Genomic DNA, 141,333 nt, shown 5'->3' on the forward strand with positions numbered 1-141,333 from the left:
ATTAAACATATACTTCAGTGTTGCTCCTTCGCAGCTTTTAAGTCTGATCATCCAGTTTGCTTGGCAAAACTCTTTGAAATCATATCTTTGATTCCGAGCCAGCAAGGTGACTTCATTCCTTTAGCTTTAAAGAGTCATTAATTACATTTCAGATACTTGGTCATCATTGGACACATTGGTAGCATAAAACCTGATACTTTCACATGTCCAGTGTAGACACTAACAATCTCATAAAAATAATTTCAGATGGAAAAGGTTTATCTTGCTGTTGGAATGCCATGATCTGTCTTCTAAGATCTGCTTGTAAGAACTATTCCAAAAATCAATTATTCATGTAGTAAAGCAAGTATAATCTTCTAGCTTGAAGTTTTCCTGAGGGACTTTCCAAATTTTCATTTAGTGTGTTTCATATAGATCCAGCTTGAATTTCTCACCTGCAAAAATCTCTATTATGTTATAATATTGTCCCATGCTGAGACCCCTTTGCATCTAATACAAACCCAGCCGAAAAGACCGATGAGACGTCAAAATGCCAAAGAAAGTGGGGGAGGGGGGATGCAGTAAAGATTGATCCTCATTTATTCATTTATTTCAAAACATGCTTTCTTTACTGATCTTCAGATGTGTCATGAGGTGATAAAACTTAACCCAGCTTTGATACTTTACTGATCAAGAGTTTCATTCTGTGAAATGAAACATTGTCCAGAACTGTTCCACTGATGCTGTATTATTTTTATTATGCACACAAACTGCTCAGTAACCATAAATCTTCATATTTCTTAATAGTGCTCATTTTAACCCTAATGACAATGTTCCATCTATCTGTAATTACTTTTTCTCCTTAAAACCAAAATACCATATTCAGCCATACTGCAAGAAACAAAAGACATTCCCAATTCTTTGGCAGTTTCAATTTCTTTTCATCCTACTTTTGCCAGTATTCTCCCAGTCAGCTCTAAAACAATTGCAACTTTAGAAAATATTGTGTGCCACCGTGGAAGGTAGTATCAGAATGACAGTTCTCTTTGGACTGGCATTCTTTCATCATTGATATTACCTCAACTTTTCAGAGGCTAATTGGCTCAAATTTCAATGTCTCATCACATCAGTATATCCTGGGAAATCACTGTAATCTTCCCACTGATTTCAAAACATAATCAACATTTGCTTGGTCCTTCTGAAGGGCTACATTCACCGTAAAATTTCCACTGGTATACCTCCTCTGAAGGACAACTGTTTTTGGAGAATGCCTGTGGTAATAGGAAAACATTTATTAAACAGGCAGATTACAGTGAATAAAATGGAGGTCAAAAAGCAGATAATGATGGTCAACAGTCAGCTAATTCAGTACAGCCCTCCATCAGTTGCTATATATTGCCTTTCTGTTCTTTTATTCTATGCATGTTTTTATACCACATTTATCAGGGTAGTATCTGAATTCCTTCCAGTGTTACACAGAGCAATGTGACGGGCATCTGTCAGATATTGTTTGTTCCCTCATCTTCTCCCTGGGGAGAACTGTATGTGCTGAGGAGCATTCTGCTTTGGGAAGGCTTGATTTTTTTTAATCAAGCACCACTAGTTACTGCAGAAAGGATGTGGAATAATGACTAAAAGGTGATCCAGGAACAAAAGCTGTTAAACACTCCACAATATAGGAAGATTAGAACAAATCAAAACTCAAGAACCAAAAGTGTTTGAGGTCCATTTCAACTTCAGTGTAAACAGTGGCTTAGAAAAGATACACAAGTGCTTAAACTAAAGCCTAATTTGTTTCATGTTTCATTTTTTTAGTTTAATTTAAATTCATGTTTCCTTGTTTTAAACACAGCATGAAAAGCAAAACAAACTAAAATTTCTATACCTTTTCATGGTCTTAATTTTTTTTTCTAAAGGCTACAGGCTCCCTTTTGTCATAAGACTATCTACGATGCACCCCCCCACATCACCTTATGATTAAAACGCAGACATGAGAAGGATTGAGCCTGAGGCTATAGCCTAAATCAACATCTTTACAATACGCTGCACAAGAGCTCAGGTACAGTAGTACCCTGTAAAACAAAGGATAACAGCAGGCAAAGTTTGCTTCATTCTGAAGGTAAGGATTATTTTGCAGCACCTTTCTTGTGTGCAGACTGAAGATGTAAAGATGCCTCTGAAGCAGACGGAAGCCTCAAAGAGCACCATCTAGCAGGTTCTTTTTAGTACATGAGTAGGAGTTAACAGAGCCAGCTATGGTTAAAAACAGTATACATCTGGCCGGTGTGTACCAAGAAGCTTAGTGTCACATTTCTGACACCAAGAAATGTGACACCATCTATTACACCTGTTTTTACTTAAATAGTAATATTACTATAAATAATAATATTATTATTATAAGTATTAATAATACTTAAACATTACTTAAATAGTAATATCCCAGACCAATTCTGGATGCTTTCTGGATGCCATCCTAGTGTTTCTTGCCATAACTGCTCAGGCAGTTATCATGCTTGCTGTGTGACTGGGCCACTATTAATCTACATCAGTAAGCCCATTTCTTATGTGACAGTGTCACTCAAAGTATGCCTGCACCACAAACTCTTTTATGACTTTGTACACATAACTCTCCAGGTATCTCTAGTACTGGAAGAAGTTAAGCTGTGCAACTCAGAGCTCAGTAGAGGCTGGTGATGCAAAAATATACTAATCTTCTGAGTTTATGTTAAACCATGGATTTTCGTGTGTTTTTTCCCAGCACCCAAGCTCAGTAGTCTGAAGATGATTTTTAACAAATCTACACTACATAACCATGTTGATACATGTAAGAGGAAAAGTCTTCCCTTTACATGGAAAATCTGAGATATAAGAATTTAAATCTGCAAATATTTCTCTAGCAAGGTACAATTTTCCCTATTTCAAAATATCTTACATAATAAAATATTTTACAATAATATAACTAGGCTTATTTTGATTACAGTGCCACTATTTAAAAGCTAGTCAAAGTAGTGCTCTCTTATAACAACTACAGTGGACTAGATTAATCATTTCTAGGAAATCAGTAACAGCTAAATAAACAAACTTGAGCACTAATAGAAATCAAGTGCTAAAACATACAGTTTGTACTATGATTACTTACAGGGTTTGCAGAGTCCAACTGGAAAGCCTTATTAGCATCACCTATTGCTTCTTTCCAGTTTTCTATTACCAATGCAGAATAAGTGAGAGAAAGCAACAAATAAAACTGCAGACATTTTTCTTATGATCAGATGTTTTTTACAATGAAGTCAGAGCATTTAATACATACCGTTCAAGTATACAATATTGGCATTTTTAACAACAAGGTTTCCTTGATAGCACCTGAAAGTTCTTTTCTAAAAACCTTGTTTGCTTTACCCTAATGAAAACTACTTCTACTCTTTTTCCTGTGAAACCATTATATCTAAGCATGTCTACTCCAAGTGCCTCCTCTAAGACACTCCCAGTTAGTGTCTTAACACAATCCTTTCAGATGCCATTTCCTTACCCAAACATGAAGTTGTACAATATGTTCCAAACGACTTATCAACTTACTGCTGCCAAGAGCCAAGGTCCCATTCCTGTCACATTCTCCCACCTGGTCTCCAGTTAACTCATCTCTTAACTGAAGCATACAAAGTCCCCTAAGTGAGTTTAATCCATAGAAGACAATACAAAGTACCAGACTGAGAAGTGATGTTACAAATGCAGAAAATGCTGCAACCATAGCTTATGCCACGTTAGACAGCAGAAAATCTATACAGAAACGAGGTTTTGGTAAAAATGATGTTATGGTGTGCAAGACCCAAACTCTAGGTTTAACTTCTGTTGAAGTTGGGTACTCGTCTTTCTCTGATGTCTTTCTCCCACGCCTAATAAAGGTTACACTTACAATGCCACCTTAGAGTCCATTAATTCCACCAGCCTAGTTTCATGACATTTGTGGGAAGTGAGGCTCTGTGAGTTTCTGACACTTTGACCCTTGGCTGAAACAGGCCAATAGGATCAAACTCCTAGATCAAGATGTGGAGTGTAATTGCATGAGCTGCTTTTCCTTTTGGAAACAAGCTACAGGTGTTACCGAAACCTTGGAATAAAGAACTTATCAACACCAATGTGATGTAGATAAGCAGACACTTCTTCATTGACGGCTGGGTGCATGAGTGAGTCCTCTCACGATCCACGCACACCGAGTTTCAAAATCATACACCTTATATAGAACTTATTCGTACATATTCATTAAGTATTCATGCATAAACATAGTATTTCCCCAAAATCATTAACATACTCTCCTCCCATATCCGATTCTGTGCAGTAAAGGTTAGAAAGGTCTGGAAATGGGTCTGGGGTATTATTCGGGTAGGTGGTACATGAGTCAGTGGTCGCGATCTCCCCCTGCCGGAATTACCTTTCACTTAAGGTAACTGTTTCTTGGCAGGTAACTACGAGTTGCTTCACTCGACTCTCCCCAGTTCCCATTAATTCTACATTTTGACATTTTAGTACGTTTTCCTAGGTTACATATAAACAATCATCTTTAAATCTTAAGTCTGTTATCTAAAACATTCCTACTAGGTGATTCTGACCAATTCCTTCAGCCTTGGTACGGGGTTATACAGAGGATTTCATAGCAGCTGTTGCTGTACAAATACAAGTTTCATTAAAATATTTCTTATAACTCTATATTCCTATTAAAATAATTCTACATTCCTAATCAAATGTGGTTAACTAATTCTAAATATTGGCAGATATTTAACACAGGTACTCTTGAAAGAAGACAGAAAATAAATGAACCACAGCTGACAGACATCAGTCACACTGCCTTCTGTAATACTGGTAACAGCTTATGCATAACACTGGCAGGACAGCCCACAGCAGAACTTGTACATACCAGAGCAGAAGATGCCCAATTTTCACTGGCACCCACACCAGGCATACTGTGGTTCCAACAAGATGGCATTACATACACTTGCTGCAAATCTTTACTGAATTCAAATTTCAAAAGTTAATTCTGAGGCAATGCTCATGGTGGCATTGCTCACTGCAAAGTAAAATCCAGAAGTAAAAAATCAGGCATGTTTGAGCCAAACTTATAACCCGCACCTTTTTAATAAGTTGTGACCGCTAGCAACCAATATGGCTCAATAAATACTTGGTCTACTGCATCAGAGATATGGGAAAACAACACAGAGAAAATGCACGTTGTTCTTACCACTAACGCCTACAGTTCAAAAAGAAAAAACAGACAGCTGGAAACAAAACAAGAGACCCAGAAAAACGCAGCTACACTTTCACAGTCCCAAAATAAACTGAAAGACAATGGAGTGCAGAACTTCCAAGCCCCAGTTTCGAAGTCTTTGGAAAGGAGAACCACTGGTGTTGCAATGGAGTTTTTTCACTGATGTATGGTTGTCCCTGACCACCCATCTAGCTACTGATACCCTTCTGAGAAGGGGAGTACTCCCTTCTCTCTCCCCATTGCACCTTCTGCACATCTGCAATGACTTATAAAGCCAATATATAAAAAATACCTCATTTTTCATCTTTACTTGATCTTCCCAGTTATTATTGTCATTATTATTGATTTTAGATTTTAAAAATACACTTCATAAAAACACAAGTAGATTTATATAGTATTTTAACTTAATTAAAAATATCAAAAGATCATGCTGAATAAGGACAGCAAACATAATGTAAAAATGAAGAGAATAAAATCTAAAACCTGGCATATGAATGCATGTTATAGATAGCAAATACACCTATAATATATATTCGATTATGAAACAATATGGAAGTAATACTTAAAATGCAGACATTTGTAAGAAATTATTTGTACAATTTAGTCAAAAAGTTACATAATGCCTTTCTGAAAAGGACTACTATCTGCAGTAAACACAGACACGTCTATACTGATAGTCTTTGCTACTGTAACACTAAAGGCTTGGTGAATGGCACAATATACTTCATGTTCATGAACCCTCTGACCTAAATAATCCCGAAATTCATATGTGGAGCCAGCCAAATAAACATACTTAACAAGATCAACCATGGCTGCAAACGTTAGCGTCGTTTTGATACCTGTAGATTTGAGTCCTGAGAGCACAAGTAGAAATGACAATTACATGCATGCACTACTGTATTGCCTAAGTATGTGAGTATTTAAAGCTGAGACTTTTAATATCTGTTTGAGCCTTGTCCAGCCCATTGGAAAAAACTGGTAACTGTGTCAGTCAGATCTATACCATTGTCCAATCTGTACATCAACATTTGAAAATTAAACTGTATTACTGTACACATGTATTCAACAAGAAGAACAGAACTCACTCAAAACCCAAAGTAGACTCTAAGGAAAAAGTTTTGCCACTTGTAACAATTGTTGGTAATGAAATGTTTCTGTTTATGAATGAGAAAAAGCTGCATACAATCAGTCAGTCAAGATTACCACAAGAAATTCCATAAAAGAGCTGCTATGCTTATATACAGTAACAGAAGCAGATACCTCCAAGGGAGGATGAGGACAGACAGACTGAGAGCTTGTGAGCCTTTTCTGCAGACATTCTTTATTTCTTTAATTCCCCTGTATAACCCTTTACCAACATTGTAAAACATAACAAAAACTTATAAAAAGGTCTGTTCAACAAGATTCTCATATAAACTATTTTTAAGTTTTATTATTGCTTAAAAACAAAAGGCAAAATTAAGCAGAAGTGACTTTTACTTTCAAAAGGAACCCATGCCAATTTAACTTGTCCAAGCTGCACCAAAGTCCCTGCTGTCAGAAGCATTTCTTCCAGAAACTTTCAGACCCTGGACTGATAGCATTTATATCACTGGAAAGCAGTGTCCTATCTACACTTGCAGCACATAAATCTGTGTTACAGACTGCACAAAGTCTAATCTTTTTCCAAGGTTGGTTCTGAAATTATTAAAAGTTAATAACAACAAATTTTTAAAAATGTGTTCTTAAAGATTTAGCTGTGTTTACACAATGAACATTTTGCATTCATTTTTGCATAAACACAGGATGCTTTCAACTACAAAAGTTGCTTTACATGCATCTGCAAAAAACAATCTAATGGAAGATCAATTTCTACTTTAAATATTTATTGCATTTAAAAAAAATAATATTTATTATACTTTTACTCATATGATATTGCTGAGTTTAATCTGAGGGAATGAATTTTCTGTTAAAAGATCATATTTTTAAAGTATTTTCTCCTATGTAATTTGTACACATTAGAAATATAAAGATTAACAAAAATCCCTAGAGTAGTTCCTTTTCAGATTAACTGTCTTCCCTTTGTATCTTAAACTCATACTTTAATTCTCTTGTGGGTAAAACAATAGCTTGGAGTATCAACAGAATTACCGACTGGTAAAGAAGTTACTGGAAGAGGGTAAGCCCACCAGGCTGCCCAGCTGCCCAATTCACACTGTGCTCAAGTACAAAGTGGTCTAAGACCCCTTTTGGAGACAAACAACAACACTGCTGTATATGTGGATGAATGTCAAATGAAAATATTCTTATTACCTAATTTCCCTACTCTTTTTAACACTCTGGCTATGGTAAGAAACAGGAAAAATTGAATGAAATTATCCCCTTAAGCATATTCTTGTACTTGGAATTTCAATATTTGTTGGCTAAATTTAATCAAGGTTCTAGAGAATCTTACCACATTTCACATGTGCATATGCTCTTTGACAAAGTGCTGGTGTTTGGAGGATAGATGTGGAAACACCGCCAACTTGACATACTCTCTGAAGAAAAAAAGACAGGATCATGAACTATAAAGTTATGATTTAAGCAGCAACATTACACTACATCCAATATCATTACACCAAGTAAACATTGTCATTACAAACTTAATGATATTCTTGAGATATCCACATTAGCACCATTGGTCTTTTATTTATTTCAAATTACTGTTCTTATTTACCTCAGCAGGGCTTTATACAATTACTCCCCAGACTGCTTGGACTCCTATGGGGATGATTTATGTTGTCATTCCAATATAATGTTTCTCATAATTGCACTGTGTTTAAAAGCATTAGAACCCAAGGGGCTAGACAAGGAGTTATAATATTAACAGCATGCTCATATAAATCAATTTACTCCCTTGGAGGAGGCAGGGGCCGGGGGGGGGGCAGGGGAGAAAAAAGAAGTTAGTAGGATTACAGAAGAACTGCAAAGCCAATGCAAACCTACCACTTAATCAGTAACTGTAAATGCATCACAGCAAATTCTGGAAATAAAAACATAAGCAGGAATCCATTTCCACATGTGAGGTATTATGTTAATAACGTTAGTAGACTGATCACAGAAAGTAGGAAAAACATCCTTTCACTGAAAAGATTCAATCCCAGAAAAAGGCAAGCACCCCAAACACTGTAAATGCACAATATTTTTAAGACTTCTCAGACTCCTGTAAGGTCAACCTAACATTAGTAGCAGACATAATTTCATAATTGCATCATTTTAAAGATTCTAAGTATATTGCAGGGATCAAGAAGTAACCCATGAGTTCAGAAACACTGACCACTAAGGATAAAATCTAACGATAAGGGTTATGTGGGTAGAAACCCAGGAAACTTTAGCCTCTCCTTTCCATTACCTACTAAAATATCTCATTTTATTTAAAAAAAAATCTTAAACAATTTTTATGAAGTCAGTTTTTAATATTCTTAATGCAATGTGCAAGCATAAGATAACTTAATATGTTCAGAAGATGGATTACTTGTAGCTCAGTCTGATCTGAGCCTCCAAATGCAGTATTGTTTATTATATTTACTGGTCTGATTTTGCTGTACTGTAGCTATATTCTAAGATGCAGCTGTCAATCACTTGAGGACAAATTTAGTGTAATAAAAAACTACAAGACTGAAACAGGACAACAAATATTAAAAAATATTATTCTGATATACTCCCTGATCGAAAATGTAGCAGCTCACTAAACCTAGGATATTCTTTTCCCCACAAGAGCAGGCTATTATGCAACATCCATAAATCCCACTGCAGATGTACCTTAGGGATAGATGAAACTTCTGTTGCTTTAGTGAGTTCATCCAAACCCTCTTTATGGTGATTCTGTTTTTGTGAGGCTACAGCTAAATTATCAGAATGACAAACTAGTTTTTGCAGTTTCAGTCTCGCCTTTACCTTTTACTTTTTCCTGTGCAGCCATTATATCCAAGCATCTGCTTCAGACGCCTCCTCTAAGGTACTCTTAGGTTGTGTCTATCTCAGGACAGACTCTTACCTTCTGTAAAGCAGTCTGCTCTACAGGATTAGATGGAAATACGCTGCTTCACAGCAGCTGAAGATCTAACCCCTCAGTCATTAACTAGAAACTTGCTGCTGCTGGGAGAACTATGTTATTGTTTCACATTACAATATCTTCAGTCCTTCTAATAAGAAAGGAGATGTTTCATAAACCTCACAATCTGATTTTAAATGCTGCAAACTTATCACAACACTAAGCCAGAAAAAAATGTATTTCATGCTTAATAAAAAAAAAAAAAAGAATCAGTATTTTTATTTCCAACATCAAATCACACATAAGCTGCAAATTGAACTGCTTAGGTAAACAGGGGTGTTGTCGTGGTTAAATTTTGGCACCTGGGAAATTAGTAGTGTGTTGGATCAGGAATGGTATTACAAAAAAAAAAAAGTTTAATCAGAAAACATTGGGTTGTTCAGCACAAAGTATTTCATTTAAGCAGCTACTCTGGAAGTAGGAAATCTGAAAAATCCAGAAAATATACTGCATGACAGGTTACCTGAAGATTTTGTCCTGGAGCCAAAAATTCCTGCAAGCACAGACACTGTAGCAATTGAAAATCTGCTGGTGGGAACTGCATCAGAGGCAGGAGCTGAGAACATTCCAAGCTTTAAACTTACAGGAAAATAAAAACCAAGGAATACAACTAATTCCCTCAGGAACAGGAAGACCCATAGCTGGAGCTTGGCTATTGATTGCAACGCAATCAGACGTTAAGACTTTTTAAAAGATGTGAGAAGAAGGAAGGTGAAGACTTGGAGGGAAATCTGAGAAGTAACGTGAAAATTAGTCTTCATGCTTTTTAAATTTACAGCCAGGCCTTTTGTAAGAATTTTCTGTTGCACACAGGAGGGGTGTCCTGCCCATTTATACCAACTTTGGGGACAATAGCATTGCCAGCGGTGCTGGCTGTATCCCTCTGAATTGCTATTTATCAGTCAGATCAAAGTTCTCCTCCTTTTCTCCTGTCAGCCGCAGCACACGTCCTCCCAAATTTCCTAGCAGCTCTCCAAAACACTGTTTTTACAAAATACCACTTGTTCAGCATTTTTCCTTTCAGACTCCAGGATCACAGGCCAGTTTCCCTCCTCCGACAACATGGCATTTAAGACCGCCAGACTTCACAGAGCAGTCAAGATTTTTTTTCCACCTTATGGGTTTGGGAGTCCTCAGAGATCACTTTAGAGTCATTGGGTTTTTTTGGTTTGTTTCTGAGGATGGGAGCATCTGGGGAACATCACACGTCACGCAGAGGAGCTTCCAGATGTTATAGGGCAGAAACCACTGTTTTCATCCAAGCACATGGTACCAGGGGGTGAAGCCAGGAACTCTGGTCTCCCGCTTGTCCTCTATTAAACCACTTGTGGGTTACAACTGCGAGCAGCCACCATCCCTCGCACAGCTGGAGAGAGATGCCCCCCGCAGACTCCCAGCCACCTGAGAGTCAAATATAAATGGGCAAACAAGGGGAGGGCCGGGGGGAGGATGGACTGCGTGCTGTGAACTGCCACTGCCGTGCAGCCATACTGCTCTCTGGAGCTGGGCACAGCAGAACACTGCAGAGGATGACACAGGCCTGCACTCCAGCCACCACAAGACATGGCAGCGGGTAGCAAAACCCTGCCCGGGGCACGGCCTCCCAGCTCCAGAGGGCACCCCTGGCAGCGGTGGGAGTTACGTCCACCAGTCATGGCCTGCGCTGGTGGCAGTGGCAGGGCGGCCATGGCAGGGCCACAGGCACTAATGTCCCTTGCAGTGGCAGAGGGGTGGGGGCAGCCTGCAGGGCCGCAGTGTGCTCCCCTGCATAAGAAATAGGTAGAAATAGTCCATCTTAACTGCTTTGTATCGGCTCATCTCTCCTTACGTGAAGCAGAAATAGACAATCGTAAAAAATCTTCTTTATCTGTTACTATTATTCCTTTTTTGTGCTTTAATACTTGTGTTTTAATGAATGAATATATTATTACTCCCATAATGCTGAAATAAAGTGTTGAAAGTTAATCCATTTTGGACATTAAATCAACAAACATGTCAATGATTTACTCGTGTAATTGAAAATATCATAAATGTTCTAGGATTTAAAAATTATCCACCCCCATTTAATATTCTAAAAATGGTATTTGACGCAAAAAGGCATTATTGTGACATTGCTTTTGCATACTATTGTCATTTTTTCAACTCATCTGGTCTCGTGGCTGGTGCATTTCGGTGTTTGCGAGACCTTCAGAGTACAATGGTAGAAGTGACGACTGAGGGAACAGCCCTAGACCTCCTAGACCTAAGGTAGGAGGTAAATGGGGATGGAATGAAAGCAGCATCAGGCAGAGGGTGGGATTAAATTAATTTGCCTGCAGCCCGTCCACTGGGTGTCAGTTGGTATCAGGTGGTATGGGAGGAAATCAGAGTTCTTTCCTCCTGCCCAGCTGCCTTCTGAAGTCCAGTTAAATATTTGGCTTGAGTAAGTTTGTCCTTCTGAACAGCCATAAGCATCACTGCGATCTGTGCCTGTTTCAGACTGGCAGTGCCCTGTCTTAAGAAAAATGAAAGAACAGCACAAGACTACTAATTGTCACACAAAGAATGTTATGCATATGTTGATGGCTCGGCCATGTTACCTTCCTTAGGAAGAAACCAGGTAAATCACATGAATTAAACAGATATGACATTTATCCCAGTCTTTTCATAGCAGGATTTTAATTTCTTCCCAAACTAGTTTTTAAAGTTAAATCCATTTATGAGCAGGGCCCCATTCCTTGGAAAATACAGTTGTTCAGTGTTAGCTGTGTGGTTTTGTAACTCCTGGCATCTGATTTCATTTTAAAAAAATGAGTTCATCTTAGCATGACGACACATAACAGATAATTTAAATATTGTCTGGATAATTTAAAGGACATAGACTGTATTTAAGTTTGGTTTAGATTGCTACAGTGAATTACATTTGCTTAATCATAAACACCTCAAAATTATTCCCTTTATTTTGTTTTATAAAGGAGCAAAAAGCTCAAAAATTCTCTACAGTGAGGATGCCAAGAGGTTAGAAGGATAGAAAGAAATACCATTTTTCCTTTTTTTTCCTTTTTTTTCTCTTGCTTCATGTTAAGTGTTGTATGCTTAAGCATCAGGCTGCCATGGGTTTCCCAAGTGCAGCTGCACACTCCTACAACAAAGAGCTGCCACATTTAAAAACTCAACAAAACAAGTAATTTCAGAGAAATTATTGCTATTCATTCACTAGTCACACATTAATTAGTTCTGGCAAGTCACGAATACGTCTGGTCTCTCACCCTTGTACATTCTTAGCCTCTGTAAATATGCTATATCCTGGGCACGTACAGAGACCACAACACATCCAGGTGTGACTGTTCACAGCTAACTGTCCTGTGTAAGTTATCTGGGTAATGCAAGAGGTCCTGCACAACTGATGCGGTTCTCTCTAGCAACTGGATAGTTAAAATTAGAGTTTGGCATGGCAGGAACATAATTCAAAACCCCATATGCTGAAAAAAAAAAAAAAAAAAAAAAAAAAAAAAGCACTCTGGGAATACATCTAAGGCATCTAATATCTATCTGCTGCCAAAAGGGGCAGTCCCACTGCTTTTCCCAGACTGAGCAGTCAAACCTCTCACTTGCCCCAATGCTGCCATTTATCTGACACCATGGTAAGGCAGTTCATGGAGGTGGCTTGCCAGAATATTGGAACCATTTCCCTGCAGGACCAGATACACACCAGTGCCAACACAAGAGAGACAACTGGAGCAGAGGTGGGAAAACAGATCTGGCTGGGTTTTGCAGCATCTGGTTCAGTTTAGCGGTACGGTAATACCACCCTGGAAGCGACAGAGTATCTAACACTAACAGGAAATGCTAAATTCAGATTAGCAAATCCAAAATCCCATTACCTCTGCAGAGTTTATGTTCCTGAACTAGCTTTAATCCATATAGGAAGCAGAGGCTAAAGCATTCCCCTAAGAACTGGCACTTAAAAATGCTATTAACAAGAACACAGAAGGACTTACTATTATTTTTCTTTAAATCACAGTGAGAGAATTTATTAGTGACAGCAGGCCTGTAGTATGTGGGAGACCAATATGGAAATCCATTTTGAGCATGAAGAGGTTCAGACCACATCTTCCATTTTCTAAATAGTACCCTCTCCATCAGGCCCTATTCAGATCAGCAGCATCTACAGCTTACAATTCACAGTGCCTAACCTTTCAGGCCTTAATAACATGCACAAGAAAAAACACATTTTCTTCAGTTGGCCAGAGTAGCAACTATAATACACAACAAGACAGTTCAAAACTATTACCACATCTAGGTTCAGAATAATACCACTGAAATGGCAAAATATGAGTCCTTTCAAACTCATGCTGTAGAATACATGGGTCTAACTCACAACAAAATGCCATTGTATGAAAAATAACCTTCATTTTAGCTGTAATTTTCCTGTCTGTAGGTGCTAGAATTACTCACAGAAGAGGTAGTTCAAATAGAATTAATAAAAAGTGAGCAGTTGTATACAGCAGCCACCTTTAAAGATTAAAATCCTTTTGCCTGTACCAAAGACAGGATCTGTAGGAGACTCACCTTCCCCCAAATTGTAATGTAGATCTCCAGAGCACAGAAACAGGTTGCTGTAAAACTTGGAGGCAATTTGCCTTAGAGCAAAACTGCTAGCCAGTAATGACAGTCCATTTTATGCCCCTGTGACTGAAGAGGTGATTAAGTAAAAAAAAAAAACCCAAGTTATAGCATGGTTAACAGAGACTCTGAGACCCGAACTGTACTTCAGGATATTGAAAAAAACTGTTGCTAGGTTCTTTCAATTATCTTTTCTGTACGCCATTCATATTATTCCCACAGAGAACAAAGGGAGACAGGCAAGTCCAAATGTTTTATGCTTCTTGCAGTATTCTGTGATCAGTGCTCCCAGTACTAAGCAAAGACATGGCTGAAATGGAATGAGTATTCAAAATTCTCATTTGCAAATAAGAGGAAGGAACATTAGATACATACTTTTTCCAAGAATAGAAGTTGGGTAGGGAAAATTCAAATCTGTTACCTTATATAAATGAGGAGAAAATTTTCATTGTTCCAATTCTAAATTGCTGACAGTTGATGAATCTGTAAGTATATTTTCAGTTAAAATTCTCTGCTGAGATTTCAGGTAAATCCAGAAAGAGGATATGGGCACTAAAGTCTGTCTACCCAGCAAGCCACAAGGAAAGTGGTAGAGGTACTCTTTTCACTATCCACCATTCCTCTTGAACAAGTATAAATGTGCAGCAAATTCATAAAACCAGAGCTGGAGGAGATGGGATGAGCGTGACTCTCTAAATGACGGTTAGCAAAGCCATTTTTGGAAGAGGAGTTCATGTCTGTGCTCATTGCAGCTAAAGTTTTTAGGTATTTTATATTAAGTATTAATTAGATATAAGCAAAGCACCCGAGGTGCAGAGACAAAGAATTTGGAATAGCATCTGTCTAGAGAAAGTCCCTTGAGAGCCTTTCCTAGAGTTGCACTTGCTTGATTACTCAGGGAGTTTTGAAGTTTTCTCTTGATGACAGCAGAGTTTCAATGAACAAAATAGAAGAGAGCCATGAGCAGGTGACTACGCTTTTTTTTGGAGATGAGAGATAAGGTTTTAACATCTTTCATGCCTCAGCTTGGAGGGAGACGTGGAATAGATCTCAGCTGCTAAACACACATCACTTGTGCTTCAAAATACAGTATGGTGGTTCTGATTACCTCTACAGGCATGCAGCAGCACCAGATGCAGGCATCCTCTTCCCAAAACACAGACTTGTGCTTAGGTGCCTAAATTCTCCCTGAGTCTCACTTCCAGCCTCTAAGTCCCCTCTCTGATCTAGCAAGTTGTGCTACAGAGACTTATGGCCATAAAAATATTTACCACAAAAATAACCCATAAGTTTATAAAAACAAGAGTTATTATGCAAGTTATTTTTTAAATTTACAAAATCATTCTAAAAACTACAGAGTGCGTTTACTTACAAAATCAAGTATTTTAAGTCCTACAGTTCAGCTAAAATTTGAGCATCTCTGATTGGCTGCCTGCAGCATCCTCCCTCTTCCACCCCAGAATTAAGATAATCAGGCCTCAGAGACAGAATCCAGAAAACATAGAACCTACCAGAATTAAAAAAAAAGCTAATTCATATTCTGCTTGAAAAACAGCGTAATAGGGCCTTGTGTTCCTTTCTATGGATCAGCATGTTCTCCTATTAAGTGTTAAGCAATTGAATACTGGTTCTGTCATATAAAATAGACTGAAAAATTACAATTTGTATAAGGGAGAGTAGACAGTTAATTTAAAAAACTGGAAAACAGTACCTTCATCATTTTGAGAGATCTGGTACTGTACAATCCAGTATTAGGCATTGTATGCTTTTGCTTTAAAAAACATAAATACCTTCCATCCCTACATGATGTGATTTGGTATGCTTCCTTGTCAGCTTTCAAAATAGATTTCCATAGCATGTACCGTTGATTTATAGAAACCTGATCTGGGGTGTGGTGAACATGATGTCTAGCCTATTTTCTGTATGAATTATAACTGCAAGAGCAGGGAAAATGCTCTTACAGCTCTCATCAAACAATACACAATAAACTTTTAATTCCTTCACTTTTCTTGAAAAAAAAAAATGCAGAAGAGTGTTTAGATTGCCATTGTCCACACAGACCCTGGAAGTGCTGCCAGAGGCAAAAGCCATCTGTCCAGAGACCTTGTGTTTCCACACAGCTGCTCTGAACATTCTTTACTCAGAATTAGAGGATGTAAGAGGTACTGTTATAGGTTCTAGGCTCCCTTGCCTTATAACAAAGGAATCACAAAGGATAGGGAAAACATTTATCCCTCATCTCAAGCATCAAGTAGCAAAGGCCTCGAGCTGAACTAATAGAACTTTCTCTCCACCACTAACTGTCACTGGATGTTGGTATTTTGCTCCCAAATGGACCCCTACTAATGAGGAAAAGAATCAGGTTACAAATCTGAGAGCCCTTTGCAGAAAACTCTCAGCTGGCAGCAATTTGTCTCTCTCACTGTCCCAGCCATTCCAGTACTTGAATAAGGACACAGAGAAAAGTCCCAAGCTGTCTCAGGAATTTTTTAGATCAAAGCCAATGTCTCAAGTGTTGGAAATAAATGGACATTATGCATGGTGAAGCACTTTTGTTGTATGGTTTTGGAAAAAAGTAGGCTGCTCATTTCTTCACAGTGCCACTTTCTTTTTCAAGACAACACAGTAAACAATGCATCACATACCAGTATCTAATGTTAAGAGCTGGGCACCGACACCCTCCTCTAAAACAAATATTCATATCTTACTGGGCAGCAGAAACAGAAAATTCCTGCATAAAACCTGCCATGCTTAGCTAAGAGCAGCAAGCAATATGCAGATCTCCATAAATTTGAACTTTAATCGCAGCTGGCAGTCACACATTGTTAAAATGCAGATGTATTATTTTCCATGCCTTCCAACAGGTTTCCTCAACCTCATACCATTGCCTGAGTCTGAAGTATTGAACTGCATCCATTTCCCAGCTCTGTCCTGGTCAAAACCAGGTAATGGTGAACAGCAACATTCGCATAATGTTATATAATGCCTTACGAAGGTGACATTAACCACCCACTCTCAGTACCGGCTATCCTCCCTAGTGAAAAATGGAAGAATAGCTGTTTCAGCCACACATACTGCACAGCAGTGACTGGTCTGAAAATAGTTCAGCACAATTAGCTGATGAAATTGGGAGAAAATATAGAAAACTGATGGTAAAAGCCTTGTTGCAGCTGGCTGTTTTTGATAGTACTGTGACAATTGGTGCCCCATGTCAGGCATGAACTCACAACCTTCAGATTATGAGATTGAGTGTAATGAGCGGCGACAGTGGTGACAGCTGTGCCAGGGGACATTTTAAGTTTTAAACAGTGATGGCGGTGCCCAGCATAGTGGAGACAGGCAGGGATAGCCTGCGATGCAGATCACGTTGAGATAGGCGGGAAAAGCCTGGGAATCTGGATCAGACACCGGTAAAGGTGAGCCGTTGGGATCAAAGAGAAGGAAGCCCGACTGCCGTGGAGCTGAGAGACTGAGTGTAACGGGCGGTAGCGGCGGAGTGCATGGCCAGACGTGGCAGCAGCCCACAGCGGCGGCGGGTCCAGAGCGGGTCCGGCCAGACAGTGGTGATGGCTGCGCTGGGGGAAGGCGTGGGAGCAGCGTGGTGTTGCGGGCAGCTCCTGCTGTTGCTGCTGCTGCTCGGCCTGGTGGTATTCTTGCTGGCGTTTATGTGCTCGTTGAAGGTGTCTCCACTTGTAGTGCTTCTGTTTGCTCCTGTTGTGGGTTGTAGGTGAAGTTTACTAGTTGCCACCAAGCCTGGTGATCTTTTTCAAACTGAGTGGTGGGGCTTTTTTTGCCTATTATTTCCCTTATTTCTTGAGATAGTACTTCTGATGTTCCTTCCCTTAATATTCCCGCGGCTACAGATTGTACCCACTGCTGAGTACTGGATAGCAAGTGCAACCTTTTTGCTAACGCCCCCAATCTGATGAGATTACTGCTGGAACCCCAAATCTCGGTACTATTTCTTATAATAGTACTTTGGTTACTTCTTTAGCTTTATTGGTTCGGCAAGGGTGTGCTTCTGGCCACCCTGACAAGGCATCCATCATGACCAGCAGGTATCGAAACCCCCCTTTTCTTGGGAGTTCTGAGAAATCAGTTTGTCACTGTTGCCCTGGATAATTTCCTTTTCCAGTTGTCCCCGTTTGATTCATGTTCTCCCTACAATTTTGTCAGTCTAAATATTTATACTATGAGTCAGTGCCCCAGTGGGTCTTATGATGTTCTTCCTTCCTGGGTGACCCTCTTATAACAGAGGGGGCCATTCCTCACATCAAGGTCTGGCACAGCATATGTTCCCACTGCTCAGCGCCTACTGGCTTGCAGCCAACAGCGGAGCTCAAGATTCTTCTTGGTGGCAAACAGAGAGGCCAACCCAGTCTTGCCCTTGACTATGGTAGGAGGCACCTGACCAACCTTATTCCTTGTACTTAGTTGTCAATGCAGAGTTTCATCTGCACATCCCATAACATGTCACTGCCATGGCAAAACACACAGATTTACATTGGTAGTAGAACTACTACAGAGTGCGTTTTATTTCAGTTTTCGTGCCAATATCCCCTGCAGCCCTGCTGACCAAGGGGTATTGTTTTACCTGAACTGGGCAGGCCTCCCTTTTCATTTCTGCTGTAACAGGCAAAGCTTTTTTTGCCTTACTCAGAATTTACTCCTGGATATACGTGGTTAAAGATTTCTTTTACTTCAGGGAGGTCCTCTCTTCCACTTTTCTGTTGAATTAAAGATAAGCTCAAGATTTCAATTAATTGATCATCTTTAACTTCCATTTCTCCTTCTCTAAACTTCTAGATGCTCTCTCTCATCCCAACAAAGATTTAGGTGAATTTGGCATTCCTATTTATTTTCTTATTTGTACTTTAAAGGTTTCAGAATGCTTTTTCCTGGTGGCCAGTAGCTCTGTAACAAATTCTTTCCTCACTGAAGTTTAACACCAAATAAGTTGCTTCTGTGTCCACTAAAAATTCCACCCCGTTTTTCTCTAGACCCCAGCTTTAATTTAACCAGTGGATCTGCTAGGGCAGATTCCCCAGGTCCCTCAATCTAATTCTAATCCAGTCACTGGAACCCCCTGATGGTTCTTCAGCTTTGGGCAATCTGGCTGCCAGTGCCCACTTCCCTACAATATGCCCACAGATCCGGGCCCGCAGGGCAGGGTTTGCTCTTTCACCTTGGCCAGACATCCCTCCTCTGCCTCTGCCTCTTCTTCTCATGTTAGTCCCTCTGCCAGTTATCACTTTTCCCGAAGCCACCGCGGTAGCTGTGACTACAGCACGACCCAGCTTTTCTTCTCTGACCTGCTGTGCATGTGCTGTGCTGCTTCCTGTCAACTTTTCTACATCACGATCACCCAGTAACAATCAACTCAAACCTTTTTCTACTCCTGTTGGGTCGTCCTGATAGTCTTTCACAACCGACTTCCAAGCATCTAAATCTCCCATCAAAGATTCACCTTTATTCTCGCCCGCCCCCCCGCCCCCATTACCTGGGGGCCAGTTCCCGGTCCTGTTGTGCTGCAAATGCTGCGGCCATTGGGATGACATTGTCGGGTCCTTCAGCTCTGTTGTGTCAGCAACTGCAACCCCCTCCTCCCCACTCTCAGAAGGATTCGGGGCAGGAGATGCTCTCCCTGCTCTGCAGCAGTTACAAGTGCCTGCCTCTGCAACAGCACCTCTGCTTTAACCCTTTCGTACCCTGAATGCAAATCTGCTCCTTGTTGCTTTAAGTCTGTGTCCTTACCTATGGTGCCTTTGCAGGCAAACAGCAAAGAGCCTGCCATGCGTCCAGCATGGCTCAGCCGCACCTCCCAGCGGGTATGGGGGTTTGTACAAACTCACCCCAAGACTTTAACCCTTCCCTGGGGTCCTTGACTACCCCCACCCCCACCCACCCCCCCACCCACCCCCGCTTCAGGTCCTACATTAGCGCAAGTTTTTATCTCACAACGTGCTTCACCACTGGAGGAGCCACAGCCTAAGGCTCTCTGTCTTTACAATGTAAACACAGCAATCCTATATTGCACAAAAAACTTCAGCAAGAACATCTTTCTAGTTTAGGTCTCATTTTTCCCGATCCTTTTCTAGAGCCATAATCAAAGGATCAGGTGGTATATTAATCCCACCCTCCTGCCACACTCTGTATAGCTTCTCAATGTGCAAAACATATCTGCATACATTACTTCATCCCATTTCCCTTGTCATCTTAAAAATAACATTAACTGTAGCAAGGTATTACAATTTCCTGGTCTTCTAAGATATGTAAAGGCCACCATTGATTATAATATTTTATCAATGTTTTCTTATTCACACTCCCACCCAGCGGTCCTCCTATATTCTTCCAGTGAGCCACAACCAAAAGGGCTCACATTCACTATTTCCCCACTCTGTTGACCTCCCATTTCAACTTTATACAATACAGTAAATAATAAAAAATATTACAAGTTGCAGGTTTCAGCACTAGCTTCATAGCTGAACTACGTCTCAGTTGCACAAAACACTCGCAGAAAAGGGCCCGTTACACACTCACTGCTCACTCAGATAGATAGCAACAATACCATTTTATGAGGGACATTCCGACCTCAAACACTGTTATGCCATTCCAGAACATCAAATATCAATAAGAGGTCTCAAATAATACCCGGTACTGAATTTTACAACAGATGACAAAATGGCCAAAACACATTCTCAAAGAGAACGCAAGTTACCACGGCCAAAACACACCCCTCCGGAGAAAACCTGTTACTCCTCAGGAGGCCCCTTCCCACTACCACAGAAAGGAGAGCACCCAAATTCCCACCCCCAGCCTTTCCAGGGGCGAGCACCAGCGCTCTTTACCTCATGTAGGACATCTCCTCACGACTTACAGGTATCCCCAACCCAACTGCAACATACCTGGTCTGCTGATGATGGTCCCTGTTGGTCCCCGCGGTGATCTGGGTGAGTAGGGGAGTCCTCCCGAGAAATCTTGGGGGCACCCAGAGGAGTCCCATCCTCAAGCAGGTTCTGCAGCCGGACAGAGAGGGTCCCACCTGGGTCGCCAAACTGACGTGCAGAACCGAACTCTACAACATGAGGGGAGTTACAAAGAGGTATGTTTATTACGGCGTCAGGTGCAAGGGGATTGCTCCTCCCAGTTTGCACACTCTTTCAACAAGCCGACGATTATTTATTATACAAAGTCATGCATATACGTAAGGTTTCCAAAAATTCATTATTATAACCTCCTCCCTCTGGCGCCTCTTCAAGATGTACTTTTCATCTTCTTGGGCAGTTGCCTAGAGTTCCTGCTTACCTTTGCATACATTAGCAGTCTGTTGTTTAGTTTCTGTTATCTACTAGAATTCTTTACACCTCATCCATCATCTAACCTTTTGTTCAAGTATCTAACCTTTTGTTCAAGTGTGACACATCTGCTGGCTAACGATTAGCCCTTCCTTACTGCCCACTCTGTCCGCGGGGCTGGTTTTAATCTATATCAAGGTCTTTTCCAGCCTGGGCTCTTCTGTGATTCTCTCACTTTGAAAAGAGGAATGATGAGGCAGAGTTTGACTTTAAAGCTTTTAATTCTGAAGAGTGTACATTTTCAGGTCTTTCAAAATGTAACCTGGTTCCACAGAATGCATCTGGAATTTCCTCCTGAGAATACCATGAGAAACATGGAAGGGAATGGCAAGACTGGAACAAAAAACCTTGGAAGTTCTCTGGGAAAAAAAAAAAAAAAAGATAGGCAGCGGCATAGTAAATTGTCTAAAAGAGTAGGTCAGATCTCCAGTAAAGGAAATAGAATCAAGGAAACAAAAAACAAAGAGCAGATTACTGGTTCTACAAGGCAACAAACTCACTGGGGCAGGACTTCCTGATCTTTTGGTGCCCAGGAGGGGATTCTTGAGCCTGATGCAAATCTGGATTACAAGACAGACTTCTGATTCAACCAGAAGTGCAGATACTTCAGAAAGCTCCAAACAGAACAAGCATGAGAGGACACCTTGAGTGTATAGAACAGGCTGTTACAGGTAAAGCAAAAATAAACCCATCCTAAGCTAGCTTGTTATTAAGAAGTACTGTATTAGCTACAGAAGAGAAAACAGTAAAGTCATTACAAGCTTTGATTTGAAAAAAACCTTTTGGCAAACAGGGACTGATGAGAAACCAATGGCATAACAAGAATTTTAAAAGTATAAAAGGAGGAATCTGGATGTTTTGCTAATTGCCAATATGACCTAAACAACGGGTGATGTACTTCAGCAAGTTAAACGATGCAGTGTTCTAGGAAATAAGAAACAAAGGTCCACTTTAAAAAGAAAAGAAATAAAGTCCCCTGTGTGTACAGTACATGTACCGGCAGGGAGAAGAGATATAAATGATTGAAATGCCCAACATTGTTATAATTGAATTTAAAAAATTGAGTCCGAAATGGATTCACTAAATATTTATTAAGGTAGGAAAGCAAAAGCAGCCCTGGGCGGCCAGGGAGTCGCAGCTCCACCAAGGGCTCGCAAATTCAAGCAAGCTGAGCAGCTCTTTTTATCTTCACCGAGGTCGCTTCTGAGATCTTCGGTACGCCCCTCTGCTTCTTCTGTTATCGTGGTTTCTTGTCAAGTAGGACGTTCCCATGTTTGGTGTAGCAAGATAACATTGTGGACATGTCTCAGGAAGTTCTCAAGACCACCACAGTGGGTTCATTCCTCTTGCTTAACTTGTTTGATCAGCAAATTACCCTTAGTTACTTATTACAACATAGACCCTGTAGGCTTATTTTATTAGCAGCTGAAACTTTTATGAAAGATGAAGTTATTGCATGCTTTGTGATCTGAATATTTTAAATACTTATCATTTGTTATGCCTAAATAATGGAGAATTACTTTTGTTGTAACTTGGCCGATCTGCACTTTCTTTTTTTTTTTAAAAAAAAAAGTATTCAGTCCCCTCTTAAAACCACAACGAGTCACACTTATAAACTCTCTGTTAACCCTTATCTGGTCAGTGTCTTTGGTGATACTTCAATTGAGGGACATTTTTAATTTTTTTTTCTGCTACTCATATCCTCTCAATTCACAGTGAAATATCTGTTGTACAAATGTTTTGTGCAATATAAATGTTCCAGCAAAGTCCCAAAACCCCAGTGCTGAGTTCCTGGTCTCTTGCTAGTTCTTTCTGCCAAGAAAAGATCTGTAATGCCATGTGTTAATATATTGAAGGGAAGATAGGCATCTAGAGGTGCTCCTGAGGCTAGCAAGTGACCAGTGACCTAAGAACTCCATTTAGGAGAAGGTTTTGAGCACTACATAAATCCAGGTACACTGTAAGCACAAAAGATAAGGCTAATCCAGGAAACAGGGGGTCCTGTGATTTTTATTTTTTTAAAAAATATTATCACTATTATTACTTTTGTATTTTTTTTCCTCTTCCCCCAAGGGGCTTGAGCAACAGTAAAAACTTAGGTTGTTCAGCAAACAAGCGAGCACAAGTAAATGGGTTCTTGTGTATATTTGGTGTGCCTATTGCTGCAGATAACTGTGTAAAGCTGTTGTGTTCATTGAGCGCATCAGACTTCCAGTTTTCACATAGCATTCTTTCACATGTCTCAATTTTTGCCCTTCATGGTTATGAGGAAGACATGCTTCATCGGGCATGCTGATCCAGTAGTACAAATGCAGCCCTTAGTTTCCTCCAGCTACTTTTCATTTTGCTCAAACAAGTTTTCCCCACTGTGGGGATGAAGCTGATTTAATGCTCTGACGTGCTGAAGGATTCCTAATGTTTTGGAAGGCAAGTTTTAGTTACAGGTCATGTGGAATAGGAGTCTGCATGTGCACATTTCTTCTTGGATCTTTATTCTAAAACATTTGGCGTCAGTACTTTTGGGAAGTGTTGCTTTATAAGAAAAAAGAATGCTCTGAAATAGCACATAACAAAATCGTACTTTGTTGGAGGAATTTGTAAATAGGAAGTATCAAAACCATCAGCTTTGATCTTCAGGAAATGTGATGAGACTAAACCTGCTTGTTTGCAGCAAAGAAAGGTGCTTTATAGTTTGTCCTAGTATTTGCTTTTAATGCAAGACCACCAAGTAGTCATTCTGCATCAATGAGATAGCTATGTTGCAGTAAAGCAAGCCATTGCAGTTACCCATATTTTTGTCCAAAATGTACAGAAGTGTGATGTGAATGGACACTCTGAAGAAACACGTTGATAATGTATTCAGTTTTTCTTTGTCTGGTGTTTTCCTTGAGGAAAAACTGGGTTTTAGAGTTGCTAAGGAAGAGGAGCTGTTTTGAGTGCTCTTTTGAGTACAATGAGTCCTTCCATTAACCTTATGAAAGGTGTCTTTAGCACTATGTGCTGTAGTGTATGTCTTAAATGAGGACTGTTTTGGTAACCATAACATTTCCTTACAGTGTTCTTTCTAGGTGAGGTTTCATATTCATAAAATGTCGTTTTTGCAATAACTAAATGCTCTTCAGTTTTCTAATCTGTATTTTGTAAACTCCTATTAAGAGATACTTGTCTTCTGTATATGACAGGCACCTTTGGTAGGTGCCTGGTAGAACAGCACAAATTGAAAAGATGAAATGTTAGTTTAGTTGATTTTATTAGACTAACACATAGCTGAAACGTTTAGGGAATAACTTTGTAACCCATAGCTCATTTATGAATTTGAAAACACTGCTTTTGAAAGAATCAAGCTTGATTCACACTTCTCGCTGCAGAGACTCTTCTTATTATCCTCCGTCAGTGTGAGATTCTCTTCCTGCTCTTCCTGTGGTAGTCTGAAGCTTTTACCAAATCGAAAGAAACTGCTGTTACCACTAGGAGGCAAGTGCTCTGTGTATGTTATATCTGACTATATTGATTGTCGAGGAACTTACTCTTTGAATAATGTCTTGTGCTCATTTTCTTGTCTGCTGCTTGTTTTTCAGAAGTTAGAAGAATAGGGAGTTAAAAATAAAAACAAATCCAAACCCACCCCCCCCATTTCAAATTGCATAGTAGGGGTGTGGTACAGCTGAACTCTCATCTCTGAAACTGTAATTCACAATTTTCATCCACAATTCTATTCTTTGGCTAGCCTGTGATACAATTCTGTGCTGACTGGGTGTGTGTGAATCTTTCCTATAACTGTCAAAACAGGGCATGCTCAACCAGCCTTTGGATTTGTATGTGCATTCTTCTAATTACTGTGCTCTTTGTTTATGGAAAGAAGTATTTTTCATTTCACCTTCAGCTTGTAAATCCGACAGCTACAGACTTGCATCTGTCTTTTTATGAGACCTGTTTTCTAATAAGACTTACAATTTAGAACTTATAAACATCTTACACACACTTGTGGCATAACTTCAGGCTTGAATTCTATGGCTTTATAACCAGCGCTGGTAAGTCATTATGTTTTCCCTACCAGTTTCTTAGTAGGCTGAGAAAATAAGCCCTTGAGATGGCAGGGGTCTCCTGCATGTGATTATGAAGAGCCAGGGATTCTGACCTTACCACTTAAATTTGCTTTAGGAAAAGCTTTTAAGATGGAGCTTTTTTGGGGAGCTGCATAGATGAAAACTGTCTTGAATATTTCACTGAGCAATACTCAGCTACTGCTTGAGATAACTGCATTGATTCTGAAGAACTTTGTAAGTTCTACTTGCGTAATTTTTATTTGCATAATTTTCTGCATCACAAAGTGCAAGTACACAAATTCAGAGCTTCTGCGTATGAGAAGGCAACTCTCCTAAAACTTTCTTCTTAAAATAGGCTTTTAATTGGTTGATTTTTGTGCAAGTAAAGCTTAATGATTTTGTTTTGATCAAATTAATAACATATTCCTGTGCAGCAAGGTTTTGTTGTAAAACTAACTTTGGAGTGCAGCTTCCAGCATGAGAGGTGCTGTGCTCTTACAAATCAGATCTCTTGTATTCAAAAAAAACCCCAAACAACCCTCAAACAAACCAAACTCTTAATAAAAGGAAGATTTTTGCAAGAAGGGGTAATGTTTGCTTAATATTAGCTATGCACTTCTCTGCTTCTATTATTTTGCTGGATATTGTTGCACAACATCTAGAAATGGAGTAAGTATAAATTATCCACATAAAGGTAAGATAAACTGTGATGTTTTTACTAGTCCTGAGCATCTGAGGTAGGACATGTTTAAGGTGCTTCACAGGTAATGTATAATTTGAGGAGCATCATCCACTGGCCCAAAGAGTCCTGAAGCCCAGTGATAGGGAGCATACATCAGGACCCTTCCCTTTCTCTTGCTGCTTCCTCCTATACTGCTTTTTTATTTTTTATTTTTTCCCTTTTTTTATTTTCTCTCTTTTTTCTCTTTTCTTTATTCTTTTTTTTTTCTTTTTTTCTTTTTTTTTTTTTCCTTTTTCCTTTTTTCTCTCCTGCAATAAGGGCTCTTTGGTATTGGCCAAATAGCTTTTGAAGTAAATTTATGAAAGGAACTGGCTATCCCCTAAAACAGAATAGGTTAGCTGACTGACAGCTCTTAGGCCTTCTTTCCTTCATGACTATGATGCTACATGTATCTTATTGTAGGAGTAAGTATTAAAATGATTTCACAGAGCATTAGCTGCTTCTGTGTCCCTTTGAGAAGATGAATTGTGTTTCAAATGACTGAACTCAAATTCTGGCTAATATTGCTAGTAAGATAGCTCTGTGCATTTAGAAAACAAAGCAAGTAGCCTCTAAAATGACTTGTTTTCATCCCATTTATTTTTAAATGGCAAAAGAAGTAGGCAGCCAGCCTGAACGTGGCCTAAGAAGTGATGTTTTCTGAGAACTTGTCGTAGAATAAAAGACTCTAAATGCAGCCTTGCAATGATGTCTAGTGAAACAGTATTTACTTACCCTACAGTCTGCAGAAATCAACAGAAAAGACCAGAAGGAGGCGTCTGTCACCTGTGTAAATAAGTCTAAGGGACACTGGATCTCTGATGTAACTCCTGGAAGAGTTTCATCTGTAGCTTGCTTGCTGAGTTTCCTGAGTGAAAGGTACTGGGCAAATGGAGATTTAAAGTATTAATACTAAATATCTAATCCGGTTTTGGTGCCTGAAAGGAGGCCTGAATGGTTAGTAGGGCTCACGGTGCTTAAGTAATCATTTTGCAAAAGCTGTAACAGAAGTTTTTTTTTTCTTATGGCATTAGTTGAAATGCTGAAAATAATCCTGACTGTTCCCTATAAAGTTCATAAGAGGCCGCTGTGGATTTAAAGGAAAGAATGCCTGTGGTCAGTGAGGAAGCTGCTGTGTATGTAGCTAGCTGCATACATGTTTCTGACTTTGTGTTTCTAAATGCAGCTGTAACAAGTACAAATTACAGCAGTAATCACTCTGCAGTTTAAAGTTATCATTTCTCTTGCTTGAGGCAAGCAGTTCACTTTTACAATTTGCACAAACATGTTGATTATGTATACTAGGAATTAGTGGTAAATCACTGAAGTATATGTATATCTTTTGGAAAATCATTTATTAAAACATCTCACATTTCTTGCTTTCAAATATGCTTGGAAAAAAGTGTCTCTGAAACAAATCAGAGGGAAAAAGTAGATTTGCTTTTAGTACAGTATGTTCATTATGACATAATTTTTTGTAGTGTCTTGATCTACCCCATAAATTTCTCCTGAAGTCATGATGTATTTTTCTGTGTTCTTTTTAACATCACTTCTTCACTAAGTGATGTTGTTTATAGCTGCCTTGTCTTGTATGGTGTGTATGCAAACCTGTTGCCTAGAAGCAGTAGAGAAGTTCTTTGAATTATTCACATATGTGTATTCACTACTTGCTCACCCTGGATTCGACTAAGTGTTGTAGAGCAGAAAGTCATGGATGCTGGTAACGTGCTCTCATCACTAACATTGGTGTGGCTCAGCTACACACAGAGTTATGTATTACGATACAACTTCATGTCATCATTGTGATTTGGTATTTCAAATAAAATGCCACAGTAGCCAAGGCAAACCTGAGAGCATAATCAATGTATCGTCCAGGAGACTGCTCCATTGTTTTGCCAATTGACAGGGTCAATAGATAGCACACAGACACCAATACAGAAAATACCCTTGATGTACTGTTTGTTTCAAATTAATGCAGAAAATAAGGCAATATGCACATACAGAAGGATTAGCCTACGATACCCTGATTCAAACAATAAAACAGATAAGCAAGGCAATGCACTTAATCATTACTATTCACAGTTAGCTGTAGTGGTTCAGAAAGATACATCACCCGTTGCCCTAATACGTTGCCATGCTCCAGATCCGTTGCTGTCCTCCAGATCTGCAGTCGCTGGGGAGGCCCTGTTGCATGAGGATCTGGAGAGCCTGTCCTGGCAGCTGGAAAGTCCTACTCAGGGCATCTCCTGGTAGGTGAGGTCTGCAACGTTGCTGCAAGAGGGTCCAGCTTTTATACTATTGAACAAACAAGCTCACATAATTCCAAATGCGGAAACATCTGGTTTCACTCTCCTGTCAGATGCCACCAAAGCCTGGCCAGGGGTTGGGGAGGAACCGAGGGAGTTCCCTTTATCGACTGGATTTTAACCACTGGTTTCCAGACGAGGCCAAACAGCTGGACTCATGGCTTTGACTGCCTGCCTCTAAGCAAGGAAGGATGTGCTGTCTCTTCTCTCGTGATTATAGTTTATCTAAGATACATCTTTTGCTAATGGCCATACATAGTTCACTAATGATCATGCATATTTTGCTAATGATTGGATACTAAATACATACATTTAACGCTGGGTTGTTGGGTTCATCTGGAGGTCAGCTTTGGCTCAGGGCCTGTTGCTCAGGCCCCAGCACTTCATCCCTCTGGAATAATACGCTGGCATTTGAAGTGTTCAAGTGAGTAGTAACTTGCATACGGAACAGAAGTAATGATTGAGACATCCAGCCTGAAGCTCACAGGTGATCGCCAGAGAGCGTGGGAAGGCTTCAGGACTGCAGTTGCTTGGCTGCCATGGGTTGGCCCTTGCAGCTTGAGCTCAGACTTTGCGAGAGGTTTGTGTAGCACTTGGTAACTCCAGAGGGAGTCATGACGGAGCAAGCCACTGAGCAAGATTCATGCTATAGGACTATATCAGTAGTGTATGTGTTGGAGGTCTGAAACTTAAAGCTGATGATGGCAGATATGAGAATTCACGTTTTAACCTCTTGTGGCATGTGCTGAAACAAAACTTTTCTTCTGTTATCCTGAAAGCAGGTCTTACATGCTGCATCAAGTTAAACATTAAAAGCTTCTCTTTCTGTAACCACCAAAAAATGAGTTGTCACTGATTCAGTAACACCTTTCTTACCTCCACTTCTCCTGTTTAAATGGAATAGTCAGTTCTTGATCTATATTTGTCTTTTGCAGGAAGAATCCCGTTCACTTTCAGCAGTTCAGTTCAGCAGTTCAGTCTCCCTAATGACAATGACAATCATGAAACAGCGATCGTAACTCAGGATAACAATGATAACTGTCCTGAATGTCCGTATGGAACGGCTTGTTTTAGGTAAGAAGCACTGTACAAAATGGCTTTTCTTGTTTTACAGGTTAAGAATGTTCTCCCCTGGAGTTGCAAAATGACAATAGGATAGTGATGTTAAATCTTGACTGTGGCCTTCCAAATTTACTGTGGACAGATTGCTACCTTTATGGCACCATGGTCTGTGCAAAATATTTGTGATTTCAACTGGTAAACATGAAGCCTTGATTTTTTGAACTTGTTCAGTGGCCTAGAGATCAAAACTTTTTTATTTTTCAACCTGTAGTAAACTGTTCTTCTTGTATAGAAACAATAATTTATTGTTATGTGTTGTTCTTGATATGTAACTTTTAGTTTAGATTTTGACAAAATATTTGTTGAGATTTTGTACAAAGCCTCTATCTTAGTCAGTATTTGATTTGTTAGAAAGGATAATTTAGGTACCAGCAAGAAAATCCAGTTTATGGCTGACTGCTGTTTCTTTTAGCAGCTGTCGATTTTCTTCAAAAGATCCTTTTGTTCCATTTGTTTCTCAATATCTAGGTTTTACACCTGTATTTAGCAGAGTTTAATGACTGATTTGTAATTGATGCAGTGGACAAAAGGATATATTTTGAGGCAACAGCCCTTCTGTGGGGGCATATTGAAACTAACAGCTGCTGTTAAAGATTGTGCTTGAGCAGAAACATTTTCTCTCTCTCCCTGGAAGCAGGATGATCCTAAAGAGTGTGCTCCTTATAAAGTGTAACAAAATGAGAGTAGCTTTTAAGAAAAAGCCATCTTATGTTCAACTAATGCAGAAGAAGCGTTTCTTTTCTCAAAAACCATCTGTGAGATTAATTTCTCATATCAGGGTGAGAAATCTAGGTTTATACCGGTCATCATATACTTTTCAGGAGTACAACGGACACTGTCCAACACTAAAACTGTCTCTCCCTGCAGGTAAGACAACTCCTGTGCTTAGTTGATCATTTATTAATCAGTGTTTCATTCTTTTTGGGGTAGAAGAAAGGAGGCACCCACAAAGCAATGATAATTCTTTCCACAAAGCATCAGGTGTCATTTGTAGGGTTTTCATGTTATTTTTGTTGCCTTTATCTGCTGGCTAATACTTGAATACATAATTGTGTGATCTAAATGCTGTGCCTTGAGTTGGGAATCAAATGCTCTGATGCTGACAATACTTGCAGAACATTGAATTAGGCAACTGTTTTTGTTTCAGTACAGTGTATTTAATAGAAAGCTGTACTTGCATGGTTTTATTCAGATAAGTATCCCTTCTAATGCACATGTCATGTACTTTGGGACAGCAGTAGCTATAAAACTAAATCAACTTGAAGTATGTGAATTTGTCACAAGTTATTTGACATAAAAATAATTTTTTTCTACTGAAGAGCATTGTGTTTTTGAAGAACAAGAAAACATAAATAAACTAGTTTTACAAGGCAGTCTTCACAGCAAGGGTATTTCGTGAAATATTCAAAAAGTTCTGCAGTTACAGAAATTAATCTTGTGTTTCAAGCAATGTTGCATGGTATGTCATTCTTAAATAGTGGGCTTTAATTGTTGCTTCTTTTCAGAAGCAGAAATTAGGGCAACTTGAAACAGTTTGCTTCCAAAGTTAGAATTTTTAAAAATTTTCTGCACAGAAGTAAATTAAGCTGAAACTATTTTTACATGCGGCCTTGAATAAAGCCTCTATTACACTAACACAACAGATCAGCATAGTGTAAGTGGGAGCAAGATAAACCTTTAGAATAGCATTGGATAACTGCTTGGGGGGATAGCATAAATCAGTGTGTTCATGACCTGGATCACAGCCTGAATGAGGTGAGCATTTATTGCAGATCCAAGAGTAAGTTGACTTTAATTTTTTTTATTTTCATTGCATTGATGCTGTTTTTTAATAGAAGACCTACACACTTGTATATTGAACTTTCTGGATTGCAGCAGCATATTGCAGAAATGAGTGATCTCTCTTTAACAATCCTTCTGTGGCCTTTCCCTGTGATACTTTGAGACAAGCGATTCTTTCCAAATTCTTTAATTTTCCCAAACTATTTGATCTGTAGCCTTATGTTGCAGAATATAGAAGTTATGCCTGGGTATCTCAGACTTGTGATGCACTATGTGTGCATTGCACTTTATGCACCAGAGGTTATGTTCTGGTTTTGGTTTTAGTGAGAGTAAATAATTGAATCCGTTCTTATTATGCTGAACAAATGCATCTCATCTTACAAATTTGGAAACTATCTCATCTCTTGGTTTTGATCAGCTGTCTTTTTTTTTTTTTATAAGGCTGAAACAAAAGGAACTCTTATTGAACTTTTTTTTTTTTTCACCCTACATTGTGTAAGCTGAGACACTGCAGTAAGGCACTGGTCACAGAATTTTATTTTAAAAAGAAATGAAAATTATTCACAAAATACAAAGGAGTTCTGGGAACTTGTTAGGTTCTTGTTAAGCGTGGAACAAGGTGGCAAATCAAGCTTATACTGTTTTCTTCTTTGCAGGAAGAATCCACAGCATAAGATAGAATACAAGCACAGAGCACCTCCAGGTAAGCTGAATTGTTCAGTATAGCTCAAAGGAGGACGGGGACGGGACGACAACGACCCCCAAACCCAGTAATGGATGCCAAAACCTTGGAATAAAATGCTTTCACTGAGTGAGTAACGCTGCATTTGCAGCTTGCTCTGTATTGCCCTGTACCCTTGCTCTTCGTAAGCATGAGGTGTTGCCATTGTCTGTGATAAGGAAGGTAAGGCTGCTTGGCCGCTGCACACTTACATTCACTTTTTCAAAAGTTTTTCAACTGAAAAAAGATGGTCTGGGTCAGACATCATTGACGTAGTTTGTATGCTTTGTATCTTAGGATTTGACAAAAATGCCAGGTGGCAAGTGGCTATTTTCATGAGTTTAACAGGTTTTCTTGAAAACTAAGCATGGTATAGTGTGGTCTTACCAGATCTCCCTCTTCTGCTTCCTCCATTTGGAGCTGGAGTATTACAGTGAAAACAGGGAATATACTGAAGTATTTCTCAACATTTCAAATGGATACTGCAGTAAATTATTTCTACAGCTTTTTTTCCCATCCCCATAGCATGTATGTTCTGTTGAGGCTTGGAGGGAATATAATTAAAACTGATTCTGAGCTTATATTCTAAAAATATTTTTATATTCCAGTAACTAGACTTCTTGAAAAACAGAGGGGAATGTACTGTTTACATTTTGTCTGTTCTTAGAGAATTCAAAGATATACTTTGCATTTTTTTGTGCTTTTTCTTAGTTATTGGACTTGGAAGTTTTTTTTTCGATTTAATTCCAATGCAAAGAACAATACTTTAGAGCAGAACAGTTATGGAAATGTAATGATAATGCATTTTACTTTAAAAAATCAGGATTATGACATTCCCCCTGCCCATGGCAGGGGGGGTGGAACTGCATGACGTTTAAGGTTCCTTCCAACCCAAACCATTCTATGATTCTATGGTTATTAAGAAGAAATTGCATTTATGGAAACAATGGTATAAAATATTTAAATGCTTTGAAATCCTGCAATTGTCTGCTTTAAAAACCCCAACCAGTATTGATGACATTTGTCTACAGGTGGCATGGTTCCTAATTGTAAGAACTGTTCATCTGCGTAATCTTTCAAGAATCATTTAGTGCAAAAAAAGGTCTTTTGGGGGTAGCAGAGTAGTTTTTACACTTGTAAATACAGTACAACCATTGCAGCATTTCTTTTAATAAGTCAGACTTCTGTTGTAGCGACCTTTCCGAATAACCCTTATTGCTAGGTTGTACTCTGTCCTGGCTAGTAACATTTCTTTCTTTAGTAACTGAAAGAGGAACACGACAACGAACTTCAAAAAATTATATATTCTGATGTTATGAATGGGCCCATCAGCATGGGATGCAACCAATCTGCTTTGGTTTTGGAGCATTTATTAGTGCTAGAGATGCTTGATAATACCTGAGGAGAAGGTAGCCATTATTTTAATAAAACTCTGCTTCCTTTTTTACAAGTAATAGTGCTGGAATTGAATTTGTGCCAGGTGTCCTGGCTGAGCACACCTGTACTTCCCTGGAAGCAGGCAGCAAAAAACCAAATGTTTTAAGGACAGACATGTGTGACCAAAACAATTCTTCCTTCCTTGAATAGGGTTCATAATAGGATGAAAGGAGCCAATAGTTCATCCACAGCTAGTTAAGGTTACCCCATGAAGACTGATTGCTCTTGAAACATTGAGATATTCCTTCTGCATTGCATTGACCTCTAAATAACTTTCAAATTATACCTGTGCATGTGGTGATGAGCTTTTCTTGTATTTACTCTGAGGTATTGATGTTACAGACTTGTTAGGACTAAAGTGTAGAAGAAGGGTAATGCCTTTCAGCTGGGGGCAGCGTTCCCTGTGAACTACATACGTATCCTTCGAACTTTAGTTTCTAGACATCAGTGAGGATTATGTAGTATCACAGGCAAGCTGTAGTCTCTCTTGATAATGTAACCTGTAATACTGTGTACGAATATCTCTTCCATTTACCAGTAGTACACCTAGCTTGCTTTGCTACTGCCAATAATATTAACTTACATGTTGCAGGTGCATGGGCTCCAGTTTTAAGTATCCTTTAGGTCTGGTTTCCAGGCATATTTTGTGTCTCAGTTTCAGCTTCCAAATGTGAAGCTTCCTGTTATTTCTAAAATAATTTAAAAGTGAGCTTTGAAGAGCAGTCTGAAAGCCTGATGATATGCCGTCTTTACTTTCACTGGCCTGAACAAGGCATGAGGATGTGGAACTGCTGCATCTTGAGTGGAAGTGGGAACTGACTTGTCTTCTTTGAGATCACCAAGGTGTGGTTGGGCATTTCCTAAAGAAATCTTCAAAATAGAAAGATCTGCCTTCTAGAGAAAGTAAATTGAAGTGCAAATAGCTGTAGTTTTCTAGACAAAGTGTTTTGGCCCCCATTCTGTTCTGTGACCTACTTTCCACTGAGAAATGTCTTTCCCATCCCATTTCCTTCATCATATATGTGTGTACTTTTTTTGTCACTGAATGCTTGATATGGTTGTATCTGTGCACTAGCATATTCTGAGGCATATTTGTTAGCTGTATGCTTTGCCACATCCCATGATGCAAGTACAAGCCCCATCTTGATCACCACTCCCTTGCAGAAATGTGTGTTACAGCGTGGCCAGAATTGTTAGCACCGTTGTAAGTGCAGCGAGCAGTTAAGATTTTAATAACGAAGCAAGCTGGACTGTGTGCATATCTGAAGTTTAAAGCTAATCTTGAAGGTTTTAAATTGCTGCTGTGTCTTTCATAAGAACACCTTCCTTACCGGAATTGTAGATCCTGTGTGTGCAGCTCATGGCAGGTGGTCAGCCAGGCATGGCTATGGATGGAAAAGTGCTTCTTTTGTAAACATGTAAAACTTTGACACAGAAGTGAAATTCAGTCTGTTAAATTCAACTCCTCTTCCTTAAGAACAAACCAGGGAAAAAACCTGATATTCCACACACAGTGGGAAGAAGGGAATTCATTAATTAAAGTTCTGTTCATATTTCATGATTTCTTTTAACCCCCCCCCCCCCCCCCCCCCCCCCCATCCCAAATCTTGTTGACTGGCTTGCTTAGTTCTCTTGAGGGCAATGCTTGTAAAAGGTTACACTCAGCAAGCTCACATCTGAGGTGGTCATACCGAGCCATGCAAGATCACACAGGCAGGGTTCCATTAGCCTTTATTTTGTGCTGTTTGGCACAACTGCACTGTTAAGCACAGCAGGATTAATTTCTGTTCAAGTGCACTGAAACTCCACTGGTACTTGCCATGTTTAGTTTTTAACATCATTAGTCTAACTGCTATGAGATGGATTGCAAATTGCCTATAGAGATGGATTGCAAATTGCCTATAGAGAATGTGGTCTATTTTCTGAGAAATAGTCTAAGGCTAATCACTGGGCGAATAACTGTATGGGAAGAAGGAAAAATACTGGAGAAAGGCTAGAGTTATGTTGTCATTACATTGTCACTACTGAATGACCTCAGTACCTTGTTGCTACTTGGATGAATGATCTGCTGTGGCTATGGACTATGCATAATTCTCCTACATACTTCTGTGTATGTTTTCTAGCAAGCTGATCAGGTCACTTCCAAACAGAACCCTTTGTAAAGGGGTGGTCAGCAAGCTTTTTCTCCCCACATGAAGGAGATACTTTCAGGGAATGTTTCAAGGTCATCTTTGTAAATATGGTACTAGGGGAAAGGCAGAATTGTGTTTAAAGAGCAGTTTCAGGGGCTGTGGAGCTAAATTCAACTATAGCAGAAAGAGATGGAGTGGGAAGACATGGAAGAAAGCGTATCATTCGCTGCTGAAGTCTAAAAGCATTGGTGGATGAAAAATATTGTATGCTCCTCGTACATTTGTAGGAAAAATATGGAAGTAATCAGTATTTTTCCAGAATTCCTATTTCTGTTGTAAAATACCCCCTGCAGTGCTGTGAAAGTGAAGAGCAGCTTTTCTTTGCTAAGCAGGTCTTTGGCTTATTATTCTCACAGGCTTAAGCTGAGAAAAGAGATTTTGTTCTGAATGTATTTAGCATCTTTGTTTCGAGCTCTCCCTCCGAGACGTAATTCCTTCTGCACGACCATAGTCCGTGATTCTTAGAAGAAATTCTGCTGTTATGTGTAAACATGGGCATGATTACTTTCCTCTAAAGCCTGGTAAACAGTAAACTAGCAAGCATCATATGGGATTACAGCTGAAATTGACAGTTGACATTTTCAGGATTTTCTGCTAGGTGGTGCACAGTATAGATTGCTACCCGTAGGGTATTTCTCAGTTGTAGTATTGGCTGTGTCATGCATGGCTGACTTTATTCTAGGAAGTCATTCGGTGCCTCTGTAGCACAGTTCACCCGTAAAATTGTGTATCTTTGAGGAACTTGACTGCTGCTGTAAATGCTTTTGAAAACCTTGGGTGAAAATTGCTATAGAGTATAAAATGTTAATCAGACCCTAAGATAATTCTGGAATAGTAACATTCCCACTAGCAGAAAAATGTAACTGACAGAGGATGTGATCTGACTACACCAGATACTGGTGTTCTCGCTTGTTCACCACACGCGTAGCTTGAGTGTCTGGAGCTCTGACCTGAGGTTTCAAGAAGCTGCTAAGAAATACTTGAAGTTAATATAAACATGGATGATTTGGACTTGGTTCTGTAGCTGAGAAGAAAAGACAAGTTTCTAGTTTCATATAAAAGATTATAAGACCTGCTCAACAAATAAATAACTTGTACGAGATCATTGACAGGTTATCTCCAGATGAGATAAGAATGCAGAAACTGGAGGCTGGGAAGAAAAGGAACAAATACAGCTTTACTCAGGCGTATGACTTAAGGGCTGGAATATTAACAGACTGTGGCTAGTTGGGAATTGTGGGCCTGTAAGAAAAAGGGAGGTAGCGTAGGCTGGTAGAGCAATGGTCGTGCACATCTGCCAAAGTCCAAAATAAACTTGTTAAAGGTTCTCAACTACCGATAAGTAAAAGGAGAAGGCAATGCTGCTATGGCAGCAACTTTGCATCGATGCTACCAAGGCAGGTAGATAAGGCTTCTTCAAAAATCAGGATTTCCCTGTCTCTGGGAATTGGTTTAAATATGCCAACATATTTGAGCAATTAAAAGACTACTGCAAGACAAGCTGCCTAAAAAAGTTTAGGAACATGTGGCGAGCAGCATCCATTTCTTGTGAATAGAGGTTCCCAAGTCTTTGATTCCTGCCAATACATAGCATTGTGACATACTGTGAAGACAGAAGGCAATTTAATCACAAAGTGTAAGTTGTGCAGAAGATGGACAGGCAGCAGATTGGACAGCAGTGCAATAGACTGAACTAGGAAACGGGTAGCCTGCATCCAGCTCAGGAAAGAAGTGTTCAGCATTTGTTGTTTCCTTAACCTGTGTTCAGAAAGGAAGCACAGACTACTCAGCACAGATCCAAGTTGAGAACATAGGAGGTGAGTGATCTAGCAGATTCTCCTTGCTCACCTGAAGCTCAGAAAGAAGTGAATGGGAATTCAAAGCCATGTCAGATTCCAAAGAGCAAGAGTATAAAATAGCCCTAAGTAAATATGGATGGGTGACGGCAGAAAATTTAGGGTCAGAATAGCTGTCTAGAAAGAGCTAGGGGCTAAATGGCAAGAAAGATACCTTGTTTAGATAGAGAAGTAGCAGAAAGATGACCAGGAAAATTGTGTATGCCACTCCTTCAGGAAAGGAGAGTTGCCAGAAGACGTTATCTGATACTGTTTTCTTCTGATATCAGAAGATGTTATCAGAAGAGGCCTGGTAACTGTCCTCCAAGTACTGGAAGAAAAGCCACTAAGGAGAACTTTCTTAATTGATCAGACTGGTAAGCCTTGCAGTAGTGGTCAGAGAGGGATGGTACAGCTTTTCATGAGAGCCTTGAAAATTAAACACAAAATTGTCAGCATTGGATAGAGTGCTTTAGCTGAACCTTTCTCCTGCTGAGGAGAGAGGATAACTAGATGGCCCCTGCAAGGTCTCTTTAGTTCTGTATTTATTATTCATGAATATATGACATTTTTGTCCCTAGAGGAAAAAGGGCTGTGGAGAAAGATGGTGTCAATGGTGACGAACCAAATGATTATGACCTTAATGACAGCTTTAGAGATGATGAGGAAGAGGAGTGCGAACCTACCGACAAAGACTCTGACTGGGAACCAAGTTCAGAAGACAAAGATAATGAAGATGTTGAAACGTTTTTGCAAGAAGCATCTAGATTTGTTAGAAGCAAAAAAGTAGCCACATGGGGACAACACTACAAATGCCCAAGCTGGTTATGTTAAAACATGGATGTGTAAGGAGGGGAATTGCTTTGAAAGCTGCTTTTTCCTCAGTGAAGTAGGCACTGCAAGAGGATTTTAATGGGGGTGAGGGGATTCAGCAATGCCTTTCTATTCCATATGCGTTTTTTTGTTTTATGAAGTGGTGGAGCCAGAGGACTGAGCTCTGAAACTTTTTTGTGATTTTTTTTTTCTCCTCATCTATTTCTTATGCAACACCATTGGTGTTTCATAGTTTGAAATACAATTGTAAAGGTTGTTAATGCTTCATCTTCCTGTGCTTGAAAGAAATACTGGCATTAGGAAAGCCTTTTCTTTTGCTGAAGCACAGTATTATACTGTGTTGGATGAAGGGGAGTTACACTGCACACCTGCAGTATCGCAGACTAATTCTTGGCCATTGCTGGGGAGTTTGTCTAAATTTTTTTTAATGTTCTTTTGAGTTAGTGCAGTGCTACCGGCTTTCCTCTTCGCTGTCATTTCTTTGATTCTCTTGCTGTGCAGGAGTTAAATACAGAATGTGTAAATCACTTCAGAACAGTATATCAGTGTATGAAACGACTTGGTAGTCTAAACAATGGTTATGGTGTATTTGCTGTAATTACAGTAGGACCTCTTTCCATGCCTGTACCTCACTGGAATTGTGTTCAGTCCACAACAAAGCTGAAGTCTTGATGACTGTATTTTTGCACATTTAATCTTGCAACATACTGCGGGAAAAACATCTGCCTGTGTCTCTGTGATTTCTAAAGACTACTGAAGGATCTTTTCTTCCATGTGTTCACAGCATGCCTGAGCTTTCAAGAAAGTAAGTTAAAAAGTTTTATGTGTTTCAGGACAGGTGACTGGAGCTGTGTGAATTTGGCACCTTCTTGGACACAATCTGGAAATTCTGCAGGGGAATTATTCTCGTGTGGCTCTGGCTCCCCTGGGAACATCTGCCCAATGGCAGTTGGAGACAGACATCCAAATACACTCAAGCGTTTCAGCTGGGTGGTTCAATGTGCTCTGCTTAAAATGAAATGGCCATTGCTGCAAGCTGGCATTGGGTGCTTTTGGATGCGGGGACCATCTTCTGCCAATTGTGTGTCAGAACCTTCCCTCAAAAATTGTAGATGTCGAAAATACAAACATTTACGATGGAGAACTGTTGCAAATTTGGAGAACATCAGCTTCTGTTGGCCAGCAGCTTACTGTTCGCTGAAGTTATTCCATACAGAAAGAATCCATTTGTTGTTTTGTACAGTGTCTGGTGATTTCTGTGACCATAACATTCCTCAAGTTAAAGCATTCTGTATCACAGCATTAGTCTGTGAATGGCTATTTAAGCTGCTCACAGGAGCTACTAGCCTTTACTTTGAAAGTAGAAATAGCTTTTTATTGCTGGAGGCTCCCAGTCAGATCTGTAATCCCAAAACCACATTTGGAAGTGAATTTTGATGTTACATGATAGATCAAGTTTTATTACTGGTACATCAGGACTGAAAAACTTGCGTATGACCAAAGCAGCACACTGGGACAGTCAAAGCTGTCATTGAGCTGCTCTGTGCTGGTAGGTTGAAGTTCTCTCTGTTGAAGTGCATTTCCCTGTTCTTATATTCTTTCTTTAACAGCAGGATGCATTTTTATTCTTCTGGCAGGATGAACTGGTAACTCCAGGATACTGGAATACTGATCAAAACCACTCTGTTGGAGATACAGATGAGACTACTCAGGCACTCAGCAGACCCTCAAATGTCAAGTTACCCAGTATTTGCTCAGTGAGTCAGGAATGCAGCTCAGCTTAGTGAGCTGGGTCTGGAGGTAGTCCTATGATGACACTCTCTCTGGCTATAGTTTATTCTGTAAATATATTGGTGAACTAATAAAAGGCACATTCTGACAGTCTTGTGCCAATTGCCTCCAAAAGGCAGAGGGTAACATTTCACCGCGTAGACTCTGCATCACAATACCCTGTACTACACGCTTATTTGCTCTGAAAAAAAGTGACTGGTGAAATCTTTACCCCTTGCCCCCTCCCCAGAAAATACATTTTGAAATACTGTACTTCAAATGAAGTGAATAAGAAGTGCTTCTCTTCAGCTGTCACCTAAGAGGGTACCCATCTGTTTTAATAATATGGCTAAGATGTGTAAGCCTCTGTTCCCTGTGTGATGGCGCGCAGACCGTAATTTCTCCCTCCTTTTAACTCGTGGTGCTACAGATCCCTCTCAAACTGCCCCCAAATTCTCCTTCCATAACTCCTCAAATGCATCTCCCTTGCTTCATTTAAAGCCTGGTCAACACAGAGTGCCCTCAACCCAGAGCATGGGGAGAAGTTAATTACCTTTTGATTTGTAGCATCCTTTTAGATATTTAAAGGCCTTTAGACAGATCTTACGTTAAGAAGATGCTGATGTTAAACAAGTCCATTCACCCTATGATTAATCCTGTGAGACCCTGTTTCCTGAAGTCCTGATCCTTCTTAGCCATAGCCTCTGGCTACTTTCTCTTTGGGTTATGTCTTTCTGGAAGAGTGATCCTCAGACACTGTTTCAGGTGAGAATGACAGGAGACCCCAGCCCAGGCATGATCCTAGGAGGGGTTTTCCACCAACCGTCAGTGATTGCATTGAGACAAACCTCTGCTGGCCTGTTCATGGGCACGGCAGGTGAGGGGGCACAGAGGCCATCTGGGGTCCGTGTCCAGGTACCTGCCCTGGAAAGGGGCTTAGAGGAGGGAGCTGCTCTGTTGCTCCTGTCACACAGTCCCCTCTTTATTGCCATTTTTTGTTGTGGTTGTCTGAATACACACGAACTCTTGGATAATGACTTAATCTTGGAGTGGGACCTGAAATGGAGTTCTTTAGTTAAACTGTGATTTCATTTTTGAACTAAATTAATTAATTGTCAAATGAATTTAATTCTCTGCTTTTCTTGCCTCTTAATTCTTCACCATCCTGCCGTGACATCTGGGCAGACAGCAAGGGAGTAAGAACTTTCCATAGGCTCAGCTGTGGAATCTCACAAAGTTTATTGCAGGTTTGTAATCCAAGTTTATCCCCCAATGGTTTTGCTGAAGGAGTCAATGTGAGCAGTGTTGATGCTGACAGGGAAGCATGTTACAGGGCTTGGCCGAGTCCCCTCTCCCCGCAGTGGGGTGAAGGCCCGCTGTCCTCTCTGTGGCCACCTGAGGAGGCCTTTGTGGACGAGGTGCCCTCTGCAACACTGCTCCAGTGTTTTTTTACCAGCTCATGTGCCGGTCCCCTTGTGACCAGGCTCCTCTCAGGGAAGGCATCGAAGGGGACTCAAACCGGGGCCCTGAGGGGGCCCCTCCGCTCCCGCCCCGAGCTGTGCGCGGCCTCCGCAGCCCCGAGCCTGCCGCCCCCCGCGCTGGGCCTGCGCTGGGCCTGGCCGGGCCCGGGGCTGCCGGCGGGCGGGCGGGCGGGCGGGTGGCCAGGGCGCTCGCCATTGGCTGCGCCCAGAGGCGTCGAGGCCGCCGGCCAATGGGGTGGCGTCTTGCCATAGGAGAGGGAATCTGAGGGGTTCCCCGGAGCGCGTCTGCCTGTTGCCAGGGCACTGCGCCTCAGCGCCTCCCCGCGGGCGGCTGCGGCCGGCGGGCGCTGCTCCGCCGCTGTGGCCGAGCCCCCTCGGGGGGAGCTGCCGTCGGCGGGGAGCTGCCGTCGCGGATGGAGCTGCCGTCGCCACGGCAGCGGCTCTTGCCGCGGTGAGGCTTGGCCCGTCCGGTCTGGGGAGAGCCGGCCGGAGCCGGGCTGTGTCAGGACGGAGCCGCCTCAGCGAGTCCTCCCCGGGAGAGGCAGGAGCTGGTCTGCGGCTTGGGACTGGGGCTTGCCCCAGGCTTGGCTTCAGGTAGGGTTTGGCCGGGGCTGAGGTGTGGGGTTACGGGGGCTGGGTAGGAGCGGGCGGGCGAGCCCTGCCCTGCCAGGCGGGCTCTGCCTCGGGCGCCGTTGTGACTCCCCTCCCTCGGCTCGCCAGAGCTGCGGGCGGCTTTGGCCTCCCGCCGGGGCTGTCGGCTCCCGCTCCCCTCCGCTCCGGCCCGGCCCGGGCCCGGCCGCCCCTCCCCTCCCATTGGTGGGTGCGAAGCACGCGCGGCTTCGGGAACCGTCGGGCGGTACCGGCCGGCGCGAGGTGCGGCTCCTGGCGCGCGCGGAGCTGCCGTTAGGACGCGGCAGCGCCCGGAGGCGGCGGCAGTTGCGGGGAGCACGGCCGGGTGAGCCAACACCTTGTCCTGGCGACGGGAGAAAGGCGCTTTTGCCCCGGAGCGGGCGGCGGGCAGCCTGCCTGCGGGTCTGGAGCCTGTGCCCGGCCCTGCTGTGAGGAGCCGGCGCGGTGACGGGCCCCGAGTGTGCGCCGGGCTGTGGCGCTGTGTCACGCCGGGTGGTTTAGCATCAGGCCCCGCAGTTCAGAGGCTGAGCACTGGAGGTAGGGGCCGGGGACCTCTGTTGCTGCCATTTTCCACCTCAAAAGAGGCCGTTGAACACACGCACCCCTTGGCATTTGAAAACTAACGAAGTTGGCTGTGGATGTGCTGTTGATGTGAGGGGCGGCTTAGATGGTTCATGGGTGCCAGCCCATTCAGAACCTGTTCTTCAGGCAGTTCTTCATGTGGAATAAATGAAGCCTGGCCCATGCCCTGAGCTACACCCTGGGGGGGTGTGCAGAAACGATACAGGGGTTTTGTGCTCGGGGAGCTCCAGTCTTCCAGTGCTGGCTGTTGGGGGAAGGGTATGTGGATCACCCCTGAGGCAAGCAGGAGCTGCCTGAGCAGGCTGAATTCTAGCGCTGCCCAGCTTTGTGGTGCTCTGTGTGTGTTGAGTAGGAGGTGTGGAGTGGTCTTTTCCAAGCAGTGTCAGAAAGATGTCTTTGCTTACGGTGTGAGTGCTTGTTGCTCTTCCATCCCTGCTGCTGGCAGGTGGAGTAGGTGACTTGCTTCCAGGGAGACCCCCCTGCCCTCGTATGCATAAAGGTCTTGCAGGAACCTCATCTAAAGTGCGCTGGCTTGCTCACTGCTTTCCCTTTAAGTCTGCATTTACAGGATATGCTGGATTGTGGTGTTTGGCAGCCTGGAAATGAATGTTGCTACTTTATTTTTCTTCTGGAACAGACTGTTAAATGCCATGCAGGGACAAGCCCTTCCTCCCTTGGCCTTGAAAATGTCTGTGTTCCCTTTAGAGGTAGTACATATTTAATATAAAGACTGAAGAGGATAGCTTCTCCTCGACTCTGTTGCCCATAAAGTTCACTGATCCCTGTGCAACAGCAGTGGTCCAGGAAGAGATGGAGCATTTTGTGTCCCTGTGGGGTGTAGCCTGGCTAAACACAGGCAGCATTTCCATTCTGGGAATGGTGTAGTACAGTTCTTTAGCACAGTAAAACCAGTGAGAAATGAGGAATTTCCCAGGAAGGCCTAGAAGGTGATGAATGTGGATGCATTCAAGAACTTTCCTGCAGCGTGCTAGGCATTATCTCTGTACGGTTGTTGGCTGGGTATTTCTGACTGAGGATAAGAATAGCTATTTCAGTACTGTTTTCTAGAACTGCTCACAAGGGTTTTGAAGGATGTAAGGAGTGCATCAGCATTAGGCCCTGGAGGATGCTTGAATGCCCAGCTAGTCCTTCACAGAGTGGCTTTGTTGGGTTCCTCCACTGCCTGGCTTTCCTGGGGAGTTCACCACCTGGATTTTTTGGGGAGCTCCACTGTGTATCTGTTTAGCAGTGCTTCATCATCAAGCTTTTATTAGAGTGCATCACCACACAATTCTGGTGGAGGGCATTGCTGCATGGCCCCGGGAGGAGCCATTCTCTTCCTAGTTTCTTTGGGGTGATTCCCCAGCTGGTGTTTTTTGACAGTTCCATTGAGTTTCTTGGCAGTCTTGGAGCCCTTCAGCGTACTGTGCCAGAGGGATTTGGTGTGGTACGGGATATGGTATGGAACTAGCTATGGTACTGTGTTCTATGCATAACTACATTGAGCATTATGTTGCATTTTGTATTGCTTTTAGTGTATGTATGGTGTTTTGGTTTGGATGGTAAGGTGTATTTTCTATGGCATACTATGTGTGGTATGGTATTGTGTGTATGGTAGGTTATGATATTGTACAGTGTTTAGGGTATGGTGTTTAGGGACTGTTATATGGTATGTACTGCATGGTATGCATCGTATTGTATAGTAGTGTTTGGCATATATTGTATGGAATATATGTCTTGCATGTATGGTATCCCTTATATGGTATGGTATAGTGTTTTCTATTGTAGGTGTTATATTTTCTATTCTATGGTATGGTATTTATTTTGTATTTTACTGTATGTATTCCATGTATTGTTTTTATGTACTGTATTGTGTGTATCTATATGTATTGTATGTGTAGCATCACATTGGATTGTATGTACTCTTTTTATGATATTTTTTCTGTTAGTGTATTGTTGTTCCATTGTGTTGTATAGTACTTCTACTGTATGTGTTGTATTTTTATTGTATGTATTGGGTGGGCATTTTGTTATTCTTTTGTTATTAGCTGTACTGTATTCTCTTGTGTGTTCTATTGTATTTTGTGTTTTATTGTATACTGCATTTTCCATTCTGTGTTTTCTTGTATTGTGTTGCATGGTATGTACAGTGTAGTAGATACTGTATGGCCTGTCTCACAGGGTATGTACCATATTGGACTACAGGTTGTTTTGGATTGTGTATTGTATTGTGTATTGCCTGTGTTATGTAGAATTCTATGCGCTGTGTTGTGTGGCATAGTAGTACACACACTGTAACATATAAGTATTGTATTTTGTGGTCTGTATTTTATTGCATGGTATGTGTTGTATTTTGTATTGGGCTGTATTTTGTGTTGCATGCGTTTTCTGTTGTACAGTTTGGTATTGCATAGATTGTATTTTGTCTTGTTTATCATGTACCTTTGTGTGTACGGTATGTGTAGTATTGTCTTGTATTCTGGGGTGTGCCCTGTATTTTTTGTTGGATGGTTTATAATGCCTTGTCTGTATGGTATTTGATTAGTATTTCCCGTCTCCTGTTGTGTAGTGTTGTATTCTATGTGTTGTGATGTATTTTTTAGGATGATGTGTATTGTGTTGTGGTTTGTATAGTGTGGTATGTGTGGTGCTGTGTGATTTCCTGCGTGGAGTGGTATGTTTTGTATGTACTGTATTTTATGTTGGGCTCTTGCATTGTCTTGTATGTATTGTACTGTACTTCAGTTTGTGCCATCTTGTGTGCTGTTACTTGTGTTGTAGTGTGTATTTTCTGTATTGTATGGTATTTATGTATGTAATCAGTTGGTTTTATTGTAGTTTATAGGTTGTACAGTATTATATTCTAGGAATTGGACTGTATGTTTTGTATATTGGGTATGGTATGGAATGTCTCATGTGTATCTTATTTTGTATTGTATTGTGGGGTGTGTATTGCAAGTTGTGTGAGGAGTGGCAGAGGGAAGTGGGGTTCTATAGCTCAGTGGAGCCCCTCCTCATGCCACCCTGGAGAGGCCCTTTGTACCAGTGCGGTGGAGGAGTCCTTTGTCGCTTGGTAGTGGAGGAGCTGGTTCTTGCACACACCCCGCCCCCCCCCCCCCCCCCCCCCGGAGGAGCCATTCATTGTGGTGCATCAGAGGAGCCCTTCATCACAGCACCCTTGAGGAGCCCTTTGTTTCTTTGCATGGGAGGAGTCCTTCCTTGTGCCACCCCAGAGGAGATCTTCATCACACTCCTGTGGAGGAGCCCTTTGTTGCCCCATGCCTGAGGAGCCCTATATTTTGGCTCCTTCTCAGAGCTGTTCATCATACCGCCCAGGTCTCCTTGCAGCCCTCCACTGTGCCGCCCAAGAAGCATTGGCTGTGGTATGGGGTGTGTTTTGGCATTGGATATGGTATTGTGTTGTCTGCGTTGTTTTATGTTAAATGTGGTATTGCATTTTGTATTGCATTTCCTGTATTTGCAGTATGGTATGTATACTGGGTTTTTTAGTATGGGAAAGTATATTTTTTACAGTATAGTATGGCATGGTATACTAATACAGGGTATTTGTGGTATGCTGTGGTATTTAGGCGATGGTGCTTGGGGAACGGTCTGGTATGTATTGCTTGATATGCATTGTAATGTATGGTATAGATGTTTCTTTAAGCAAGTGTGGTAAAATTTGGAATGTATTGTGTGGTATATATTCTAAGTCTGGTATCTATGGTATCATATTGTAAAGTATTGCATTTTGTATGTATTGTATTCTCTATTACATTTACATTGTGTATTGTAGTGGATGTCTTACATGTATTGAAGTGTAGTTCTTGTACAGTATGTACTGTATTGTATTCATTAAATGGAAAGGATTGTGTTTTCTGTTGGATTTTTTATGTTATACTTTTTCAGTATTCCGTGAGTTGTACTTTATATTGTGGGGTGGTTTTTATTCCATTGTATGTTTTCTCTTGGTTGTATGGCATTTACTGTATGTTAATGTGTTCTATTCCAAAGACTTACTTACGTCTTGTTTGTGTTATGCACCATGTAGTATTTTGTATTCTATTCTGTATTTAGTATTTTATTTTGAAATCTCAGGAGTATGTCTTGTATTCTATATTCCAACGTACTTTCACATATTGTACCATAGATTTTGTGTGGTGTATTCCATGGAACGTGTGGTATTCTTAGGTACGTATAACATTGTCAACTGCACTGTATTTTGTGCTGTATGTGTTGTTTTGGTTTAGCATGGTTTAGTGTTTCTTGTACTGAGGGTCTCCTGAGTTGTATCTTGTATTTACTGCCTAGTGTGTATGGTGTGTGTAGGGTTGTATTTTGTATCCTATGGTGCATCTTGTGTTTTCTGCTGGGCTGTCTGTAATATGTGGTATGATGTATTGTATTTCAAGTCTGTTCTTTCCAGCGTGGTATGAGTTGCGTTGCATTGTGCTCACGGCACCCTGGAGGAGGAGCTGGTAGTGCTGCTCCTGGAGCCATGGCCCTCACGGAGCCTCCTGGCCAAAATACTTCAATCTTGAGGGAAAAGGCTAAAGAGTGCATGAAAGTGAGAGATACACATGAGCAAGCACTTTTCCCACCTTGTAACATCACTTTTTGGCATCTTCTAATCTGATCCCAGGCTGCAAAGGGTTGCAGCTCAGCTTGTAAGTTACTGGGTACCATTACAACGACATTATAAAGCAAGGAACAACGTTAGAGTAGCAAAAAGACACAGCTTTGCCCTCGGGTGGGAAGGCACACTGGGACAGTCTCCAGTGCCAGACCATTTTTAGTAAAAGTAATCACAAATACAATTAACTCCTTAGCTGACTTGTCGACAAAGAGGGAAAGGCTCCATACGATAAGCAGCACTCATTATTACTCTGCTGCAGAATTTAGTTCTTCTAGAAGTAATACACTGTTTTGCCAGTATCTAACAGCTAACCATATAACATGAAGGTGTACAGTCAAGGTATCTGTAAATGCACTGGTTTTGTTTCCTGGCTTTTGTGCTTCCCAGGGTTGTCCTTTGTTGTGCAGCTCTGATACTTTCAAATTTTTTTTGTATTTGGATATAGTAATTGCTAACACAGAGTCTAAGGCTAGAAATCATAACATGTATTTTACAACATGCACACTGGCTGTGTGCACGTATTCCACTAGCTTCCCATTTGCTTCAAACATGTCAGTCTCCCTGAAGACATATTTAATGAGAAACCACCCCCCTACCCGGCAAAGCCCTGCTTTATTTGCTGCCTAGTCTCCTGCATCCCCCTGTATAGATTATTTTTGGAAGGCTGACCAGGGAATATTTACCAGCTATTGAATCAACAAAGCTCAGCCACATGCAAACATTTCATTCTGTTACCTAAATGGTGTCAAAACTCTCAGAACTCCATCAAAACAGAAGTGATTTGCACTTAGGTATTAAAAGTTATGTCCAGGCCTGAACACCTAGTTGAGAGCTGGGCAACGCAGCAGGCTCCTTTGGGCAAAGATTTCTTTTCTAAGCAGCAGTTATGCAAGTACCAATCTGTGAAAAAATTTTGAAACTCAAAGAAAGAGAACCTTGATTTGACATAGTGCTCTTGCTGCATGTCCCTTAGGAGGAAAGTCACCCATATCTTTAGATCTAGCAGAAAGTAGGAAAGAAGCACCAAGTGCAAGGTTCTGCATGTGGGCTGGGGCAATACCAAGCACAAGCACAGGCTCGGCAGAGAATGGATGGAGAGCAGCCCTGAGGAGAAGGACTGTGGGGTGTTCATGGACGAGAAGCTCAACTTGGCCCAGCAATGTGTGCTTGTAGCCCAGAAAGCCAACTGTGCCCTGGGCTACATCCCCAGCAGGGCGAGGGAGGGGATTCTCCCCCTCTGTGCTGCTCTGGTGAGACCCTCCCTGTGTAGTGCTGTGTCTTCTCTGAGGCCCTCAACATAGGAAAGACATGAAGCTGTTGGAGCAAGTCCAGAGGAGGCCACGGAGATGCTCAGAGGGCTGGAGCCCCTCTACTGTGCAGACAGGCTCAGGGAGTTGGGATTGTTTAGCCTGGAGAAGAGATGGCTCCAGGGAGACCTTAGAGCAGCTCGCAGTACCTGAAGGGGCTAACAGGAAAGCTGGAGGGGACTTTTTACAAGGGTCTATAGCGAGTAAAGGTCCTTAGTAAAGGTCAGAAACCAGCATTAATTTCACTTACAAAAATACATGGTGGTGACACCACAGGCACCACTGTATAGGTAAAACACAACTTCCAGGTACAGGCAACACACAAGGTGAGAACTAGCAGGGTCAGTCATTCTGGTGAGGGAAGTCTGGATGTGTATTTCAGCTGTAACAGAAGCCCAGTAACCCACATCAGTGTGTGTAAAACCTTACAGATTTCACCAAAAAAAAATAAATCATGGTTTCTGTCAGATGTTTAGCGTCCCAAGATGACTCTACACATTCAGCTTTATAACATCAATTAAGATACGCAATAATCTTCATGGAATCGACCGACCACATCCAAAATTCAACATTAACACAACACAGCTACAGATTGCGACCAAATGAAGAGCCAAGCATGTGCACCATCCCCTCTCCCTCACCGCAGCCTGCAGGGCTGGGGGGCAGGCACAGGTGGACAGCTCACATGGCTATAAATCTGCAGCCGGGAAATGAAACCAAACGCATTGTGCTGGGAGCTGAAGCAGCAAGGAGGGCAAAGAAGGGAGAGGAGCGGGAAGGCAAGGCAGGTGGAGCTGGGTAACACGCAGCTGCTCTTCCCTGGAGCAGCTTTCCTTTGGCTGGAGTCACCTCCGCAACGTTTGCAAACTCCCCTTCCAGGACGATCGGCTCCACTTTGAGGGGGATCACCCTGATGATGGCTTTCTGCGCTGCCGACCTCTCCAACTCGACCGCCAGCACCAGCCCTGTATGGCCCAGTGCTGCCTGCAGCGTCGCCATGAGCAGCCAGGGCCAGAGGACAGCCAGCTGCAACTGGGGGCCAGCACTCATGCTACCAGCTGCAGCAGCAGGCTCCTGCGCCACACATACTGCTCAGGAACACGTCCTCACCCTGCGGCAGGCTCCGGCCATCGGTGAAGCTCGTTGGCTTGCCGAGCATGCGGTCCCAGCGGCAGGGAGGCAGGAGAGCAGGGACAGAGCGCCTCAGTCACTGCCAGCACTGCTTACCGCACAACTTCTCCAGTCCTCGCCATCACAGTTTCTCTTCCTTGGTGCCACATGCTCAAAGGCTGCTGGGCGCTCAAAGGCATATTTTAAACAACAACAACAAAAAAAAATATCCTGAAGTATGAGTCCCTCCTCCAGCAGATAAATCCAGAAAGATCAGCGGAACAGGTTGCAAGCAAGAAATCAGTTCAGCTCTACAGGAACACTGGGGCACGTTAGGAACATGTCAGTCCCGCAGAGATGAGGCACAGGGAGTTCTCCCCATGGACACGGTGTCCTCATGCCCAAGGGTTAGGGAGATCCACAGGTTCAAAACATCCATCTCAAATAGCCTTGAGAGACACCTCACCTTCTCACCAGCACTTCCCACCACATAAGCTCAAGCTCTTCACCCTGAATGTTACCTGCAGTTACCAGCGGCCTTCTCAGAAGTTATGCTGGAGGTATTGCTTGAATTTATGTTGAAAAGAAAGTTAATAAAGCTTTGGTACTGTTTTCCTCCAAATAGAGTTGATCCCTTCCACCCTGCTCATGCCAGAAGTGCTTCATTCAAGTCTGGAGATCAGCTTTACTTTTCTCCAGGTAATCCACGTTCCGAGTCTTGCTTCGGGTGCAGTTCTCGAGAACAACTAATAAAGCATGGAGCTTCTCTTCAGAGTTCCAAGTTCCCAGGAAATTAAAAGGCTCCAAAAGACTTTGGAAGTTTAGATACCACACCAAAGAGGTAGCAAGCAAAAAGTTACAGCATCTCTGGCTTCTCTCACACTTTTTCTGCACGCGCCCGCGTTCCGGTATGACTGCTTCCATGCACACAAGAAGATCCTGACTGAAGGCCCCATAAAATAAAATATAATGTTCCATGGTCCGCCTAAAGGTCCCATGAAAGGTATCGAGGAGCCTTCATAATGGGGAGAACTCGGGCAGAGGCTGTTTTCGACTAAACCCAAAGCTACGGTCGTTGCACAGCTATGAGCAGAAAAAATGATTAAAAATCTGCAAACCTGTTAGGCGGTGCATGCCTGCTGGAGTCTGCAGGGGCCGGGGTGGGTGGAAACTGGGCTGTAAATCCTGGGCACGAGTTATTTCCAGCAGCTTAAGAAAACTCTGTGGGTCTGGTGATGTCTGGTCACAGTCTTTAAAAAAAATAAAACAACCCCCCAAAGTTGGTGTTTATAATAAAAAAAGGTTAAAAGAAAGCAGGCCATCCCTCCAGCATGCGGGCAGCAGGCAGGCAGGTGCAAGCGGAGCTGAGAGCACCCAAGTGCACTGTCCCCCCCGCGGGGCGCCCTCGCTGCCAAGGCTGCGGGCACCAGGCACCGGGAGCAGGTGGGCAGCGGTGCTGGGCACATGGGCAGTGCGGCAGCCCCCCCTGCCCAGCCCCCACCCCCACCCCCACCCCGGCCCGACCCCCAGCATGGTCAGGTGTTCTTCTCCAGAGTCCTGCCTGCAGCCACAGAGGCCTGGGAGAACTTGCCGGGGAAGGCAGAGAAGAAGACGACAGAGACAACCTCAGCTGTGCCCACACCTGCCCTTACTCAATTCAGAAGCAACCACACATTATCCCTGTTTCTTCTGTAACTGTTCCTGGAGGAGGGAATGCGCCTTAGCATTCCCTGGAATTGCCTCACGGGTCTAAAATCCATTGTGGATGACTGGACTGTTGGAGGCTGCTGTCCTTGCAGAGCAGCTGTGCTGAGCTCTGCCACCTGCCTTGGCACTTTGTTCCCCCAGTGTCACAGCTCTGTCTGCAACAGGACAGGCTCCAGTTGCCTCTGCGTGGGCCCCTGACTGAGGGCACTGTTGCACATTTGGGCTGAAGCCCCCCAGCTGTGGCACCAGGCCAGCTCTACCATAAGGCAACCTGGTACCAAGTGTCCCAGAGCCCGTGGGTGCAAAGGCTTTGCTTCAGAGCAGAGACATGGCATGGGCAAAGGAGAGCTGAGTCTTTGTAGCCCTGAGAGTACAAACCCAGAATGAATTGCTTTAACTTGGGTAACTGAAGACATCCCACCTGTCAGCCTGGACAAAATCTAGGTACTATGCTATAAACTTCATTGTGTCCTGCCTAATGATGGGTTAAAAGGTGATGATTCTCATGCTCAAATCTTTTTCTAATAGGAAAAATGCCACTGCTGGATAGAAGTCTCACTAGAAAGGTGAGAGACCAAACATCAGTGATTGCCTCATCCTGTTTCCCAGCAGGTTCCCTGCAGCGCCAGGGACACCTGGAGGGAGCCCAGAGAAGCAAGGCATGGAGAACTTCAAGGCAGAGGAGGATGCTGTGACCTCACTGGGGGAGAAATCTTCACAGCCCTTGATCCGGTAAGTCTGCGGCTGCAGGGCAATGCCTCTGCGGTTCCTACACGGGTCTGCAACAGCTCGGGCACCCCCAGCCTGTGGGACCGTGTGGGAGCATTTTGCTGCGGAGGAGGCCAGTGTGCTGCAGAGCAGGGCTTCCCTGCTGCAGCGTGGGAGGGCCAGGGCATGTGGGCTGCCTTGTGCCAGGGCCGGCTGCAGGACTGTGAAGGTGGGTGAGCAGCCAGGGGTGCCCAGGGCTGTCCTTGCCAGCAGGGTCCCTGCAGCCCAGGGGGCTGTGTGCTGGGGCAGGGGCTCTGCCGCCTGCCAGGGGCAGCTCTCAGCCTGCCGGGGAGCTCCTAACAGTGTATGGAGTGAGCCCCGGTAGGGAAGGATCCTTCTGCTGTTGAGTGGGTGCTGCATGTGTCAGTGCTGTTCACAGGTGTAGGTTACCCTGAGGACATGTCTGGGCGTGGCTTTTCATAAGGAAGGTCAGTGCAGAGATTACTACCATAAAAAAGGGCTTTTCTCAGTCTGTGTCTTCAGTTTCCTGCTCTTGAGGGAAGGAGTGGCAAGGGAGAGATGGAAAAGGAGATCTCAACTTTGAAGAAGTCACCAAGACTCCTACATGTAACTGTGAGTGATCAGTAGGTCTGACAGGAAACTCCTGAAGTCCCTTCAGCCACTCCTCTGCCTATGAACAGCAGCAGCCGTAGCACCTTTGCTGGACACATCAGGGTGGCCCTGACCTGCCCTCTTCCCCCTGTGGACAGGACCCTGCACTGAGCCAGTGCCCTGCAGACAGGCAGGTTTGTGTAGGGCCAGTGCACAGAGGTTGGAATGGGATCTGTGAGCACTGACAGGGAAAGACCTGGCACAGAGACACACATCCCACGAGGAAAATCTCCTGGCAGCCAGGATATGAGAAGGACTGATAGAAAACTTCACACAGAATTGTTGTGGGAGGAAGAAACGGAAAAATCTTTATGATCTGCAGTGCAGACCCCTTTTTCTGAGCCAGTCCCCTGGCCTGCTCTCCCCCACAGCAAAGCCTCTGCCCTCAGGGCTGGAGGTCCCGAGGCGCGTGAGCCACCACCTCTGCAGCCAGAGCTCCAGCAGAGCTCGGGGCAGCTCTTGAGCCACGTGCCCCGGTCCCTCTGCAGAGCACAGGGGGTGAGAGCAGCTGCCCGGCAGTGTTGGTGTGTGGGAGGCGGCAAGCAGATCTGGGCAAGGGCAATGCTGCCCTCAGTGCCCGGCACGCTCTCCCTGGCCTCTCTCAGCTGCACCCTCCCTGTATTTTGCCTTGTTTCTCCACTTGTCTCCATTATTTCTTAACTGTTCCATTGCTCTTGCTGTCAGGCTTTCTGGGATGGGTGCTTCAGCTGCAGACTCACACGCTGATCTTGTGGGTCCTCTCCTGCTGGTGTGTCCATGGGAACAAGTGTCCCAGCTTTCCTCTCACTTGTGGTGCTGTGGGCAATTCCCTCTGTGGGGCTGGGTAATGTGCTGGTTCTGTCTTACTGAGATGCTGATATGAGGACACTTGACTATGCCTTGGGGTGTGCTTCAATGCTGTGAGTTGCCCTCCAAGATGCAAACATATCGCAAGCACCTTGAATTTATCTGACAGTGCAGAGAAGCACAAAGATGCTGTGACGGAGAAAATGCTGTTGGTTGGGTGACATGAGCCATGTGTGTCCTTGGCTACAAGTGGAGTCTCAGATCTTATGAAAGACTCAAATCTTTATTGGTCAGTCTGCTTTCAGCAGTGCCTGCTGGTTTTTCAGGGTAACATTTGAGTGTGGTCACCCTCCACCTCAGGAAGGTGCCAGACCAGAGAAACTGGGAACCAGATGGACAGACCACCTCCCCTCGCTGTGCACTCACACAGGCAATCCTCTTGACTCGCAGACCTCGCCCTGTTCCACCTGAGGGAAGCAGAAATGCTCGGGGTTTCTGACATCCAAGAATACTCTGCAGGGGAGATGAGGGGGGGAGCTCTGAAAAAAATAAAATTCCCTTAAACTGCCTTCACCATTCCCGTTCCTAGCACTAGCACTGGCACTGCAGACACTGACAGGCCCTTCTGCGTTGGCACTGGTTTCACAGGACAAAGCTGAACACCAGCATTGGTCCCTGCCCCCATCCACTGCTGCAGAGTGGGGTTGGCTGATCAAGAGCCCGTGGGCAGATGCCCTGCTCTTCATTGCCCACACGGCCAGCTCCAAGCAGGGCTCCAGACACATAACTGAAGGAAGGTCTCCCAGAAAAGAGAAGGATGCCTGTGTGTGACAGGGGGATGGTCTATGGGAAATTGCTTTGATTTTGCTCAGAGAAGTCACCCCTTAATTATCACTGTATTTTTCTCCTATGACAGGACCCCATGTCCAGAGGCAGCAGATGTCCAACAGCAGCTCCATCACAGAGTTCCTCCTGGCATTGGCAGACACACGGCAGATGCAGCTCTTGCACTTCTGGCTCTTCCTGGGCATCTACCTGACTGCCCTCCTGGCCAATGGCCTCATCATCACCACCATAGTGTGCGACCACCATCTGCACACCCCCATGTACCTCTTCCTCCTCAACCTGTCTCTCCTTGACGTGGGCTCCATCTCCACCACTCTCCCCAAAGCCATGGCCAACTCCCTCTGGGACACCAGGGACATCTCCTACCTAGGATGTGGTGCACAGCTCTTCCTGATTTTCTTTTTCCTTTCATCAGAGTGTTCTCACCATCATGGCCTATGACCGCTACGTGGCCATCTGCCAACCCCTGCACTACAGGACCCTGCTGGGCAGCAGAGCTTGTGTCCACATGGCAGCAGTGGCCTGGGGCAGTGGGTTTTTCAACTCTCTCCTACACACGGCCAGTACACTTTCACTGCCACTCTGCCAAGGCAATGCCCTGGACCAGTTCTTCTGTGAAATCCCCCAGATCCTCAAGCTCTCCTGCTCACACACCTACTTCAGGGAAATTGGGCTGCTTCATTTTAGTGCCTGTTTAGTGTTTGGGTGTTCTGTTTCCATCGTGCTGTCCTACGTGCAGGTTTTCAGGGCTGTGCTAAGGAACCCCTCTGAGCAGGGATGGTACAAAGCCTTTTCCATGTGCCTCCCTCACCTGGCCATGGTCTCCCTCTTTCTCAGCACTGGCAACACTGGCACGTTTGCCCACCTGAAGCCCCCCTCCATCTCCTCCCCATTCCTGGACCTGGTGGTGGCCTCGGTACTCGATGGTGCCTCCAGCAGTGAACCCCCTGATCTACAGCATGAGGAACCAGGAGCTCAAGGATGCACTGAAGAAGCTGATGCAGTCAGGTGTCTCTCAGCAGCAATAAGCTGCCTGTGTCTCTTCACAGAGCATTTTCAGGTCATCTCTGAACCATCCTATGTATTCAGCGGTTTTTTTCGGTGACAGTCCTGTTTCTCTTAGAATGTCTGCATCCACTGCACTTCCTCAAAGGCATGAACCCAGCCTGTGTACCCTGGAGGACTTTGTACATGTGCCTGGGAGGACAGTGCATCTGGACTCATGTGTGTCATCTCTGTAATAAAAGAGGGTTTTTTTTTCTAAGTGCCCATTTCTGGATGTTGCACCCTTCTTCCAACACTGAGCTCAGGAACAGGCTGAAGGTATTGCCGCCAGGAGTGTGCTGCTGGGCTTGGTTTCTCCATGGCTCAGGGGAGGAGGGCATGGGGCAATGGTTAGGGAACAGGCCTGTGTTGAGCCTTTGCATGTGGTGCCTAGTACCAATGGAAATGGTGGGTGACCAATGGGATGTGCCTGGGACCATCTCCCTGGGCTTTCAGGCACCGCTGCCCTGCACAGCAGCCCCGCCTGCTCAGGGCCATGCCTGAGACCACATCCTTGGGCAAGAGCAGATGTCTCTCTGCACGCCCCAGCTGGGGCAGGCTGCTGTGTCACTGATGCAGCAGGAGGTTCCTGGGGGGCCCCCAGGCCAGCAGTCTGGTGCTGGGGACAGGGACTGGCCCAGAGGGGCTGCCAGTCATGGGCAATCAAGGTCTCTGTGAGAGAAGAGCAACAGACAGAGGGAGACATTGGCCTTTGTCATCTCATGCCTTGGCTGGTGCTATCCCCGGGGCTGAATGGGAGGCCGAGTCCCCTCTCTGCCCACCAGCATATGCTGTGCCCTTGCAAGGGTCTGTGGCCATGGGGTGAGTGCCCAGAGCTCTGCAGCCTTTGGGTGGGCAATTGTATGGGGCCAGCCCAGCGTGGGCTGCTGTGTCTGCCCGGGCTGAGGAGAGGGCAGGGGAGGTGGGCAGAGCTGTGGGGGGCTGGGCTGGGAAGCGCGCGGGAGAGGGAAGCACCAGTGTAGAGCTCAGCTGTGTGAGTGTGCAGGGTGGGGGCACACAGCAGGGTGGTCCTGGGGCAGACCCAGGGGTCATGGTGAAGGAAGCAAGGCACCAAAGGAGCAGGACTGAGGGGCCTGCTCTGTGCCGTGTGCCCTGGACACCATGGGGAAGCTGCCAGGGGGAATTTTTTTCCCATGAAGGTCCAAACACTGCTCATTTCCATAGCTAGTCATATATCCCAGCCACAATGGGGGACCTTTGCTGCATGGTCACCTCTGTTCTCCATGACTCACGGATACCCAACTTCATCAGCCTATTTTTAATATAAAGGGAGCCAGTTTCCTACTGTCACTTGTTACACACAAGTCCCATAGCTCTTGCCACAGTTGGTCACTCACCCAAGGCCATGGTCAGACACCTCCAGCCAGATCAGGTGCTCATGGCCTTGTTTTGACAAATATTGAAACAGGCCATGGACTGAGATCCCACCAACTGGCCTGGGCCGAGCGCTCCAGTCTTTCACTCTAAATGTTTTCTAAAATAAAACTCCCAACTGTCTCAGCCTCTCCTTGTCCATAATGTGCTCCAGGTTCCAACCATCCTTCTAGCCTCTGCAGGACTTGTTTTGAAGTATCAGGGTCTTTCTTGTGTAGGGGAGCCCATTCTGTGTGCAGCAGTCCCGGTGAGGTCCTGTGGTGGGTTAAGCTTGGCCAGCAGCTAGCCAGCCTCCCAGCTGCTCATCCACTCCCCTGACTCAACAGGACAAAGGGATAAAATAAAGTAGCAATGCTCATGGGTCAAGATAAAGCAGAGATATCAGTAACCAATCCTCATCATGGCAAAAGATTTGTTGCCTTGCCAAAAATAAATTAATTTCCAATTAAAAAATTTTTGGGTTGTGAGATACTATGCAGGAGAAACAATGGTTGAGATAGTCTGGTTTATTCTGGGGGAATCAGTCTCCTTGGTGTTCACTGCACAGGTAAGCAAGGATGCCAAGGGCCCAGGGGCTTGTGGGCAAGTTCCCCAGATGAAACAGGCCACCCACTTTGATGCTTATTTGCACCTGGGACTCTCCAAAGAGGAAGAGCTGCTCAGGCATGTGAAGACCAGCGCCAGATTTGGTTGTAGTGACTATGAAGGTGTGGTCTCCCTGATCCCCTGGCGTGTGGGGAAGGAGAGCAGCAGAGCACAGCCCTTGGACAGGAGGGAATGAGAACTTGGCCTGCTGAGGGCACTGCAGGTGGGTTCCCATGGGGGCAGGGGCAGGGCCCTGAGAGCATCCCTAGGCCTTCCTGGCCCTGACCAGCCTCACCTGGGGCCTCCACCCCCATGGCTCCAGGAGGCCACTGAAGCTAGGCAGGAGATTCAGCCCCGGTGTGATCTGTGCTGTAGGTGTGTGGGTCTCCAGGCACAACCATAGGCACAGCCTTGCCTGTCCATGGACCTTGTTGATTTGGAATATGAGGCTCACTTCCCAGCTTGATTCCTGATGGTGTGGCCAATGAAATGACAGCATGGTCCTCCAAGCCCTAGGACTTTTCTGCTTCCTTACTTCCCATTCCTTGGTCAATTGTTGGGAGGAGAGGAAGGAAAAGCAGGTGAGGCTTCTGTGTGATAGTGACAGAAAGTGGAGAGCAAAACTCTAACCTTCAGCTCTTTTCTTGGAGGCATTAAATCTTCCATAGGAACTGGAAAGTGCTGAGATTCCTCTACCTCCCCTACTTTTTTTGTGCAGATGCTGGTTGGTCACCACCCATGGGATGATGAGGGTTTTCCCAAAGACAAACACCATGTAGGTCATGAGACACTGGAGGAAGAGATTTGAGATGGGACTAGCAACATTCTTCATTACGGGAGGGGCGAACTCTGTGATGGCCCCATTGCCTTTTCTCCACAGATGGTCTTAGCTCCTCTTTTTTCCCCTCTAACTTGGTAGGGAACTTAGGAGGAAGAAATTGTGGTTTTCTTGTAGTTGCTTGTGTGTCAGGTGGGGAAGTCACTGCAAGTACCTTTATTTTGTTTAGTTAAGGAAGGGCTCTAGCTCCTTGTTCACATTGTTGCTGGGTCACACTGGTGAGGGAGATAATGAAGTAGAAGTGGGGTGTCCACATTTCTTCGGGCCAGCATTATCACAAGGGAAAAAAAAGCAGAAAAGGGAAAAAAAATCACTGGAAACCATTGACAACAATGAAAACTCATGAAGTCTGAGCTTTTAATGAATTACATTATGAGTCTTATGCTGAAGAACATGGGCACTCTACAGCTTCTGGAAAAGAGAGTCATGTAATTTCCAAGCTGCATCCTTAAGTTCCGGGATCTTCATGCTGCATATGAAAGGGGTTTACTACTGGAGGCAAAACTTTGTATAGCACTGCCACAAACAGACTAAGGGAGGGGCAGGAGACAGAGGTGAACTTCAGGCAGGCAAATGTGACAGTGCTGAGATAGAGAAACTTCTGAGAGCTTCCAGAAACAGACCCTATAGCTCTGCAAAACAGAGTGACATTAGGTATGAAATTGGCATCTTAAGGCGGAGTCTGTACTATTGTTAATACCAGTTGTCGCATATATGTAGATCAAAGTAGAAGATTTTCTACTGACTCACAAGAGACTTAGAAACATAGAAATATTTCACATGGGATCCAGAATGTCGACACCTCGTATGGATTTCAAGAAGTTTCAGATAAGTTGACATCTGGTTTTCTGACATACAGCTATGGCTAAAGAAGTTAATCTTCAGATGCCTTCCTCCTCTTCCTCTTTGAACATACCTGTCCTTCTCACCTACCTCGTTTCTGCTTTGTCCTTCAGAAAGGTAAACTTTGAACTGTATTTCAGTACTCTCTCTAATAATCTCTATGGACAACTCTTCACTTACTGATGATGGACCTCATGAGGATCTGCTTGAACTAACCATAACACAGCTGAGAAGTGAATTTTTGTATTTATTAAATTGTATTTGAGTTGTTGTTGTCCCCCATTCGCCATCCCATTAAAAGAAAACCAACCTTTTCTATTCCTATTTACACACAGGTCTCTAAGGGAAGCAGGTAGTAATTGCTGCAAAGAACCTGCAGTATTCATCTCCAGAGCTGGTTGGAGAAGTCTGATGTCAAGTGAAGGAAGTGCCATGGGGCTGAGGAGAGAAATAGCGGGGCTGGAGAGGTGAGGAGCAAGGCTGTCCACGCAGTGTTTAGCTCCAGGGACTGCTTTTCCCACCTGGCCACACCTCCTCGGGGGACACTCTGCATCAAGAGCAATTGGACAAGTCTTCTGTCTCTTCATCAAAGTGCTCATTGCCTGCCTTCCTCTTTAACTGTACTGCTGAAACTTACCTCATGAAGTGCAGGAGCCCTGAAGAGCAGATGTCCCTGACGGAAGAGACATGGCTTGTCAGGGCTTTCTGCCTCGTCATGAGCCCAGGGTGTCTGTGGTGCTGTGCACTTCAGGTCGTGAGAGGCGGCTAAGAAACCTCTCAAGAACACCAAGTCAGAAGCAAACCCCAGAGTCCCTGGAAGCGATAATTGGCCCCACTGAGGGCCATGGCTGAGAAAGCCTCCCCATGGCCTTGTTAGAGCCCATCCTTGGAGGCTGTGATTGCAGGTGGGCAAAGGCACTGTGCAGGCCACTCTGCTGCTGAGAAAAGCCTTGGCTTGCTTGAAGCGGAAAGGCCAAGCCATGACCTGCAGCCTGTGGGAAGGTCGACGCTGTCCCTCACACAGGGCTCAGGGCTCTTCCTGAGGACCATGGAAGGTGGGGATCCAATGCCCAGTGAAGGACAGCAGTGGCACAACAACTTCCAGCTTCCCTCAGCCCTCACCCTCCCCATGGCCCAGCACCCAGCAGATAAAGGGAAGCTTCTCTCACCCAATTTATCTCACAGATTTCCTACCTACAGTTTGGGTGGAGAAACATTCCTCAGGGGAACTGCTCTGTTTCTACTGGACCATGTTTTGTCTCTGCTTCTGCGCCTGTTTTTCCTTCTTCCTCCTGCTATCACATCCTGATTTAGCTCTCCATGGAAGTGAGTGAATGAATCCTAGAATATATCAGGTTGGAAGAGGCCCCTGTAAATCCCCTTGTCCAGCTGTCCTGCTCAAGGCAGGTTGAACTGGATGGCATCTCTCAAGGGCTCTGCCCACTTTGGCATCATCCACAGAAGGGTCTGAAAAGCCACTTTGTCAACTTGTACTGGGAGACAATAAAGACATTCAACACAGTTGGCCCAACTGCTTGCACTGAAAGATGCCACTAGTCAGTGGCCACCAGGAGGACTTGACCACTGGTGACATTTGGCCTTGAGCCCCTGTGGTGTATGATGCACAGACTCTGGGAGCGGATCGAAGGCATGAAGACGCTCGAAGACACCTCAGAGACACCTCGGAGACACTTTATTAAAGTCAGGCAAGCCTTTTATACCTTTACAGGGGACAGACATGTCAGCCCGTAACTGTGCTCAGTAATTTTCCACTCTTAGCTCTCTTTTTATTATAGACACAGCAGCTTAGCAATTCCCTTTATCTACAAGGCCACAAGCTCTGCAGACTACTCCGTATCTTCTTGATCCCATGGCTTCCTTCCAACATGCATAACTGTGTCTCTCTCCCAAGGTCGGTTTTCACTCCCTGACGCCGCTGAGCTAGCTCGAGACATAGCCACAAGCCCCCAGCCAACTCCCCACGCACAATATCCTCCATTTCTTCACTCCAGAAGTCACCAATCTACCTATAAAGAAACTGCAGGAGAAAAAGTCAAAAACCTTGCAAAGGTCCAGGTACAAACCATCCCCTTCTTTCCTCAATACGTATGGGTGCAGCGATCCCTTTAATGTCCCACAAGTAGCTGGAGATGGCTGCAGGAGTATTTCCCCCATCATTTTCCCAGACACTAATGTGAGGATGACGAGCCTGTATTTCTCCCAATTGTCCTTCTTGCTTTTCCTGATCAAAGGTTGGGTGTCTGCCTTCTGCGAGGACCCCAGAACCTCTCTAATTGCTCTGACACATTTGAGGGCACCGTCTCAAAAGGGTGCCGTGATCAGACAGAGCCACTTGCAATGAGCCCGTCCAAGGCGGGTGAGATGAATCTCCCTGGGACAGTGGCCTTTGTTCCTGGAGTCACACACAGGAACGGCCAGGCCCTGGGAGGTGTCCCCACCTCAGCTGGCCTCATGCACTGCTGGTGTGGTTGAACCCCAGCTCATGCACACAGCGGTGTTCAGAGGCACGAGCGGAGGCAGAGCACTGCAGCAGGCACAGTGACTGCCTGGCCTCCTGCTGCCCCTGCCAGAGGCTGGCAGCACCTCAGCCCCGGGGTGTAGCGCCCTGCTCGGCACCTCTCGGAGATGGCCCTCGTCGTGACGAAGGGACACAGGGACCTCGGTTCAAGGAAGCACATCCCAGTGCTACATTCAGGTGGTTTCCATGAATCAGTAACATTTTACGGAGGCCAGCACCGTCACAGAGTTGTCCATTGCCTGTCCCTGCCTGTGGTCACAGGACTGCCACACAGCACGGCTGTGACCAAGCTGCAAGAGCAGTCAGGCCTTACAACAAGGCAAGGGGTCAGAAAGAGAGTGTGTTAAGTGGAAGGAGGACAGCATTGGAAAGTCAAGGGCTGGTGTTCCCTGGCAGTGCTGCCATGCCAGGAACCTTTTCCCCTCCGTCTCTGCACACAGGAACTGTCCCTGCAGCTCCAGAAAGGCCTTGGAAGAAAGAATCCCACTAATAAAATAATAATAAGCGAAATAAAGTTGCTTAATGGCCCTTTGGTTTTGTTAGTCAAAGAGAGAGCAGAGCAACTTCAGAAAAGAAAATCACAGAATGAATTAGAATGGGGACGACAACTTTATTAGAAATGAAATAACACAAGCAACTACAAAAAAATCAGAAGACAGGCTGGGTCAGTGATGAGTTATTATAAATGCTATTCATAATTCTATTGCTTCAGAATAATACCCAGCTATCAGTTTGCACATTGCAACCTTGATCTCCTCATTTCTCATGCTGTAGATGAGGGGGTTCACTGCTGGAGGCACCACTGAGTACAGAACTGCCACCACCAGGTCCAGGAATGGGGAGGAGATGGAGGGGGGTTTCAAGTAAGCAAATAAGCCAGTGCTGACATAGAGAGAGACCACGGCCAGGTGAGGGAGGCACATGGAAAAGGCTTTGTGCCGTCCCTGCTCAGAAGGGATCCTCAGCACAGCCCTGAAAATCTGCACGTAGGACAGCACGATGGAAACAAAACATCCACAGACTAAACAGGAACTGATCACAAGAAGCCATACCTCCCTGAGGTAGGTGTGTGAGCAGGAGAGCTTGAGGATCTGGGGGATTTCACAGAAGAACTGGTCCAGGGCATTGCCTTGGCAGAGCGGCAGTGACAGTGTATTGGCCGTGTGCAGCGCAGCATTGAGAAACCCACTGCCCCAGGCCGCTGCTGCCATGTGGACACAAGCTCTGCTGCCCAGCAGGGTCCCGTAGTGCAGGGGTTGGCAGATGGCCACGTAGCGGTCATAGGCCATGATGGTGAGGAGAGAACACTCTGATGAAAGGAAAAAGAAAATCAGGAAGAGCTGTGCGCCACACCCTGAGTAGGAGATGTCCCTGGTGTCCCAGAGGGAGTTGGCCATGGCTTTGGGGAGAGTGGTGGAGATGGAGCCCATGTCAAGGAGAGACAGGTTGAGGAGGAAGAGGTACATGGGGGTGTGCAGATGGTGGTCGCACACTATGGTGGTGATGATGAGGCCATTGGCCAGGAAGGCAGTCAGGTAGATGCCCAGGAAGAGCCAGAAGTGCAAGAGCTGCATCTGCCGTGTGTCTGCCAATGCCAGGAGGAGGAACTGTGTGATGGAGCTGCTGTTGGACATCTGCTGCCTCTGGGCATGGGGACCTGCTCAAGGAGGAAAGATAGCAAGAAGACAGAGGTTACTTCTCTGACCAAAGTGAAAGCCCTTTCTCCTAGATCCACCCGCGCCGCCCCATGTCACCCCCTCTCCGGTTCCTAGGAGAGCTTCCTTCAGAGCCGTGGCTGGAGCTGTGCTGAGTGCTGGCCGAGTGTGCTGTGAGGAGCAGGGGCTGTGCCCGCTGGCTGCCCAGCAGTGAGCCCTGCTCTGCAGCAGGGGCTTCATGGGAACCCTGGGGGCAGGGGCCAGTCCTGGCCTTGGGCTGGCTCAGCCCAAACTGCTCCCAGTGCAGAAGGGCCTGTCAGCATCGGCTCTGCCCGTGCTGAGGAACGGGCATGGCCAAAGTCAGTTCAGGAGGGTTTTGTGCTGTGCTCAGGGAGAGCAGAGTGAGTGCTGAGAAGCAAGGGGACTGTCTGTGCCTTAGGGCAGTCAGGGAATCTGCTCTGTCCCTCAGGATCCTTCTCAGCTGCCCAGCTCTGCTGGTAGAGGAGTTGAGTAACTGCTTGAACCCCTCCACCTGAAGGCTGTGCTGGCTGGGAGAGGAGACCAGAGGTGTGCTGCTCAGCGAAGGCACCTGCACAGCAGGGCATGGCCAGGAGGTGCCCCTATCTCCCCTGCATCAGGGTTCCCCTCAGCATCTCCCCCCCTCCCTGCCCAGGGCTCTGCTGCCTGCAGCTGTCCCTGCCAGCAGCTCTTTCTCTGCCCCCTTGGCTCTTCCCTGCCAGCGCTCACAGAGCCCAGCTCAGCCCCTGTGTGCCCAGCTCTGCCCTGCACGCCTGAAAGAACAGGTCCCCCAAAGGCAGAGGGAAAAGGAAAGCTGATGCTGGTTTGATCTGCAGGCTGGTGGGGAGGGAGGGCACTTGCTGAGCTTCCTGGTCAACCTCACTCTGATGCTTTAAGCATCTCAGCCCCTGCTCTGACCTGCACAGCTGAGTTTCCATTGCCACCAAGCTGAGCCACAGAAGAGTGGCAGCAGAGATTCAGGCAAGCACAGAGCCAAGCAAGAAACTCCTGTCGTGAACGTGGTCATAAAAAGTCCCCTTGGAAATGACCTGGGCATGAGCTGGAACTGCGAGTAGCTCTCACCCATGCAGCACTCACTCAACAGCAGCAGGACCTTGTCTTAACCAGGGTCAGTCCTTCCACCCACAGCTTCACAGTGCAGCACCATGAGAAGCTCCCCGGCAGGCTGAGAGCTGCCCCTGGCAGGCGGCAGAGCCCCTGCCCCAGCACACAGCCCCCTGGGCTGCAGGGACCCTGCTGGCAAGGACAGCCCTGGGTACCCCTGGCTGCTCACCCACCTTCACAGTCCTGCAGCCGGCCCTGGCACAAGGCAGCCCACATGCCCTGGCCCTCCCACGCTGCAGCAGGGAAGCCCTGCTCTGCAGCACACTGGCCTCCTCCGCAGCAAAATGCTCCCACACGGTCCCACAGGCTGGGGGTGCCCGAGCTGTTGCAGACCCGTGTAGGAACCACAGAGGCATTGCCCTGCAGCCGCAGACTTACCGGGTCAAGGGCTGTGAAGATTTCTCCCCCAGTGAGGTCACAGCATCCTCCTCTGCCTTGAAGTTCTCCATGCCTTGCTTCTCTGGGCTCCCTCCAGGTGTCCCTGGGGCTGCAGGGGAACCTGCTGGGAAACAGCCTGATGCGATCACTGATGCTCCCTGCCTCAGCTGGGCAGAGACACTTCTGTCCAGCAGTGGCATTTCTCTTAGGAGAAAAAGTTTTGTGCATGAGTATCAACTTTTGTTAACCCATTACTAGACAGGACACCAGGAAGTTCACAGCAAAGGATCTAAGTACTCGTAAACAGTATGTGTATATGTGTGTGTCTGGTGGTTCTACAGGCAGGGTGGGGAGGATGTCTTCAGTGCTTCAGTAAGCCCTGCAGAGTCCATTTCAGCTTTTCATTGCATAGTCCTAGGGCTAAAGACTCAGCTCTCCTTTGCCCATGCCATGTCTCTGCTCTGAAGCAAAGCCTTTGCACCCACGGGCTCTGGGACACTTGGTACCAGGTTGCCTTATGGCAGAGCTGGCCTGGTGCCACAGCTGGGGGGCTTCAGCCCAGATGTGCAGTAGTGCTGTCATGTTAAGAGGGGTTTTTTCTTCAGACTCTTTGTATTTAATCAGCCTGGCAGTTTCAAAGACAGATGAGACCCTTGGGTCTGACCAACCCGCCTACTATCTGTGCTTTGACAGCCCACTGTACCTGAGGGTGACTCTACCAACCTGCCCAGGGACCCCCACTGACAGCATCACTTAGTCAGAGCCCTTAAAATAACTACTCACATCTCCAGAGACTTATACATAATGAACTTCAGCTGAAGATTTGTATTATGCAAGTTTGTGACAGAGTAAGGTGCAAAGAATGCCAGTAATGATAGACTGACCGCAAAACACGCTTAAAACAACACAGTGAGCAACAGCTACCGTGAGTTAGTGCTAGAATGAAGTTCTTACCCTATAGGCGTCCCTAGGGGGAATGACAGGTTCAGCCCATCGACTGATCCAGAAGTTACGATGAAGTCTCCCTTCACTTCTCCCCTCATTGTCCATTTTTATACTTCATAGTACATTGCTTATTCATTTATCATACACAGGATAGGTTACAAGTTTCTCACTGCTGATGTAAATTAGTGGTCACCCTCAGGCAGCACTAGGAAGGCTTTCACTAACTGCACATGCCCCCCAAGCGGGGTTTTGCCCTCTTTTGAGGGCTGTTTGAGGTTGCAATCTGTGACTACCACAGTTACCTTTGTCTTACTGTTGACTGATATTTATTTATTTATTTTAGTATGTATGAGGGTTGAAACACCTTACCAGCTTGTCTTCTGCTGTGGCCAGAACTTCCTTGCTTGAATGCTCCTTCCTTTGGCAATGGTGTTCTTTTCACCACCTGTTCTTTGTCACTCATCCTTCCCAAGGCTGACTCCCTTGGTCAGAAGTCCCTTCATTCGCAGAGAGTGCGTCAGCTTGACCTAACTTTGTTCATAGAGATGTTTATCAGATAGTTAAACACTAAATCAGTGTGGTAATTCAGGAGTTCAGAACACCCACAACACTCACCACCCCCAGACTTATTTCAGTACTGACCCTGTTAATTTTATTGACATTTAGGTGGAGCTCGAGTGACTCCAGTCATACATATTGTTGTTACTGTTTGGTATCCCGTGCCCAGGGAGGTGTAGTAGTACCTTGGAGGTGGGTAACTTTGGCATGGAGGTGTGCCTTGGTATTACAAGGAGATTATTTCATCTGAGGAAAGTCACATCGCCTCAGTGGTTGGCTCAGCAGTTGACATCCTCTCGTATCTTCTTCATGTGACAACTGCTCTGCAGCTTATCAGCTGTGTGGTACCATCAAGTTCCCCTTTCTGCAGGGAGCAAAACAGAGTCTGGCCGTGGGGTCTCCCCTTGCTCCCCCCTCCATTACTCCTGTCAGCAGGTGCTGAGATGGCAGGGTGTGTTGCTTAGGGAGCTGTGGTAGAGTACATTTCATCCATGCCAATTATCCTAAGAGTGATGGATTTATTTTAGCCTAGAAATCTTTCTATAATACTATGCTTTCTTTGGGTCCCAGTTTTCTCTAATTCCCTGCAAAGTAATTTTCCCAGAGGCAACTGAAACAATATACACAGAAAAAAATTCCCTCAACTCCACTCTGTAGTGGGGTGGACTGGGGGTGACAATGCTGGAAAGCCCTTTGATGCCATGAATAGGTTTAATCTTTGATCACCCCAAGTTCCTATTTCCCTATTGCCATAAGGCAGGACAGACACCTCCAGAGCCAACAGCATAGTCCCTTGTTCCTTGGAACACCCTCAGCCAGGACCAACCACAGCTCATGAGACGGACATCCAAAGGTCTTCCAAAAATCAGAAAAGCCTTTTCAGTGGGTTTTTTATGAGAAAAGTGTTAGGTTTTGTGCAGAGAAGTCTCCCCTAACTTGTCAGTCTTTTCCCTCTTGGATAGGTCCCCATTCCCAGAGGTAGCAAATGCCCAATGGCACCTTCATCACCCAGTTCCTCCTCATGGCATATGAAGACACAAGGGAGCTGCAGCTCTTGCACTTTGGCTCTTCCTGAGCACCTGTCCTGGTTTCAGCTGGGATAGAGTTAATTTTCTTCTTTAGTATAGTGCTCCGTTTTGGCTATGATGTGAGAACAATGTTGATAGCACACTGATGTTTTCAGTTGTTGCTGGGTGATGTTTATACTAAAGGACTTTTTTGTTCCTTGGGCCCTGCCAGCGAGAGGGCTGGAGGGGCACGGGAAACCAGGAGGGGACACAGCCAGGACAGCTGATCCAAGGTAGCCAAAGACGTTTCCTTACCATATGACGTCATGCTGAGTATATAAACTGGGAGAAGAAGAAGGAAGATGGGGACATCCGGCATTATGGCATTTGTCTTCCTGAGTAACCATTACATGTGATGGAGCCCGGCTGTCCTGGGGATGGCCAAACACCTGCCTGCCCGTGGGAAGTGGTGGATGAACTCCTTCCTTTGTTTGCTCGCATGTGCGGCTTTTGCTTTACCTATTAAATTGTTCTTATCTCAACCCCTGAGTTTTACATTCCTTTTCGATTTTCATCCCGATCCCTCTGGGTGAGGGAGGGGTGAGCATGTGGCTGCGTTGGTCGCCGGCCGGGGTTAAACCACGACAGCACCGACCTGGCTGCCCTCCTGGCCAACGGCCTCATCATCACTGCCGTAATGTGAGATGATCACCTCAACACCCCCATGTACTTCTTCCTCCTCAACCTCTCCCTCCTCGACCTGGGCTCCATCTCCACCACTCTCCCCAACGCCACAGAGGACCTGTGGTGCAGGTGAAGCTGATTTCCAGGAATGACAAGGTGCTTTGGAAAGTGTCCTTGGCTATGGTACCTGTGATCCAGGAACACTGAAAAACATTGGTCTGTTCCTCAGTTGCATCAGCACAGGGATGACTATCAAGAGTCCTGGATAACTGTGGAGGCCCCAGAAGGCTGGGGGTTAGTTGACGTGGTGCCCACCTACAAGAACATAGAAAAGAGGATCCTTCCTAGGACTGTCAACCTGATCTTAGTGCCAGGGAAAGTTGTGGAACAGATTATCATGAGTACCATCACACAGGATGCGCAGGAAAAACAGGTCAGGATCAGCCAGCATGGGTTTTTGAAAGGCAGGTCCTGCTTGATCAGTCTTGCCTCCTTCTGTGTCAAGGTGACCTGCCTAGTGGATGAGGGAAAGGCTTTGCATGTTCTCTACCTGGACCACAGGGAAGCCTTTGACAGCATCTCCCACAGCATTCTCCTGGAGAAACTGGCTGCTCATGGCTTGGATGGGTGTTCTCTATGCTGGATTAAGGGATGGCTGGACAGCCAAGCCCCAAGAGGGGTAGTAAATAGAGTGACATACAGGTGACGACCCATAAGGAGTGGTGTTCCCCAGGGTTCAGTGTTGGGGCCAGTCCTGCTTCAGAACTTTATCAATGATCTGGACAAGGGGATTGAGTGCACCCTCAGACAGGTTGGACCATTCAACTGAGTCCAGTTGTATGAGATTCAACCAGGAGAAGTGCCAGTTCTGCACTTGGGTCACAACAACCCCACGCAACGCTACAGGCTTGGGGAAGATGGCTGGAAGGCTGCCTGGTGGGGAAGTACCCTGAGGGTGCAGGTTGACGGATGGTTGAGCATGTGCCAGCAGTGTGTGCAGGTGGCCAAGAAGGCCAATAGCATCCTGGCTTGTATCAGAAACAGTGTGGCCAGCAGGACCAGGGAAGTGATCAACCCCCTGTACTCGGCACTGGTGAGGCCACACCTCAAACAACGTGTTTCTGTTTTGTGCCCCTCACTTCAAGAGAAACGTTGAGATGCTGGGGCGTGTCCAGAGAAGGGCAACAAAGCTGGTGAAGGGTCTGGAGCTCTGCTTGGGTGAAGAGCAGCTGAGGGGATTTGGTTTGTTTAGTCTGGAGAAGAGGAGGTTCAGGGGGAACTTACTGCTCTCTAGAAGTACCTGAAAGGAGGTCGTAGACAGCTGGGGGTTGGTCTCTTCTCCCAGGTAACAAGTGACAGGACAAGAGGCAACAGCCTCAAGTTACACCAGGAGAGGTTCAGATTGGATACGAGGAAAAATGTCTTCACTGCAAGGGTAGTCAAGCATTGTAACAGGCTGCCCAGGGAGCTGGTGGAATCACCGTCCCTGGAGGTGTTTCTAAAATACATAGATGCAGTGCTTAGAGACATGATTTAGTGATGGAATTGGCTGGCCTGTGGTAATGGCTGGATCTGATGATCTTACGTTCCTTTCCAACCTAAATGATTCTATGTTTCTGTGCTTCTATGATGTTGCAATGCTACCTAGACAAGTTGCTGAGCAAGCTGCTCTAGCTGACCCTGCCTCAGCTGGAGGGGTAGACTAAATGCTTTCCAGAAGTCAGTCCAACCTGAAAAAACACCATAGAGCTATAAAGGCATATATAAAATGTGTCAACACAAATAGAGGAGCTCATCTGAAGAATGCTTCTCTACTAAAATGGCTTGTGGGAAAGATATTTGACAAATCTGATGGAACAAGCATGCTTTTCTCTGGTCAGGTCCTGAGCCATATGGAGGGTGATGGAGGAGTATGGTATTATGAGGGCAACTGGGTCTCAGAAACTCCTCATGCAGAAGGACGTGCATGGCTGTGAGGGGCCTGTAAGGCCAGTTCTGTCCCTGAAGGTGACAGGCCAGAAACAGGAACGTGGCTGGGACAGTCCCTCTGCAAAGGTACCCCATAGGCCCTCTCCAGGAGAAGGGCTAGGATAGGGGATGTCATGTCCATTTTGCATAGGGACAGGATAGGACAGAAGCAGGCACATGGCTTGGTCATGCCTGTGGGAGAAGCTGAAAGGCCAGCAGCAGTCACGTGGTTCAGAAGACCATGTGGAGGTTCCTTCTCTGTGCTGGGGGGAGAGACCGAAAAAAAATGGGTTGTATTCCCTGCTTCAGGGGTAGTTTCTCAGATGGTAAAGCTTTCCTGGGCAGTGAAAAAAGCAGAAGAGTAAAAAAAAATGTGAGAAAGGGAAAATCTGAAGGTTGAGAGTGGGTATCAGGAAGAACAACTGTCACTCCAAGGGTCCTGCTGTGGTGCAAGAGCTCAGCCAGAGGGAGTCTGGATCAGCCCGTGGCTTTGTGTTTCAAGGAACAGCCAGTGAGAGCGGAGGTACCTCAGTGAAGGTATGGAAATGTTGGGGTGAGAGCAAGGCAGGGCAGCGAGATGGTGCCTACAGCCTGCAGGGGAACAGGGGAAGGTGTCCAACCATATAGGACAGCCTGCAGTGGAGATGGCAGAGGGCACTGGCAAGGCTGGAAGTCACCAAGAGAACCCAGGTCTGTGTCCCCTTGGCTATGGCAGCTGTCTCTGGCACAGAGGCCCGTGAGAATACATGTTGTCCTCATGGCACCGGGGCATTGTTGCCTCCTTGCAGCACCATGGGGAAGCTGGAAGTTGTTGTGCCACTGCTGTCCTTCACTGGGCATTGGATCCCCACCTTCCATGGTCCTCAGGAAGAGCCCTGAGCCCTGTGTGAGGGACAGCGTCGACCTTCCCACAGGCTGCAGGTCATGGCTTGGCCTTTCCGCTTCAAGCAAGCCAAGGCTTTTCTCAGCAGCAGAGTGGCCTGCACAGTGCCTTTGCCTACCTGCAATCACAGCCTCCAAGGATGGGCTCTAACAAGGCCATGGGGAGGCTTTCTCAGCCATGGCCCTCAGTGGGGCCAATTATCGCTTCCAGGGACTCTGGGGTTTGCTTCTGACTTGGTGTTCTTGAGAGGTTTCTTAGCCGCCTCTCACAACCTGAAGTGCACAGCACCACAGACACCCTGGGCTCATGACGAGGCAGAAAGCCCTGACAAGCCATGTCTCTTCCGTCAGGGACATCTGCTCTTCAGGGCTCCTGCACTTCATGAGGTAAGTTTCAGCAGTACAGTTAAAGAGGAAGGCAGGCAATGAGCACTTTGATGAAGAGACAGAAGACTTGTCCAATTGCTCTTGATGCAGAGTGTCCCCCGAGGAGGTGTGGCCAGGTGGGAAAAGCAGTCCCTGGAGCTAAACACTGCGTGGACAGCCTTGCTCCTCACCTCTCCAGCCCCGCTATTTCTCTCCTCAGCCCCATGGCACTTCCTTCACTTGACATCAGACTTCTCCAACCAGCTCTGGAGATGAATACTGCAGGTTCTTTGCAGCAATTACTACCTGCTTCCCTTAGAGACCTGTGTGTAAATAGGAATAGAACATGTTGTTTTTTAAGTAGTGGAAAAAATAATACTAATTAATAAATAATGAACTACACTTCTCAGCTGTGTTATGGTTAGTTCAAGCAGGTCCCCATGAGATTCATCACCACAACTGAAGTGTTGCCTATAGGGAGTATTAGGGAGGCTACTGAAAGGCAGTCAAACTTTAACTCCTTGAAACTCAAAGCAGAAACTAGGTAGGTGAGAGGGACAGGTGTGTTCAAAGAGGAAGAGGAGGAGGGCATCTGAAGATTAACTTCTTTATCCATAGCTGTAAGTCAGAAAACCAGGACATCAGTCTATTCCAAACTTCTTGAAATCCATAGAAGGTGTTGACCTTCTGGATCTCATGCAAAATATTATTATGTTTCCAAATCTCTTGGAAGTTGGTATAAATTCTTCCACTTTCATCTACATACACGCAACTGGGGTTAACAATAGTACAGAGTCCACCTTGATATGCCAACTTCATATCTAATGCCATTCTATTTTGCACAGCTATAGGGGGCATTTCTGGAAGGTCTTCCTGCAAAACATTTATGGCATCTGCAGTGTCCTTGGCCATCTCTTCCATTACTTCAGATCTCTTTATCACTGCCTTTCCCAATTCAGTAGCCCCTAACCAAGGAATAAACCCCCAAGCAAAAGAGTGAAACCCAGTGAGTCTTTCTGTAAGGGGTGGTTGAATCTGCCTATATCTCCGCAGGTAAGTTGTTCACCACCGATTGTTGTCCAATGTCTCAGTTACAGGCATATCAGGAAAAATCCCTCCCCACTTGCCTGACCATCTCAGTGGCAACGCTTTTTGTGCTACACTGCCACGTACCCAACACCACCCAGTGCCCAGTGGAACATTTCAGTAGTTACTCATGGTTAGTTCTGACAGGTTCATTAATGGCATTGAGTGATCACAATGTGGGTAGGGCCCCACAAAGACCAGGGTTCCATTTTGGTGTGTCACGGCTTCATTGGTAGTAACACACTTCACACTGAGTGTGGATTCAATATTGTCCAGGTCTGGAGGTCAGTCTCATTCCAATGAATGTATTTTGGTCTTACCCACAAGTTATTCCCACTAGTGTCAGATGGGGTGGGGATACCAGCTAGAGGAATTCCTGCATGAGCGTATTTAGGGAAATGGGTACATACCCAACAATCACTCTTCTTAACAACATTAATCGATCCTTCCACCATTTTCAAATGAGTATTCCATGTCCATGAGTCCTCCTGATCCCACCCAAGTTGAGAATTCAGCATATCACATCACAGGCCAAATTCTATATATCTGTAAAATATGTTTCAACATATATCTACAAAGGAGAGACAAGTAGCAGACTCCAACTTCCCTGTAGACAGCTCAATCTTACCTAGGGTCTTATTTCAGTCATTCACTTTTATATTGTCTGGCAATAATGCAAGATACCAAACCTAGAACTTCATGACTCTGGAGGTAGTTTCAAGCATAAAGGTTTTTCTTGCTTGACGTTTCATTCTGGTGATGTGACTGGTCAAACCCTGCTACGGCACACCATGGAGTGAGTACTTCAGGCTTGACAGCAGTGTAGGTGGTGAGAAAAATCTGGAAGGGTCCTTTCCACTTCTCTTTCAACTGTTCATCCAACCACGTCCTCATAAACACCCAAATCCAGGTTGGTATTGATGTACAGTTATGTCCAGGGACAGGGGTGTGCTCACAGTGTCATACCTGTGGAGAGAGGACAGGAACTTTCCTAGAGAGAGAACATACTCTTTAAAATCATGTTTCCTAACTTATTTCGGGATTCACTCCTGTTTCTGTCACCTGGCAAGGTTTACCATATATAATTTCCAAAGGACCAACTCTCTCCTTACTTTCAGGCTGGATCCTGTATCCGTAGCAATGCTGAGGGAAAAGCATGACTGCTTTATCTGAGGTTCATGGCAAATTTTACTCATCTGTCTCTTCAGGCTTTGCTTCATTTTTTCTACTTTCCCTCTTGATTGAGGTCTCCATGGGGTGTAGAGATCCCATTTTACCCCTCCTAGTTTAACTAAAAGGTGAAGGGCTTCTGCTACCAAGTGTGGACCCCTGCCCGAAGAAAGTCCTATGGATATCCCAAATCTCAGTATTATCTCTTAACTAACACTTATGGTACTTCTTATTGGTGCAGCGAGGGAAAGCTTTTGGCCAGCCTGAAAAGGCATCTGCAATTACTCTGACACCATTTGGCTGCAGTAATTTGGAAAAGTCTATTTACCAGTAAACTCCTGGGCTGTTTCCTCTCTTTGTCACCCCTGGAAAAGGTCTTTGGGGTATGTGAGTATGACTAAAAAGTCCTTGACTTAGTATAAACATCACCCAGCAACAACTGAAAACGTCAGTGCGGTTATAGCATTGTTCTCAAATCAGAGCCAAAACAGTCTTAGGGTTAAGTCTTAAGGTTAAGCCTTAGGGTTCAGCCTTAAGATTAAGTCTTAAATTTAAGTCTTAGGGTTAAGTCTTTAGGTTAAGTCTCTAAGGTGTAGTCTTAGGGTTATGTCTTAGACTTAAGTCTCAGGGTTAATTCTTAGGGTTAAGTCTTAAATTAGGATTCAGTCTTAGGGTTCAGTCTTAGGGTAAAGTCTTATTGTTAAGTCTCAGGGTTAATACTTAGGTTTAAGTCTCAGGGTTAAGTCTTAATGTAGAGTCTTAAGGTTTGGTCTTATGGTTAAGTCTTAAATGTAAGTCTTATGGTTAAGTCTTAGGCTTAAGTCTTAGGGTTAAGTCTTAGGGATAAGTCTTAGGGTTAAGTCTTAAGGTTAAGTCTCAGGGTTAAGTCTTGGGGTTGAGTCTTAAGGTTTGGTCATAGGGTTAGGTCTTAAAGTTAAGTCTTAAGGTTAAGTCTTAGGGTTAAGTCTCAGGGTTAACTCTCAGGGTTAAGTCTCGGGTTAACTCTCAGGGTTAAGTCTTATGGTTAAGTCTCAAGGTTAACTCTCCGGGTTGAGTCTTAAGGTTGAGTCTTATAGTTGAGTCTTAGGGTTAAGTCTTAAGGATAATTCTTAGGGTTAAGTCTCAAGGTTAAGTCTTAGGGATAAGTTTAGGGATAAGTACCAGGGATAATTCTCAGGGTTAAGTCTCAGGGATAAGTCTGATGGATAAGTCTCAGGGTTAAGGCTCAGGGTTGAGCCCTAAGGTTGAGTCTTAAGGTTGAGTCTTATAGTTGAGTCTTATGGTTGAGTCTTAGGGTTAAGCTGTCTTAAGGATAAGTCTTAGGGATAACTCCCAGGGATAAGTCTCATGGTTAAGTTTCAAGGTTAAGTCTCAAGGTTAAGTCTCAGGGTTGAGTCTTAGCGTTAAGTCTTAACGTTAATCCTTAGGGTTAAGTCTCAGGGTTATGTCATAAGGTTATGTCTTAAGGTTAAGTCTTAGGGTTCAGTCTTAGGGTTAAATCTTAAGGGTAAGATTTAAGGTTAAGTCTTATATTTAAGTTTTAAATTTAAGTTTTAAATTTAAGTCTTTGGGTTCAGTCTTAGGGTTAAGTCTTAGGGTAAAGTCTTAAGGTACAGTCTTAGCGTTCAGTCTTAGGGTTAGGTCTCAGGGATGAGTTACAGGATTATGTCTCAGGCTTAAAGTCTCAGGGTTACGTCTCAGGGTTAATTCTCAAGCTTAAGTCCCAGGGTAAAGTGTCATGGTTAAGTCTCAGGGTTAAGTATCAGGGTTGAGTCTTCATGTTTTGTCTTAGGGTTGTCTTAAAGTTAAGTCTTAGGCTTAAGTCTTAGTGTTAAGTCTCGGGGTAATGTCTCAAGGTTAAGTCTTAAGGATTGGTCTTAAGGTTGAGTCTTAAGGTTTGGTCTTATGGTTAAGTCTTAAAGGTAAGTCTTATGGTTAAGTCTTAGGGTTATGTCCTAGGAATAAGTCTCAGGGTTAGGTCTTATGGTTTGGTCTTAGGATTAGGTTTTAATGTTAAGTCTTTAGGTTAAGTCTTAGGGTTAAGTGTCAGGGTTATGTATAGGGTTAAGTCTCGGGTTAAGTCTTATGGTCACGTCTCAAGGTTAAGTCTCAGGGTTGAGTCCTAAGGTTGAGTCCTAAGGTTGAGTCTTAAGGTTGAGTCTTATGGTTGACCCTTAGGGTTAAGTCTTAAGGATAAGTCTTAGGGATAACTCCCAGGGATAAGTCTCATGGTTAAGTTTCAAGGTTAAGTTCCAGGATTAAGTCTCAGGGTTGTGTCTTAAGGTTTGGTCTTAGGGTTAGGTCTTAAGGTTAAGTCTTAGGGTTAAATTTTAGGGTTAAATCTCAGGGATAAGTCTCAGGGATAAGTCTCTTGATTAAATCTTAAGTCTTAGGGTTAACTCTCAGGGTTAAGTCTTAAGGTTGAGTCTTAAGGTTTGATCTTATGGTTAAGTCTTAAAGATAAGTCTTATTGTTAAGTCTTAGGCCACTCTCCATAACCTTTGAACGATCATGATGGGCAGAGGTGCTTGAGGACTGCAATACAGCAAGTCCACCTAGACTAGAGGCTTTCCAAACTGCCTGACAGAAGATGTGTATGGAGAACCTAAGGATGCCTAAAGAGAATGAGCAGACAGGGGGGTGCAATGAAAACTGGTTGAACAGATGGGCCCAGAAGCTGCTGGCCTGTGGCACCAAGTCTGGGGGGAGGCCAGGATCCAGTGGTGAAGCCCAGGGCAAGGGGCACTGCCAGCAGGCGGAGGGAGATGGTCCTTGCCCCCTGCCCTGTCCTGCTCAGGGCTCCCCCGGGCAAGGCAGGGCTGGCCATACTGGAGAGGGCCCCAGACCCGCCCCCCCAGGCCCCGCCCACTTTCCGTTGGGCTCAGACCGTTGGTCACGGGGAGCCCACGGCCACCACAGGCAGCAGGGCAGAGCCGTGCTGGCACGCAGCGGCGCTGGCAGGAGGCAGCCTCTGGCCCAGCAGCGCTGCCACAGCACCAGCACCCCGCTTCCCAGCCTCGCCGTCGCCGGCTGGGCCCCCTCCTCGCTGCACGGCCAGGGCCCTCCTCTCCCGGGCAGGATGGGCCAGGCCAGCTGCTGCTGCGGCTCCAGGTGGGCTCCCCCCGGGCTTGGGGACACGCGGGCACAGCTGGGCCACGCAGCACTGGCGTTGCTCACGCCCGCCGCTCTCTGCTCTGCAGGGAGGCTCTTAGCAACGCCGCGCCGGTGCTGAGCACAGACGTGCGGCTGACCCGGGGCCGCAAGAGGAGCGAGAGATGCCTTCTGCTCCTCCATGAGGAACTGGTGGTGGCCAAATTGCAGTAAGACCCTGAGAGCCCAGATCCTTCCCCCCAGCCCCAGCCCATTGACCAGGGCAGGGACACCCTGGCACCAGCCCCAGGCCCCGGTCCCTCAGTGCTGGAGGCACCAATGTCCATCCCAAGGGCAAGTGGGGGACAGGGCTCTGCGCGTGGTGACCCAGCCCAAGGAGTCCCCCTCCAGCTCAGTGCCCGCCTCTGCTTTCTGCAGACATGGCACCAGCTCTGCCTGGTGCTGGACCAGCTGTGGGTGCTCAGCAGCGGGAAGGAGGCTGTGGGGCAGGATGGCCAGGATGAGGAGGAGGAAGGCAGCCGTGAGGGCAGGCCCTCCGTCATCCTCGCCTGGCCCACCGGCTCCTGCATCACCACTTTTGGGTGAGTCGTGGTGCCACGTCCCGTGGTCGGGCAGGAGAAGTTCCCAGCCATGCCGACGCCATCCCATGAATACTGGCCTCTGCCTTGCGTGCAGAGCCTGGGCAGGGAGCAGGCAGCTCGGCGGCAGGGAGGGAGGGATGGGGGGGCCTTTCCCCGTCTTGCATCCCCTGGCCACCTTTTGGTCCCCAGAAGGGAAGGGCAAAAACAGCTGCTCAGGCAGGACAGAGTGACCCAGGGCTTGGGCAGCAACTCTGTCCCATCCCATGCGGCTTCCTCCTGCCCCTGTGTCCTTCCCCATGGGGCAGCGCTATGGAGGCACCTGCCTCTGCCCAGGGCTGGGGGCAGCAGGGCCTGACGCTGTGTCTCCTCTCTTTCTGCAGCTCCCAGACACTGAAGGAGCTGTGGGTGGCCACACTGCTGGGGTAAGCCAGGGGAATGCTCCAGGAGCAGCTGGACGGATAGGGGAACACAGCCCCCAGCTGGGGACAGGTGCCCCTGTGGCTGCAGGCAGCTCTCGGGCACAGCTGCTTGACAAGAGAGAAGCAATGGCTTGGGGCTCACCCAGCTCTCTCCCTCTCGCTTCCTGGTTCACAGGCCACCAGAAAGAGACAAGAGAGCCTGAGTGACCCGTCTGCTATCGATCAAGCTCCTGGAGAAGGAGCTGAGCTGCCACCCCGTGAGTGTCTCTCTGCTCTGGGCTCTGTCCCTGAGCACTGCTCCTGCAGCTGAGCATCAGAGCCATCACTGCTCATCTTCTTTGCCTCCTTCTCTGTCACCCAGTGGAGGACAGTGCGCGCCAGGAGCCTGGAGAGGCTGATGGAGGCACAGGCAGAGGTGAGAATGGCTGCCTTTCACCCATCTCTGGCTGTGCTGGGACGTGCAGCGAGTGGGGTGACCGTGTGCAGGAGGGAAGGGGGGTCCCACAGTACCACTCCACAGCAGAGGGGGTTGGGGAGACACCAGGAACGCTGGTATGTACTGGCTGGCTGGCAGAGCTGGGAGGAAACCTGCTGCACGGGGCAGAGAGCCTGGGAGGGCATAGGGTCCCGGCTCTGCCATGCTCAGGCTGCTGGTGCCAGGAGGCAGCTCACCGGTGGCCCTTTCTGCTGTGGGGCTGCTCTGCAAGTGCAGCCTGATTCTTGGTTCTTGCAGGCTCATCCCAAGCAAGGGCCTCCAACAGCCCCATCTGCAAACGCAGGGGGACTTTGCCACGAGCCAGGTGAGTTTGGGAAAGAAAGGCAACCTCCTGCGATGGATTGAGCTGTGCTCGCTTGTCACCTGAGTGTCGCCATGCAGGTTGGGCACCCCACGGGAGGGCACCACCTGGACCAGCAAGGACACCCACTGGACAGCAGCTGCTGGACAAGCTTCTGCAGGACATGGAGTGCCTGCTGCTGCCCACAGCTTGCAGGAGGGCAGGGCAAGGGCTGGGACAGGCTGTCCTGGTGGCACACCAGCTCTTGGCAGCCTCCAAGCCACAGCTGCTGAGCCGGAGCCGCGGTCCCAGCTGCTGGCTCCCTGCCTGACCTGCCACACCACACAGCATCATGCTGTGGGCAGGACAGAGCAGGGCAGGCTCTGGGACTGCTGGCCTGGGGGACTCCATTGATGGTGTCTTACTCTGTTTTCTTTTGCAGCAGGAGGGAACAGCAGCAGCAGGAGAAGCAGGAGGATGGGGCTGCCCTGGCCCTTTGCTCTACGGCACACCCCGGCCGCTGCCCAGGCACCAGGGCAGGCAGGCTCTGGCTGCAGCAGGGCACTCTTTGGGCAGCCTCTGGCAGCCCTCTGTGGGGAGGACAACACGCTGCCCCGGCCCATCCAGGTAAGCCAGCCTGGACACAGGGTCCCCAGCCCCCCACCCAGTCCACAGGCAGTGTCCCCTGGCTCCAGGTACCAGGGAATTGGGCTCTTTGCCCATGGCTCACGCTTTTCTGCTCCCAGCCCCTTTGCAGGAGGACAGAGCCCAGTCTGGGGAAGAGCTCTGGCCCTGGCCACTGCTGTTGCAGGGCAGATCCTCAGCCAAGCCACTGTCCTGCATCTCTTGCAGGAGCTGCTGGCTGTCCTGCACCAGGAAGGACCGATGACGGAGGGGATATTCTGCAGAGCTGCCAGGGGCACAGAACTTCGGCAGCTACAGGAGGCCCTGGACCGCGGCACGGACGTCGACATGGGAAGCCAGCCTGCACTGCTGCTGGCCGTCATCTTGAAGATGAGCGCTTCTGAGCTGCAGCTGGAGTAGGTCCTGGCTGGCCTGCAGCGTTCAAAGGCTCACCTGGAGCCCTTGGCATTGCAGGACTTCCTGCGAAGCATCCCCAACAAGCTCCTTGTCGTCGACTTCTACGAGGACTGGATGTCAGCCATGGAGAGGGCCAGCAAGCAGGCCAAGGTGGAAGAGCTGAAAGCGTAAGTGTGGGCAGCAGCCTGCCTCTTGAGCAGGGACCGGGAGAGTTCTGGGACCTGCCTGCAAAGGCACGGGCCCCTCAGAAAGCTGTCTTTTCGGGCAGCTCGCTGTTGCTGGCGTGGGGTTGCTTTTCAGGAGAAAGGGCATTGACAGGGAGCCTTCCCTTGCGTGGCCTTGGGTGCAATCAGGAGCTGGGAAGCAGCACTGTGCTTCCTTCCCAAAGCTCAGGAGCCCTGGCCGCTGGATGAGAGCACCTGCACAGCTCACAGCACGACCCGCCTGGGGCCAGCTGCAGGGAGGGCTGTGGGCACCCTCTGCTTCATCAGCCTTGTCTTCCTCAACCCTCAGGGTAGCAAACAAGTTGCCTGCGGCCAACCTCCTCCTCCTGAAGCAGCTGATGGCCCTCCTGCAGCACATCAGTCACAATGCAGCCACCTGGCATCTGTGTTGGGCCCAACCTGCTGAGCCCACCCAACGAGGACCTGCTCCCACTTGACCGTACCGGCAGTGACCCAGAAGGTACGCTGCATCCAGCAGCTGGCTGCTGCCTTCGTGGCCCATTGGAGCTTGGCTGTTGAGAGGTCCCTGGCTGCCTCCTCCCTTGAGCCAATGCTGGTGGGCTGGGTGCCTGGAGGAGCAACCCCCCAGCCACAGCGTCTGCACAGACGAAGGGTCAGCAGTGGGAAAGGCTGCTTGACACGTCTGCAGGCACCTGGCTTGAGACCAAAGCTTTGATATCTGCAGGTGAACGTGCTGGTGGAGTTTGTGATTGAAAACTGCGGGGACATCTCTGGGGAGGAGGCAGCTGGCCTCTCACCTCCATCAGCCGAGGAGGTGCCAGCACCCATGGACAGGTGCACAGGTATGAGGAGGGGCTGAGGCTGGTCACAGACACTGGGGCTTGTGATGCTAGAAACATCAATGCTGAAAAGACAGGTGGTGTAGGGCTTGGGTGGGCTTTTCTTGAGATGTTCTTGACTTCCAAGAAGTCACTTTGCTGAACCTGCTTTTGCTTTCCAGAGCTGCAGTTGGAAGAGCAAAGTGGCCCTGCAGGCACAGCAGAGACCCAGCATCCAGCATCCTTTCTGGAGGCATCCACCTCTCTGCTGGATGTCAACACAGCAGCTGGGGGGAGACACAGGGGCAGAGCCCGAAGTGGCAGAGGTACGGCAGCTCCACAGACACTGGGACAACATGTCTCAGGTGGGACAGTAGTTTCCCAGGAGGCCAAGCAGCTGCTGGGCCTCCTCCATGCAGCTGCTCTCTGGTGCCTTTGGGGTTCCTCATCTCCCCCCCAGACTGGTATGTGTTAAGGAAAACTGGAAAGGTTTTTTCTTTAATGCATTAGGCATTTGCTTAACCAAACAAAATACCTAGAAATACCCACAAAAGGACAGAAAGGAGTAGCTGCCAACTTGAGAGGGCTTTTGCTCAGATCCTACTCCATCGCAGCTTCATCAAGTCTAGTCTGGGTCGGGTGGCCTGTGCAAAATGTGGATGATGCAAACCAGCATCTCCTCTGTAGAGCTAAGATGGCAATTTGGCAATCAGGCCCTTACTACCCCAGGCTGTCTCTTGCCACCTGTTACCTCCCAAATTTCTGGTTTAGGCACCTCGAGCTCTGCCTCCAGGCACCCCCGAGGGTACGGCAGAGTCCCTGGCATGCCTGCAACAACCGACCAGCCTGCCCGAAGAAACCAAGTAGGAAGAGCTCCCTTCTGAGAGCTCACTGCAGGGGCTTGTGGCTTTCCCCATCTCATGACGCTGTGCGATGGAAAGTATTGCAGGCTCCCACCAGGAGAAGGAAAACTCAAGGAAAAGAAAGAGAAAAGAAATCCGGGCAGAGGAGAGGGAAAGCAAAGCAGAAAGAAAAAGGAGAAGAGAGGAAGTAATTTTGCTGACCGAAACCGGAGAAAATGCAGGAAGGTGCAGCAGGTCAGGAAGGCCACGTGCGTACCAGGCACTGCTGCCCATCTTTCCCAAGTCTGAACACGGCCCTAAGTCAGCCCAGCTGGCTGGCAAGGGCTGGCAAGGGCTGGTGCTGAGCAGGGTTTGGGATGAGCCCCCCGGCAGCTCCCCAGAGGCTCCCCGTCGAGCCCTGCTGCGTGGCATAGGGGCACTGTCAGCATCCCTGTGCGCGCACAGCTCTCTAGGGGCATTACCCTTGGGGATAAGGCCCCTAGTGGAGGCCAGCAAGAGCTGTCCCTTCTGGGCCATGAACAATTCCTCAGAAACAGTGTTCCCCAAAGAGGGGGGAACCAAATCCTGCCTCTTCCTGCCTCTAGGGGTTTATCAGAGCTTTCTGACTCTGTCTTTGCAGGGGCTCACTGATTTTCACCGGCTGAACAGCTGTGACTCCTGGGCCCTGCAGCTGGTGTTGACAATAAAAGAATCTTTTCCCTCTCCTGACTGTGTCTGCCATAGGGTCTTCTGGAGTGGGGAGCACTTGTGCTGGGGTGGACCCTCTCGGGGAGGAGTTTGGGATCGTCCCTTGCCCCAGCACCCTTTCCAGCGGGCATTGGGGCTGAGCTGAGGGGCTTTAGGAGCGAAAGCAAAACACAGAGCCACACAGGAGGGGGGGTGGAAGGGACCTGTGGAGGTCCTCTGGGCCAAGCCCTCTGCTCGAGCAGGCTCACCTCGAGCAGGTTGCTGAGAACTGTGTGCCCTTGGTCTTTGAAGATCTCCAAGGACAGAGACTCCACAACCTCCTTGGACAACCTGTGCCAGCACTGGACCACACTGAGAGGGAAAATTTGTCATTTCAATCTCTTCTTTCACTGTACCACATTCCAGAACAGCCATGACATGAAAAGCTCAGACTTGAAATCAAGTGCTGTGGCTGGCCTTCAGGGCCAGCAGGGACTGGGGGCGAGGGGCAGTGTTTTGGGGACGGACCGTGGGGGCCGGAGGGAGGGATTTGAGGGACGGATGCCGAGGAAGGCCTCATCCCTGCAGAGATGGCTCAGGCCCAGGGCAGGGCCCGCAGGGCTCCTCTCTGGATGCCACGGGGTCGATTGCAAAGGACCAGGCTGCCCCATGCAGGGAGCAGGTGCGTGCCGGGGCTGCCAGGGGCCCTGCCTGGCTGTTCCCAGCCCAGCCCCGGCTGGGGCCAGCCCTGCGCTGCAGCCCTGGGGCCGAGGCGCGAGGAGCCGGGCATTGCTGAGGGTGCTGCACCCTGACAGGCCCCGCCGCTGGCTGCCGGCTGCCCTGGGCTGCCCCTCGCTCTCCCCAGCTCTGCCTGCTGCCAGCGCCGGGGGCACCGCCACGGGGCTTGCCCCCTGCCCACAGCTGCCCTGACCCACAGCTGCAGCTGTACGTGGTGCCCACATCGCACAGCTGGGGCGGGGGTGCCAGGTCTCTCTGGTGGCAGCCTGGGACTGGGGGCAAAGCCAAGCCCATCCCTCGCTTGCGGTCTTTGTCCCCAGAGAGAGCCGGTGCAGACGTGTGCTACGCTGGAGAGTGTCGCGCAGGCAGGTGACGGCCGACTGCAGAGCAGCACTGAGACCCGCGCGACAGCAACGGCAGCCGGTGGCCGCAGAGCAGCCCAGGGGAGCTGGTTCCCTTGGCGGGCCCCAAAGCAGCCTTCCTCAGCCCCTGCTTTTGGTGACACGTGGAGCAGCGCAGGGATGTCTCTCAGGCTTCCAGGCCTGAGGAGGCTTTCCCAGCGCCCCTGTTAGAAATCCTGCTCCCAGGATTAAAGCACCCCTCCCCCCGATGGATCCGAGGCTGTGTATCCAGCCTCCTGGAGCTGGGTACAGGTGCCCTGAGCGGTCTCTCAGGGAGGATGGGGCCCCCTGCCTGGTGGCTCTGACACAGAAATGATGAGCTGAAGCCCTGTGATGGTGGAGGGCTGGCTCAAAGCCTCCGAGTGCCTCAGCCTATCTGCCCAGGAGCATTTATCCCAGGCACTGTTTCAGGGTGTGAAGATGGATGCTGGTGATGTCCTGGTGCCTCCATCTGGCTCCCACTTCAAGGTTGTGATGCCTGCGGTCAGGGACCACCTGGAGGCCCTGGCAGAGATCTCCAGGGACTTTGTGTTCCATTTATTGTTGCCTTAGGGCTACAGTGTGCAGGGGTCTGGGGGGAACAAGGTTATGGTATGCCAGAGGTCAAGCGAGTTAGTGTTAAAGCATGTTATTGTTATAGACAGAGTCTGGGTTTGTTGGCCCTGGGTTCCTGGGGTTATGGCATTTTTATCTTATCTTGCGTTCTGTGTGTGGGTTGTTTTTTTTGTAGAGAGTGCCTTTTTTTCAGCTTTTTGGCCTTTGCAGGGTTTGGAGGGGGGCCTTTGGTTTGTGTACGATGTTTCTTCTGGTTGTTTTTCTCCTGTGCTGGTGGATGGTGGTGTTTTTTCTGTCTTGAAACCATCATTACTGGTCGACTATATCTCTTGCAGGTCAGGCAGTGTCACTTCTGGTGTGGTCTGACTCATTTCTGGTGAGTTGGTAGGTAGGTATGGAGGACTTGTGGTAGCTCCGTGGAGAATGACTGCTAGAGGACTAACAGGAGGTTATGAGGAGGGGTGAGAAGACTGCTGGCCCGTAGGTAATGCCTGTCAGAGGACTAAGTGTACTTTGAATTTACATGGGCTTCCAAATTCAGTTATTTCTCCTGCCTTGAGGAAGAGCCATGGGAAGTCATCAGCCACACGGAAGGACAAGGGGTTTCCCAAGGCTACGTGGCTTTTTGGTTTTTGTTTTTGAGTAAGATACCTACCAAGAGGCTGCTTGAAGTTTAGGGACATTTTGTAAAGTCCTGCCCTCAAGTATTGTGTGACTTGAAACATTGTTGACAAAGTGGTGGACGTTTGTCTGCACATTCTGGATGCTTTGGGGTTGGACATCTGCTCATGGTGGTGACTTCAAGCAGGACTTGGCTCCTGTCTCAAGGCACAATCTCTGCTTCAGGCGAGGTTCATCATCCATGGTTGTGAATGTGAACCCGTATTGCAAATAGGTTTCTTGATCATTTTGGATTTTAAGGAGGCAATTTCTTGTCAGATCTGTTTCAGTCGTCCTTGGTTTTGCCTCTTCACAAGGTATGGAGGACTTGTGGTAGCTCGGTGGAGAATGACTGCTAGAGGACTAACAGGCAGATCTGTGGAGGGGTGAGAGGACTGCTGGCCCATAAGGAATGCCTGTCAGAGGACTAAGTGTACTTTGAATTTACATGGGCTTCCAAATTCATGGTTATTTCTCCTGCCTTGAGGAATAGCCATGGGAAGTCATCAGCCACGCAAAAGAACAAGAGGTTTCCCAAATCTGTGTGGCTTTATGGTTTTGCTTTTGAGTAAGAAAGACTTGTCTCTACATGAGTACAACTAAAATGGTCAATTTTGCTCACCACAGAAATCAGGGAGCAGAATTTTTGTGCTGTGCCTCGCATGGCTGCCAGGGCATGGTGAGAAGCAGCAAAAGAATTCATTCCTGGCACCTTCTCCAGGGGAGCCGTGCTGCCCTTTCCCAAATGTATTTTTTTGGCTCTGCATGAGTGCAAAAGGTTTTGGTCAATTTTTCACCACAGAAAGCAGGGAGCAGAACTTTTATGATGTGTGTCACATGTCTGCCAGGGCAAGTTGAGAAGCAGCAAGAGGATTCCTTCCTGGCACCTTCTCCAGGGGAATTTCCAAGTTCCCAAGAGACTCCTGGTGCCAGCTACAAGGGGGCTCCCAGCTAAAGGGTGGTCCTGTGTGATGCTGGAGTTGGAATTGGTGCTGTCTCCTTCCCTTAGTCTCGTTAAGGCTTTGCAGTAACAATTTGGTGCTTAGCTCCTATTGCTCTTTTATCATATCACTCACAATAGCTACTACTGTTTCCTTTTATCATATTGCATGCTATTTTCTTTTATTATAATATAAGAAACTACCTTCGATATATTTCATTGTTTGATATATTTGATATATTTGATTGTATTTGATGCGGAATTCATATTTGCTGGGTATCCAGTCAGTCAGCAAGACATAATTTGGCATAGTCGGCAGCATACGAAGCAAAAAAGTCTTTATTTAGGAAAAAAAAGTGTTCCTTGACTATCTATTTGCAGGTGGGAACCATTGCCTTATGGTTTTTGGGCCAGAGTGGTCTCGTGGTGCTGGGCAGTTGGGCCATGCCAGGGACAGAGGGACGGGGGCAGGGGAGGGGGGCACGGGGAAGAGGTTTTGTGACAGATGGATGGGAGTTGATGAAGGATTTTAGGGATGGACCGGTGTGTGTGTGTGGGTGCAGGTGTTTGTGGGTATGGGGGTGTGTGTGTGTGGGGCGGTGTGTGCCCCACCCTGCAGCTCCCATCGACTGCTTCCTCCTCACCAGCACCTGCTCAGCACCCCAGAGGGGCTTCCCGGAGAGTTCCGGGAGAGCCGGGGAAGGGGCTGTCCTGCACCGCCCCTCCAGACGGGGGCTGCACAGGCAGACCCCCGAGCCCAAGGCAGTGCAGCTGGCTGCCCCCCTCCCATCGCGTCTCCTCACCTGCGCCCCGCACCTCGCACAGACAGCGACCCCAACCGCCACTCCCACATGCGCACGCAGCCAGCGGGAAGAGGCGGGCCCTTTGGCCTCGTGCCCAGCATAGGTTTCACTGCGGGCCTACGAGAGGTAAAGCCGGTCCTGGGGCACCCGGTGGACTGGCCGCGCTGGGCGGGCAGCGGGGGTTGGGGGTATAGCCTCAGCTATAGCGGGAGGAGGGCGCAGGCCCGCCTCTGCAGCCAGGCAGGTTCCGCTGCCTCAAAAGATAGACTTACCCCTAAGACTTAAACATAAGACTTAACTTTAAGACTGAACCCTAAGACTGAACCCTAATAATTAACCCTAAGACTTAACCCTAAGAATTAACACTAAGATTTAACCTTAAGACTTAACTTTAAGAATTAACCTTAAGACTTAAACTTAAGACTTAACCTTTAGACTCAATCCTAAGACTTAAACCTAAGCACTTATTCCTAAGACTTAACACTAAGAGGTTTCCCTAAGACTTAACCTTAAGACTTTAACCCTAAGACTTAACTCTAACACTTAACCCTAAGACTCAACCTTAAGACTCAACCTTAAAACTTAACCCTAAGACCTAACCTTGTGACTTAACCCTAAGACTAAACCTTAAGACTTAACCTTTAAGATTTACCCTTAAGGCTTAACCCTGAGACTTACCCTAAGACTTATCCCTAAGACTTAACCGTAGGAGTTAATCCTAAGACTTAACCTTAAGACTTAACCACAAGACTTAGTACCAAGACTTAACCTTAAGACTTAACCCCAAGACTTAACCATAAGAGTTAACCATAAGAATTAACCCTAAGAATTAACCTTAAGACTTAACCTTACGACTATAACCCTGATTTGACCTTAAGACTTAACCCTAAGTCTTAACCCCAAGACTTAACCCTAAGACTTATTCCTAAGATTAACCCTAAGAATTAACCTTAAGACTGAACACTAAGACTTAATCCCAAGAATTAACCTTAAGACTTAACCTTAAGGCTTAACCCTAAGACTTAACCTTAAGACTTAAGATTTAATCCTGAGACTTAACCTTAAGACTGAACACTAAGACATAAAATTAAGACTTAATCTTAAAACTTAACCCAAATACTTAACCCTAAGACTTAACCCTAACACTTAACCTAAAGACTTAACCTTAAGACTTTAACCCTAAGACTTAACTCTAACACTTAACCCTAAGACTCAACCTTAAGACTCAACCTTAAAACTTAACCCTAAGACCTAACCTTGTGACTTAACCCTAAGACTAAACCTTAAGACTTAACCTTTAAGATTTACCCTTAAGGCTTAACCCTGAGACTTACCCTAAGACTTATCCCTAAGACTTAACCGTAGGAGTTAATCCTAAGACTTAACCTTAAGACTTAACCACAAGACTTAGTACCAAGACTTAACCTTAAGACTTAACCCCAAGACTTAACCATAAGAGTTAACCATAAGAATTAACCCTAAGAATTAACCTTAAGACTTAACCTTACGACTATAACCCTGATTTGACCTTAAGACTTAACCCTAAGTCTTAACCCCAAGACTTAACCCTAAGACTTATTCCTAAGATTAACCCTAAGAATTAACCTTAAGACTGAACACTAAGACTTAATCCCAAGAATTAACCTTAAGACTTAACCTTAAGGCTTAACCCTAAGACTTAACCTTAAGACTTAAGATTTAATCCTGAGACTTAACCTTAAGACTGAACACTAAGACATAAAATTAAGACTTAATCTTAAAACTTAACCCAAATACTTAACCCTAAGACTTAACCCTAACACTTAACCTAAAGAATTAACCTTAAGACTATAACCCTAAGACTTAACCCTAAGGCTTAACCCTAAGCATTAACCTAGAGACTTAAACCTAAGACTTAACCTTGAGATTTAACCTTGAGTCTTAACCCTAAGAGTGTAACCTTAAGACTTAACCCTAATACTTAAACTTAAGACTCAACTTTAAGACTTAACCTTGAGATTTAACCCTGAGAGATAACCACACGACTTATTCTCAAGACTTTACTCTAAGACTTTACCTTAAGACTTAACCCTAAGACTTAACCCTAAGCAAATACAAGACACAAAAAGGAAAAAAAAAAAAACAAGGGTGAGAGAAAGCAAATTCAAAACATTGACTGGAAAAAATTTCCAACTCCAAGCTGAGACATCCCAGGCTGAGACTAAACTCTGCAGGTTAACGGATGCTCAGATTCCCTCTTGCCCTCTCCAGCGCTGTGATTACCTGTGGGGGCTGGAGAAGGATCTGAGGCTGGGCTGAGTTTCCCGCCTGGGGTCTACTTTCTCTCTCAGGTCCCACTCTGCCGCCTTGCCAGTGTTTTGGGTGGATGTCCCACCTGCCACGCTGCACATTTCACAGCATGTGAGACCCCTGGTCAGCACCCCGGAATGTCCAGAGACACAGAAAGGGACCAGTCCCCTTTGTGACACTCCGCGGAATAAATGTCAGCCACTTCTTGTGGATTTCTCGGGTGGGGTTGGATACAAAGGAAGAGCTTGGGGGAATTGTCAGTAACCCTCTGAAGAGAGGAGGCACTGCGTTCCCGGAGAGTTTCTGGGTACGTGCAGCCGTGGCAGCTTTGTACCTGAGAGGGTGGGCAGGGAAGGAAGGCAGGGGAGATGTGGCAGGCAGAGAGACTGCTCTACAAACCAAGCTGCTGAGAAGTCAGATCGGACCCAGTAAACGTTAAATAATCGAAAGAGCCGAATCAGCCGAGCTTGTGCATTTCTGTATGGATGTGAAAAGGCGACCCAGCAGGGCAGGATCGTGAAGTCCTGACACGTGAGCTTAAGGGGTTAGCTCCAAGGCAGGCATTGATGCTCCCTGAAGTTGCATCTGACATGCTTCTGATTCTGGCAGGGATGTCTTCCCTACCCCATCATCACGCACCATCCGTGAGCCCCCACGTCTGGTTGGTGGCCCAGGCTCTGCAGCCCCATCAGCCCCAACACAGCCTCCCCTCAACCAGCACGGGCCAGCCGTGAGTTTTCGCAACACTCTCAATGGATGTCACTATGGCGTGTGGTGGGAAACTCAGTGAAATAATCCACAGCGTTTGGCCCCACCTTCTCACTTAGTGGAGGATGATGCAGTATGCGAGTGAGGAGAGAGTAGCTTTGCTTGCTCAGAGGATGCCAAGGTACATGAGTCTTAATTGCTGCTTACCTGACTGTTGAGGCACCTGTAGGCTGTGTTCCCTTTCAGCGGTCACAAACGAAGGTGGTGGTTGTCCACAGGGTATCTCAATGGAGCTTTCTATTGCAACACTATTGTCCGTCTCCTGTAGAATGCTTGTCAGGGCCAGTGAAGATAGGTCTTCTCCTTGGGAATTAATCCACATCACTTTGGGCTTTACAAAGGAACCTGTTATTCTGCCCTTGTACGCACAAGTGCCTCCCACAGTCATGTAATCAAGGAACCTGGAAAAGAGGCAATTTAACACCACCACATCCGGCACAACACAGAATCACCAAGTATGCCATGAAAGAGATCTCACGGAACACCTGCACTTTTGTTGTTGTTTCATCTCTAATCAAAAGTATCTGCTTTTGAGCATTTGATTCTCAGTAATTCTACACTTGAAAGCATCCTATGAGCTTTCTGTGTGAAAGAGTGAGACTGCTGAAATAAACAAAAAGAGGCAGAATTGTGTGCAAGAAGCTCTTCCCAAACCATGAATGATACAGCCTGTCATTCCAGGTGAGAAGGTAAAACCCAGAAATTATGCCAAAGAGATAACAATACTCAGGTTCAGACCATTAAAAATACAGGTAAGCTATGGCTGAACGCAGCCCAAAGAGGCAGGGCAGTAGGAAGATTGCTCTCAGCACTTCCCTGGATCATCACTCCATGGTGTTGCCCTGAAGACGCCACAAGGCCAACTCAAACATCTACCACCCAACAGAAAAAATTTCTCCTGCATGGGGAAGCTCTGCAGGATGCTTGGTCTTCAAGGAAGGTGCTGAGACCTGCCCCATTGCAGCTCTTCTAGCAATAATGGAGGGCTCTGACTCCTCCAACAAAGCAGATGCAGGGGAAAAACTGTGGCCTACCTGATTGGCTTGCCTTGGTTTTGTTGAGTTGGACTACACACACCACATCTACTTTATCACAAGGCACTGTGATGATGCTTTGCACCGTGAAATGGTCTCTCTCACTCCACGTTACATTGGTGTTGGCCTCCACATCTGCCATGTCTCCTCCATAGTTCGTCTAAATAACTTCAGGCTTTGGGTACCAGTTTTTTGACTTACACGTGTAGCGACACATATTCTCCTCTTGCTGATCCCTGTACAAAGTTGGCTTGGTACCAATTGCTGTAACGGAGTTAGTCAATGAGTACAAGGCAGGGTTAGAGTTACTGCAACACCACTACAGTCACAGCAAATTGAACCAACACAACTCAGAAGGCCTCAGTATGTTGCGCTAGAAATTCATAGCTCATAAAAACAACCACAGCTGGTCAGATCAAATGGGCCGGTTACCTGGACTACAGCAACACTGAACACTAGGGCATCTCACCCCAGAGTCACAGTGAACCCCAGCAAGCCTGGATGATCAAAGGTCAGGAAGAGCATCTGGGAGTTTGCAAAAGAGATGAGCACTCTCTACGTGACTGAGGGGGGTGATACAGGTCCATAAAAAAGGAGCGGTGTGGAGGGGAAGAAGAGCAAAGAATTGTTGCCTGTCTTGTCTCACACCAAAACAGGCGGCATCAAGTCAGCCTAGCACATGATCAGTTCAAAAGAAAAGAGGTGAAAAGGGCCTTCACACATAGCATTGGCCTGCAGAATAGACTGACGCCAGATTTGTGGAAGCTAGATGTTTCCATGCCCTCAAATGAAGCTCCAGAGTGTGACTTGTCCATCAGCAGATCAGATCTGGTAAGGTGCTTTTTGCAAGTACTTCCAGGTTTGCATTTCAGACAGGTCAACTGAGATGGGGGATTTCTAAAGAGGAGGGAGAAGGGGCCTTTACCATATCATTAGGTGCACGGCACGTTGGTGAATACCCTCCCTAATAGCTCTGAGTAACTATTTTTTTCTTTTTACAAGGCAAACCAGCCCTAACTGGAGAAGCTGAACATTCATAATCCCAGAAGAGGATTTAAACAAATTATTTAAAATAAAACACCCCTTAAACAAACTCTAGTTTATTTATATGGGGATATTGAGCACCTACATGATGATATTCAGCATCTTAATGCAGTTCCCTGTTACACTATCTACCCCCTTGACAAGCCACGTGACCTTTCCCACTGAGCGTCTTTAGATACTCAGAATCAAAGCAAGTCGTTCCAGCTGCTTCCCGCATCTTTGCTCATTTCTCCATATCTCCAAGAAACTGCTACATGTGATGGATCCCTGCTTCCCTGCAGATGGCTGAGCACCTGCCTGCCCATGGGAAGCAGGGAAGGAATTCCTTGGTTTGATTTTCTTGCGTGCATGGCTTTTGTTTTACCTATTCAACGGTCTTTATCTCGACCCAATCTTTTCTCACTTTTACCCTTCTGATTTTCCCCTCCATCCCACCAGGGCAGGGAGCTAACAGCGGCTGTGTGATGCTTAGCTGCCTGCTGGGGCTAAACCTTGACAAGGTCTCAGCTGTCCAGCAAGGAATAGGCAGAGCCACAGAGCCACAATGGGAACTGAACTCAGCATGGTCATAGCAAGTCGCATTTCACTGTGAAAATCTCCCTGCTTACCTGTAACATCAAGGTGCATAGTAGCCTTTGTGACAACGCTGCCGTTCACTGCGCAAACATATGTCCCCTCCTCAGCTACTTGCACTGCCTGGATAACCAGGAGAAGTGCTCTTCTCTTCCAGTGACACGCCATCCTCTTCCGTTCTTCATCCTGGCACTGATCCACCACCCCACCCAGGCTGGATGAAGCACACAGTGGAGCATCCTTCCCCTTTTCCAGTTTGTACCAAAGCACACTCGTGTTAAAGGGGACACTGTCTGTCAGCTGGCAGGACAGAGTCACTTGCTCTCCAACAGAGACAACTGACGGTTCACTGCTGACGGTGACAAGCACTTCGCCTGAAAGGAAGAGGTGGGAGCAAATGCACTGCTTTTCCCTGCAAGTGTAATCTTTCCATAGAGAGAAGAAAGCTACATGTGTTAGCTGAATCCAAAGCAGAAAGCCGAGCTCTAAGTTAGTCTCACAGTCCCATAGAATAGGGAGGTCAGGGTCTTGAGTCGTTGCTAGCACCTCCTCCAGGCACAGACATGCCTTACAGTTACCAGATGTCATGGCTTATATACGCCAGCTGTGTTACAGACTCATGGACCATACTCGTGGGCATTATGGGCAGTGATTTATTCAGGAAGACAATAGGTACACTAGTGCAAGTACTGCAAACCAAAGCTCGCTGAGCTACGAGCAAGTTACCACACGTGATGTGCAAAGAGCTGTACAAAGAGCTATGCACTCTGCAGATCTACAGCCCGCAAAGCAATCTGCACAGGCTCCTGCCCCCCACAGGCCCTGGTTCTGTCCCAGCAGAGACTGAACGTGCCGCCCTCATGTCTGTAGTAGGATAACACACCTGCGGCGCTTCCCTGAAGTCGCTGACACCTTCCCTGAAACAGCAGGGCTGGGGTGTCTCACGTCATCAGGATGGCTGGTGTTGTCCCATACTTGAACTTGGAGGTGTCAGACACCACATACGATCTACAGTGTGTTTGTTCCTCCAGGGTCTATGAAATGAAGCGCAGGCATGATATCTTAGGGTAACCGGCTAGCCGGGTACAGTAAGGAGTCTCTTACCTGTAAGCCACCTTGTAATTAAAATATATATTAGAAGAGCAAAGGACAAGAGCAGTATGAGCTTCATTTTGAACACTTCCTCCATAAATCCTCCAGAACCATCATGTGGGTAAAGTCAAATTGCTTGTATTGCCCCTGGAAATGGATGATGTGCTGTGAAAATGAGAAGGAATTCCCGAGAGGGAGGAGTGAACGGAAAGTAATGGATCTTGCTAAAGGCAGAGGCACAAAGTCAGCACCTGGCTCTGCCTGCTGTCCTCAGACCCTGCGGGACTGCGTCGCGTTAGTGGAGTCCCCCACAGCTCCCGCTTCTTTTCTCTGAAGGAGAAGTTGCTCGTTCCCGTTCCCTGACCGTGCCTGTTCTCGGGCACAAAATTGTCTGACCAAACCGATTTGGAGGGCAGGCACGAAGTCCAGGGTGCCCACCGCCAGCCCCGTACACATGTCACTAGGTCTCACGCAATGACTCTCTTGCTGGATGTGTCTGGGAAACTGGGCTGTGCTTCACACTTGCCAGCCTACTTGGATTCTGCAGCAATGTGTACCCTGGCTAAGAACACTGCCCTGGAAAAGGATGTGAGAGGGAATCACAGAAAATTCTGCTGCTTTTGCTTCACTGCAGATGAGCAGCTGTGGTCCTTCATGCCTGAAGGAGACAGATTGGGAGCAACTGCCTGGTCTGCTTCTCCCACAGTCTCCTTGGAAGCTTTTCTAGGGTCCCGTCTCGGAAGGCTTGAGGAAAGCCGTGTACCCCAGAGAGAGGCGACACTGCAGCTCACCTGTGCCCAGTCAGTTGTGACTTCACTCCCACCAGCCACTCTCTTCTGCCTTTTACAGTCCCTCGTGCAGCCTGGCTAAATCAATCAGCTCAGCCCGTTCCCTCTCTCGACAGCTGCATTATCTCACACCTGCAATCTCTCTTTTAACTTCCAGCACCCTTGTACTCTTGTCCTCGCTTAGCAGAAAACGTTGGTGAACTGCTGAAGGGCAGAGGATGTGTTGTTTGTCGCGGCAGCAAACCTGGAGTGTGGATAACTGGCTAGCTGAAAAGGGTCACATAGACATAGTCCAGCTGGCTGGACAAAAATGCACATCGCTCTCAGCTTATCTGAAGTAAAGCAAAATACACTGTCTTTGGCTGTTCTTGTTACACAGTAACAGGAAGATTTTGGTGGGAAAAGAATGTTGCAGGTGGGAACAGATAACTACAGAAGAGAAACAAGGGGCGGGCTTGGTATTTAGGCAACTAACCAATAATGAGCTTAACTTTTGTAATATGTATGAGCTAATTATAAGAAGGCATAAAAGGTGACTGTAAGGTACAATAAACGAAGTCTGCTGATCACTCATATTGAGCGACTGTGTCTTCCCTCCGTCGCAACACTGGAGGAACCGTCAGTGCTCTGAGGAAGCACCGGGGGAATACACCATGGCATGTGAGGGTCAAGCGCTTGCTCTAGAGGCACAGAGGATGAAGAGGGAGGCAATGCAAGCACCGTTCAGGAGAACACAGACATCACACTCATCCCCTCAAAGGTAGGTAGAGTGCAATAAGGCATCCCCAGGAGAGACCCCTCCCTGAGTCACACTGAGATGCTTGGCACAAAAGCTCAACTACGTGTCAAAATGAAAAACTACTCACGTTCTGAGTACCAACGGTTATTTACAACATCTTTTCAACACAGTCTATTTGAGGGGCAGAGTTTTAACATTGATGTCTCAACCATTCCACGGGGTGAATGAACAAAAACAGAAAAACATGGGTCTGGCTGGACCCGGTTTGTAGATTTTTTTGCATTCTTCGTCTACGGCCCTTAATTCCCTGCTATGCTAAATATTTATACCTGTATTAAAGAGACCATTTTAATAGATGTTTACCATTCCAAAGCAGAGGATGGTACATTTTTAATCAACCACATTGGAGGAACATTCTATGTCAAGAACTTCCCAGATCATGGGTATGATGTAACTAAAACTATGGTACAAATCTCAGCACGGTTCATGATTAACTAACTCATTAATGTTGGGAGACCCCACGTGCAGTGCTGCATTCATCTCTGGGGCCCCCAGCATAAGAAGGACATGGACCCTTTGCAGTGAGCCCAGAGGAGGACCACAAAGATGAACAGAGGGCTGGAGCACGTCTCCTGTGAAGGCAGGCTGGGAGAGTTGGGGTTGTTCAGCCTGGACAGAAGGCTCTGGGGAGAACCTAGAGGAGGCTTCCAGTACCTAAAGGCACCCACCAGAAAGCTGGAGAGGGACTTCTTACAAGGGCACGTAGTGACAGGAAAAGGGCAAATAGCTTTAATTTGAAAGAGGGTAGTAGATTTAGATTAGATATTGGACAGAAATGGTTCACTCTGAGGGTGGTGAGGCGCTGGCACAGGTTGCCCAGAGAAGCTGTAGGGTAGAAAGGGAAACTAGAGATGGATGCTGCAGAATGCCAAGACCCTTGTCCCAGCCTGCACTCACTTATTGATCTTTCTGTGGAATGATTAACTACTCTCCCCAATGCCGTCAGCTTTTCCAACATATAGAAAGAAGGAAGGAAGAATAAAAAGAATGTTAAAAGCTGCAGCAAAGTTACGGAGCCTTGGTTGGTTTGATTTTCTTTTTTTTCCTGTTCACGCTTCCCCATGTAAAGCTACAAGCTCTCAGGCACAGGCCACAACCTGTTTTTCAAAACGGAAAGACAAAACAAATGCCACAGGTTTGCATGATTCACCAGCTGGAAAAACTAGCAAAGGTGTACTGCTTGTACACACGAGTGTAAAAATCTGTATCCTTCCTAAGTCAAATCAGGGTGTTTCATGAGCAGGATGATTTGAAGTTACAAGTAGGAATATACGGGACACAGCTGCAGCAGGAAATTTAGAAATTGCGCACTTTAGAACTTCAAAGTGCAAAGCCTTACGATTCAATTCCTCCAGGCTTATTTAGGTTGGGGGGAGAGGGAGAGAGGAAGTTCAGATCACAGGTGGGACACAGACCCCAAACCATTTCCCTCCTCCTGCCCAGGCAGCAGCAAGTTCTGAGCCACGAGGCCGATAGCGGTGGCGGAGCTCTGCTTTCCCGGCGATGGCTGGGCACCTGCCGGCTGATGGGAAGTAGTGAATGGATTCCTTGAGCTGCTTTGCTTGCGTGTGCAGCTTTTGCTTTACACATTAAACTTTCTTTATTTCAACCCACAACTTTTGTCGCTTTTACACTAACGATCCTCTGCCTCATCCCAGTGTGGTGGTGAGGAGTGAACAAGCGGCTGTGTTGCCAGCTGGGGTTAAAGCCCAACAGCTTTAACAGAAACAGGAGGGAACAAAAGACTGAGAAACAACAGAAGGTGAGAGGAGGAGGAGGGCTGCATGAGCAGGCACCCCCTGAAGGGACTGCAGGCAGCGGATAAGCCCCCGCCAGAGCAGGTACGCCTCTGAAGGCAGTGCAGCCCATGGAGGACCCACGCGGGAGCACAAGAAGATCGTGAGAAGGAAGGAGTGACAAAGAGCAACCACTCTGGCATGACCGCAACAAGCCCTCCCTGGAGAGACTCAGTGTAACCTTGGGTGATAGAAAGGTGGGGGGAGATGTGTCTGGAGTGGAGCTGGGGCTGGGTGTGAAGCCTGGGAAATTGTGACAGGGGATGAAAAGTACCTCTGTTTTTCATTTCCCAATACCCAAACCAGTAACTGAATATTTCTGCCAGCTTGCAGCAAATTGAGCTAAGTTCCCCAAGCCTAATCTCTCTTGCCCATGACACCAATTGGCGAGTGATTTCTCAGTCTTCTCTTCTACACATGAGTTTTGTGCCTCCAGTTCCTCCTGTTTTCTCCCCATGCCTCCCCGTGAGGAGGAGGTGGAGAGCACCTGTGCTGCTGCTTGGCTGGTAGCAAGGGTCAACCCTCCACAGACATGCAGAGAGACAAGGCATGCTCAGTACCCTGCCAAATGTTGGCCCATTCTTGGGAAATCCAATGTCTCTTTTAACTCCTCCTACCAGCGTTTTTCCAATGAGCTTAAAGTTTAAAAGTTTTTAAAACACACTCTTCTCATTGAAAATACTTTAATTTCCTTTCTTGAGACAACAGTGGCAGAATTTGGCTTGCCTCACTTTAGGGGTGGCATTCAACCAAATGTAAATACAGAACAGCGGGTACAAGTCAAGTTGCCTAGACAAGAAGGAAAGACAGGCTACATAACGTCACCTAAACCGCATTTCTGTCTTGAAGCAACTGAAACCACTGATGTCCTGGTAAGACTTTCATGACCTGTGATGGGACTCAGACTCCTGCCTTGCTTTTTCTGAATCTGATCCCAATCTTCTTTCAACTAGCTAATTGGTTTTTTTCTTTCTCAATGTTTTTTTCCCTGTTTAGCCTCAGGTGTCTTCTTTAATTTTACATTAGTGATGTCTGAGATTTAACTTTTCCCTTCTTCTTCCCACTGAACTGTCTTTCCTTCATCCATTAGATCATCCAATTATATTTGACGAAGCTTTAATGGGAGAGGGACTAAGAGCAGGTGGATAGAAGGTGTGAGTGTCCCTTCCCTTTTGGATAGAAATGGGTAAGACCTTCCTGCAGGTCTCTTTCCAAGCCTTAGAGGCATTCATTCACACCACGATGGTCATCTGCTCTACTTTATAAAAGTTCATCTGCCCTTTCTCCGGGTCCAGAAGCACACCGGTCACCGAATCACTTATTTGCTGCTTCTCACTGCTGCGTCCTCCTTCGCTAGAGAAAATGTCCCCCTGGGAGCTGTGCAGCACCCAGCAGTCCTCCCCAGACAGTGCCCCTTCCTCCCTGCCTCCCTTTCTCGCTCCCCCCCCCCAGCACCCAGTCCCGCTACTGGCCCACCTCCACCTCCCAGTAGTGCTTCCCAGCTGCAAACCCTTCCTTCCCCACCAGGACAGGGGCTGTGGAGCGAGTGGTGGTGCCGGCAAACAAAACAAACAAACAAAGAAAAAATGAAAAAAGAAAAAGAGCATTACTGCATTACTGCCTGGCCAGTTGGTTACATTGAGAATTGTAGAAAGCGTGAGATGTGCTTTTCAATGATTTAATTTTCCTCGATTTCTAAAGCTTATTGGGAAATGGATCCTTTCTGAATTTATAATCAAACTTGAAAACAGGCCAAACAATGTTAAAGGGAACAGACTTATCAGAAGTATTTCATACGACAGTCTACTTCTTATTTGCTCTTTCAGCGTGTGAGGTTGTTCTTAGACATTAAACTGAGTTAATGACTTCAACAACTCCAAGCGCAATTTCTAAATTTCCTGCTGCAGCTGTGTCTTGTATATTCCTACTTGTAACTTCAAATCATCCTGGTGAGTAACAGGCTCATGCAACACCCCGATTTGGTTTCTCTACCTCCCGTTCATGCTGTTGTCTCAATTCCAGGTCGTTGTCAGAAAGCCACACTCAAAAATGAGCTGCAGTGCTCAGGTGCAGAAAGGCTTGAAACATAATCCTCTTACTGTACCTTGGATCTAGGCGTGCCGGCAATTCAGGCCCTTGGGTTGTTCCTGCTACAGGGGTTGGTACCTGCAGGCACGGGCTGGACTATTGCACTCAAGAGCAAACAGTTGCTCCTGGTGAACGTTCAGGTTTCAGCGCCTGTAAGCTTCCATCAGGAAAGGAGCGAGGTCAACTCCCTTACCTCCGGGTAATACAAGCCAAAAGCTCCTCACTTCCATAATCCACGCCGAAATTCAAAGGGGTTCTTTGGGTCCTGCTCTTCAGGTAAGGAATTAAAACCTGGCTGAAAGAGAATTGTGCGTGATGAGGTTTTTGGAGGGGTTTGCCTGATTATTGAGCTGGTAGTTTGCTATTGACAGCCACCAGGGCATGATTCCAGCCTGGAATTAAAAAGGCTTCTTTCTTTGCTTCCTTAAGCGTGAAGAATGAAGTGTAAATCTGATGGATGATTTGGATTTGGAATCAGAGGCTATCCGCCAGCAATTTTATTAAAGAAAGAGGTCACTGAAATGCTAATGGTTATTTGCGAGGTTGCTCCACAGAGAGAGTTTGCTGAAAATGTTGTGATGCGTGGGGCTGGTTGGAGGACTGCAATGTGCTGGTTCTGAAACACATTCCCGCTTCGGAAAGCAAATGCATGTGCTCCCTTTGTGTCAGAAATACAGGCTTGCTCTGGGTTAGCCTGCTAGGTATATACCAATATGACGTCTATATACACCCCATGACATAGATAATCTGAACTGATCAAGTCTAACTGGGGTATAAATTTATTCTGCAGATAACGAATAGGAAGGATACAGATTTTTACACTCGTGTGTACAAGCAGTACACCTTTGCTAGCTTTTCCAGCTGGTGAATCATGCAAACCTGTGGCATTTGTTTTGTCTTTCCGTTTTGAAAAACAGGTTGTGGCCTGTGCCTGAGAGCTTGTAGCTTTACATGGGGAAGCGTGAACAGGAAAAAAAAGAAAATCAAACCAACCAAGGCTCTGTAACTTTGCTGCAGCTTTTAACATTCTTTTTATTCTTCCTTCCTTCTTTCTATATGTTGGAAAAGCTGACGGCATTGGGGAGAGTAGTTAATCATTCCACAGAAAGATCAATAAATGAGTGCAGACTGGAACAAGGGTCTTGGCATTCTGCAGCATCCATCTCTAGCTTCCCTTTCTACTCTTTGATGCTTCACCTTCTCCTTTGTTAGGGAAGCAAAGGTGCACAGAGTTAGCCCTCGCAGGGAAGGGAGCACCAGGTGTGTTCTGCAGACTTTGCACAGGAGCAGAGATGCCTCTGGGCTCTGAGGAAAGCTCTCCCCACGTTGAGCTTAGTGACGCGGCAGTCTAGGTTGGTCTAACTTTTTCAGTGTTCACATGAAAATCTCTAGGTGGAGCAAAATACTAACGTTTTACTCTAAAAACCCTCTTGAAACATTGGGTGAGACTCTGTGCACCTAAATTTACACTTTTTTACCATAGGGGGAACCCTTGCAAAGCACTACTACCAAAACCTGGCCGCAGACACCCAATACACCCAGAAAAAAAGTCTCTTATATTTACCTATCATCTTCTATCAGACTTTGCGGGGTCACCAGAAGGTGAAAGGCATTTCTTACTGTCTCCCCAGGACTGCAGAATTGCTCCTGCGGCAGTGGTCACTTGAGCCATCTTGTTCCTTCCTGTATTTTTAAAAATATCTAGCCAAGACAGTCCTACCAACAGGTAAGTGCACAAGACTTTTTTTAATGCCACAAAGGATGCATAATGAAAATGGCAAAACAGTATTTGTAGCCAAGCCATATTGGTTGTAACTTTATTGTGATTTTATACTTTAAAACATTTTATTTTCACGTGCCTTTTTGCAAACAGTGACTATCACCGGCAATCCAAGAACATGTCTATCTGTTGCTAATAAAACTTCCCTGTTAAGTAGCTGGTCGTCGCAGTTTCTCAAGGAACATGACCAAACCCTAGAGTGTGGCAGTGCTAGTCCATGACCACGGCTGGCCTGGCAGTGCAGACTGCTATCAGTGTATCCAGGCCCTTGGTGGTTTAATATACATATTAAACGTGACTGGACTGATGGTGGTAAATCAGACATCACCTAGAAGTTAAACCTAGATGCACCCAACTGCCCACCTCAATGAGAAGAGATGGAAGGTGGGCAGGAGTGGGTTATTTCCTGCTAAATCGCTCCAGCTCCTTTAAGGCAACAGGGTGTATCATATATGGTTTGGGAAGACCTATTTTCACTGGCCCTGACAAGCATTCTACAGGAGACGGACAATAGTGTTGCAATAGAAAGCTCCATTGAGATACCCTGTGGACAACCACCACCTTTGTTTGTGACCGCTGAAAGGGAACACAGCCTACAGGTGCCTCAACAGTCAGGTAAGCAGCAATTAAGACTCATGTACCTTGGCATCCTCTGAGGAAGCAAAGCTACTCTCTCCTCACTCGCATACTGCATCATCCTCCACTAAGTGAGAAGGTGGGGCCAAACGCTGTGGATTATTTCACTGAGTTTCCCACCACACGCCATAGTGACATCCATTGAGAGTGTTACGAAAACTCACAGCTGGCCCGTGCTGACCAAGGAGAGAGGCTAGGATGCAAAGGGTAGAATTGCAAGATCAAGTATTCTATTCATGTGCAGGAGGTGTCTCAGCCAGACGGGGTAACCCACGTGTGGTGTTACTCATGGTTCTTACACCTTTCAAGCGTTCAGTTACAACACGATTTGACTCATTGCTACTTAACACACACAGAGAGACTACGGTTTGCAACGAAAAGACAATGCCATGGTGTCATCATCCACCTGACTCTTTGATGATCTAGACGTCCCTGGAGTCCATCTTCCTACGGTTGCTTATGTATGACACCAGGCAATGGGAGGGTTTGACAGAGGTGTTGGGGGGGCTAGGATGCTGGCAATGTCTCCATAGTCCAGGCATATCCTTTATCCTTCCTGGACAGCTTTCAGATTCTCAGAAACAAAGGTCCTTACCTCCAGATGGAGCTGCCCTGCTCCTTGCAGTGAGCTGGGCTCCTTCAGTCATACTTACTTAAGCAGGACTGTTCAGTATACAATGCAGACCACATACCTCTGAAGAAAGTTGAGACAATCTCATACTATATAGACTAAACGGGTACAAGAGTTCGGGAACGGGGTTTTGCCTAAGAACAGTCTATTGCTCAGTGCTTTGAGGAAGTCACTGAACCCAACTGCCAGGAGTGTGGCCGCAATGAGAAGAGCGTCTGCTGACCCCAGGAAAGCCAGGAAGACAGTGGGCCCATGAGATAAGTGCACACTAGCCTGTCTCCCAGCATGAATCTCTGTTTTTTGATGCTGCAGAGAAGTTTTTGTGAGAGCTCTTCAGGGTGCCAGCTGCTGAGAGTTGTACTGAGAAGGAAAGACTTTGGCATGAGGCTACTAGGGGGCGATTCTGCCTGAAAGGTGATGTTAAGGCCGAGCTGTCCTCTGAAATTTCTTCTGAGTGAAAGCTTTGGAGGACAACTTGTCGTAAGCTAATGTATTTTGATGGTATCACTCAGAACGATATTGCTCCCTTCAGAGACAGTGGCCTCAAATAGAATGAGAGACTAGAGACCAACTGCAAAAGCAAAAGACAGTAAGAAACTTCCCAAGGAAAAAGACAAATAGTTGCCAGTTTATGTCGAGTGTGGTTTTAAGCGTGTGTCTGTGGAAGACTCTTGGACACAAGGCAGTGAATATAAAATGCAACTATCAATGCTCATTTCAGCTTTCTTTGAGAACTTTTTTGTTCCTCTTCACATTTCCCGAGGAATGATATGGCTGAAAGTGTTCTGCTAGCCACGTTCAAATGCTGCAGATCATGTGAATATACAGCCACTGTGTGTACGCGTGTGCTATACCGCAAGAAAGCTGATTCATTTTTTCTATTGCTTGTTCTCCTTTTTTCAGAAAGCGGTGATTTCTTCTGGGTTCCCTGCCTCCTTGTCCTCCTTATTTTAGCAGGTAAGCTATTTCCCCCTGCCAGAGATCACATGAGCCAGTCCCTCTTGGCAGTGAAGATTCATTTCCAGAGCCAGTGATGGGCTGCACTTTGGCTCTTCGTACTGTGTGTGGGTTACACAGTAGTTGTGGTGGAGTTACTAATTCTGGTGGTTTTGCCTTTCAGAATTGCCTTGCTGGAAGATTGCAATGTCTTGCTTTTCTAAGAGTAAGTGTTGAAGTTCAGGGCATAGAGACTTGGCCTGCTCATGGCGCGAGCTCGTTAGTAGAATCTTGACAGTGCAATATTTGTTCTGTTCATGAGGTTCCTTCTCTTCATGCCTACCCTGCATTTGAACAGAATGGTGTGATACTGTAACGACTGGGGGGCTTTCTAACTGACTGGGCTCCATTGAAGGAAGGGCTGTGAGTGTTTATGGCTGGTGGCAAAAATCCCAGTCAGGGCCAGGTGATGAGTAGCTCCAAAGGAGCATGAACTGTCCCCCATGCCAGAGCTGTTGTTCTTCATTCCCTGGAGTGGGCAGTATTTGAGGGGTCTGGCTTGCAAAGACCTTGTGGTTCTTGTCCTGACTTCATGTCTTCTCCTCCAGTGACAATGGTGACACATCAGGGAAACGGCATAAAAAAGCTGCGTCTTTCTCACTTCCCCACTGCCATAAATCTTTCAGGCAGGTGGGGAGGGATGCTCCAGCAATGACAACTGCTCCCCAAGTGCCATGTTGAGAGAGCCTGCCAATGTGCAAGGCTCAACCTGGCAGCTGGTGCTCCCTGGCTTTGGCTTTGCCAAGATAGTGCCCCATGGCCAGTTGTGGGGTGATTGTAATCCCTCACTTTTGTGGGGTGCCTTGCAAGAACTAGTGTGGAGTTTCTGTTTAGGAAGTTTTTGCCTTCAGTATAGATTCAGTGGCAGATTAGTAAAGGTTTAGCGTGCTTACCTGCTCAAGCTGCAAGGTTATAAATGGACACATGAAAGTGAGAGGATGGTGCTTGTCCCTTGGTTCTAGGCAATTCTCCTGGCCCAGCATATATTCCGCATGATTGGTGCGATATTCTTGTGCCTGGGGGCCCCCGTTACTGCGTCCATTAGCAGGCTCTGTGTTCTTTGCTATTCAGACAAGGGAGGAAGCAGTGGCCCAAGTCACAGGATCCATCCCCAGGGAAAGGGAATACTGTTGTCCTGGGAAGCGGATAACTGCCAGGCTGAATTCCCAGTGTGAGCCAGAAAGAAAAGGCAGGTGCTTGTGTTGGGGCTACTCTGGATTCTGGCTTGCTGGGTACTGGTCAAGAGGTGCCACTGTGTCCCTCAGCACCTGACATGCCAAGGAGGGCATATGGCTGTGATGCTGGTGAAGGTGGCAGCCAGTGAGGGTGTCCATGCCACGCAGGGGCAGTGCTGTGAGTGGATGGGAGTGTGTGGGAGGTCAGTGGGTGTCATCCTGTGCAGGCTTGTAGGGATCCTGTGGGTCCTGTCCTGACTTCATGTCTTCTTCTCCTGTGACCATGGTGACTTGCAGATGAACTGCGTGCAATGAATGGTGAGTGTTTCCGCTTGTGCAAGCGCTGTCCTTGCCTGAGTTAGTGCCCTGGGCTGGGAGGCGAGGGATGCTCCAGCAATGCCAGCAGCTCCCCGAGTGCCACGCTGAGAGACTTTGCCAATGTGCAAGGCTCAACCTGGCAGCTGGTGCTCCGTGGCTCTGGCTCTGCAGGGGCGGTGCCCATGGCCAGCTGTGAATTGTTTGGACTCTTCCTTTTTGTGGGGGATCTTGCAATCGCTTCTGCGGCATTGCCATTTCCAGAGCCTTTGCCTGTCAGCACAGTCTCAGAGGCAGCTCAGCAAGGATGCAAATTCAGGGTGTCGTGTGCTTTACCTGCCCATAGTGCAGCTCATTAGTGATGCCTTGAACAATGTCCGGACTGTGTTAATCCCATGGTCCTTGGCCATTCTCCTGGACCAGCACGCATTTGACATGAGTGATTGGATGTCCTTGTGCCTGGGGGTCCTATTATGGACTTATGACCATTGTGAAGGCTCTGAGTTCTTTGCTATCCGGTCAAGGATAGAAGCAGTGGCCCAAGAGAGAGGACCCATCCCCAGGGAAAGGGAATACTGTTGTCCTGGGAAGCAAGAAACTGATAGCTGAATTCCCTGTGTGAGCCAGAAAGAAGGGGCAGGGTGGTGGGGCTACTCCTACAGCAAGTTTCTGGCTTGCTGGGTGCTGGTTGAGGGGAGGTGCTGTGTCCCTCAGCACCTGACATGCGAATGGGGTCCTGTGGTTGTGATGCTGGTGGAGGTGGCAGCCAGTGAGGGTGTCTGTGGCAGGCAGGGGCAGTGCTGTGAGCGGTGGGGAGTGGGTGGGAGGTCAGTGGGTGTCATCCTGTGCAGGTATTGGGTGCTGCTGTGTCCAGAGCAAGGGAGCCCCTGCCCCCACGGCTGGCAGCAGCTCGTGCCTGGGAAGCCCTGATTGCTCTCCCTTCGTTCTGCCAAGCCCTCACGTGCAGAGCAGCCTCAGCTGCAAGCAGGGGCAGCCCTGGGTGCTGAGAAGGGGGACTGCGGGCAATGCGCTGCCACCACGGCTCCGTGCCTGGGGGAGCTCTGGCTGCATGTGGGTTTGGAGGAGAAGGGATCTGCTTTGCTGAACGTGTCCCAGGATTTACAGCCATCTTCACTGGAGGTTGGGTGCTAATCAGTGTGTCCTCTTTTCACCCTTTCTTCTTGCAGAGCTACAGAAGAAGGAGATTGGTGAGTGTCACTGACTCCCTGGGGCCCGTGTGTGTGAGCAGTTTGTGGGATGGGGCGCCAGGGTGGGAGGAGAGTGGAGGACAAGTCAGCCCTCACCCCACAGGACAGCCAGGAGAGTCTGCACCATGAAGCGTGACCGGTGTCAGGAATGCTGAGAGACACCTGGCTTGGAGGCCATCTCTGCTGGCTTTCCCTCCCCTTCCTGTCACCGACTGTCCCTGGGGAAGGGGCCTCTAAAGGCACCCATGGCCCTTGCCACAAGGCAGATGGGTTGCCGTGGCGGGTGGCTGGTGATGCCCAGGCTGCGGGAGGCTCTGTTGGGGGCAGGAGCATGAAGGAAGGAGATGCTGAGGGAAGGCCACAGTGTGTGTGATGGGGCAGAGAGCCCATGTCCCTGAGGAACCCTGGCTACTTATAGGGATTTGGGTCTGTGCCGTCGTTGGTAAAAATGCTTCTGAGGGCCACATGATGAGGAGCTCCAAAGGAGCATGAACTCTCCTGCATGCCAGATTTGTTGTTCATCACTCCCTGGGGTGGACAGTCCCAGAGGGAGATGGCTTGTAGGGATCCTGTGGGTCCTGTCCTGACTTCATGTCTTCTTCTCCTGTGACCATGGTGACTTGCAGATGAACTGCGTGCAACGAATGGTGAGTGTTTCCGCTTGTGCAAGCGCTGTCCTTGCCTGAGTTAGTGCCCTGGGCTGGGAGGGGAGGGATGCTCCAGCAATGCCAGCAGCTCCCCGAGTGCCACGCTGAGAGACTTTGCCAATGTGCAAGGCTCAACCTGGCAGCTGGTGCTCCGTGGCTCTGGCTCTGCAGGGGCGGTGCCCATGGCCAGCTGTGAATTGTTTGGACTCTTCCTTTTTGTGGGGGATCTTGCAATCGCTTCTGCGGCATTGCCATTTCCAGAGCCTTTGCCTGTCAGCACAGTCTCAGAGGCAGCTCAGCAAGGATGCAAATTCAGGGTGTCGTGCGCTTTACCTGCCCATAGTGCAGCTCATTAGTGATGCCTTGAACAATGTCCGGTCTGTGTTAATCCCATGGTCCTTGGCCGTTCTCCTGGACCAGCACGCATTTGGCATGACTGATTAGATGACCTTCTGACTGGGGACCCTGTTACTGTGTCCATTGTGCAAGCTCTGTATTCTTTGCAGTTCAGTCAAGGGGAGAAGTGTTGGCCCAAGTCATAGGTTCCGTCCCCAGGGAAAGGGAAAACCATCCCCTGGGAAGCAGGAATCTGCCAGGCTGAATTCCCTGTGTGAGCCAGACAGAAGGGGCAGGGTGATTGTGGTGGGGCTACCTCAGCTTCTGGCTTGCTGGGTGCTGGTCAGGGGAGGTGCCGTGTCCCTCAGCCTCTGTTGATTTCATGTCTCTTCTCCTGTGACCACGGTGACTCAACAGAGGACCTCCATGCAAGGAACGGTGAGTGTTTCTGTTTCTTAAATGCCTTTAGCACAGTGATAGGGCCATGAATCAGGTGAAGAGAGATGCTCCAGCAATGCCAAATACTCCCTGTGTGCCACATTGAGAGAGCACAAGGCTCAACCTGTCAGCAAGTACTCGCTGACTTTGGCTTTACCAAGAAAGATCTTCCCCAATGGCCAGTGGTGGGGTGGACATTGACTCTTCCATTTTGTGGTCGGCCTGCCATTGGCTTTTTGGGAATTAGTATTTTTGGACTCTTTGCCTTTCAGCACAGTTCAAGTGGAAGATTAATAAAAGCAAATGTTTAGTGTGTTGTGGTGGTGCAAGCTCTTTCATAGAGCCTTGGCACTGGCAGAGAAGTACTAATTATGGTCCTTGGCCATTCTCCTACTCCAGCACACATTTGGCATGACTGATGGGGTGTTCTTGTGCCTGGGGGTCCTATTATGAACTTCTTCCCATTGGAAAGGCACTGTGTTCTTTGCTATTCAGTCAAGGGGAGAAGCGATGGACTAAGACAGAGGATCTATGCCCAGGGAAAGGGAAAACCATCCCCTGGGAAGCAGGAATCTGCCAGGCTGAATTCCCTTTGTGAGCCAGACAGAAGGGGCAGGGTGGTTGTGGTGGAGCTACTCCAGCTTCTGGCTTGCTTGATGCTGGTCAAGGGAGGTGCCGTGTCCCTCAGCCCACTACAAGGACGTTATCTGTCTTCTCTGATTTCATGTGTCTTCTCCTGTGACCACGGTGACTCAACAGAGGACCTCCATGCAAGAAACGGTGAGTGTTTCTGTTTCTTAAATGCCTTTGGCACAGTGATAGGGCCTTGAGGCAGATGAGGAGGGATGCTCCAGCAATGCCAACTGCTCGCCAAGTGCCACACTGACGGACCCTGCCAATGTGCAAGGCTCAACCTGGTAGCTGGTGCTCCCTGCATTTGGCTGTACCAAGGTCTTCCCCGAAGGCCAGTGCCTGGGTGGGTTTTGACTCTTTTTATTCTGTCGTGGGACACCCAATAGATACTGTGGCATCACTGTTTACGGATTCTTCTCCTTTCAACACATTTCAGCGACAGATTAGTGAGGGTGAATGTAAGGGTGCAGTGCGCTTCCCTGCCCATGGTGCAAGCTCTTTCATGGACCATTGACAGTGGCAGGACAGCCCTAATCCCATGGTCCTTGGCCATTCTCCTGGACCAGCACGCATTTGACATGAGTGATTGGATGTCCTTGTGCCTGGGGGTCCTATTATGGACTTATGACCATTGTGAAGGCTCTGAGTTCTTTGCTATCCGGTCAAGGATAGAAGCAGTGGCCCAAGAGAGAGGACCCATCCCCAGGGAAAGGGAATACTGTTGTCCTGGGAAGCAAGAAACTGATAGCTGAATTCCCTGTGTGAGCCAGAAAGAAGGGGCAGGGTGGTGGGGCTACTCCTACAGCAAGTTTCTGGCTTGCTGGGTGCTGGTTGAGGGGAGGTGCTGTGTCCCTCAGCACCTGACATGCGAATGGGGTCCTGTGGTTGTGATGCTGGTGGAGGTGGCAGCCAGTGAGGGTGTCTGTGGCAGGCAGGGGCAGTGCTGTGAGCGGTGGGGAGTGGGTGGGAGGTCAGTGGGTGTCATCCTGTGCAGGTATTGGGTGCTGCTGTGTCCAGAGCAAGGGAGCCCCTGCCCCCACGGCTGGCAGCAGCTCGTGCCTGGGAAGCCCTGATTGCTCTCCCTTCGTTCTGCCAAGCCCTCACGTGCAGAGCAGCCTCAGCTGCAAGCAGGGGCAGCCCTGGGTGCTGAGAAGGGGGACTGCGGGCAATGCGCTGCCACCACGGCTCCGTGCCCGGGGGAGCTCTGGCTGCATGTGGGTTTGGAGGAGAAGGGATCTGCTTTGCTGAACGTGTCCCAGGATTTACAGCCATCTTCACTGGAGGTTGGGTGCTAATCAGTGTGTCCTCTTTTCACCCTTTCTTCTTGCAGAGCTACAGAAGAAGGAGATTGGTGAGTGTCGCTGACTCCCTGGGGCCCGTGTGTGTGAGCAGTTTGTGGGATGGGGCGCCAGGGTGGGAGAGTGGAGGACATGTCAGCCCTCACCCCACAGGACAGCCAGGAGAGTCTGCACCATGAAGCGTGACCGGTGTCAGGAATGCTGAGAGACACCTGGCTTGGAGGCCATCTCTGCTGGCTTTCCCTCCCCTTCCTGTCACCGACTGTCCCTGGGGAAGGGGCCTCTAAAGGCACCCATGGCCCTTGCCACAAGGCAGATGGGTTGCCGTGGCGGGTGGCTGGTGATGCCCAGGCTGTGGGAGGCTCTGTTGGGGGCAGGAGCATGAAGGAAGGAGATGCTGAGGGAAGGCCACAGTGTGTGTGATGGGGCAGAGAGCCCATGTCCCTGAGGAACCCTGGCTACTTATAGGGATTTGGGTCTGTGCCGTCGTTGGTAAAAATGCTTCTGAGGGCCACATGATGAGGAGCTCCAAAGGAGCATGAACTCTCCTGCATGCCAGATTTGTTGTTCATCACTCCCTGGGGTGGACAGTCCCAGAGGGAGATGGCTTGTAGGGATCCTGTGGGTCCTGTCCTGACTTCATGTCTTCTTCTCCTGTGACCATGGTGACTTGCAGATGAACTGCGTGCAACGAATGGTGAGTGTTTCCGCTTGTGCAAACGCTGTCCTTGCCTGAGTTAGTGCCCTGGGCTGGGAGGGGAGGGATGCTCCAGCAATGCCAGCAGCTCCCCGAGTGCCACGCTGAGAGACTTTGCCAATGTGCAAGGCTCAACCTGGCAGCTGGTGCTCCGTGGCTCTGGCTCTGCAGGGGCGGTGCCCATGGCCAGCTGTGAATTGTTTGGACTCTTCCTTTTTGTGGGGGATCTTGCAATCGCTTCTGCGGCATTGCCATTTCCAGAGCCTTTGCCTGTCAGCACAGTCTCAGAGGCAGCTCAGCAAGGATGCAAATTCAGGGTGTCGTGCGCTTTACCTGCCCATAGTGCAGCTCATTAGTGATGCCTTGAACAATGTCCGGTCTGTGTTAATCCCATGGTCCTTGGCCGTTCTCCTGGACCAGCACGCATTTGGCATGACTGATTAGATGACCTTCTGACTGGGGACCCTGTTACTGTGTCCATTGTGCAAGCTCTGTATTCTTTGCAGTTCAGTCAAGGGGAGAAGTGTTGGCCCAAGTCATAGGTTCCGTCCCCAGGGAAAGGGAAAACCATCCCCTGGGAAGCAGGAATCTGCCAGGCTGAATTCCCTGTGTGAGCCAGACAGAAGGGGCAGGGTGATTGTGGTGGGGCTACCTCAGCTTCTGGCTTGCTGGGTGCTGGTCAGGGGAGGTGCCGTGTCCCTCAGCCTCTGTTGATTTCATGTCTCTTCTCCTGTGACCACGGTGACTCAACAGAGGACCTCCATGCAAGGAACGGTGAGTGTTTCTGTTTCTTAAATGCCTTTAGCACAGTGATAGGGCCATGAATCAGGTGAAGAGAGATGCTCCAGCAATGCCAAATACTCCCTGTGTGCCACATTGAGAGAGCACAAGGCTCAACCTGTCAGCAAGTACTCCCTGACTTTGGCTTTACCAAGAAAGATCTTCCCCAATGGCCAGTGGTGGGGTGGACATTGACTCTTCCATTTTGTGGTCGGCCTGCCATTGGCTTTTTGGGAATTAGTATTTTTGGACTCTTTGCCTTTCAGCACAGTTCAAGTGGAAGATTAATAAAAGCAGATGTTTAGTGTGTTGTGGTGGTGCAAGCTCTTTCATAGAGCCTTGACACTGGCAGAGAAGTACTAATTATGGTCCTTGGCCATTCTCCTACTCCAGCACACATTTGGCATGACTGATGGGGTGTTCTTGTGCCTGGGGGTCCTATTATGAACTTCTTCCCATTGGAAAGGCACTGTGTTCTTTGCTATTCAGTCAAGGGGAGAAGCGATGGACTAAGACAGAGGATCTATGCCCAGGGAAAGGGAAAACCATCCCCTGGGAAGCAGGAATCTGCCAGGCTGAATTCCCTTTGTGAGCCAGACAGAAGGGGCAGGGTGGTTGTGGTGGAGCTACTCCAGCTTCTGGCTTGCTTGATGCTGGTCAAGGGAGGTGCCGTGTCCCTCAGCCCACTACAGGACGTTATGTCTTCTCTGATTTCATGTGTCTTCTCCTGTGACCACGGTGACTCAACAGAGGACCTCCATGCAAGAAACGGTGAGTGTTTCTGTTTCTTAAATGCCTTTGGCACAGTGATAGGGCCTTGAGGCAGATGAGGAGGGATGCTCCAGCAATGCCAACTGCTCGCCAAGTGCCACACTGACGGACCCTGCCAATGTGCAAGGCTCAACCTGGTAGCTGGTGCTCCCTGCATTTGGCTGTACCAAGGTCTTCCCCGAAGGCCAGTGCCTGGGTGGGTTTTGACTCTTTTTATTCTGTCGTGGGACACCCAATAGATACTGTGGCATCACTGTTTACGGATTCTTCTCCTTTCAACACATTTCAGTGACAGATTAGTGAGGGTGAATGTAAGGGTGCAGTGCGCTTCCCTGCCCATGGTGCAAGCTCTTTCAGGGACCATTGACAGTGGCAGGACAGCCCTAATCCCATGGTCCTTGGCCATTCTCCTGGACCAGCACGCATTTGACATGAGTGATTGGATGTCCTTGTGCCTGGGGGTCCTATTATGGACTTATGACCATTGTGAAGGCTCTGAGTTCTTTGCTATCCGGTCAAGGATAGAAGCAGTGGCCCAAGAGAGAGGACCCATCCCCAGGGAAAGGGAATACTGTTGTCCTGGGAAGCAAGAAACTGATAGCTGAATTCCCTGTGTGAGCCAGAAAGAAGGGGCAGGGTGGTGGGGCTACTCCTACAGCAAGTTTCTGGCTTGCTGGGTGCTGGTTGAGGGGAGGTGCTGTGTCCCTCAGCACCTGACATGCGAATGGGGTCCTGTGGTTGTGATGCTGGTGGAGGTGGCAGCCAGTGAGGGTGTCTGTGGCAGGCAGGGGCAGTGCTGTGAGCGGTGGGGAGTGGGTGGGAGGTCAGTGGGTGTCATCCTGTGCAGGTATTGGGTGCTGCTGTGTCCAGAGCAAGGGAGCCCCTGCCCCCACGGCTGGCAGCAGCTCGTGCCTGGGAAGCCCTGATTGCTCTCCCTTCGTTCTGCCAAGCCCTCACGTGCAGAGCAGCCTCAGCTGCAAGCAGGGGCAGCCCTGGGTGCTGAGAAGGGGGACTGCGGGCAATGCGCTGCCACCACGGCTCCGTGCCTGGGGGAGCTCTGGCTGCATGTGGGTTTGGAGGAGAAGGGATCTGCTTTGCTGAACGTGTCCCAGGATTTACAGCCATCTTCACTGGAGGTTGGGTGCTAATCAGTGTGTCCTCTTTTCACCCTTTCTTCTTGCAGAGCTACAGAAGAAGGAGATTGGTGAGTGTCGCTGACTCCCTGGGGCCCGTGTGTGTGAGCAGTTTGTGGGATGGGGCGCCAGGGTGGGAGGAGAGTGGAGGACAAGTCAGCCCTCACCCCACAGGACAGCCAGGAGAGTCTGCACCATGAAGCGTGACCGGTGTCAGGAATGCTGAGAGACACCTGGCTTGGAGGCCATCTCTGCTGGCTTTCCCTCCCCTTCCTGTCACCGACTGTCCCTGGGGAAGGGGCCTCTAAAGGCACCCATGGCCCTTGCCACAAGGCAGATGGGTTGCCGTGGCGGGTGGCTGGTGATGCCCAGGCTGTGGGAGGCTTTGTTGGAGGCAGGATCATGAGGGAAGGAGATGCTGAGGGGAGGCCACAGTGTGTGTGATGGGGCAGAGAGCCCATGTCCCTGAGGAACCCTGGCTACTTATAGGGATTTGGGTCTGTGCCGTCGTTGGTAAAAATGCTTCTGAGGGCCACATGATGAGGAGCTCCAAAGGAGCATGAACTCTCCTGCATGCCAGATTTGTTGTTCATCACTCCCTGGGGTGGACAGTCCCAGAGGGAGATGGCTTGTAGGGATCCTGTGGGTCCTGTCCTGACTTCATGTCTTCTTCTCCTGTGACCATGGTGACTTGCAGATGAACTGCGTGCAACGAATGGTGAGTGTTTCCGCTTGTGCAAACGCTGTCCTTGCCTGAGTTAGTGCCCTGGGCTGGGAGGGGAGGGATGCTCCAGCAATGCCAGCAGCTCCCCGAGTGCCACGCTGAGAGACTTTGCCAATGTGCAAGGCTCAACCTGGCAGCTGGTGCTCCGTGGCTCTGGCTCTGCAGGGGCGGTGCCCATGGCCAGCTGTGAATTGTTTGGACTCTTCCTTTTTGTGGGGGATCTTGCAATCGCTTCTGCGGCATTGCCATTTCCAGAGCCTTTGCCTGTCAGCACAGTCTCAGAGGCAGCTCAGCAAGGATGCAAATTCAGGGTGTCGTGCGCTTTACCTGCCCATAGTGCAGCTCATTAGTGATGCCTTGAACAATGTCCGGTCTGTGTTAATCCCATGGTCCTTGGCCGTTCTCCTGGACCAGCACGCATTTGGCATGACTGATTAGATGACCTTCTGACTGGGGACCCTGTTACTGTGTCCATTGTGCAAGCTCTGTATTCTTTGCAGTTCAGTCAAGGGGAGAAGTGTTGGCCCAAGTCATAGGTTCCGTCCCCAGGGAAAGGGAAAACCATCCCCTGGGAAGCAGGAATCTGCCAGGCTGAATTCCCTGTGTGAGCCAGACAGAAGGGCAGGGTGATTGTGGTGGGGCTACCTCAGCTTCTGGCTTGCTGGGTGCTGGTCAGGGGAGGTGCCGTGTCCCTCAGCCTCTGTTGATTTCATGTCTCTTCTCCTGTGACCACGGTGACTCAACAGAGGACCTCCATGCAAGGAACGGTGAGTGTTTCTGTTTCTTAAATGCCTTTAGCACAGTGATAGGGCCATGAATCAGGTGAAGAGAGATGCTCCAGCAATGCCAAATACTCCCTGTGTGCCACATTGAGAGAGCACAAGGCTCAACCTGTCAGCAAGTACTCCCTGACTTTGGCTTTACCAAGAAAGATCTTCCCCAATGGCCAGTGGTGGGGTGGACATTGACTCTTCCATTTTGTGGTCGGCCTGCCATTGGCTTTTTGGGAATTAGTATTTTTGGACTCTTTGCCTTTCAGCACAGTTCAAGTGGAAGATTAATAAAAGCAAATGTTTAGTGTGTTGTGGTGGTGCAAGCTCTTTCATAGAGCCTTGGCACTGGCAGAGAAGTACTAATTATGGTCCTTGGCCATTCTCCTACTCCAGCACACATTTGGCATGACTGATGGGGTGTTCTTGTGCCTGGGGGTCCTATTATGAACTTCTTCCCATTGGAAAGGCACTGTGTTCTTTGCTATTCAGTCAAGGGGAGAAGCGATGGACTAAGACAGAGGATCTATGCCCAGGGAAAGGGAAAACCATCCCCTGGGAAGCAGGAATCTGCCAGGCTGAATTCCCTTTGTGAGCCAGACAGAAGGGGCAGGGTGGTTGTGGTGGAGCTACTCCAGCTTCTGGCTTGCTTGATGCTGGTCAAGGGAGGTGCCGTGTCCCTCAGCCCACTACAGGACGTTATGTCTTCTCTGATTTCATGTGTCTTCTCCTGTGACCACGGTGACTCAACAGAGGACCTCCATGCAAGAAACGGTGAGTGTTTCTGTTTCTTAAATGCCTTTGGCACAGTGATAGGGCCTTGAGGCAGATGAGGAGGGATGCTCCAGCAATGCCAACTGCTCGCCAAGTGCCACACTGACGGACCCTGCCAATGTGCAAGGCTCAACCTGGTAGCTGGTGCTCCCTGCATTTGGCTGTACCAAGGTCTTCCCCGAAGGCCAGTGCCTGGGTGGGTTTTGACTCTTTTTATTCTGTCGTGGGACACCCAATAGATACTGTGGCATCACTGTTTACGGATTCTTCTCCTTTCAACACATTTCAGCGACAGATTAGTGAGGGTGAATGTAAGGGTGCAGTGCGCTTCCCTGCCCATGGTGCAAGCTCTTTCAGGGACCATTGACAGTGGCAGGACAGCCCTAATCCCATGGTCCTTGGCCATTCTCCTGGACCAGCACGCATTTGACATGAGTGATTGGATGTCCTTGTGCCTGGGGGTCCTATTATGGACTTATGACCATTGTGAAGGCTCTGAGTTCTTTGCTATCCGGTCAAGGATAGAAGCAGTGGCCCAAGAGAGAGGACCCATCCCCAGGGAAAGGGAATACTGTTGTCCTGGGAAGCAAGAAACTGATAGCTGAATTCCCTGTGTGAGCCAGAAAGAAGGGGCAGGGTGGTGGGGCTACTCCTACAGCAAGTTTCTGGCTTGCTGGGTGCTGGTTGAGGGGAGGTGCTGTGTCCCTCAGCACCTGACATGCGAATGGGGTCCTGTGGTTGTGATGCTGGTGGAGGTGGCAGCCAGTGAGGGTGTCTGTGGCAGGCAGGGGCAGTGCTGTGAGCGGTGGGGAGTGAGTGGGAGGTCAGTGGGTGTCATCCTGTGCAGGTATTGGGTGCTGCTGTGTCCAGAGCAAGGGAGCCCCTGCCCCCACGGCTGGCAGCAGCTCGTGCCTGGGAAGCCCTGATTGCTCTCCCTTCGTTCTGCCAAGCCCTCACGTGCAGAGCAGCCTCAGCTGCAAGCAGGGGCAGCCCTGGGTGCTGAGAAGGGGGACTGCGGGCAACGCGCTGCCACCACGGCTCCGTGCCTGGGGGAGCTCTGGCTGGGGACATGTCCTGATGGATGACATGTCAGCCTTCCTAAAGGAGGTGTACACATGCTGTTTGCCATGTATCCCACGGAGTCATGGCACTAATCAAGTTGTTTTCTCTTCCCTCTCTAATCTTGCAGGGAACCAGAAGAAGCGGATCGGTGAGTGCTGCTGAATCCCTGCGGGCCATGTGAGCAAGACAATCATGGGAGGTGATTCCAGGGTGGGATAGCGGAGGGGAAGTCACCCCTGACCGCACAATAGTGTGAGCCATCTACCATGCCAGAGGAGCTTTTCCTCCATTCGTGGGTTGGACTATTCCAGAACGGACTGGCTTTTGGAGGCAGAATAATAAGTGCAGATGTGCAGGTTCAGTTTCCTTCCCTGCCTGTGCTGTAGGCTCAGTAATGGGGAGTTGACTTTGGTAGGGTTGTGCTATTCCTGGGCTCCTTGGAATGTCTTTTCCCCCAGCGGGCATTCAGAAGGGCTGGTGGGATGTTCTTGTGACTGGGGTGCTCCAGTGTTCCTTTGATTCAAGGTGCTAAGCAAGGTGTTCTCCCTCTCTTCTTGCAGAGCAGCAGAAGAACGAGATTGGTGAGTTCCGCTGCCTCCCTGGAGGCCTTGCGTGCCACCCAGTTGTGGTATTTAAGGGGTTTTCACAGGGTGTTGCTTGTGGTGTTGTGGCTGGTGGAGCCTTTGGTGTTGGTCGGAGAGTGAAGGAAGGGTACGTTGAGGGAAGGCTGTGATGGGGCTGATGGGGCTGCAGAGCCTGGGCCACCAACCAGACGTGGGGGCTCACGGATGGTGCGTGATGATGGGGTAGGGAAGACATCCCTGCCAGAATCAGTAGCATGTCAGATGCAACTTCAGGGAGCATCAATGCCTGCCTTGGAGCTAACCCCTTAAGCTCACGTGTCAGGACTTCACGATCCTGCCCTGCTGGGTCGCCTTTTCACATCCATACAGAAATGCACAAGCTCGGCTGATTCGGCTCTTTCGATTATTTAACGTTTACTGGGTCCGATCTGACTTCTCAGCAGCTTGGTTTGTAGAGCAGTCTCTCTGCCTGCCACATCTCCCCTGCCTTCCTTCCCTGCCCACCCTCTCAGGTACAAAGCTGCCACGGCTGCACGTACCCAGAAACTCTCTGGGAAGTGCAGTGTCTCCTCTCTTCAGAGGGTTACTGACAATTCCCCCAAGCTCTTCCTTTGTATCCAACCCCACCCGAGAAATCCACAAGAAGTGGCTGACATTTATTCCGCGGAGTGTCACAAAGGGGACTGGTCCCTTTCTGTGTCTCTGGACATTCCGGGGTGCTGACCAGGGGTCTCACATGCTGTGAAATGTGCAGCGTGGCAGGTGGGACATCCACCCAAAACACTGGCAAGGCGGCAGAGTGGGACCTGAGAGAGAAAGTAGTCCCCAGGCAGGAAACTCAGCCCAGCCTCAGATCCTTCTCCAGCCCCCACAGGTAATCACAGCGCTGGAGAGGGCAAGAGGGAATCTGAGCATCCGTTAACCTGCAGAGTTTAGTCTCAGCCTGGGATGTCTCAGCTTGGAGTTGGAAATTTTTTCCAGTCAATGTTTTGAATTTGCTTTCTCTCACCCTTGGTTTTTTTCCTTTTTGTCTCTCCTATTTGCTTTCAGAATTCATAAAGGCTCGTGGCTATACAGGTAAAACACTGCACTTACTCATGTCTGTACTCAATGGCGTGACATCTGTGACTACTGCAGAAGCAGTGCTGAGCATGGGCTGGACCGTGAGTCTACAAATGCCTTTTATTGCAGTGGTGCATAGGTATTTCACTGGGCTGTGACATAGTTGAGAGTGAAAGTGTAATGCGTGTGCCTGAGAGCAGTCCTTCCCTGGGGGTAAGAGGTCTTTCCAGACCGTTACAGGCAGATTTTCAGAATGACGTTGTAGGCAGATTTTCAGAATGAATTGCAGTGCAGCACCCTTTCCTTCTCTTCTCTTTAGAAAAGTGTTTAGAAAGCCCCAAATACCTGTTTTTTACAGATGACATCGTGGTTGATTGGGACACAGCCCATCCATACTTGTCTATTGCTGGGGACAAGAAGAGTTTCACGTATCAATCACAGGTCCAGAAAGTGACTCTCCATGAGGGCAGTTTTGATTCCTCTGTCTGCGTGCTGGGCTCAGAAGGTTTCTCCTCCGGCAAGCATTACTGGGAGGTGGACGTGGGAAAATGCAGTGACTGGGACCTGGGAGTAGCCAGGAAATCCGCCCCAAGGAAAGGAAGAATAACTCTGTCACCTAAAGAAGGATTCTGGGCTCTGGGCTTAAGTGTTAAATTTTGCTGGGCAAGAACCGATCCATGGACACAGTTAGAGGTGCAGGAAAATCCCAGGAAAGTTGGGGTTTTCCTTAACTGTGAAGAGAAAACTCTGACTTTTTTCAATGTCACCAACATGTCTGTGATGTTCACGTTTCAAGACTGTGCATTCTCCGAAGCAGTTTATCCATTCTTTAAAAACTCACACAGAGAATCAACCATCAGGATTTGCTCAGTTGAAGAGGAATAATGTGTGTTTTAATGTAGTAATTTTGTTGCGACATGAAAGAGCATATTATTTTCTGAGACAAATTTAATGCTTAATTGCGATTTATGTATTATGCGTTCTTGACCACAATCTGTATTATGCATAGTGTAACACCTTTAGCTTAAAATATATTCCTTACCCCAGCCTTTTCTGCATGCATTTTGTCCAATACTTGCGGCATGAATGTAGACACGAGCTATCACGTGCCGTGGTTTTAGGAATCGTATGTTTAACTCAAGAACAGTTTCCGTAGTCTTTCCTTCTGAAAATCATGTCAGCCCTTATGATGCATTTCGGTCATCATCATTCTCTGAGGTTTAGTTCTGCCCTGCTGCACTGTGTAATTTGCATTTACATACAAAGCTCAACTTGACATCGTGAATTCAAATACACACACCTTGATAAATGCACAGCACCCCATAAAGGTAACCTCTCTTCATCACTCTTCTGGATGGAATTGTCAGAAATTTGGAGGAAAGGAAAAAAATTAATCCAGAGTAATTAAAAAGAGAGTAATGTGTCTATACTTCACTTCTTGAGTGGAGAACGTGCCATCTGTGCTTGAAGAAGAGTCTGAGAGGCAACGTAAATCAACGTACTGGGTTTGATGCTGGACAACCGGTGTCAGTAAAGATGTCCCAAACTGAAATATGACCAATGGTACTAGTCATGCCTAAAAATCTCTACGCCAGGGAAGCAAGAGGTTGCTCAGGAAAAAGACCCCGAATCACTACTCAGTGGGTTTCTTCCTCCTCTTAATTAATTCTGCCGTTTGTACTTCCAACCGAGCACATTTCCTTTTCTGTCCTTTTTTACAGGAATTCGGGATGAACCGCACATGGATGGATGAAGCAGCCTGTCGCTCATCGTGACCATAACACATTTTTGTTGTATTTGACCATTTGCAGCCTTAGGTTCAAAGGATATCACCCTTGAAAGGTAGATCTGTGATGTCGTTTTACCAGCGAAAGACATTTTGTCTCCACCAATATCTAACATTGGACTATATATGATCCAGTACACAGGCCAACAGCGGCTGTTGTTTAACCCACCATGGTCCCTCAAAAGAGTAGAATTATCAATGCTAACTAACATTTCTGCAGTCCATCTAGCTCGTGCACCATTCCTGAAGTGCTCTTAAAAGTGATGGATGGCACGGCTGCATAAACAAACCCTCTTCCCCCCAAAACAAGCAAAAAGAGATGGGACTGGTATCCTGGGAACAGCATTGGGAGTTCTAAATAGCACAGACTCAGAAGTCTTCATGAACAAATTAGTTACAGTAACCAGTGATTTGCACAAATTTATAACATCCTTTATGATCTTCCCTTTTTGCTTTAGGAACTAATCAATGGCTTTTGTCGGACCTGTTGCCTCAGTGGGAGGGAACTGATCAAAAAGACCAGCAGTTGATGGTAGATGCACTTGGTGTAGTCCAAGGTAATGCTTCTTTCACTCTTTGTTGTACCCAAGCTCAAGTGTGGATACAACCGATGACAGCTGCAGTTACCAGAGAAGGTGGTGAAAGGTCCTTGCCCACTGCAATTTGAAAGGAAATCTGGGATAATGCAATTGAACTTGAAAAGAAATTCCTGTCCTGGTGGTATTTGTTCAGGTTCACCTGTGACTCCATCAGCAACATGGCCTCTGACTATCCACAATGCTTCGGTACGTACCACATCCCCAGTCATTGCGTTAGGAATGAGCCACAAAGGAGCAGGGCTCTACCCACTCACGCACAGAGGATGGGCTCATTTGAAGTGGCAATAAATGGCAAAGCGATGATGTGAACACATGCGTGTCAATGCAAACACCCCTCCCCAAATCCGTCATAGGAACTGTTAGGACATTACCTGCCAACAGTACTGGCAGGTTGTGAGTGGGCTATTTGAGAATTCAACAAGCCCTTTTCAACTGGAAATTAGGAAGAGAATGCAGCCTCCTCAAGTTTAGTTCACCAAAAGCAAGAACAGCAGTCTACACCAGGTGTGGAAACACAACCTAGTCCACCCCGGGTGGAATTCTTTCACAAGCTACGTATCCTTCCCAGTTTTAGTTGGCATTGCTTAACGTCTGGCTCCATTGACAACTGTACCTGTAGCAAGAAAACAGCCTACTTCAGGATTAACAAAATTGAAATTGGACTTACCTTGACCCCATAGGAATCCACAATCACTGGCTGTGTGAGAATCCCCATTGCTTTCTCCACACCCATCCGCTGTTGCTCTTCTACCCGAGAACGTCTTGCGCGAGCCATGCAGTGTCCCCACCAACCTGGAATGACACACATTTCTGAAGTCAGGGGTTCTGTTTCTCTGGAGTACAGGATCAGTGAAGTCTCCTGTACCTGTAACACGGTCTCTCTTTGCCATGACAGAGACACAACTGTTGCTGTTATTTTTTTGACTGAGAAATGTTTGCTTTGACTTTCTTTCTTCCTGGGAAAAGTCACAGCTCCCTAAAAATCAGAAACTCAGGCACACACACACCCCCCCCCAACACACACACACACAAGAAGCACTCGAGAAAACAGGAGGGCAACAGCAGGAAAAGAATACAGTCCCGTTGCGATTACAGCACTGCACGGTCAAACTCCAAAGTCATTTAGGTCAGGAAACACATCTTCCATGGCCAACATGAATGAGGTGAGGTAGCTGGAGCCAGAGGTGCCGGTTTCCTTGCTCGGACCGTGAAAGGAGCCTCATGGCTGGTTCAGATGAGGACATCTCTGCTTCTCTAGATTATTCCCGCCTCAGAAAGTGGAAGTAAAGGGAAAGACAAGTCAGTGGACGCTGAGGGGAGCAGGACTTTGCTGAACTGCAAAGCTCTATCAACATTTCAGCTGACTGAAGTACACGGCCCTGGCTTAGGCTTATTCCATACATTAAATGAGAAAAGGAGACATCCAAAGTGTACGGGACAAGGAAGAAAGCACACAGGCCTTATGGCTGATCTTACGCTGAGGAGCAGCCCCCGGTGAAACAGAGAATAGACTTAACATTTACGTTGAAAACTGATGCTTCTACTCCTCTTCTCACAGAAACCATTGTCAGTCAACTCAAGAGCTCCAGGCTTTATGAGAACAATCCTAGAGATACCGTTTCTAATTAGAAAGAGAGAGATCTCTCTGCTTTTCGGGCCTGCCACATGCCTACACGTCAAGGCCTTGCCATGAGCCAGCGGTGCTGGCATTTGGTCTAACTGGCAGCGGAACGAGAGGATCGCTGTAGGTCCCTTCCAACTGGAATATTCCCACGTTTCACACAATAAACATTCAATAAATGTTTTCAGAAGGAACCTGGGGCTTTCAGTGAATACTCAAGTAACACACGTTCGAGAGCCTCTAGGAATCGCCAAAAGTAAAAGCAAATTCACTTCCTGGTGCTAAAAGCCAAGAGAAAGCTTCCTACGAAAAGCACACAAACCCTGAGAAATAGACACAGAGGGAAATTATGAAGGCCCACAGATAAAATGGTCTTAGAGATCGACATTGACCTCCTCTGGGCCAGCAGCCTTTGCAAATGCTCTGAAACGCCTCTCAACGACAAGTCTAACGGTCACATCCCTTTAGAAAATCCTAACTCCACGCAACGTATCCCCCTCCTGCTCCTCTGGCGCTCTTATTTCTTCCTCAGTCCGCTGTCAAGGCTCAGGCAGCAGGGTGACAGGCAGTACTTCCAAGGGCCACTGTTGCGACGGAGGGAAGACACAGTCACTCAATATGAGTGATCAGCAGACTTCGTTTATTGTACCTTACAGTCACCTTTTATGCCTTGTTATAATTAGCTCATACATATTACAAAAGTTAAGCTCATTATTGGTTAGTTACCTAAATACCAAGCCCGCCCCTTGTTTCTCTTCTGTACTTATCTGTTCCCACCTGCAACATTCTTTTCCCACCAAAATCTTCCTGTTATTGTGTAACAAGGACAGCCAAAGACAGTGTATTTTGCTTTACTTCAGATAAGCTGAGAGCGATGTGCATTTTTGTCCAGCCAGCTGGACTATGTCTATGTGACCCTTTTCAGCTAGCCAGTTATCCACAATTCCCCCATTTTTATTTTGGGCGACATAGGCTTGGTTGACCATTTTCAATAACAGCGTTTTAACACAGGAAAACTACATAGCTAAGCACTACTAAAACTATTACCATAATGATAAAAAAAAATAAATAATCCCGTTTGCTATGAGATTGTATCTTTGCTGTCAAAAGTTCGAGTTTTTCACGCATGGTCCTCTGTGTGTGGGATTGGAACAGATGTCGAATAGATTCCAGAACAGGGCCTATCGCAAAGTGCAGGCAAAGCAGCGTTCTCGCGTCGAGCTCCTCCAGCGTGCTCTACAGCAGGTTTTACCCAACGGCTGGGAACCCAAATAGTGCCTGAATTGGTAGAAATACAGACATAACCACGCCCCACATAAATCACCTCCCCAGGACCTACCCATTGTCCTGGTTTTGCATCCTTATACAGTACTTTCATGTGTGGTGGCCTGGGGGGTTCTGAGCCAGCGTGGTGCCTTATTATAGGCAGCTCATTACTGTCCCCAAACACACACAAATGATTAAGCACAAAAAGGGCCTTCTCCACCCTTTCTCTTACATCCTGAATCTCTTTGAACTTTTCTATATAACGTTTTAGTGTCCCGTTAGCCCGCTCTACAATTGCTTGTCCAGTTGGAGAATGAGGGATTGCAGTAACATGTTTAATATTCCACATTTGCATAAAGCGTTTAAGTAATCCGCTACCATATGCAGGACCGTTATCAGTTTTAATAGTAATAGGCACCCCTAAAACAGCAAAGCAACTAGTTAAATGCCGGCGCACGTCCCGGACCTTTTCCCCGGGCTGTGGTGTGGCCCATAACATATGGCTATAGGTGTCTATAGTAACATGCACATATTTCAATCGACCGAATGCAGGAACATGAGTAACATCCATCTGCCAAACATCATTAGACTGTAGTCCTCGCGGGTTGACCCCGCAACCAAGCCCCAAGCCTGCGTTATGGTGACTACATATAGGGCAAGCCTTCACAATGGCCCGAGCCTCCTCCATAGACAGTTTGTAGGCTCGTGCCAACCCCTTCGCATTTTGATGGAAGATCGAATGGGCTTCTCGGGCTCGACAATGTGGTGCTAATGGGGGTTCAGTAGTGATTGCGACGAGACGATCAGCTCGAGCATTGCCCTCTCCGAGGCCTTCTTCCCACTGGTGGCTTCGGATATGGACCACCGCATACGATTCCGATCTCTGTGTGATGGCAAGCTGCAAGCTCACAAGCAGTTCTGTCAAGCGTTGATTCTGTAATTCATGCACGCTTGCATCTTCAATCCGGCTGACTATGCCGGCAACATAGAGAGAATCTGTGACTACGTTCAGTGGGACATCTCTCCATCTAATAAATGTCCAGACCACTGCATAGAGTTCTAGCGTCTGTAGAGAATCCTTTGGCTGCGCTTGTAGAATTTGGTGTTGCCACCCTTGCTCATCTTTCCATGTTATGGCAGCGGTCCTAGAGCATCGACCCGCATCAGTAAAGGCCGTGAGAGCGTGCGGGATAGGCTGGCTGGATCGCTTTGGCTTAACAATCCAGCCCATGTTCTCCATCCACGACAGGATGGGCGATGGGAGTGGTTTCACTATTATCGCTGCTCCATCGTGGAGTAATGCAGCCTGCAGTTCCTCGGAGTTCTGCAAGTACCACTCCAAGTCGATCTGTCTCATCGGCACCCATATCGTGCCAGGAGGAGTGCCATCCACCTGTAAAATACGACAGCGACCTTTCTTGATCAGCTCCGTCAGCGTCGAGATCTTGTCTTGTATTGTGCATCGTGGTTGCAGTGGGGGAGCTATCCATTCCAATACGATGGTGGAGTACACCCCTTTCTCCCCCGTTTTTATTTTTTGCTGTGTTAGAGCACCCATGAGGTACTGAGTGCCACATAAGATAGTCAAATCAATGGGTAACCCTACAACACGCCGATGCGTGGAGCGCGTAGTCACCATTGAAGCTATTTGTTGTAACGTTTGTTCTTGCTGTTCAGTAAGCTGTACTGGGGTTGAAGGATCTGTCCCTCTCAACAGGGGGCATAGTTGATTTAACAGTTCATTGGGGATGCCCACTACAGGCCGGAGCCATTGCAGATCACCGAGCAGTCGTTGGGCGTCGTGAAGGGTTTGGATATCCAAGTGGAGTGACAACTTTTGAGGCTGAATTGTTGTATCAGTGATGCGCCACCCCAGATACTTCCAGGGGCTTGATTCTTGCACCTTTTCGGGTGCTACTACCAAGCCCCTAAGCTTGAGTTGTTCAGTTAAAACCTGTTTTTGTTGTAAAGAGAAGGGTGTTGGCTGGGCTAACAAGATGTCATCCATATAATGGTAGATTAAAGTCTTAGCCCAGCGTTGTCGCAAAGGTTGTAGTGTGGCAGCAACATAGAGTTGACACAAGGTGGGCGAATTTCTCCTTCCTTGCGGGAGGACCGTCCATTCAAAGCGTTGGTCCCGTCCCTCCCGGTTGATCGCGGGTAAGGTAAAGGCAAATCTGCACTGATCATCTTCATGTAAAGCAATTGTAAAAAGCAGTCTTTCAAATGTACAATGAGTAAATGCCACCCTTCCGGTATCATAGCTGGGTTGGATAAACCGGGTTGTAAGGCCCCCATATCATGCATCTGTTTGTTTACCGCTCGCAGATCATGAAGCGATTGATATTTTCCAGACTTTTTCTTGATAACAAAGATGGGGGTATTCCAGGGGCTCGTTGACAGACGCAAATGACCTTGTTGATACTGCTCTTTAACCAGTTCATGCACCTGTTCTAGACTTTCCCTTTTTAACGGCCACTGCTCTATCCACACTGGTTCCTCTGTCTTCCATCGGAGTGGGATTGGGAAAGTCCAAGCAATGGCCGCCCCTAGAAAGGGAGGTCTGAAGTGAGGACCATCCCCATTTGGGCCAAGATATCGCGGCCTATCAAAGCATGCACCTCCTCAGGCAATGGAATAATCGAGACACAACAGTTTATAACTTTGTCAGCTATAGTCCATTGCAGAAGGGGGGATTTGCGAGCGAGGGTCAATCCCCCCACTCCTGCAACCGTGGCATTGGTCGTACAGGTTGGCCAATGCGCCGGCCATTGCTGTGCACTGATTATAGAGACATCAGCGCCAGTATCCAACAGCGCAGTAATCGAGAGTGTCTGGTCTCCATACTGCACTGTGACCGATCGCCGTGGTCGTTGACGCAAGCCAATAGTCAATAAAGCCATTTGCCCTGTAGACCCAAAGTTACCTTGTCCTCGAGGTTGTTCTTGCAGTGGTTGGAGGGTGCCTGCAAGATGCGGTAGTGGAATCAGCTGGGCTATCTTGGTCCCTTTAGGTATAAAGAGTGGGGGAAACAGCGTCTGAGCCATAATATGAATTTCTCCGTGAAAGTCCTTATCAATCAGTCCCACCAAAACATTGAGTCCCAACATGGTGGCTGATGAACGCCCAATGAGTAATGCTCCAACAGCTTGCCCGCCTACACAAACTGGGCCTTGTATGCCAGTAGCAAGTTTTGTAGGCTTTGAGTCCAAGAGGGTACAATCTACTGTTGTTGCCAGGTCCAAGCCGAGGCTTCCGCTGGTTGCAGGTCGGAGAGGAAAGGATTTTGTGCTGCTGGGCAGGCAGCCGCTTTTTGTGTCAGCGCGGGGCGGCTCTTCCCGCTGGGTCGCCCGTTTCCCGATCGACGACAAGCAGCTTCATTGTGAGCGTCCGAGCGGCAGTTTCGGCACCATACGGAGTTGACATTGCAGTCCCGTCTCACGTGTCCGGTGGCACCGCAACGGAAGCACCGTAGATGAGATGGGCCGCGGTCATTTGATCGCCCAGCAAAGGCTTGCAAAGGAGCAAGGGCTGCTAAGACCTGACTCTGGGTAGACTGCGCCTGCTCTTTTCAAGCACTCCCTAGTTCTTTTATTGCCTCAACTAACATAGCCTGGGGCCCGACTGGCACTTGTGCCATTCTTTCCAAAGCTTCTTCTATGGTCCATGTCCCTGGTAGCGTAGCTAGGATGTTACGTGTGGCTGGGTTACAATTTTGTATGGCACACTGCTTTAAAATGGAGCCTTTGAGATAGTCTTGCACCCCAGCCGCCTGTATGGCGTTTGCTACCCGATCAATAAATAACCCAAATGGCTCCTCTCTTCCCTGCTTGATTCCCATATAGGAAGGGATTCCCCCGGGCTCCTTTATACGGTCAAGCGCTAGTCTAGCTAGCCTCATCGCTTCCTTTGCCTTATCCGGTCCCATCAGTGCCTGCGCTTCGGTTCGAAAATAGGGTCCTAAACCCATCAGCTCCTGTAAAGTAACCCCATGCAGTGGGTCCCTGGCTGTCCAACCACTGCTACCGATTCCTGACAAGCAGCCTGCCAATGAGCGTTAAACAGAAGCTGCTGATGTTGGCTCAAGATTAACTTCATTATACTGCGTATGTCACTCGGGAGTAAGATATTAGTTCCCCAAAGATAATCCAACATTTGTCTGGTGGGTTCCCCTTTTAAACCTGACTCACTCACCGTAGCCCGTAGCTGAGTTAATAATTTCCAATCTAAGTTAGTGAGAGAAACCATGATATTCCCCTGCGCATCTGGCTGTGAATGCGTGACCGGGAAAGCCTCATGCACGATTCCCGCGGCAAAATCGCGTTCACCCTCAAGCATAGCACTATCTGCTATCTGCTTCCAGACCTTTTGCCTATTTTGGGCAACCTGAAGACATTCTGCAAAAGGATTCGTACATTCCCTACTCTCTACGGGGTTTTTACGGTCTATCTCCTCGCTTACGTCATCATTCCCCGACGGGGGAGCTGAGGGATTCGAGGAGGGCGGCGAGACGGGAAGGGCGACTGGTCCCAGCTTCCCACAGCCCCCTGCTGAACCGTCAGCGTACGCACCGAGGGAGGCAGTGGGCAATCGGGGGGGGGAAAACGATTCCCCCTGCCGTGCGGCTACTGCAGTCCCGCTTGCAACTCCCAGCCGCTCAGAGGCAGCAGCAGCCGCTCTCTGTTCGGCTCGATGTTGCAAAAGGGCATTAGTGACAGCCTGCCACGGTTTCATCAGGTTTTTGGCAGTTTTATTGTCGGCTATTACTTCGGCAAACAGCGTGTCCCCATAATTACGCCACTCTGCATGCTCGAAAACCGTATCTGGATTCCCAAAATGACCCCTCGCTACCCCATAAGCTAATAACCCTGGTAATTCCTTTTTACAATCTATGCCCCGAATGCTCCGCTTTTCTAAAAAGCCTTTGAGCAAATCATACGTCGCTTGTCTCTCCATACCGTCGTCAGCGCTGTTGCAGCCTTTGCGAGACTTCGGCGACGTGTGGCCGGCGGGACCCTCTGTAGGTGCTCCCGGGCGCGGGGACTGTGCCCTTCCGCCTCCTGCGCTGCTTTCAGGACCAGTACCCGAATCTCCGTCGAACCGTGGCTCGCAGGTTCAGCCCTCTCTAGGGTCCCTGTTCGGGCGCCATTTGTTGTGACGGAGGGAAGACACAGTCACTCAATATGAGTGATCAGCAGACTTCGTTTATTGTACCTTACAGTCACCTTTTATGCCTTGTTATAATTAGCTCATACATATTACAAAAGTTAAGCTCATTATTGGTTAGTTACCTAAATACCAAGCCCGCCCCTTGTTTCTCTTCTGTACTTATCTGTTCCCACCTGCAACATTCTTTTCCCACCAAAATCTTCCTGTTATTGTGTAACAAGGACAGCCAAAGACAGTGTATTTTGCTTTACTTCAGATAAGCTGAGAGCGATGTGCATTTTTGTCCAGCCAGCTGGACTATGTCTATGTGACCCTTTTCAGCTAGCCAGTTATCCACAGGCCACCAAGCTTCGTTTAATCAGAAACTTTCAGTCAATGTATGGCACTCAGGCACAAGCATATGAGAAATTCTTGATAGAAAATGGCCACCAAAGCACATTCTGGATAGCTGTTCTCTTACAGTTAGCAAAGTTTTCGATGTAGAGGAGGTTATCCTCACCTGCTTTCTCTTTTGGCGCAGGAGGTTGAACAGCTTGATTTACAACTAAGGCCTCAAAAAAAATTCCTTCTTTCTTCCTTATTAGGCAACTGGATTTTGAAAACTGTATCATAACCACCAACAAAGAATTCTTCTACTTGATAGGAGTTTGCTAGTTTGAATTTATAGCTGTTATTGCTGGTTTGCTACTAATCAGTAGGTTTCTGCGCCTCCCATGGGGCTTGCTTTCCTCACTGTCTATTAGAGTCTAGTGCTCATTAGTGGCTGCTTCTTCCTTTCACTGCTTGCTGTACTGCTTATCACCTTCCTGTGCTGCCCAGGAACATTTTAACGAGCCATGGTGGTGCGCCTGGGCTGGCAGATGGCTAGGGCACGGCTGCTGTTTCTGTGCTGCTGCACTGGAAAGGCTGGAACTCCGGTGTGAGCTCAAGTTGAAGGGATTGTGACCTGTGGGTGAATCCAAATGGGAGCAGGGCAGCCCAAAGCATCGGTGGCCATGAATAAGTCCATGCCAGAGCAGGTATATATCACAGCATCTGTGGCCGTGGTTATGTCCATGCCGCAGCAGGTATTGTGGCCCAAGACAAGTCCATGCTGGAGAGGGTACACCTCGAAGCATCTGCAGCTGTGGGTAAGTCCATGTTGCACCAGGTACACCTGGAAGCATCAGTGCTGTGCATGAGGTCATGTTGGAGCACCTCAAAACGTGTGGTCATAGATAAGCCCATGACAGAGCAGGACAGCCCTGGAGAGACAGCAGCCAGCGATAAGGCCATGCTGGAGCTTTTTTATTTCTGAAGGGACTGTGGCTGTGGGTAAGGCCACGCTGGAGCAGGTCTATGGTCATGGCCCATGCATAAGGCCATGCTGGAGCAGGTGCACCTCAAAGCAACTGCGGCTGTGGGTAAGTCCATGCTGCAGCAGGCATACCCCTGCAGGGGCTGTGGCTCGTAGCTGAGGCTCCACTTGGAGCAGGTACAACCCTAAGGGACGGCAGTCTGTGGGTAAGTACAAGCTGGAGCAGGGGCAAGGGGAGGACTTCATTGCAATGTTGAACCCTACAGGCTGGTCCAAAGGGAACGGGGTGGACATTGTAATGGCTATACCTTTCAATTGTTGTAAGCCATGGTTTGAGTTGCATGTTCTAGAAATTACTATAGCAGGAACCTCCTGAACCATTGGAGGACAAGCCTTACAATAGCACAGCAAGTGCAGTAGTGACCCGACCGGAGCTGGCCCAGTAACCCCACACAACACACAAACTCTCCTCTCCTGAGTGACCAGCATAACAGATCATCTTCATGGACTGAATGAACACAATGGACATTTTCTGGACATTTTTACAGTGGTGGTCCATAGACTAGGGCAGGGGTCCTCAAACTTTTTAAACAGGGGGCCGGCGCGCGGATTAAGCGGCAGGAAGTCACCTTTGGCTGCTTGGTTTCCCCCCCCCAACCCCTGGCGGGGGTGGGGTGGGTGGGGGTGGATCTGTAAATACGGGGGTCTGGATTGAGGACCCTGGGGGGCCATATCCGGCCCACGGGCCGTAGTTTGAGGACCCCTGGACTAGGGGAATGATATCTATGTATTATATCAAAGGATGGGAAGGGTGGTGGTGGTGAATGTGGTTGCATTGGGAAGTGTGGCATGATGTAAATGGAATGGAACAAGGGGTGGATAGTGCCCTGGTTTCAGCTGGGATGGAGTTAGTGTCCTTAGTAGCTGGCACAGTGCTGTGGTTTGGGTTTGGTGTAAGACCAGTGTCGATAGCACACTGATGGTTGTGGTTGTTGCTGGGTAATGTTTATGCTAAGTCAAGGACTTTTCAGTTCCTTGGGCCCTGCCAGTGAGAGGGCTGGAGGGGCACGGGAAACCAGGAGGGGACACAGCCAGGACAGCTGACCTGAACTAGCTGAAAGGCTGTTCCATACAATATGGCGTCATGCTGGTTATAGAGCTGGAAGAAGAAGAAGAAGGAAGGGGAGGAGCACTGGGCATTATGGCATTTGTCTTCCCAAGTAGCTGTTACACATGATGGATCCCTGCTTCCCTGCAGATGGCTGAGCACCTGCCTGCCCCTGGGAAGCAGGGAAGGAATTCCTTGGTTTGATTTTCTTGCGTGCACGGCTTTTGCTTTACCTATTCAACGGTCTTTATCTCGACCCAATCTTTTCTCACTTTTACCCTTCTGATTTTCCCCTCCATCCCACCAGGGCAGGGAGCTAACAGAGGCTGTGTGATGCTTAGCTGCCTGCTGGGGCTAAACCTTGACAAGGTTGTGGTGACGCAAGTCGAGGAGGACTGAAAAAAACCACTATGTCTGCGTTGCTGGGTTCGGACAAAATGGCCTTTATTCTTTATACAAACTATTTATATATCTTAGACAGTGCAGGTGTTAGACCCTGATAGGTTTTTGTGTCCTTCTTCTTGCTTGCTATTTGCTGTTGCTGTAGGTGCCTGTATGCTGCGGCTCTAAGTTCCGATCCTTCACATCCTGTTTACATACCTGACAATTTGTGGCTGTCTTAAAGGTACACGGCTAAGTCTTTGAAGTCAACTAACTTGTCTGCAGACCCGCTGCAGACCCTAACAATTCCCCCTTGTTGTTTTTTGAACAGCTAGTACCAGGTTTGTCATGTTCTGCAGGGCCCTTGCAAACATGACGGCAACCAAGGCAACAGCAAACAAACAATACTGCCAATTGAGTGAATTGATGCCCAAAAGGATGACATTTTCTCAGATTCTGATAACGTGTTGCTGCAATGGGGCGCCTAAAATCCATAGCAGCACATACCATCACAATCCTCACAGCCATGTCCTTGAGCCAACAACAAAAGGGCAATAGTTGCTCTGTTTTGTATGTCATAGTGGCAAATTTGACTCACATTCTTAACTGCCTAACAAACAAGGTGATTTAACTCTTGAATGCTTTCCCTGCGGTTGCGCCGGATAAGAGAAGAACCACTGCAATACGTTCCCATCAGTTCCATTAATCAACTACATCGTTACATGCTTCATCCAAAGTTATATTGCGTTTGAGCACATTATGCTTATCAACATGTTCACGTGTTGATTTATGCGGGTGTCATGGTCCCATCATGGCCTCCTACTACATTAGCATCTCCATAAAAACAACTATCGACATTCAAAGTGCAAACAATATCAACTTCTTTTGGATTAACATTAGACAGAGGTAATCATCCCAAATATCAAGGCTTTCAGTAACATTCTTCATTCCCCACATCCTTTGTCAAAATCGTACATTCACTTTTTTGCAACAATGTCTGCGAGTCAGTTTTGAGGAAGGGCACACCAAACAAGACTGGTTCAGTAAGGAGACCACACATTAGTTGTTGCGTTGACTGGCGGCAGCAGTGCTCCCACGGTCTGGCACGCACACAGCGAGCAGGTATCCATCGTGGACCTTCAACTGTAGAAACACAAGCATAACTCTCCCCCAAGTTAACAATTCACGCGGTCCCAACCAATGCCCGGTACGAGGGTCTTTCATGCGTACTAAGACGCCTTCGTGCTTTTGCTGCTTGTCACCAATTGACACCAAGTGCCAAACAAGAATGGGAGGCACCACACGGTCAGCAGAGATTTTCAGAAAGTGCAAAACATAACATGCTTTCTCTAATCATGCCTCTGGGGTCATTCCCTTCATTCCCCTTTTTTGTTTTTCAAGCTGGCATTTAAGAGTACCATTCATGCGTTCAGCGATGGCTTTGGAATTTGGAATTTGGAATGGAATTTGGATGGATGGTATTTGGAATACCAAATTTGTGGGAGATCCCCCATTGGGAAAGGAACTGACTGACGGGCCTGGAACTATAGGCAGGTCCACCGTCCGTTTTGATTTCAAGAGGGACACCGAGCAGAGAAAAAGCACGTTGCCAGTGCCAAATGACGTCACAACTGGTCTCACCTGTGTGGGCAGTAGCAATCATTGCAGTAGAATATGTATCTGTTGTAACATGGACATATTTTTGTCTGCCAAACTCATTGTAATGAGTTACATCTGTTTGCCAAAGCTGTAAAGCTTGAAGGCCTCTAGGATTTACTCCATAATTTGGCACAGAAGTAACATTTTGACAGTCTGGACAGGCTGCAACAATACTGCGTGCAGCAGCCTGAGAGAGACCCTTCTGGCCAAACTGATGATACAAGGATCGCCAATTCTGATGATAGAACTGGTGGGCTAACACGGCTTGCTGATGGACATCAGGAACAGGCACCGACAGAGCCACAGAAACTAGAGCATCAACTCTAGCATTGCCTTCAATTACAAAACCCGGTAGGGAAGTATGGCTATTAACATGCATAACATAATACGGAGAATGGCGTTTCCGAATCTTTTCCCAAACTAAAGTCAAAATTGCAAAAAGCTCGGGAATGTTGACATGGCCAAGGACAGCCGTGCCTAACTAGGGAAGGAGGGCTGCCACATATGCCGAATCAGTAACAAGATTAAGAAGGCCTGGAAAATACTGAAATGCCAAAGCCGCAGCCTGTAACTCTACGACTTGCGGGGATCCTTCCTGATATACAGTTCGGGAATGTCATTGCCCATTTTTTTTCCAAGCGACTGCGGCTTTTCCCATTTTTCCAGACCCACCTGTAAATACTGTGTCACCTTTGACTGGTCGTCTCCGACTTCGTTGCCGTGGCCGTAAAGTTAGATTTACAGTCATTTTCAAAAGTGGGTGAGGTGGATGGTGGTACTGAACTTGCCCTTGAAAACTGGCAAGAGCCACTTGAAGGGCAGTAGAGTTTAATAGCGCCCATTCAACATAGAATTGTTGTACAGGGATAATTACAGTTGCTGGATTAACTCCAGTCAACTCTAAACATCTTTTTCAGATTTTTATGATCACATCGACAACAAGTTTGTACAATTCGACAGCGCTTTTCTTAGGCTGCAAAGGCAGAAACAACCATTCAAGTACATGCAGTGGATCTTGCCAAGCCTGGTTCCACTGGGCCAACATAGCATAAGGGGAAGATTGGTCCATTAAAATAAAACCACTTAAAGGAAGCGTGATGTCTAGACGCCACGCATGCCGTGAAGAGATCAACTGTTTGACTTCTTTCACAAGTGCCAAGGCTGCAGGCATTAAATACCTTGGGGCTAAAAGATCTGCGTCTCCTTTTAAAAGCTGCAAAAGAGGATGCATTTGTTCATTAGTAAAGGCCTAAATAAGGCCGTAGCCAATTTAGCATTCCTGCAAGTTTTTGGACATCGTTCAAAGTCTTTACATCCAGTTTCAATTTGATAGGTTGTGGAGACACAGTTCCCTTCAGCACATTCATGGCCAGATATTTCCAGGGCCCTTGCCTCTGAACTTCTTCAGGAGCTACATGCAATCCAAACTCTGCTAAACTGTGCCTGGCACCCTTCTCAACTGTCTCCCGCAGCTCTTTGGACGGTGCTGCTAGCAAAATGCCATCCGTGTCATGATAACAGTAAACATCTTGGTATTTGTCTCTCGCTGAGCTCAGGGCTTGGGCTACAAACAAACCATTGACAAATGGTTGGTGAGTTTCTCATGCCCTGAGGCAGCACGGGCCAGTGGTACCTTTTTGTGGGTTCAGAGTTAGTTCTAGTTGGTACTGTAAAAGCAAACTTTGCTTTGTCTTTTGGATCTAAAGGAATGGTAAAAACCCCAGTCTTTCAGATTGATAACTAAGATGTCCCATTCCGTTGGTATCATGGTGGCAGGTAGCAGTCCTGGCCGTAAGGCCCCCATAGGGGCCATCACTGCATTGACTTTACGCAGGTCACGCAACAATCGCCATTTACCAGACTTCTTTTTATCACAACTACAGGGGTGTTCCACGGGCTATGTGATTCTTCAATGTGGCCCGCGTCTAACTGTTCCTTACACCAATTCATGCAGGGCACACAGCTTTTCCTGGGGCAGGGGCCACTGCTCTCCCCGTACTGGTTTGTTGACGCGGATGTCTCTCGGACACAACTTACACGGCCAATGTGATCAAGTTAGCGCTGATTTATTAAAAGGCTTACAGCAATTTATACTCTTAACAAAAGATACACACGCCACGCATGCGTTGTTATTCAGAGGTGATGGGCTAAAACTACTTGTCCACGCGTACTCTAGTCATCTAGGATTGGTCCTGGCGCGGTGTCCACATGCTGCTCTCCTGTCACGTAGACATCCTGTTTCACATCTTAGCTCATCATTTTTCAGTCCAACTTCCTTATCTTCTTGCCACAGATGCAGTTTCACAATCTCCTTGTCCTTGTACACAGTTTCTTTGTCTCTCTTAGCCTTGCACGTGTCCTTCACGACAGCTGCAACTTGCTACAACTTCGGCCTGCTGTTACAATAAAGTTACTCGGTCTGGATTGCTCATAATGTGCCCATTGTCTTCTAGCCGCTCCACAAATCCCCCTTTTTGTTTTTGAGCGATCCAGACCCCTTTTATCATTTGGTTCATAATTCTCATAAAGCAATTCCACACAGAGCCCGATATCATTAAAAAGATTACAATGGCAATTAATACCGTTATCCCGTGCAGAAACACATCTTTTAACCATCCAGTAACTCCTAGGTCAGGTTGGGTCGTTGTGGAGATAGTTCTTGTGTCCAAGGCACTTGAGGTATTCCTGTGGAGCCGAGTCCTTCCTCACCCCGCCATCTGGGCTCTGCTCGGGGAACACAACTCACAAAAGGCACAAGCTGAGCAAGGCGTGTGTTTTTTGGAGTTGTAACAGGAGGCACAGGTGTGGAAAACAAGGCACATATTTGACCTGTAAAGTTAAGGGGGTTTAGGGGTTTTAGGGTTATGTGTTTTTAGACTTAATTATTTTTAGGGTTTAGGGGCTTTAGGATTTTTAGGGTTAGAGGGGATTTTGGTTTGCAGGGTTAAGTGTTTTGGGGGTAAAGGATTTTTGCTGTTAATGGGCTTTAGGGTTAAGGGTATTTAGTCAATTTTTTTTCGGGTTAGCGTTTTTGGAGTTATGCATTTTCAGAGATAAGTGTTTTTAGGCTTTAGGATTTGACAATTTTTAGGTTTAAAGAGGTTTTGGGTTTTTAGGATTAAGTTTTCTGGGGTTAAGGGTTTTAGGGTTTGTAGGGTTAAGTTTTTTAGGGTTTGTAGGGTTTGTAGGGTTAAGGGGGTTTTGGATTAAGGCATTTTAGGGGTTTGGGGGTTAAGGGTTCTTAAGGGTTTTATGTTTAGGCGTTTTTATGGGTTTTTAGAGTGAAGTGGTTTTAGGGATTTTACAGTTATTAGGGTTTAGAGTTTTTAGCAGTTTTATGTGGGTTTTTTGCATTAAGGTTTTTTAGGTTAATGTTTCTTATGGTTTTCAGGGTTTTTAGATTTAATGGGGTTTAGGATTAAGAGATTTTAGGGGTTTTACTGTTAAGGGCGTTTAGGTGTAAGGGTTTTAGGATTACGGGTTTTTAGGCTTAGAGAGTTTTTAGGATTTTTAGGGTTAAGTGTTTTTAAAGAATTTTTAGGTTAAGAGTTTTTAGACTTAAGTAATTTGGGTTATTTTAGGGTTATTGGTTTCTAGTGTATTTAGAGTTAGGTTTTTTAGCATATTTAAGGGTTTAGGGTTTTTAGGGTTAAGTGTTTTTAGGGTTTTTAGGATTAAGTGAATTTAGTTTTTTTAGTGTCATAGGTGTTAACGGTTTTTTAGGGTTAAGAAGTTTCAGGAATTTTAGTGTTAAGGGGTTTTAGGGTCAATGGTTTTTAGGGTTTTTAGGGTTAAGGGTTTTAATGGTGAAGGGTACTAGGGTTTAAGCATTATTAGGGTTTTTAAGATTAAGGGTTTTAATGGGTAAGGGTTTTTAGGGATTTAAGGGTTAAGTGTTCTTAGGGCTTTTAGGGGTTACACGCTATTGGTTTTTATGGGTTTTAAGGTTTTGAGCCTTAAGGTGTGTTAGGGTTAGGGATTTTAAGGTTTTTAGGGTTAAGCTTTCTTGGGGTTAATGCTTTTTGCCTCTGAAGTTGTTTTAGGGTTAAAGGGGTTTTGCGTTTTTAGGGGGTTTGGGTTAATTTTTTTTTAAGGTTATGGGTTCATATTGGTTTTAGCGTTTAGGTTGAAGTATTTTTAGGGGTTTTAGGTTTAAGAGGTTTTAGGGTTATAGGTTATATAAGGTTAAGTGTTTTTAAAAATTTTAGGGTTTTTACGTTTTTTAAGGTCAAGGCTTTTGAGGTTGAGGGTGTTTAGGGGGGGGTTGGTTTAAGGGGTTTTAGGGGTTTCATGTTAATGGGGTTTAGGATTTTCAAAGTTTTTAGTGTTAAATGGTTTTAGAGTTAAGGGATTTTGGGGGGTTTTAGGCTTAAGAGTTATTGGGGTTAAAGGTTTTTACTGCCAAGGGAGTTTAGGCTTAAGGGTTTTAAGGATTTTTCGGTTTAAGGGTTTCTATGGTTAAGGGGTTTTAGGCTTAAGCATTTTTAGGGGTTTTAGGGTTTAGTATTAAGTGATTTTAGTTTTTTTAGGGTTATGGGGGTTTATTGGTTTTAGGGTTAAGGAGTTTTAGGGGGTTTAGAGTTAAGGGGGTTTAGGGTTAATGGTTTTTATTGGTTTTAGGGTCAAGGGTTGTTAGGGTGTTTCTGGTATTTATGTTAAAGTTATTTAGGTTTTTGACAGTTTTCAGTGTTATGGGGTTTTAGGGTTACAAGAGATTAAGGTTTTTAGAGTTTAGTGCTTTTGGGGTTAAGGATTTTTACTGTTATTGGGGTTTAGGGTTAAGGGTTTTAGTGGTTAAGGGGTTTTAGGGCTAAGCACTTTTACAGTTTTTAAAACCTAAATGTTAAGATTTTAAAGGTTAATTGTCTTTTAGTGGGTTTAGGTTTCAGTGTTTTTATGGTTTTTAGGGATATAATTTCAACAGGTTTCAGGGGGTTTGGGTTAAGGCTTTTTAGGGTTAAGGGGTTTTATAGTTGTTAGGGTTCAATCTTTCTAGGGTTTTTAAGATTAAAGGATTTTAATGTTATGGGGTATTGGGGATTTTAGGGTTAATTGTTCCTAGGGGGTTTAGGGTTTGTATGTTATTGGGGTTCAGGGTTTTTAAGCTTTTCAGCGTTAAGGGGTTTTAGGGTTTTTAGGGTTATGTGCTTTCAGAACTAAGCATTTTTAGGCTTTAGGGGGTTTAGGATTTCTAAGATTAGAGGTGATTTTGTTTTGTCGGGTTCAGTGTTTTGGGGGTCAAGGCTTTTTAACTGTTAATGGGTTTTAGGGTTAATGGTATTTAGCTTTTTTAGGGTTTTTTAGGGTTAAGCGTTTATAGAGCTAAGCATTCTAAGTGGTTTTTGGCTTATAGGGGGTTTATGATTTTTGGGTTTAAAGGGGATTTTGGTTTATTAGGGTTAAGTGGTTTGGGGTTAAGGGTTTTAGGGCTTTTAGGGTTAAGATCTTTATGGGTTTTAGGGTTTGTAGGGCTAAGGGTTTTTTGGATTAAGGCATTTTAGGTTTTAATGTTTAAGGATTTTAATGTTTAATGTTAAGGGTTTTAATGGGTAAGGTTTTTTAGGGCTTTTAGGGTTATTAGTTCTTAGGGGTTTTAGGGTTTATACGTTATTTGGTTTTAGGGGTTTTAAGGTCTTGAGCGTTAAGGTGTGTTAGGGTTAAGGGATTTTAAGGTTTTTAGGGTTAAGCTTTCTTGAGGTTAATGTTTTTTGCCTCTGAAGTTGTTTTAGGGTTAAAGGGTCTTTGCGTTTTTAGGGGGTTTTGGGTTAAGGGTTTTTTTCTTTTTTAAGGTTAAGAGTTTTGAGGGTATGTGGGGTTAAGGGCTCATATTGTTTTTAGCCTTAAGGGGTTTTAGGTTTAAGTATTTTTAGGGGTTTTAGGTTTAAGAGGTTTCAGGGTTATAGGTTATATAGGGTTAAGAGTTTTTAAAAATTTTAGGGTTAAGGGTTTTTACGTTTTTTAAGGTCAAGGCTTTTAAGGTTGAGGGTGTTTAGGGGTTTTTAGTTTAAAAGGTTTTAGGATTTTTAGGGTTAAATATTTTTAGAGTTAAGCATTTTCAGGGATAAGTTGTTTTAGGCTTTAGGGTTTTGACAATTTTTAGGTTTAAAGAGGTTTTTGGTTTTTTAGGATTAAGTTTTCTGGGGTTAAGGGTTTTAGGGTTTTTAGGGTTAAGGTTTTTAGGGTTTTTAGGGTTTGTAGGGTTAAGGGGGTTTTGGATCAGGGCATTTTAGGGGATTTGGGGTTAAAGGATTTTTAGGGGCTTTAAGGTTTTTAGGTTTAAGCGGGTTTAGTTTTTTTTATGATAAAGTGGCTTTAGGGATTTTATAGTTATTAGGTTTAAGGATTTCTAGTGCTTTTATGGGTTTTTTAATTTTTTTTAAGGGTTAATATTTCTTTTGGGTTTTAAGGTTCTTAGATTCAATGGGTTTTAGGGTTAAGAGATTTTATGTTTTTTTACTGTTAAGGGATTTTAGGTTTACAAGGTTTTAGGTTTAGAGGGTTTTTAGGATTTTTAAGGTTAAGGGCTTTTAAGGAATTTTTAGGTTAAAAGGGTTTTGAGTTATGTAATTTTGGGGGTTTTAAAGGGTTAAGGTTTCCTAGCATTTTTAGAGTTAGGGGTTTTTGCATGTTTAAGGGGTTTTTATGACTAAGATGTTTTAGGACTAAATGATTTTAAGTTTTTTTTAGGATTATGGCTGTTTATGGGTTTTTAGGGTTAAAGGTTTTATGGTTTTTAGGGTTAAGGGTTATTAGGGTGTTTCTGGATATGTTAATTTTTTTAGGCTTTTTAAAGTTTTTAGTGTTAAGTGGTTTTAGGATTAAAAGAGTTTAAAGTTTTTAGAGTTAATCAGTTTGGGGTTAAGGATTTTCATTGTTAATGGGTTTTAGGGTTAACAGTATTTAGCATTTGTAGGGTTAAGGGGGTTTAGGTTTTTTAAGGTTCAGTGTAGATTTAAGTTTTTTTCAGGGATAAGGGGTTTTAGGCTTTAGGTTTTTTAGGATTTTTACGTTTAAAGGGGATTTTGGTTTGTTAGGTTGAAGTGTTTTGGGTTATGTGTTCTTACAGTTTTAGGGTTATGAGCTTTTTATGGGTTTTAGCGTTTAATGGAGTTCTTAGTGTTAAAGATTTTTAGCTTTTTCAGGGTTAAGGGGTTTTAGGGTTTGGTGTTTTAGTGTTAAGTGTTTTTAGCGTTGGTAAGGTTTTTAAGATTTAGGGGTTTAATGGTTAAAGTCTTTTTAGCATACTTACTGTTGGGGCTCTTGCTGTATTGAATGATTATACTGAACTCTGAAGCAAGTGGAAAAATACTGAAGAAATAAGACGAGGTTACGGCCAGAACAGTGGGATGAAGAAAAAGGAGCAAATTGCAGATGTTTGCTCAAAACCAAGGCCAACGGGACGTGATAAGAGGAGCTGGGAAACCGCAGAAAGGAGCCTACATGCCAGAACAAGCAGAAACAGAAATCTTCCCAGTAAACAATTGTTAACCAATCATATTATTATACGCTTGTAAAATAGCCAACCACATTATTGCACGCTTATAGAATGCCTTATAAAAGTCTACCTGGTTTGTACAATAAACGGATCAGATCTTGAACTCTGTGAGTATTTGAATCTGACTCCCGCTCGCCCGAAATGCCCGCAGCAACTTACGGTTAAGGTTTCTTAGCGATTTTAGTGTAAAGGGTTTTTAGGGTTTTTAGGGGTTTTATAGTTTAAGGTTTTTTAGGATTAAGAGTTTTTTAGGGTTAGAGCATTTTTAGGGGTTTTGACTTTTGTAGCGTTTGTAACTTTTTTAGGCTTAAGGGTTTTTTAGGCTTAAGGGATTTTTGGGTTTTTCCGTGTTTAAAGTTAAGCGGTTTTAGGGGTTTTACTGTTCAGGAGTTTTAGGGTTAAGGATTTTTTTTAGAATTAAGGGGTTTGAGAGTTTTTAGCAGTTTTAGGACTATAGGTTTTTAGGGTTAAAGGTTTTTAAATGTATGGGATTTTAGCGTTTTTAGAATTAACGGGGGGGGGGTCAGTTTTAAGGGTTAAGTGGTTTTGGCATATTTAGGGTTAAGTGTTTTTAGTGTTAAGGCGGTTTAGAATTAAGATTTTTAGCTTTCTTAGCGTAAAGGTTTTTTAGGGTTAATGGTTTTTAGTGTTAAAGAGTTTTAGGGGGTTTAGGGTTAATGGGTTTTTAGGGGCTTTATGGTTTGGTTTTTTTTAGGGATAAGGGTTTTGGGGGATTTTAGGTTTAAGGGTTTTTTTTCGATTAAGGGTTTTCGGGTTTTTAGGGTTTTGGCGGTTTTAGGGTTAAGGGGTTTTAGCGCTTTTACGGTTAAAGGTTTTTCATATTAAGGGATTTTATGGTTTTTAGGATTAAGGGGTTTTAGGGTTTATATAGTTAAGGGGTTTCATCGTTAAGGGACTTTAGGGTTAAATGTTTTCAGAGTTTTTAGGGTAAAGAGTTTGTAGGGTTTGTAGGGTTAAGGGTTTCTAAAGGTCTTATGGTTAATGTTTTTTGGGTTAAGTGTTTTTAGGGTTTTTAGAGTTTTTAGCATTTTTAGGGGTTTTAGCTTTTTTATTGTTAAGAATTTTTATCGTTAAGCGTTTTTAGCCTTTTAAAGGTTTTTAAGGCTCAGAGTTTTAAAGGGTTAAGAGACTGTAGGGTTAAGGGTTTTTTTTTTATTTGTGTTTGTTTTTAGAGTTAAGCTTTTTAGGGTTTCTGTGGTTAAAGGTTTTAGGATTAAGTGTTTTTAGAGTTCAGGGCTTTAGAGTTTTTACGGGTTTTAGGGTTATAGGTTTTTAGCATTAAGGGATTTTAGGGTTAAGGTTTTTTTAGGGTTTTTAGAGTTAAGGGCTTTTACGCTTAAGTGTTTTTATCTTTAAGGTTTCTTAGAGTGAAAGTGGGTTTAGGGTTAAGGGTTTTTGGAGTTAAGGGGTTTTAGTGTTTTTATGGTTAAGGGATTTTAGGGTTATTCCTTTTAAGCATTTTTAGATATTTTAGGGTTAAAGGGTTTTCAGGGGTTTTAGTGTGAAGTGTTTGTAGGGTTAAGGGGGTTTAGATTTTGTGGGGTTTTTTTTGGGTTCAAGGGGTTTAGAGTTTTTAGCGTTACAAGTCTTTAGGGTTACGGGATTTTAGGGTTTTTATAGTTAAGGAGGTTTAGGGTAAAGTGTTTTTAGCATTAAGGGTTCTTAGAGCTAAGGGGTTTAACTGTTTAAGGGTAAAGGGGCTTTAGGGTTAAGGGTTTTTAGAGTTAAGGGGTTTTAGTGTTTTTATGGGTAAGGGGGTTTAGGCTCAAGAGTTTTTAGAGTTTTTAGGGTTATGCCTTTTTAGCTTTTTTAAGTTTAAGGTTTTTTAGGGCTTTTTAGGGTATAAGGGTTTTCAGGGGTTTTAATGTTAATGGTTTTAAGGTTTAAGGGGTTTTTGTGTTTTTAAGGCTTTTAGGCCTCAGCATTTTAAGGGTTAAGGGATTTTTGAGTTTAGGGGTTTTAGAATTTTTTTCAATTATTATAGGGTTTTTTTAGAGTTTTAAGGGTTTTTAGGATTTAAGGGCTAAGGGATTTTAAGGGTTTTAGAGTTACAGGGCTTTAGGGT

The 141,333-nt window shown here is 46.6% G+C and overlaps 4 protein-coding genes, 1 long non-coding RNA gene and 2 pseudogenes across 55 annotated transcripts; 5 read left to right on the forward strand and 2 right to left on the reverse strand.

The window, feature by feature from the left end:
• The first annotated feature begins 20,597 nt into the window (after positions 1-20,597).
• On the forward strand, positions 20,598-41,973 carry LOC119148272 (annotated as a pseudogene).
• Positions 41,974-54,595: 12,622 nt separating this feature from the next.
• On the forward strand, positions 54,596-55,637 carry LOC119148679 (annotated as a pseudogene).
• A 6,801-nt stretch (positions 55,638-62,438) lies between these two features.
• On the reverse strand, positions 62,439-63,380 carry LOC119148274 (olfactory receptor 14A16-like). Its single transcript, XM_037388243.1, has one exon. It carries the CDS (start codon positions 63,378-63,380, stop codon positions 62,439-62,441), a length of 942 nt encoding a protein of 313 aa, XP_037244140.1.
• A 15,572-nt stretch (positions 63,381-78,952) lies between these two features.
• On the forward strand, positions 78,953-79,687 carry LOC119148275 (T-cell activation Rho GTPase-activating protein-like). The gene is made up of 3 exons (XM_037388244.1): positions 78,953-79,102; positions 79,328-79,462; positions 79,547-79,687. Exons 1-3 carry the CDS (start codon positions 78,953-78,955, stop codon positions 79,685-79,687), a joined length of 426 nt encoding a protein of 141 aa, XP_037244141.1.
• A 10,529-nt stretch (positions 79,688-90,216) lies between these two features.
• LOC119149239 (butyrophilin-like protein 2) lies at positions 90,217-93,973 on the reverse strand. The gene is made up of 3 exons (XM_037390293.1): positions 92,958-93,973; positions 91,889-92,227; positions 90,217-90,500 (listed from the first exon to the last, which is right to left on the reverse strand). Exons 1-3 carry the CDS (start codon positions 93,040-93,042, stop codon positions 90,397-90,399), a joined length of 528 nt encoding a protein of 175 aa, XP_037246190.1. The 5' UTR covers positions 93,043-93,973; the 3' UTR covers positions 90,217-90,396.
• Positions 93,974-98,472: 4,499 nt separating this feature from the next.
• On the forward strand, positions 98,473-102,619 carry LOC119148451. 2 transcript variants are annotated; one of them, XR_005104387.1, is made up of 5 exons: positions 98,473-98,692; positions 100,048-100,142; positions 100,630-100,811; positions 102,367-102,420; positions 102,584-102,619. It is a non-coding gene; the product is annotated as an uncharacterized LOC119148451 (long non-coding RNA). The 2 variants fall into 2 exon arrangements; XR_005104388.1 differs by lacking the exon at positions 100,630-100,811 and having other exon boundaries at positions 98,487-98,692.
• A 1,247-nt stretch (positions 102,620-103,866) lies between these two features.
• On the forward strand, positions 103,867-117,918 carry LOC119148448 (butyrophilin subfamily 1 member A1-like). Of its 50 annotated transcripts, XM_037388584.1 has the most exons (16): positions 103,867-103,952; positions 105,137-105,157; positions 105,784-105,804; positions 106,558-106,578; positions 107,338-107,358; positions 108,542-108,562; positions 109,186-109,206; positions 109,960-109,980; positions 110,737-110,757; positions 111,941-111,961; positions 112,588-112,608; positions 113,361-113,381; positions 115,348-115,368; positions 115,781-115,801; positions 116,855-116,881; positions 117,225-117,918. In XM_037388584.1, the coding sequence occupies exons 1-16, from the start codon at positions 103,946-103,948 to the stop codon at positions 117,749-117,751; spliced, it is 834 nt and encodes a 277-aa protein (XP_037244481.1). In that variant the 5' UTR covers positions 103,867-103,945; the 3' UTR covers positions 117,752-117,918. The 50 variants fall into 50 exon arrangements, with proteins under 50 accessions (XP_037244481.1, XP_037244480.1, XP_037244492.1 ...); XM_037388583.1 differs by lacking the exon at positions 113,361-113,381 and having other exon boundaries at positions 117,186-117,918; XM_037388595.1 differs by lacking the exon at positions 113,361-113,381.
• The last annotated feature ends 23,415 nt before the right edge of the window (positions 117,919-141,333 follow it).

The sequence above is a fragment of the Falco rusticolus genome, chromosome 5, assembly GCF_015220075.1.
Source record: "Falco rusticolus isolate bFalRus1 chromosome 5, bFalRus1.pri, whole genome shotgun sequence".
Taxonomy (NCBI): domain Eukaryota; kingdom Metazoa; phylum Chordata; class Aves; order Falconiformes; family Falconidae; genus Falco; species Falco rusticolus.

Excerpts from the sequence above, each read along its gene's own strand:
- LOC119148274 (XM_037388243.1), bottom strand. The coding sequence starts at position 63,380 with ATGTCCAACAGCAGCTCCATCACACAGTTCCTCCTCCTGGCATTGGCA.
- LOC119148275 (XM_037388244.1), top strand. The coding sequence starts at position 78,953 with ATGGGGCTGCCCTGGCCCTTTGCTCTACGGCACACCCCGGCCGCTGCC. Across the intron at positions 79,103-79,327 it reads CGCTGCCCCGGCCCATCCAG|GAGCTGCTGGCTGTCCTGCA; the intron begins GTAAGCCAGCCT and ends CATCTCTTGCAG. Across the intron at positions 79,463-79,546 it reads TCGACATGGGAAGCCAGCCT|GCTCACCTGGAGCCCTTGGC; the intron begins GCACTGCTGCTG and ends CAGCGTTCAAAG.
- LOC119149239 (XM_037390293.1), bottom strand. The coding sequence starts at position 93,042 with ATGGAGGAAGTGTTCAAAATGAAGCTCATACTGCTCTTGTCCTTTGCT. Across the intron at positions 92,228-92,957 it reads AATTACAAGGTGGCTTACAG|GCGAAGTGCTTGTCACCGTC; the intron begins GTAAGAGACTCC and ends TCTTCCTTTCAG. Across the intron at positions 90,501-91,888 it reads TATGCACCTTGATGTTACAG|CAATTGGTACCAAGCCAACT; the intron begins GTAAGCAGGGAG and ends ACTCCGTTACAG.
- LOC119148448 (XM_037388583.1), top strand. Across the intron at positions 105,805-106,557 it reads TGAACTGCGTGCAACGAATG|AGGACCTCCATGCAAGGAAC; the intron begins GTGAGTGTTTCC and ends GTGACTCAACAG. Across the intron at positions 111,962-112,587 it reads GCTACAGAAGAAGGAGATTG|ATGAACTGCGTGCAACGAAT; the intron begins GTGAGTGTCGCT and ends GGTGACTTGCAG.